Source organism: Balaenoptera physalus, assembly GCF_965194825.1.
Source record: "Balaenoptera physalus genome assembly, chromosome: X".
Classification (NCBI taxonomy): domain Eukaryota; kingdom Metazoa; phylum Chordata; class Mammalia; order Artiodactyla; family Balaenopteridae; genus Balaenoptera; species Balaenoptera physalus.
In genome coordinates this window covers 56,052,612-56,196,790 of record NC_138903.1, presented here as the reverse complement: position 1 = coordinate 56,196,790, position 144,179 = coordinate 56,052,612, and the positions used below count along the sequence as shown (strand labels likewise).

Here is a 144,179-nt window from a genome sequence, read left to right as displayed (position 1 = left end):
CAGGAAACAAAGAGGCAAGAAAAGTCTCTTGCCTGTTCGGCAGGTCCAGACCTTTTCCTGGACTCCCTCCCATCTAGCTGTGGAGCACTAACCCCCTTCATGCTGTGTTCACGCCGCCAACCCCAGTCCTCTCCCTGCAATCCAACCGAAGCCCGAGTCTCAGCTCCCAGCCCCTGCCCGCCCCAGTGTGTGAGCAGACAAACCTCTTGGGATGGTGAGTGCTGGTCAGCACCGATCCTCCGTGCGAGAATCTCTCAGCAGTGCTCTCCACACCCCTGTGGCTGCGCTCTCCTCCGTGGCTCCGAAGCTCTCCCCTCCTCCACCCACAGTCTCCGCCCACGAAGGGGCTTCTTAGTGTGTGGAAACCTTTCCTCCTTCACGGCTCCCTCCCACTGGTGCAGGTCCCATCCCTACTCTTTCGTCTCTGTTTTTTCTTTTATGTTTTGCCTTACCCATGTACGTGGGGAGTTTCTTGCCTTTTGGGAGGTCTGAGGTCTTCTGCCAGCGTTCAGTGGGTGTTCTGTAGGAGTTGTTCCACATGTAGATGTATTTCTGATGTATCTGTGGGGAGGAAGGTGATCTCTGCATCATATTCTTCTGCCATATTCTCTTCCCTTTCCTCTTTCTCTTTATCTATTGATTAGCTAGTCTAAATATTTCTGTGGAATTCCTGTGGAATCTATATCCTCTGAGAATTGAATTCCCATCTTTTCTCCATATCCAGCTTTAACTGAGACTTCCCTCCCCCTCTGGGAACATTTATTCCCTGCCTTTCTCTTCTACCTTCTGCAGTGTAGTAGGTCCCCGTTTCATAATTGTTCCCTCCACGTCTAGTATCACCATCCTCATCCTAATCTTAGCTTTATAAAGTCAATTCTTTGACCTTAACTCTAATGGTCATAACTTCTACTTCGCTTCAGTCCTCCACAACTGTGCTCACTACCTGGAACTTGCAATCACCAAGAGAGGTTACACCTGATCCTAATTTTTCAGTACTATCAGGCCCTCTGTCCCTGAGAATCTTTCATTTTCTCTCAATCTGCAAGGCCCATTTTAAGTATTTCCCCATGTCTCTGATCCCATGGCTCACTACTTCAACCACTATCTTGCCAATGCCATAACACTCATCCATTCGTTGGACTTATTTAGAAAAACTTCAGCCTCAGGTCACTCTGTTTTCCTTCTCCAATCCTGAACTCAGGTTGGTTAAAAAAAAAAAAAAAAAAAAAAAAGCACAGACTGCCTTGCATATTGGGAGCATTACAAATTAATGGTCATCACCTTTACCTGGGCTCTCAGCCCTATGCAGAAATAGTTCTACTTTCACCTAAGCAGTTTTCTTTCCAGTTGTGAGCAATTGCTATTTCAAGATTCACATAGAAAATGGAGACCATTAGTCAAAATGCAGTTGATCCTCACCTAAAACTTACCAGCATCCTCAGCCATCTTTACCTTTTCCCCTCCCAATTTAGCAACAAAAATGATTATCCTTTTGCCAGAGCACACTTTATTTCTTTTTTATAGTACCTACAGCAACTGAAATTAATTATTTGTATAAATCATTATTTACATTTCTTTAACCTATAATCTGTAAGAACAGGAACTGCACTGTTTTCATCATACTATCTCCAACACTCAGCATAATAATATATGCTTGATAAATATTTGTTGAATGAATGTGTATCTATTGGAGTTCCTATTTATGAGCATCAAAATATGCCTCTGGCTTACTTTATAAATGGAAATTATTGAAAGGTTTTTGAAAGTGGAGTGGGACCTGTAAGAATTTACCAATTTTTGGCATGGGTAGGCACTAAGTGAATTCCAGAGGGCCAAGAAACAGGCAACACAGCAATTCCTTCATAGTCCAATCAAGCTGGATCAGAGAGTTGCTGCCTCTGCTGCTGTCATTACAGTTGTAAATAATGACCAATCATTTGCTACATTATACCTCTTGCTAAACATTTAAAGTCCCAGGAGAGAACATCTGGTTGACAGAGATTGAATTAGCATTTCATACTCTGGCTGTATAGGAGCATAAAACAAAAACAAAAGGAAACAAAAACCTTCTGATCTCTGTTGACTCCGTTTTAGGTTGACAGGCCTTGGAGTAATCCTCCTGCTTAAACCCTCCTGTCTCCTAATGTGATGGCTAATTTTTTTGTATCAACTTGACTGGGACACTGGAACAGATTAACATTTGAATTGGTAGACTGAATAAAGCACATTGCTCTCTACAGTGTGTATAAGCCTCATCCAATGCATTGGAGGTCTAAGTAGAGTAAGGGAAAATTCACTCTCTGCCTGTTTTTGAGTTGGAACATCGGTCTTCTCCTGCACATGAACTGACACTTACATCACCAGTTCTGGTTCTTGGGCCTTTGGATTTGGACTCAATTGGCTCTGTTTCTCTAGACAACTCTGATAAAAGTACACACTGTTGGGAGGAAATAATCTCCCAAGATAAAATCAGGGTTTATTGTGAAGGAAAGGTAGATGCTGGGCAGCCAAAAATAAAAACCAAAGATCCACTCAGAACAAATGTATTAAAAAATGACTTGATGTCTACCCTGTATCCTAGCCACCTGCCTTCACAACCCCACTATTTGTTTCACAGAGATCCTACTCCTTTAGTCCTGTCTAATCTCACGTTTGCTTTCTCTCTATGATATTTCTCCCCTCAGTATTCAAATATGCTCAAATCTCTTTTTAACCTTATATTTATATAATATATATAACATATATATATAATCTGTTTCCTATCTTGTGTATCTGTTGAGAGCACTTACCCTGAAGCCAGATTTCCTGAGTTCAAATCCCAGATCAGTTACTTGTTAACTGTGTTAAAGGACTAACTGGGACATATTAAAAATTTCAAGAATTAATTTGAGCATGCATCTATTCAAATCAGGGAGCACCAAACCAAAATTGGTTAGGAGCCCTCTTCAGAGAGTGCTAGGGGAGGAGTTTTCATAGAGTAGATGCAGAAATAAATCAAGGGAATTATTTGATCGGCTATAGCTTAAGTGTTTGCCTTATTTGGGAAAGCCTAGTTGGCTTCCTGTGATTGATTGTTCTTAATTTTTTCCCTCATCTTCAAGTGCATTGACTCTGGTTTCGGTTTTGGTTTGCTTGCATAGGCTATCAAGGCACTGGAGCCACCTCAGTCTAACGGCCACTTTGTTTAATTACTTTAACAGTTTCCCACTTTTGGTCATCCTCTCATACTTGACAAACTGAACAAAAAATTGGCATTAGCATTATTCTCAGTCATCATGAGGACTATGATTTTCTTATCTCTTGAAACTCATAGGTTAAAATGTCAGGTTCATGGAAAAATTGGTTTGTCTGTTTATTTCATTGTTAATCTTATTTCTGTTTCTCCAAGCACAGAGATCATCTGAAGTAATTCTGATGGCTACAAACATGTATTTAAGATTTTTGAGAGAACACAGTTCATGAGAGACTAAAGTGATGACTATCAGGAAGATAATACAAAGAGAATGAAATATTCTCCATAGTCAGGATCCCCATGAACCAAACAAGTAGTTATCAATTAAATCAACAAATGTACCTGAAGAGGCATCAACCTGTTTTAGCCAAGTGGCTTGTTTTTGTTTGTTTCTCATATTTGAGTTTCTACTATGCCAGAGGTGTTGATTCAGATATAACAGGAAATAATTGTTGTGGTACAAATTCCTTCTTGTTGAGCAAACGTGTTATTTAAAGCAATTTTATTATCAAAAACCACTTTTTCAACTCAAAATAATTCTTATGTCAAAAAAACATATTTTGAGGTGACATATTTTGTAAGCCTTTATTCCTTGCCTTTGAAATTTCTCCAAGAAAGGTTCACAGTCTAGACATTGAGTTTATAGATTGCTCTATCTCACTGAACCAGTCTCTTAGTCCTGAGAATAGGTCAATTCAGTTAAACAGCTGTGTCTCATTTCAGGAGGTGGTGTTGCAGGTGGGCTCCCAAAGTTAGGCCTATATTGTACAAGCAATCAGGTATTTAATAAAAGGTATTTCTATGCAAAAAAAGAAAAACAAAGGTTAATGGTTAGAGCAGACTATAAATCAGTTTCTGAGTCCAGACATCAGCCAGTTGAGATTTCTAGATGATAGGCTCCTAGACAATGGGATTGAAGCATCTTTGGTAGTTGGAATATTTCTGGTGATGTCACCAGGTGTTTAGGTAAACTTACTGAGTGACGCATACAGCAACAGGCACAAAACTCAGTTGTATATAAGCCATTGTGGTGATTTATCTGATGTTTATATCAAGTAATCCAGCTTCAATTTACAGGGCTTCAGGAAAAGAGCAGTTTTTGTTCTTAGTGATTCCAAGTCAGAAGAGTGGAAGAAAACAGAAAACATTAGTTTGGATTGTTATAGTCAGATATCGAAAAAAAATAGAAGAATTTAGGATCCAGTAGAGTTTCCAGGTATATAACAAAGACAACGCACAAGACTACAATCTGATATACACAGATAGTGTTATAATTTTCTACTGAAGCATACTTTTCTCTCTACAACTAGTCCAATTTCTAGCAAAATGACCACAGTAAGACAAATTTGTTTCCAACATAAATCTGATCTCATTAAACTTGTCCTGATTACTTACAAAAGTGCAGCAAAAAGGATTTCACATATATTCTAAAATATGATATTCCAGTAAAGCATTAATCATATCTAAGTGGCTTTATTGGCTCTGTAAAGTCAATGCTAGCTTATTAGATTTTTTTAAAGGCCTCTTTAGTTTAAGAGGCCAAGCCAAGGACTAGCCCAATTCTGTCCTATTACAAAAAGAACAGATTCTTATTGAACTTAATGCTAATACCTACATTATCATGAAAAATAAGATAAGACTTCCCAAATTCTGGGGAAATCAGGTAGCGAGAAAAGGAGAAATATTCAATTTTTGTTTATAACAGTATACCTTACCAAATTGCTGTGTTATCGATAATTTTTTTAAAAGAAGAAATGGGATTTTTAAATCTGGAATACAAAACTTTGAAGAAACAGCAATATTTCAAACAGTCATAAAAATTAAAATTATCCTCATCAGTATACTAAATAGCATGTAATGAATTCTTTATTTTTTTAAAACATCTTTATTGAAGTATAATTGCTTTACAATGGTGTGTTAGTTTCTGCTTTATAACAAAGTGAATCAGTTATACGTATACATATGTTCCCATATTTCTTCCCTCTTGCATCTCCCTCCCTCCCACCCTCCCTATCCCACCCCTCTAGGTGGTCACAAAGCACCGAGCTGATCTCCCTGTGCTATGCGGCTTCTTCCCACTAGCTATCTATTTTACGTTTGGTAGTGTATATATGTCCATGACACTCTCTCACCTTGTCACATCTCACCCCTCCCCCTCCCCATATCCTCAAGTCCATTCTCTAGTAGGTCTGTGTCTTTATTCCCGTCTTGCCACTAGGTTCTTCATGACCTTTTTTTTCCCCTTAGATTCCATATATATGTGTTAGCATACTGTATTTGTTTTTCTCTTTCTGACTTACTTCACTCTGTAGGACAGACTCTAACTCCATCCACCTCACTACAAATAACTCCATTTCGTTTCTTTTTATGGTTGAATAATATTCCATTGTATATATGTGCCACATCTTCTTTATCCATTCATCCAATGATGGACACTTAGGTTGCTTCCATGTCCTGGCTATTGTAAATAGAGCTGCAATGAACATTTTGGTACATGACTCTTTTTGAATTATGGTTTTCTCAGGGTATATGCCAAGTAGTGGGTCTGCTGGGTCATATTGTGGTTCTATATTTAGTTTTTTAAGGAACCTCCATACTGTTCTCCATAGTGGCTGTACCAATTTACATTCCCACCAACAGTGCAAGAGGGTTCCCTTTTCTCCACACCCTCTCCAGCATTTATTGTTTGCAGATTTTCTGATGATGGCCATTCTGACCAGTGTGAGGTGATACCTCAATGTAGTTTCGATTTGCGTTTCTCTAATGATTAGTGATGTTGAGCATTCTTTCATGTGTTTGTTGGCAATCTGTATATCTTCTTTGGAGAAATGTCTATTTAGGTCTTCTGCCCATATTTGGATTGGGTTGTTTGTTTTTTTGTTATTGAGCTGCATGAGCTGCTTGTAAATTTTGGAGATTAATCCTTTGTCAGTTGCTTCATTTGCAAATATTTTCTCCCATTCTGAGGGCTGTCTTTTGGTCTTGTTTATGGTTTCCTTTGATGTGAAAAAGCTTTTAAGATTCATTAGGTCCCATTTGTTTATTTTTTTTTTTATTTCCATTTCTCTAGGAGCCGGGTCAAAAAGGATCTTGCTGTGATTTATGTCATACAGTGTTCTGTCTATGATTCCTCTAAGCGTTTGATAGTGTCTGGCCTTACATTTGGGTCTTTAATCCATTTTGAGTTTATTTTTGTGTATGGTGTTAGGGAGAGTTCTAATTTCATACTTTTACATGTACCTGTCCAGTTTTCCCAGCACCACTTATTGAAGAGGCAGTCTTTTCTCCACTGTATATGCTTGCCTTCTTTATCAAAGATAAGGTGACCATATGTGCATGGGTTTATCTCTGGGCTTTCTATCCTGTTCCATTGATCTATGTATCTGTTTTTGTGCCAGTACCATACTGTCTTGATTACTGTAGCTTTGTAGTATAGTCTGAAGTCAGGGAACCTGACTCCTCCAGCTCCATTTTTCTTTCTCAAGATTGCTTTGGGTATTCGGGGTCTTTTGTGTTTCCATACAAATTGTGAAATTTTTTGTTCTAGTTCTGTGAAAAATGCCAGTGGTAGTTTGATAGGGATTGCATTGAATCTGTAGATTGCTTTGGGTAGTAGAGTCATTTTCACAATGTTGATTCTTCCAATCCAAGAACATGGTATATCTCTCCATCTATTTGTATCATCTTTAATTTCTTTCATTAGTGTCTTATAGTTTTCTGCATACAGGTCTTTTGTCTCCTTAGGTAGGTTTATTCCTAGATATTTTATTCTTTTTGTTGCAATGGTAAATGGGAGTGTTTTCTTAATTTCACTTTCAGATTTTTCATCATTAGTGTATAGGAATGCAAGAGATTTCTGTGCATTAATTTTGTATCCTGCTACTTTACCAAATTCATTGATTAGCTCTAGTAGTTTTCTGGTAGCATCTTTAGGATTCTCTATGTAGAGCATCATGTGAATTCTTGATTAATTCTTGATCTAGGGTGTGTATAGTTTTATGAATCTATCAGTTTCTCCATTAGAATTCTAAAGATTATTACCCTGTTTAGTGTTATGATCTTAAAGTTATGAGAAATTTCTTCTTGTCAGAGTTCTTTCCATGAATCTCTGAAGATGAAACACTTTTGAAAAAAGTATTAGAGTTTTAAAAATCACTGTAAGTATCAAAAGACTTAAAAGTGGGCATATTTAAGGACTAATGAGAGTTCACTGTGCAATTGACAAGGAATTATTAATTTTGACGTAAAATATTTTAAGATAATAACTAGAATTATGACTGATAACAGTATTCCAGAATATATCATATCATTAGGAATTTCATATACTTTCTGGAACACTTGCATCAATAACATATATCCTTACAAATATAACCAAAAGGAGGTTTAGCGTCACTTTTTTAAAACTGTTTTTCTGAACTGGTTTGTTGAAGAATAATTGACATACTTTAAAGTGTAAAATGTGATAAATTTTGAAACATGTATATGTCCATGAAACTACCACCACAATTAGGATAATGAACATATTAATCATCCTCAAAAGTTTCCTTGTGTCCCTTTGTAATTTCTCCTTCCTGTCCTATCCCCAGGCAACCGCTTATCAACTTTCTGCCAATATATAGATTAATTTGCACTTTTAAGAATTTTATGTAAGTGGAATCATACAGTACGGCCTCTTTATTTTGCCTTTTCTCACTCAGCACAATTTTGTTTTTATTGAAGTATAGTTGGTTTAAAATATTGTTAGTTCCAGGTGTACAGCAAAGTGATGCATATATATACACACACATATATATGAATTATATATATATACATTATATATATATCCTATGTATATATTTCCAATTATTTTCTATTATATGTTATTACAAGATATTGAATATAGTTCCCTGCCATATACAATAAATTCTTGTTGTTTATCTATTTTAGGTATAGTGGTGTGTATCTATTAATCTCATACTCCTAAATTTATCCCTCCACCTCCTCTTTCCCCTTTGGTAACCATGAGTTTGTTTTCTATGTCTTCGAGTCTGTTTCTGTTTTTAAATAAGATCATTTGTATTTTATTTAAGATTCCACCTGTAAGTGATATAATATAATATGTCTTCCTCTATCTGGCTTCCTTCACTCAGTATGATAATCTCTAGGTCCAAAAATATTGATGCAAAAGACAATATTTTATTCTTTTTCATGGCTAAGTAATATTTCATTTTGTGTGTGTGTTTGTATGTGTGTGTGTGTGTGTGTGTGTGTATATACATATACATATATATACTATATCTTCTTTATCCATTCATTTGTTGATGGACACTTAGGTTGCTCCCATGTCTTGGCTTTGTAAATAATGCTGCTATGAACATTGGGGTTGATGTATCTTTTTGGAATGGCAGTTTTCATCTTTTCCAAATATATGCCCAGAAGTGGATTGCTTGATCATATGGTATCTCTATTTTTAGTTTTTTAAGGAACCTCCATACTGTTTTCCATAGTGCCTGCACCAATTTTCATTCCCACTAGTGTACCAGTGTCCCTATTCTACACACCCTCTACAGCGGTTACTATTGGTAGACATTTTGATGATGGCCATTCTGACTGGTGTGACGTGATATCTAATTGTATTTTGATTTGCATTTCTTTAATTAGCAATATTGAACATCTTTTCATGTGCCTATTGGCCATCTGTATGTTTTCTTTGGAGAAATGTCTATTTAGGTCTTCTGCACCCTTTTAGATTGGGTTTTTTTTTCTTTCGATATAGAGTTGTATAAGCTGTTTGTTTATTTTGGAGATTAACCCTTTGTTGGTTGCATCAATTGCAAATATTTTCTCCCAGTCTGTAAGTTGTCTTTTTGTTCTGTTTATTATTTCCTTTGCTGTGCAAAAGATTTTAAGTTTGATAAGGTCCCATTTGTTTATTTTTGCTGTTATTTCTCTTGCCTTGGGAAGCTGATTTAAGAAAATATCGCTACAATTTATGTCAGAGAATGTTTTGTTTATGTTCTCTTCTAGGGGGTTTACATTTAGGTCTTTAAACCAGTTTGAGTTTGTTTTTGTATATGGGAGTATTCTACATTCATTGATTTACATGTAGCTGTCCTGTTTTCCCAACACCACTTGTTGAAGAGACTATCTCTTCTCCACTGTATTTTCTTGCCTCATTAGTTGAATTTTACTTGACTGTAGGTGCATGGGTTTATGTATGAGCTGTCTATTCTATTCCACTGATCCATGTATCTGTTTTTGTGTCAATACCATGCTGTTTTATTATTGTAGCTTTGTAGTGTTGTCTGAAGTCTGGGAGTGTTATGTCTCCATCATTGTACTTTTTTCTCAGGATTGCTTTGGTAATTCTGTTTCTTTTGTGGTTCCATATAAATTTTAAGATTATTTCCTCTAGTTATGTGAAAAACGTCATTGGTAATTTGATAGGGATCATATTAAATATGTAGATTGCTTTGGGTAGTATGGCCATTTTAACAATATTAATTCTGTCAATCCAAGAACATGGGACATCTTTCTATTTCATTAAATTATATTCAATTTCCTTTACCAATGTTTTATAGCTTTCAGCAGGTAGGTCTTTCATCTTCTTGGTTAGGTTAATTCCTAGGTTGTTTTTTTTTTATGTGGTTTTAAATGGGATTTTTAAAATTCCCTCTGATATTTCATTGTTAGTGTAAAGAGATGAAAAAGATTTCTGTATATTAATCTTGTATCCTGCTACCTATCTGAATTCATTTATTAGTTCTAATAGTTTTTGTGTGGAGTATTTAGGGTTCTCTATATAGAGTATCATGTCATCTGCAAATAATGGCAATTTTACGTCTTCTCTTCCAATTTGGATACATTTTATTTCATTTTCTTGTAAAATTGTTGTGGCTAGGACTTCTAATACTATATTGAACAGAAGTGGTGAGAATGGGCATCATTGTCTTCTTCCTGAATTTAGCAGAAAGGCTTTCAGCTTTTCACCAATGAGTATTATGTTGGCTGTGGGTTTGTCATAAATGGCTTTTATTATGTTGATATGTTCCCTCTATACCCACTTTGGTGAGGATTTTTTTCATGAATGGATGTTAAATTTTACAAAATTATTTTTCTGCATCTATTGAGAAGATAATATGTTTTTTGTTTTTTCTTTGGTTAATGGGGTGTATCACATTGATTGATTTGCATATCTTGAACCATCCTTGTGACCCTGGAATGAATCCAACTTGATCATGGTTTTTGATCCTTTTTATATGTTCTTGGATTTGAATATATTTTGTTGGGGATTTTTGCTAATATTTTGTTGAGGATTTTTGCATTTATATTCATGAAAGCTATTGGCCTGTACTTTTCTTTCTTTGTTATGTCTTTGTCTGCTTTTAGTATCAGGGTGATGGTGGCTTCTTGGAATGAATTTGAGAGTTTTCCTTCTTCTTCAATCTTTTGGCATAGTTTGACAAGATAGGTAAAAGTTCTTCATATGTTTGATAGAACTCCCCAATGAAGCCATTCGGACCTGGACTTTAATTTTCAGGTTGGATTTTTTTTTTCAGATTCTATTTCACTTTTATTGATCAGTCTTTTCAAATTATCTGTTTCTTCTTGACTCAGTTTTAGTAGGCTGTATGTTTCTACAAACTTGTCCATTTCTTCTAGGTTGTCCAATTTTTGTTGGCATATAACTGTTCGTAGTATTTGCCTATGATTTTTTGTTTCTGTGTCATTGGTTGTTATTTCTCCTCTTTCATTTCTTATTTCATTTATTTGGGTCCACTCTTTTTTTTTCATTAATTTTTATTGGGGTATAGTTGATTTACAATGTTGTGTTAGTTTCAGGCATACAGTAAAGTGAATCTGTTATACATATACATATATCCACATAGATTCTTTTCCCATATAGGGCATTACAGAGTATTGAGTAGAGTTCCTTCTTCTATACAGTAGGTCCTTATTAGTTATCTGTTTTACATATAGTAGTGTGTATATGTCAATCCCAATCTTCCAATTTATCCGTCCTCCCTTACCCCCTGGTAACCATAAGTTTATTTTCTACATCTGTAACTCTATTTGTTTTGTAGATAAGTTCATTTGTACCCTTTTTTAGATTCCACATATAAGCAATAACAACAAATGCTAAAGGAACTTCTTTAGGCAGGAAACATAAGAGAAGAGAACAAAGGAGGAAGGGAAGAAAAAAGACCTACAAAAACAAACCCAAAACAATTATGAAAATGGCAGTAGGAATATACATATCAATAATTAGCTAAAATGTAAATGGATTAAATGCTACAACCAAAAGACACAGACTGGCTGAATGGATACAAAAACAACACCCACATATAGGTTGTCTACAAGAGACCCACTTCAGACCTAGGGACACATACAGACTGAAAGTGAGGAGACAGAAATAGATATTCCATGCAAATGGAAATCAAAAGAAAGCTGGAGTAGCAATATTCATATCAGATAAAATGGACTTTAAAATAAAGACTGTTATAAGAGACAAGGAAGGACACTACATAATGATCAAGGGATCAATCCAAGAAGAAGATATAACAATTATAATTACATATGAACCCAACATAGGAGCAGCTCAATATTATGGCAAATACTAACAGCCATAAAAGGGGAAATCAACAGTAACATAATAATAGTGGGGGACTTTAACACCCCACTTACACCAATGGACAGATCATCCAGACAGAAAATTAATACGGAAACACAGCTTTAAATGACACATTAGACCAGATAGACTTAATTGATATTTGTAGGACATTCCATCAAAAGCAACAGAATACACTTTCTTCTCAAGTGTTCATGGAACACTCTCCAGAATAGATCACATCTTTAGTCACAAATCAAGCCTTGGTAAATTTGAGAAAATTGGAATCATCTTTTCCATCCACAAAACTATGAGATTAGAAATCACTCTTTTTTATTCTTGGTGCGCCTGACTGGAGGTTTGTTGATTTTGTCTATCATTTTAAAAAATCAGCTCTTAGGGAATTCTCTAGTGTTCCAGGGGTTAGGATGCCATACTTCCATTGCAAGGGGTGTGGGTTCGATCCCTGGTTGGCGAACTAAGATCCCGCATACTGCATTGCGTGGCCAAAAAACAAAATAAAAGACAAAATAAAGTAAAATATAAAACAACATAAAATAAAATAACAGCTCTTAGATTTATTGACCTTTTCTATTTTTTTATTTCTATTTTATTTCTGTCCTCTGTAATCTTTAATATTTCCTTCTTTCTTCTGACTTTGGGGTTTTATTCTTTTTCTAGTTCCTTTAAGTAGTAAGTTAGGTTGTTTATTGGAAATGTTTTCGTTTCTTGAGGAAAGCCTGTATCAGTATGAACTTCCCTCTTTAAACTACTTTTGCTGCATTCCATAGATTGTGTATGGTTGTGTTGTCATTGTCCTTTGTCTTGAAGTAGTTTCTGATTTCCTCTTTGATTTCATCATTGACAAGTTTTTTTTTAGTACCATGTTGTTTAATCTCCATGTGATCAGTTTTTTTTTCCCCATTTTTCTTTCTGTGGTTTTTTAGTTTTATACCATTATGGTCAGAAAAAAAGGCATGAAATAATTTCTATCCACTCACATTTATTGAGGCTTGTTTTGTGTCCTAGTATGTGGTCAATCCTAGTGAATGTGTATTCTTGTTTTTTGGATGTAGTGTCCTCTAGATATCAATTAATATCAATTGTTCTATTTTGCAATTTAGGATCTCTGCTGCCTTACTGATTTTCTGTCTGGAAGATCTGTCCATTGATGTCAGAGCTATATTAGGTCTTCTACTCAAATCGTATTTCTGTTAATTTTTGTTAGTATTTGTTTTATATATTTTGGTGCTCTATGTTGAGTGCATATATGTTAATATGTGTAATATCCTGTTTTGATCCCTTTATCATTATATACTGTCATTCTTTTTTTTAAGGACTGTTTTAAAGTCTATTTTGTCTGATATGAGTATTGTTATCCCTGCCTTCTTGTCATTTCCATTTTCATAGAATATCTTTTTCCATCACCTCTCCTTCAATGTATGCGTGTTTTTCACCCTAAAGTGGGTCTCTTGTAGGCAGCATATTGTAAGTTCTTCTTTTGTGATCCAATCTGACACTCTATGTCTTTTGATCAGAGCATTTTGTCCATTGACATTTAAGGTAATTATTTATAAGTATGTATTTATTGCCATCTTAAACCTTGTTTTGCAGTTGATTTTTGGATTTCTTCCTTGTTCCTTCTTTTTCTGTTTGTTTTTCCTTTAGTGCTTTGATGTTTTTCCTGTGTAATATGCTTGTGCTCTCTTCTTTTTAGTTTATGTGAATCTATTTTTTGATTTGTGCTTACCCTGGTTTTCAAGTATGTTAACCCATAGTTACATCTGCTTGCCTTAGACTGATAGTCATATACGTTCAAACACATTCTAAAAGATACACATTTTTTACTCCCTTCCCACACAGTCTGTGATTTTGAGGTCCTATTTTACATCTTCATGTTTATTCTTTTGCTATAAATTGTAGTAATAATCACTTTTACAATTTTTAAGTCGTTTTTATCTATGCATTGGCTTATTTAAGAGATCTTCAATCATTTGACATATTTGTCTTTCCCATTGTGATTTTCCCTGTCCTATAAATCCTGGCTTCTTTTCTATTTGAGAAGATTTTTCAACACTTCTTTTAGGTTATGTTGAATATTGATGCATTCTTATAATTTTTGCTGGTTTGAAATCCTTTATCTCTTCTTCTATTCTAAATGATAACTTTGCTGGGTAGAGTATCCTAGGTTTCAGTTTTCTCCCTTTTAGAACTTTGAATATATCATGACACTCCCGTCTGGCCTGCAAAATTTCTGCAGAGAAATCAGCTGATAGCCTTATGGGGGTTCTCTTGTAAGTGAATTTTTGTTTTTCTCTTGCTGACTTCAGAATCCTCTCTTTCTCTTTCATTTTGCCATTTTAATAATGATATGTCTCAGTCTGTTCAGGTTCATCTTGTTTGGGACCCTCTGTGCTTCCTGTACCTCTGTATCTGTTTCCTTCATTATGTTTAGGAAATATTCAGCCATGATTTCTTTAAATAGGTTTTTGATCTCCTTCTCTCTTTTGTCTCCTTCTGGAAGTTATATATTAGCCTATGGTTATCATATATTACTTTCTTTTTTTTTCCATTTGTCTTTCTGTCTGCTGTTCTGATTGGGTGATTTTCATCATTTTGTCTTTCAGATCACTTATTTGTTCTTCTGCATTATTTAGTCTGCTCTTCATTGCTTTCAGATCTGTTATCATCTTGGCAATTGAGTTTTCTAATTTTGATTGGTTCTTCTTCATAGTTTCTCATTCCTGGTTACAGTTGTCTGTGTTTCTATTGATAATCTGTCTTAAATTCTTTAGCATTTTTATTACCTCCTTTTTGAACTCAAAAAGGTCTGGTAGACTGGTTAGGTCTGTTTCACTCTTCATTCTCTTAGGGGATTTCTCTTGTTCTTTTAATTGGAAGTAGTTCCTCTTCTTTTTTCATTTCACTTAGATTTCTCTGTCTCTATGAATTTAAGAGAAATAGTTATCTTGTGTGTTCTCAAAGGGCTGTTTTTATATTGAAGCATTCCTATGTAGACTGTGTGAGTCAAATATTTTTGGTGTGAAGGCTGTTTTGGTGTGGATGCCTGCCACATCTTTCCTCAGAGTGTGCTGACAGTTATCCCCTTGATAGGGGGTGTGATTGGTGTTGTGGTGTCCAGAGCCTGTACTGGATGTTGGGTGGAGCCTCTTCCTTGCAGCATGACTTTCACAGCCCTGTCAGAGGTGGAGTCTGTTCCCCAGTTATTAGAATAGAAGCCCTGTGGGTTGGGTTCAATAAGGCTCCCCTGCCCTTAAGTGTGTGCTCTGTCCCCTAGGAGGTGAATGCTGAAGACAGTGAGGCCCATGTGGTTACTGCAAACCCATGTGTTCCTTGTGCAAGCATCCCCGATTTCCCCCAGAAGCAGCCTGATGTCATTTCCTTTTCTCTTCTGTGTTCATCCCAGACCTAGTGCTAGGCTGATAGTGGGGCCTGCAGCAGTTGTGCTGCTGCCTGGGACATGGGCTGCCTCTATGGTAGGCCTCTCCCTGGACCTGTCCACTCCAGATCCAGCTCCAAGCTGTGTTGTGAGACGTGCATTACTGGAGCACTCCTGCTGGGAAAGGAACTGCTGTTTTCTCCTCACCAGGGGCTGTCAAATGGGTAAGTGCGATTTGGTGAGGCCACCACCACCCAGTGTTCATGCCAACAATGTCTGCCATTGCTGGACCTGCCCGCCTTGTGTGAAGGTGATAATGGGCTCAGATATCAACCATGCCTCTGCCATGTGCCTGCTCACAATGTCCTCCACCATCAGAGCTGTGCCCTGTTGTCAGCATGCTGACAACGGGGCTCCAATAGTACACCTACACCCCATCCTGTGTGTGCTAACAACGGTGATCCATATCACTCTCCAGGCCCTCTGGGCTCTCTGCATATAGTTAGACCAAGTCCTCTCCCAAGGTCACTCTGCCCTAGGAGGGTGCCTGGCCCCTGCATGGACTAGCAGCCCTGCCTGGCATGCATATTAACCTGGGAAATGTGGAGAGGTAGCACCCATCGGCATCAATCTCTCTCTGCCCTGATTGTTAGCAGGCGAGCACATGCACACTCCTCATGAGCAGAGTCTGGCCCCTCCAAATTCCTTTCTGTCCCAGCGCACCTTCTAGCAGGCAAGGGGGTTTTGCAGAGTGAGGACCTGCCTGTCTGGGCACTGCCTTCTTCACAGATCTATTACAGAATTGCCAGTCCTGTCCTAATGCCTTTTATTTTTTTTTAATCCTATCCAGTTACATGGGAATCTTTCTTGCAGCTTTGGTTGTATAAGAGATCTTCTGACAGTTTCCAACAACATAGTCTTAAACAAACAGAAATATGGGTCAAGAAAGATAACTCAATGAAAATTAGAGCACACTTTGCGATGAATGAAAATGAAAACATAATCTAAAACCTATGGGATGCAGCAGAGCAGTACATAGAGGGAAATTTATAATTGTAAAAGCATTCATTAAAAAAGAAATTCCCAAATCAATAATCTAAGTATACAACTTATTAAACTAGAAAAAAAGAAAAACAAGCTAACAAAATGAAGGAAACAATATTAGAGTGCAGATAAAGCAATTAGAAAATAGAAAAAACAATGAAAGATTCAATAAAACTAAAAATTGGTTCATTAAAAGATCAACAAAACAGAAAAGCCTTTAGTAGAGACAAGAAAAAAAAAAGAGAAGACAAAATAACTGCAATCAGAAATAAAAGTGGGGACATTATTACAGAACTTTCTGAAATAAAGAGGTTATAAGATAATTCTCTGAATGACTGCACACCAAAGCATAAGAAAACTTAGATGGGATGGGCAAATTCCTTGAAAAAAAAAAAAACCCACCAAAGTCAAAATCACTATTTCACTGGTGAAATCTACCAAACATTTAAAGAAGAATTAATACCAATCCTTCCAAAATTCTTCCAAAAACTAGAAAAAGCACAACCACTTCCAAATTCATTCTCTGAGATCAACATTACCCTGATACTAAAGCCAGATAAAGATATCACAAGTTAAAAACTATAGACCAACATTCCTTATGAATAAAAATTCAAAAACTTCAATAAAATACTAGCAAATCAAATCAAGCAGCATATTAAGAGAAGCATACATCATGACAAATTGGATTTATCTCAATAATGTATGCTTGATTCAACATATGGAAATCAACGTAATGCATCAAAATAGTAAAATGAAGGAAAGAAAAAAAGACATGATTGTCTCAATTGAAGCAGCAAAGGACAGGACAAAATCAACACTTTTTATGATTAAAACACTCAAGAAACTAGGAATAGAAGGGACCTCCTTAACATGATAAAAGGACATTCATGAAAAGCACATAGTTATCATTATACTCAAAAAACTGAGAGAAGATCTTCCCCGTAAGACCATATACAACACAGGGATGTCTGCTTTTATCATTTCTTTCAACATTATACTGAAATTTCTAGCTCTTAACACTCACTACAGTTGTTATAACAATAAATTGTTTAATAACTAGTGTTGTTGAAGCTGTGGAGAATTTGGGACCCTCATACATTGCTGGTGGGAATGTAAAATTGTGCAGATGCTCCAGAAAACAATTTGGTATTTCCTCAATATATTAAGCAGAATTATAATATGACCAAGCAATTCCACTTCTAGGTGTACTCCCACAGAATTGAAAACAGGTATTCAAAAAAAACTCGTGCATGAATGGTCATAGCAGCACTATTAATGATATCCAAAATGTGAAAACAAACCAAATGCCTACCAATGGATGAATGGATAAACACAATGTGCTTCTGTAAAAATTGTTATTAAAATTTTGGTAGGGATTTTACAGAGTCTATAGATGGCTTTAGGTAATATGGGCATTTTAACAATATTGATTCTTCCCATCCATGAACATGGGATATCTTTCCATTTATTTGTGTTTACTTCAATTTCTTTCATCAATGACTTGTACTTTTCTGTGTAAAGATCTTTTACCTCCTTGGTTAAATTTATTGCCAAATTTTTGATGCTTTTGTAAATGGAATAATTGTGTTTATTTATTTTTCAGATAATTCATTGATAGTGTATAGGAATATTACAGGTTTTTGTATGTTGATTTTGTATCCTGCAGCTTTACTGGATCTGTTGAATAGATCCAACAGTTTTTGGTGGACTCTTCAGGATTTTCTCTCTATATATAATCATGTTATATGCTAATGGAGACAATTTTACTTCTTTCTTTCCAATTCTGATGCTTTTTTTTTCTTGTCTGATTTTTCTGACTAGAACTTCCAGTACTATATTGAATAGGAGTGGTAAGAGTGGGCATCCTCGTCTTGTTTATGATCTTACAGGAAAGCTCTTATCCTTTCACCATGGAGTATAATGTCAGTTATGGGCTTGTCAAATATGGTCTTTATTATGTTGAGATATGTTCTTTCTACACCCACTTTATTAAGAGTTTTTATAATAAATTGTTAAATCTGGTTAAATGCTTTTACTGCATCCATTGAGATGATCATAGGTTTTTATCCATTACTTTATTAATGTGGTGTGACATATTCATTGATTTGTGGATGTTGAAACATCTTTGCATCCCTGGAATAAATCTCCTTTGATCATGTTGTATGACCTTTATGATGCATTATTTTTATTGTTGAAGTATAGTTGATTTACAGTATTATATTAGTTTCAGGTGTACAGCATACTGATAGAGTATTTTTGAATTATATAATCCATTATAAATTCCTACAAAATAATGGCTAAAATTCTCTGTGGCATACGATACATAATTTTTCTTATCTATTTTATACATAGTAGTTTGAACATATTAATCTCATATCCCTAATTTGACCCTCTCCTCTTCTCTCTCCCCACTGGTAGCCACAAGTTTGTTTTCCATATTTTTGAGTCTGTTTCTGTTTTGCATATACGTTCATTTGTATTATATTTTAGATTCTACATATAAGTGATACTATACAGTATTTGTCTTTTCTGTCTGAACTTATTTCACTAAACATAATATTCTCTAGGTCCATCCATGTTGCTGCAAATGGCAGAATTTCACTCTTTTTTATGGCTGAGTAATATTACATTGTGTGTGTGTGTGTGTGTGTACACTACATCTTCATTATTCATTTGTCTGTTGATAGGTACTTGGGTTGCTTCCATGGCTTGGCTATTGGAAATACTGCTGCTATGAACATTGGGGTGCAGGTATGTTTTTGAATTAGTGTTCTAATTTTTTCCAGGAGTGGAATTGCTAGATCATGTGGTAGTTATATTTTTACTTTTTTGAGGAAACCCCATGCTGTTTTTCATACTGGCTGCACCAATTTGCATTCCCACCAATAGTGTACAAGTTTCCTTTTTCTTCATTTCTTCTCCAACATTTGTTATTCATAGATTTTTTTGATGACAGCCATTCTTACAGGTGTGAGGTTATATCTCATTGGTGTTTTGATTTTCATTTATCTAATAATTACAGATACTGAGCATCTTTTCATGTGCCTCTTAGCCATTTGTATGTCTTCTTTGGAAAAATGTCTATTCGAGTTTTCTACCCATTCATAGATTGGGTTGTTTGTTTTTTAGATATTGAGTTGTATGAGCTGTTTATATATTTTGTATATTGACTTTTAGTCAGTCTCATCATTTGAAAATATTTTCTCCCATTCAGGAAATTGTCTTTTCATTTTGTCAATAGTTTCCTTTGTTGTGCAAAAGCTTTAGAGTTTAATTAGGTCTCATTTAAAAATATTTTGCTTTTTATTTCTTTTCCATTAGGAAAGAGATCCAAAATAAATATTGCTACAATTTATGTCAAGTGTTCTGCCTATGTTTTCTTCCAGGAGTTTTAAGATTTCAGGTCTCACATTTAGGTCTTTAAACTATTTTGGGTTTATTGCCGTGTTTGGTGTGAGAAAATGTTCTAATCTCATTGTTTTACAATTGGCTGTCCAGTTTTCCCACACTACTTGTCAAAGAGACGGTCTTTTCTCTATTGTAAATTCTTGCCTTCTTAGTTGTAGGTTAATTAACCATATGTGTGTGAGTTTATTTCTGGGCTCTCTATTCTCTTCCATTTTTGTATGTGTCTCTTTGTTGTTGTTGTTGTTTTTCCAGTACCACACTCTTTTGATTACTGTAGCTTTATAGTATAGTCTAAAGTCTGGGAGGGTGATACCTCCAGCTTTCTTCTTTTTCCTCAAGATTGCTTTGGCAGTTCAAGGTCTTTGTGGTTCCATATGAATTTTAAGATTATTTGTTCAGTGCTGTGAAAAATGTCATGGGTATTTTGATAGGGGTTGCATTAAATCTGTACATTTCTTAGGTATTATAGCCATTTTAACAATATCAATTTTTCCAATCCAAGAACACAGAATGTTTTTCCATTTCTTTGAATCATCTTCAATTTTATTTATTTGTGTTTTATAGTTTTCAGAGTATAGATCTTTCACCTCCTTGGTTGAGTTTATTTCTTGGTATTTTATTCTTTTTGATGAAATTTCAGATGGGATTTTTTTTTTTTACTTTCTCCTTTTTATATTCCAGTATTAGTGTATAGAAACACAACATATTTTTTATATTAATCTTGTATCCTGAAATCTTGCTGAATTCATTTATTATTTCTAATAGTTTTGGGGTAGAGAATTTAAGGTTTTCTATATAAATATGTCACCTGTGAATAGTGACAGTTTTACTTCTTCCCTTCCAATTTATATACATTTTATTTCTTTTTATTGTTTCATTGCTCTGCCTAGGACTTCCAATACTATGCTGAATAGCAGTGGTGAGAAAACCATCCTTGTCTTGTTCTTCAATATAGTCAGAAGACTTTCAGCTTTTCACATTGAGTATGATGTTGGTTGTGAATTTGTTATAAATGGCCTTTATTACGTTGACATATGTTCCCACTATACCCACTTTGATGGGAGTTTTTATCATGAATGGATGTTGAATTTTATCACATGCTTTTTCTGCATCTATTGGTGTGATCTTGTGGTTTTCTTTTTCTTTTCTTTTTTTTTTTTTTGTTGTGCTGTATCACATTGATTGATTTGAAATGTTGAACCATACTTGTGACCCTGGAATAAATTCAACTTTATTACACTGTATGATCATTTTTATATATTGTTGAATTGTTTTTTAATATTTTGTTATGATCTTTTGATTTTAAATTCATCAGGGATATTGGCTTGTAATTTTCATTTTTGTGTATTTTCTTTGTCTGATTTTGGTGTCAGTGTGATGTTGGCCTTGTAAAATGAGTTAAAACTGTTTCTCCCCCTCTTCCATTTTTTGGGGCATGATTTTGAAAATGATTGACATTATGTCTTTAAATCTTTGTAAAATATAGTAGTGAAGTTATCTGGCCATGGGATTTTCTTTGCTGAGACTTTATTGTTACAAATTCAATATCTTTACTAGTAAGTGGTCTGTTAAGATTTTCTATTTCTTCCTGATTTGGTCTTGGAAGGCTGTATGTTTCTAGGAATTTGTCCATTTATTCTAGGTTGTCTAGTTTGTTGGCATATTGATGTTCATAGTAGTCTCTTATGATGCTTTATATTTCTTTGTGTTAGCTGTAATGTCTTCTCTTTCATTTATAATTTCATTGATTTAGGTCATCTTTTTTTTTTCTTGGCCTCTCCAGCTAAAACTTTATCATTTTTTTAATCTGTTCAAAGAATCAGCTCTTAATTTTGTTAATCTTTTCTGTTGTTTTTCTGTCCACTCATTGATTTATGATCTTTTAAAAAAATTCTTTCTTTCTGCTAACTTTGGGCTTAGTTTATTCCTCTTTTTCTTGTTCCCTGAAGAGTAATGTTAGATTGTTTATTTGAGACTTTCCTATTTTCTTAATGTATGTGTTCATAGCTATAAATGTCCATCTTAAAATAACTGCTTTTGCTGCCACTCATAATATTTTGTATGCTGTTTCCATGGTCATTTGCCTCAAGATACTTTTCTATTTCCCCTGTAATTTCTTCTTTAATCCATTGACTACTCAGGAGAGTTTCTGTGAATTTCCTGTCAGTTACTGAGTTTTATTTTTGTAACATTTATTAGAAGATGCCTGGTATAATTTCAATCTTCTTATATTTGATAAGAATTGTTTTGTGGCCTAACATATGATCTATCCTAGAAAATGTTCCATGTGCACTTGAGAAGAATGTGTATTCTGCTGTTGTCAATAGAATGTTCTGTATATGTCTGTTAGGTCCATTTGGCTTATATGTTGTTTAAATTCAGTTTTCTTATTGATTTTCTGTCTGCATGATCCATTGTTGAGAGTAAAGTATTAAGGTCCTTAACTATTGTTGTATTGCTTTCTAGTTCTTCTTTTAGCTGCATTAATTTTTGCTTTATAGATTAAGGTGCTTCACTGTTGGGTGTATAAATATTTACAATTGTTTTATGTTCTTCATGGATTGACCTCATTATCATTATATTATAAACTTTTTTGTCTCTTTTTACAATTTTTAGTTTAACTTTTATTTTGTCTGATATAAGTATTCCTCCCCCTGCATTTTTTGGTTACCATTTGCTTGAAATACCTTTTTTCATTCCTTCACTCTCAGTTTATGTGTGTCTTTATGGCTGAGGTGAATCACTTGCAAGCAGTATATCATTGGATCTTATATTTATCCCTGCTATGACTTTTGAGAAAAAAACTTAATCAATTTAAGCTTAAAGTAATTATTGATAGGTAAGGACTTACTATTCTCATTTTTTTGTTGTTATTGCTGTTATTTTTTTTAACACCTTTAGAGGTGTATAATTGCATTACAATGGTGTCTTAGTTTCTTCATTATAACAAAGTGAATCAGCTATAAATATACATATATCCCCATATCTCCTCCCTCTTGCATCTCCCTCCCACCCGCCCTATCCCACCTCTCTAGGGGGTCACAAAGCACCAAGCTGATCTCCCTGTGCTATGCAGCTGCTTCCCACTAGCTATCTATTTTACATTTGGTAGTATATATAAATACATGCCACTCTCTCACTTCGTCCCAGCTTACCCTTCCCCATCCCCGTGTCCTCAAGTCCATTTTCTACATCTGCACCTTTATTCCTGTCCTGCCCCTAGGTTCTTCATGACCTTTTTTTTTTTTTTGGATTCCGTATATACGTGTTACCATACGGTATCTGTTTTTCTCTTTCTGATTTACTTCACTCTGTATGACAGACTCTAGGTCCATCCACCTCACTACAAATAACTCAATTTTGTTTCTTTTTATGGCTGAGTAATATTCCATTTTATATATATATACCACAGCTTCTTTATCCATTCGTCTGTCAATGGACACTTAGGGTGCTTCCATGTCCTGGCTATTGTAAATAGAGCTGCAATGAACATTGTGGAACATGACTCTTTTTGAATTATGGTTTTCTCAGGGTATATACCCAGTAGTGGGATTGCTGGGTCATATGATAGTTCTATTTTTAGCTTTGTAAGGACTCTCCATACTGTTCTTTTATCAATTTACATTCCCACTAACAGTGCAAGAGGGTTCCCTTTTCTCCACACCTTTTCCAGCATTTATTGTTTGTAGATATTTTGATGATGGCCATTCTGACCAGTGTGAGGTGATACCTCACTGTAGTTTTGATTTGCATTTCTCTAATGATTAGTGATGTTGAGCATTCTTTCATGTGTTTGTTAGCAACCTATATCTTCTTTAGAGAAATGTCTATTTAGGTCTTCTGCCCATTTTTGGATTGGGTTGTTTGTTTTTTTTTTGATATTGAGCTGCATGAGCTGCTTGTAAATTTTGGAGATTAATCCTTTGTCAGCTGCTTCATTTGCAAATATTTTCTCCCATTATGAGGGTTGTCTTTTCGTCTCATTTATGCTTTTGTTTGCTGTGCAGAAGCTTTTAAATTTCATTAGGTCCCTGTCATTTTGTTAGTTAATTTCTGACTGATTTGTAAATCCACTGTCAATGGCTTCTTATCCTGCAGTCCTCTTTTGAGAATGAAGATATTTTCTATCAGTATGCTTTGACTTCTTTATCATGTCATTTTGTGTGATTACTAAAGGTTTGTTTTGTTGTTGTTTGGTTACCATAAGACTTGCATAAAATATCTTAAAATTATAACTTCTTAGTTATTTATTTTGATTTTTTTATTTTACATAATTTTCTTTTCTTTTTAAAATTTAATTTAATTTATTTTTTTGTCCGGCAGGTTCTTATTAGTTATCTGTTTGATACATATTAGTGTATATATGTCAATCCCAATCTCCCAATTCATCCCACCACTACCCCCCTCCCCTGCTTTTCCCCCTTGGTGCCCATACGTTTGTTCTCTACATCTGTGTGTCTATTTCTGTCTTGCAAACTGGTCCATCTGTACCATTTTTCTACATTCTACATATATGCATTAATATACAATATTTGCTTTTCTCTTTCTGACTTACTTCACTCTGTATGACAGTCTCTATGTCCATCCACAGCTCTACAAATGACCCAGTTTCATTCATTTTTATGGCTGAGTAATGTTCCATTGTATATATGTACCACATGTTATTTATTCATTCTTCTGTAGATGGGAATTTAGGTTTATTCCATGACCTGGCTATTGTAAATAGTGCTGCAATGAATATAATGCCTTAGTTTAAACTGAGGAAAATTTAACTCTAATATCATTCCTAAAGTTTACACTTTTACTTTTCCTCCTCTTCACATTTTTCATTAATGATGTTACAGATTACATAATTTTATATTGTTTATACAATAACAGATTATTTTAGTTATGATTACTTTTAATACATTTGTTTTTTTTTTTTACTTTTTAAACTAGAGTTGTAGGTGAGTTACACTCCACCATTATAATGTTAGAATCTAACTTTGACAATATATTGGCCCTTACCAATGAGTTTGACACTAACTTTAATTTTTTTAGGATATAAGTTAGCATGCTTTTACTTCCACATGAAGATTTCCCTTTATCATGTCTCATAAGGCATATCTAGTGGTGATGAACTGCCTGATATTTTCTTGCAAAAGTCTTTATCTCTCTTTAATTTCTCAAGAACAGTTTTGCAGAGTATAGTATTCTTAGTTGACAGTTTTGCAATCTTTAGATTCAGTGCAATCCCTAACAGAATTCCAATGTATTTTTTGCAGATGTAGAAAAAAATTGTAAATTTCTAGAATAGGTAAATCCATAGAGACAGATAATTAGTGGTCGCTAGGTGCTGGTAAATGGAAGAATTAGGAATGAGTGATTAATGGGTGTGTAGTTTCCCTTCGAAGTCATGAAAACATTTGGAACTAGACAGAGATATGGTTGCAAAATATTGTGAATGTACTAAATGTCACTTCATTGTATGTATAGCTACACACACACACACACACACACACATAAATACACATATACAGGCATATCTCAAATATACTGCAGGTTAGGTTTCCAGACTTCCACAATAAAAGAAATTTTGCAAGAAAGCAAGACACATGAATTTTTTGGTTTCCCTGTGCATATAAAAGTTGTTTACACTATACTATAGTCTATTAATTGTGCAATAACATTATGTCAAAAGAAAAGTACATACTTTAAAAAATAACGCTGTTGGAAAAATGGTGCACACTGCAACAAAGAATAGCCTCCACTTGCGGCAACTAGACAAAGCCTGTGTGCAGCAACACAGCCACAATGCAGCTGAAAATAAAAACAAATTAATTAATTAATTAATTAATTAATTAAAAATAGATAAAAGGATATGCCTTGAAAACACTAATCATAGGAAAGATGGAGTATTTGTAATTTCCAACAAAGAAGATATAGACTTAAGATCAAGAAATACAACTGAGGTAAAGAGAGAGCTTTTAAAATGGTAATGGGGCTAATTAATCATGATGTATTCGTCTTAAATATACTTGCATCCAATGAGAGAGTTTCAAATACATTTAAAAGTTTATATAATTATAGTTGGAGACTTCAACATTCCTATTTCAGTAATTGATAGAAAAAGACAACAGGAAATAACTAAGGATAACTTAGGACTAAACAACATCATCAAATTACAAGAGAAGAAAACACATTCTAATCAGTGTGCATGGGACAATCACAAAGATAAGCCCTAATTTGGACCATAGGAAAAGTCTCAATAAAATTAAAGAAGTAGAAATCATATAGAATAAGTTCCCTGAAAACAATGAAATTCAATAAGAAGTTAATAACAGGAAAATATGTAGAAATCAACAACAATGTGAAAATTAAACTACATGTCCATAAATAACACAGAACAGAAAACAATTGAGAAGGAAATTGGAAAATATTTTGAGCTGAATAAAAATGAAAACTCAACATATCAAAATATGTGGGATATAGTTAAAGGAATGTTTAAAGAGAAATTTATAAATATAAATGCTTATTTTATAAGCATTTAGATATAATGAAGATCCAAAAATGATGATCTATGCCTCATAATTTAAGAAAGAAAAAAATAAATACATAAAAGTAAATTCTAATCCAAAGAAGGAAAAAATAAAAGGAAGAGCTAAGAGACCAATAAAAAAGGAAAATTAAAAATACAACATAAGAGAAAAATCAATGAAAAGAAAAATTTTTAGAAATTTCAATGAAATTGATAAACCTCTAATTCACTTAAAATAGAGAAAACATAAATTAAAAAACTATATCCAGAATTAAATCAGGCAACATCACAAATAGTAGATGTAAATAATGGACTGTTATGGGAAACTTTATGCTAATAAAGTCAATATAGATGAAATGGAGAAAACTATTGGAAGGCACAAGCTAACAACAATGATTTAAGGTAGAAAATATGAATTTCACTGTATCTATTAAATACATTGAATTTGTTATTAAATTCCTTGTCACAAAAAAATGTCAGTCCCAGTTTGCTTTGCTGCAGAATAATCTCAAATATTATAGGAATAAATAATGTCAATCCTACATACACTCTTTAATAAAATATAGGAAGAATTAACTTGCCCACCTCATTTTATAGACCAGCATTCTTCTTCTTTTTTATTAGTTATCCATTTTATATATATTAGTGTATATATGTCAATCCCAATCTCCGAATTCATCACACCAGGAACCCCCCGCCACATTCCCCCCTGGTGTTCATACTTTTGTTCTCTACATCTATGTCTCAATTTCTGCCCTGCAAAGCGGTTCATCTGTACCATTTTTCTAGGTTCCACATATATGTGTTAATATACGATATTTCTTTTTCTTCTTCTGACTTACTTAACTCTGTATGACAGTCTCTAGATCCATCGCCATCTCTACAAATGACCCAATGTCATTCCTCTTTATGGCTGAATAATATTGCATTGTATATATGTACCACATATTTATCCATTCATCTGTCGATGGGCACTTAGGTTGCTTCCATGACCTGGCTATTTTAAGTAGTGCTGCAATGAACATTGGGTGCATGTGTCTTTTTGAATTACAGTTTTCTCTGGGTATATGCCCCGTAGTGGGATTGCTGGGTCATATGGTAATTCTATTTTTAGTTTTTTAAGGAACCTCCATACTGTTCTCCATACTGGCTGTATCAATTTACATTCCCACCAACAGTGCAAGAGGGTTCCCTTTTCTCCACACCCTTTCCAGCATTTGTTGTTTGTAGATTTTCTGATGATGCCCATTCTAACTGGTGTGAGGTGATACCTCATTGTAGTTTTGATTTGCATTTCTCTAATAATTAGTGATGTTGAACATCTTTTCATGTGCTTCTTGGCCATCTGTATGTCTTCTTTGGAGAAATGTCTATGTAGGTCTTCTGCCCATTTTTGGATTGGGTTGTTTGTTTCTTTAATATTGAGCTGAATGAGTTGTTTATATATTTTGGAGATTAATCCTTTGTCTGTTGATTTGTTTGCAAATATTTTCTCCAATTCTGAGGGCTTTCCTTTCGTCTTGTTTGTAGTTTCCTTTGCTGTGCAAAAACTTTTAAGTTTCATTAGGTTCTATTTATTTATTTTTGTTTTTATTTCCATTACTCTAAGAAGTGGATCAAAAAAGACCTTGCTGTGATTTATGTCAAAGAGTGTTCTTCCCATGTTTTCCTCTAAGACTTTTAGAGTGTCCATTTTGAGTTTATTTTCATATATGGTGTTAGGGATTGTTCTAATTTCATTCTTGTACATGTAGCTGTCCAGTTTTCCCAGCACCATTTATTTAAGAAGCTGTCTTTTCTCCACTGTATATTCTTGCCTCCTTTATCAAAGGTAAGGTGACCATATGTGTGTGGATTTATCTCTGGGCTTTCTATCCTGTTCCATTGATCTATATATCTGTTCTTTAGCCATTACCATACTATCTTGATTACTGTAGCTTTGTAGTATAGTCTGAAGTCAGGGAGCCTGATTGTCCAGTTCCATTTTTCTTTCTCAAGATTGCTTTGGCTATTCGGGGCCTTTTTTGTCTCATACAAATTGTGAAATTTTTTGTTCTAGTTCTGTGAAAAATGCCAGTGGTAGTTTGACAAGGATTGCATTGAATTTGTAGATTGCTTTGGGTAATATAGTCATTTTCACAATACAATGGAGAAAATACAAGAAACGTTTAACAAGGACCTAGAAGAACTAAAGAGAAAACAAACAGTGATGAATAACACAATAAATGAAATTAAAAATTCTCTAGAAGGAATCAATAGCAGAATAAATGAAGCAGAAGAACGGATAAGTGACCTGGAAGATAAAATAGTGGAAATAACTACCATAATGCAGAATAAAGACAAAAGAATGAAGAGAATTGAGGACAGTCTCAGAGACTTCTGGGACAACCTTAAAAGCACCAACATTCAAATTATAGGGGTCCCAGAAGGAGACGAAAAGGAAAGGGACTGAGAAAATATTTGAAGAGATTATAGTTAAAAAACTCCCTAATATTGGAAAGAAAATAGTCAATCAAGTCCAGGAAGCACAGAGAGTCCCATACAGGGTAAATCCAAGGAGAAACATGCCAAGACACATATTAATCAAACTATCAAAAATTAAATACAAAGAAAAAATATTAAAATCAGCAAAGGAAAAGCAACAAATAACATACAATGGAGCACCCATAAGGGTAACAGCTGAACCTTCAGCAGAAATTCTGTAAGCCAGAAGGGAGTGGCAGGACATATTTAAAGTGATGAAAAGGAAAACCCTACACTTAAGATTACCCAGCAAAGACCTCATTCAGATTCATTGGAGGAATTAAAACCTATACAGAAAAACAAAAGCTAAGAGAATTCAGAACCACCCAAGCAGCTTTACAACAAATGCTAAAGGAACTTCTCTGGGCAGGAAACACAAGAGAAGGAAAGGAACTACAATAAAAAAACCCAAAACAATTAAGAAAATGGTAATAGGAACATACATATCAATAATTACATTAAATGTAAAGGGATTAAATGCTCCAAACGAAAAACATAGACTGGCTGAATGGACACAACAATGAGACCCGTATATATGCTGTCTACAAGAGACTCACTTCAGACCTAGGGACACATACAAACTGAAAGTGAGGGTATGGAAACATATTCCATGCAAATGGGAATCAAAAGAAAGCAGGAGTAGCATTTCTCATATCAGGCAAAATAGACTTTAAAACAAAGAGTATTACAAGAGACAAAGAAGGACACTACATAATGATCAAGGGATCAATCCAAGAAGAAGATATGACAGTTGTAAAAGTTATGCACCCAACATAGGAGCACCTCAATACAAAGGCAAATGATAACAGCCATAAAAGGTGAACTCGACAGTAACACAATAATACTAGGGGATTTTAACACTCCACTTTGACCAATGGACAGATCATCCAAAATGAAAATGAGTAAGGAGACACAAGCCTTAAATGACACATTAAACAATATGGACTTAATTGATATTTATAGGACATTCCATCCAAAGACAACAGAATAAATTTTCTTTTCAAGTGCTCATGAAACATTCTCCTGGGTAGATCATATCTTGGGTCACAAATCAAGCCTTGGGAAATTTAAGAAAATTGAAATCATATCAACTATCTTTTCTGATCACAATGCTATGAGACTAGAAGTCAATTACAGGAAAATAACTGTAACAAATAAAAACAGGGTGAGAGGGAGGGAGACGCAAGAGGGAAGAGATATAGGAACATATGCATATGTATAACTGATTCACTTTGTTATAAAGCAGAAACTAACACACCATTGTAAAGCAATTGTACTCCTATAAAGATGTTAAAAAGAAAACAAACAAAAAAATAAAAACACATGGAGGCTAAACAATACTCTACTAAATAGGCAAGAGATCACTGAACATCAAAGAGGAAATCAAAAAATTCCTAGAAAAACGGCAAAGAAAACACGACGACCCAAATCCTATGGGATGCAGCAAAAGCAGTTCTATGAGGGAAGTTTATAGTAATAAAATCTTACCTCAACAAACAAGAAAAATCTCAAATAAAAAAACCTAACCCTACACTTCAACAATGAGTGAAAGGAGAACAAAAAAACCTCAAAGTTAGCAGAAGGAAATAAGTCATAATGATCAGATCAGAAATAAATGAAAAAGAAATGAAGAAAATGATAGCAAAGATCAATAAAACTAAAAGCTAGTTATTTGAGATGATAAACAAAATTGATAAACCATTAGCCAGACTCATCAAGAAAAAAAGGGAGAAGATTCAAGTCAATAAAATTAGAAATGAAAAAGGAGAAGAAACAACTGTCACTGTAAAAATACCAAGTATCATGAGAGATTACTACAAGCAACTATATGCCAATAAAATGGAAATCCTGTAAGAAATGGACAAATTCTTAGAAAAGCACAACTTCCGAATCTGAACCAGGAAGAAATAGAAAATATAAACGGACCAATCATAAGCACTGAAATTGAAACCGATTAAAAATTTTCCAAAGGACAAAAGCCCAGAACCAGATGGCATCACAGGTGAATTCTATCAAACATTTAGAAAACAGCTGACTCCTATCCTTTCCAAACTCTTCCAAAATATAGCAGAGGGAGGAACACTCCCAAACTCTTTCAACAAGGCCACCATCACCCTGATACCAAAACCAGAGAAAGATGTCACAAGAAAAGAAACTACAGGCCAATATCCCTGTTAAACATAGATGCAAAAATCCTCAACAAAATACTAGCAAGCAGAATCCAACAGCACAATAAAAGGATCATACACCATGATCAAGTGGGGTTTAGCCCAGGAATGCAAGGATTCTTCAATGCATGCAAATCAGTCAATGTGATACACCATATTAACAAACTGAAGGGTAAAAATACTGTGATAATCTCAGTAGATGCCAAAAACCTTTTGACAGAATTCAACACCCAATTGTGATAAAAAATTCTCCAGAAGGTAGGCATAGATGGAACTTACCTCAATATAATACAGGCCATATATGACAACCCCTCAGCCAGCATCGTTCTCAGGGTTGAAAAACTGAAACCATTTCCAGTAAGATCAGGAAAAAGATAAGGTTGCCCACTCTCACCACTGATTTTCAACATAGTTTTGGAAAATTTTAGCCACAGCAATCAGAGATGAAAAAGAAATAAAAGGAATCCAATCCAGAAAAGAAGAAGTAAAACTGTCACTGTTAGCAGATGGCATGACACTATACATAGAGAATTCTAAAGATATTACCAGATAACTACTAGAGGTAATCAGTGAATTTGGTAAAGTAGCAGGATACAAAATTAATACACAGAAATCTCTTGTATTTCTATACAATAATGATTAAAAATATGAAACAGAAATTAAGGAACTATTCCCATTTACCATTGCAACAAAAAGAATAAAATACCTAGGAATAAACCTACCTAAGGAGACAAAAGACCTGTATGCAGAAAACTATAAGACACTGTTGAAAGACATTAAAGATGACATAAATAGGTGGAGAGATATACCATGTTCTTGGATTGGAAGAATCAACATTGTGAAAATGACTATACTACCCAAAGCAATCTACAGATTCAATGCAATCCCTATCAAGCTACCAGTAGCATTTTTTGCAGAACTAGAAGAAAAAATTCACAATTTGTATGGAACCTCAAATGACCCCGCAGAGTCATAGCAATCTTGAGCAAGAAAACGGAGCTGGAGGAAGTAGGCTCCCTGACTTTAGACTATACTCTAAAGCTCCAGTAATCAAGGCAGTATGGTACTGGTACAAAAACAGAAATATAGATCAATGGAACAGGATAGAAAGCCCAGAGAGAAACCCACGCATATATGGTCACCTTATCTTTGATAAAGAAGGCAAGAACATACAGTGGAGGAAAGACAGCCTTTTCAATAAGTGGTGCTGGGAAAACTGGACAAGTACATGTAAAAGTATGAAATCCCTAACACCATACACAAAAATAAACAAAGAATGGATTAAAGACCTTAATGTAAGGCCAGACACTATCAAACTCTTAGAGGAAAACATAGGCAGAACACTCTATGACATAAATCACAGCAAGACCCTTTTTGACCCACCTCCTAGAGAAATGGAAATAAAAACAAAAATAAACAAATGGGACCTACTGAAACTTAAAAGCTTTTGCACAGCAAAGGAAACCATAAACAAGACCAAAAGACAACCCTCAGAATGGGAGAAAATATTTGCAAATGAAGCAACTGACAAAGGATTAATCTCCAAGATTTAAAAGCAGCTCATGCAGCTCATTAACAAAAAAGCAAACAACCCAATCCATAAATGGGCAGAAGACCTAAATAGACATTTCTCCAAAGAAGATATACAGATGGCCAACAAACACATGAAAGAATGCTCAACATCATTAATCATTAGAGAAATGCAAATGAAAAGTAAAATGAGATATCATCACACACTGGTCAGAATGGCCATCATCAAACAATCTAGAAACAATAAATGCTGGAGGGTGTGGAAAAAAGGGAACACTCTTGCACTGTTGGTGGGAATGTAAATGGATACAGCCACTATGGAGAACAGTATGGAAGTTCCTTAAAAAACTAAAAATAGAACTACCATACGACCCAGCAATCCCACTACTGGGCATATATCTTGAGAAAACCATAGTTTAAAAAGAGTCATGTACCAAAATGTTCATTGCAGCTCTATTTACAATAGCCAGGACATGGAAGCAACCTAAATGTCCATCATCGGATGAATGGATAAAGAAGATGTGGCACATACATACAATGGAATATTACTCAGCCATAAAAAGAAACGAAATGGAGTTATTTGTTGTGAGGTGGATGGAGTTAGAGTCTGTCATACAGAGTGAAGTAAGTCAGAAAGAGAAAAACAAATACAGTATGCTAGCACATATATATGGAATCTAAGGGGGAAAAAAAGTCATGAAGAACCTACTGGCAAGACGGGAATAAAGACACAGACCTAGTAGAGAATGGACTTGAGGATATGGGGAGGGGTAAGGGTAAGCTGTGACAAAGTGAGAGAGTGGCATGGACATATATACACTACCAAACGTAAAATAGATAGCTAGTGGGAAGCAGCCGCATAGCACAGGGAGATCAGCTCACTGGTTTCTGACCACCTAGAGGGGTGGGTTAGGGAGGGTGAGAGGGAGGGAGACGCAAGAGGGAAGAGATATGGGAACATATGTATATGTATAACTGATTCACTTTGTTATAAAGCAGAAACTAACACACCATTGTAAAGCAATTATACTCCAATAAAGATGTTAAAAAAGTGAAAATCATAAAGAAAATAGTCATGTACCACAATGTTCACTGCAGCACCATTTTTCATAGCCAAAACATGGAAGCAACCAAAATGTCCATCAACAGATGAATGGAGAATGATGTGGTATATATACACAATGGAATACTTCTCAGCCATAAAAAAGAATTAAATAATGCCATTTTACAGCAGCATGGATGAACCCAGAGATTATCATACTAACTGAAGTAAATCAGAAAGAGAAAGACAAATACCATATGATATCCGTTACATGTGATATCTATAATATGATATAAATGAACTTATTTACAAACAGAAATAGACTCACAGACTTAGAAAAGAAATTTATAGTTTCCAAAGGGGGAAGGGGTGGTGGAAGGATAAATTAGGAGTTTGGGATTAGCAAATACAAACTACCCTATATAAAATAGATAAACAACGAAAATCAATTGCCTGCTCCATCCCCAAAACCACCCAATGAGGGACTCAGTGTACTACTGACTTCTGCAGGTGAGGGGTTTAGAAGATCAATTTCTCGCCTGTCTCTACAGAAACCGTGGAGGTGGAGGGCATGTAATTTTCCATAGGTGTTTGGCTGGAGTAGGATGAGTATTGCCCAAAACACTTTCTGTTGTTAGGCCATTATCTAACAGTTTGCATGGTAGATAGTAAATAATAAATGTTTTTGAATTAGTAAATGAATACATGAATTAAAAATAACTGCAGAGATTTCCAATTCTGCCAAGATGCAAGAGCCTCATTCCCATCAGGTTTACCCCTTACAACTAAAATACAAGACAATAAATACATAAACAAATACATAAAAAATAGTATTTCAGATAGTTTTATGTGCTATGAATGAATTAAGAGAAGGTATAGGGATAGTAATTTCAGTGGGGATGGATGAATACATAGGTGGGCTTGCTAGACAAGACTTCTCTGAGAATATAATATTTTACATTGGGTTTGAGTAACAGGAAGCTATGCCAGCTATGCCAATATCTGGGAAAAGGGTGTTTCAGGCAGAGCAAACATCACCTACAAAGACCTTGAGAAGAAAATAAGCTTACCAAGTGTGAAGAATGGAAAGAAGGTCAGTGGGGTTGTAGGAGTGTTGGGAAATAAGTCAATGAGATAGGTAGGAGCCAGGTGATATAGAGTCTTAGAGGGCAATGTAAGAAGTTTCAATTTTATTATAATTATGATGAGGAGTTTTAAGAATGGGAGTGATATTACCCAAAGCATATATATATATATATATATATATATATATATAAACATCTTTATTGGAGTATAATTCCTTTAAAATGGTGTGTTAATTTCCACTTAATAACAAAATGAATCAGTTATACATATACATATGTCCCCATATCTCTTCCCTCTTGCATCTCCCTCCCTCCCACCCTCCCTTTCCCACCCCTCTAGGTGGTCACAAAGCACAGAGCTGATCACCCTGTGCTATGCGGCTGCTTCCCACTAGCTATCTATTTTATGTTTGGTAGTGTATATATGTCCATGCCACTCTCTCACTTTGTCCCAGCTTACCCTTAACCTTCCGCGTATCCTCAAGTCCATTCTCTAGTAGGACTGAGTCTATTCCCGTCATGCCCCTAGGCTCTTCATGACCATTTTTTTTTTTAGATTCCATAAATATGTGTTAGCATACAGTATTTGTTTCTCTCTTTCTGACTTACTTCACTCTGTATGACAGATTCTAGGTTCATCCACCTCACTACAAATAACTCAATTTAGTTCCTTTTTACGGCTGAGTAATATTCCACTGTACATATGTGCCACATCTTCTTTATCCATTCATCTGTTGATGGACACTTAGGTTGCTTCCATGTCCTGGCTATTGTAAATAGAGCTGCAATGAACATTGTGATACATGACTCTTTTTGAATTATGGTTTTCTCAGGGTATATGCCCAGTAGTGGGATTGCTCGGTGGTATGGTTGTTCTATTTTTAGTTTTGAAAGGAACCTCCATGCTGTTCTCCATAGTGGCTGTATCAAATTACATTCCCACCAACAGTGCAAGAGTGTTCCCTTTCCTCCACACCCTCTCCAGCATTTATTGTTTCTAGATTTTTTGATGATGGCCGTTCTGACCGATGTGAGATGATATCTCATTGTAGTTTTGATTTGCATTTCTCTCATGATTAATGATGTTAAGGATTCTTTTATGTGTTTGTTGGCAATCTGTATATCTTCTTTGGAGAAATGTCTATTTAGGTCTTCTGCCCATTTATGGATTGGGTTGTTTGTTTTTTGATGTTGAGATGAATGAGCTGCTTCTAAATTTAAGAGATTAATCCTTCGTTGGTTGCTTCATTTGCAAATAATTTCTCCCATTCTGAGTGTTGTCTTTTCGTCTTGTTCATGGTTTCCTTTGCTGTGCAAAAGCTTTTTAGTTTCATTAGGTCCCATATTTTTACTTTTGTCTTTATTTCCATTTCTCTAGGAGGTGGATCAAAAAGGATTGTGCTGGGGCTTCCCTGGTGGCGCAGTGGTCGAGAATCCGCCTGCCAATGCAGGGGACACGGGTTCGAGCCCTGGTCTGGGAAGATCCCACATGCCGCGGAGCAGCTGGGCCTGTGAGCCACAATTACTGAGCCTGCGTGCCTGGATCCTGTGCTCCGCAACAAGAGAGGCCGCGATAGTGAGAGGCCTGCGCACCGCGATGAAGAGTGGCCCCTGCTTGCTACAACTAGAGAAATCCCTCGCACAGAAACGAAGACCCAACACAGCCATAAATAAATAAATAAAAATTAAAAAAAAAAAAAAAAAAAAAAAAAAGGATTGTGCTGAGATTTATGTCATAGATTGTTCTGTCTATGTTTTCCTCTAAGAGATTGATAGTGTCTGGCCTTACATTTAGGTTTTTAATCCATTTTGAGTTTATTTTTGTGTATGGTGTTAGGGAGTGTTCTAATTGCATTCTTTTACATGTAGCTATCCAGTTTTCCCAGCACCACTTATTGAAGAGGCTGTCTTTTCTCTACTGTATATTCGTGCCTCCTTTATCCAAGATAAGGTGACCATATGTGCGTGGGTTTCTCTCTGGGCTTTCTATCCTGTTCCATGGATCTATATTTCTGTTTTTGTACCAGTACCATACTGTCTTGATTACTGTAGCTTTTTAATATAGTCTGAAGTAAGGGAGCCTGATTCCTCCAGCTCCATTTTTCATTCTCCAGATTGCTTTGGCTATTCGGGGTCTTTTGTGTTTCCATACAAATTGTGAAATTTTTTCTTCTAATTCTGTGAAAAATGCCAGTGGTAGTTTGATAGGGATTGCATTGAATCTTTTGATTGCATTGGGTAGTATAATCATTTTCACAATATTGATTCTTCCAATCCAACAACACGGTATATCTCTCCATCTATTTGTGTCACCTTTAATTTCTTTCATCAGTGTCTTATAATTTTCTGCATACAGGTCTTTTGTCTCCCTAGGTAGGTTAATTCCTAGATATTTTATCCTTTTTGTTGCAATGGTAAATGGGAGTGTTTTCTTAATTTCACTTTCAAATTTTCATCATTAGTGTATAAGAATGCAAGAGATTTCTATGCATTAATTTTGTATCCTGCTACTTTACCAAATTCATTGATTAGCTCTAGTAGTTTTCTGGTAGCATCTTTAGGACTCTCTATGTATAATATCATGTCATCTGCAAACAGTGACAGCTTTACTTCTTCTTTTCCGATTTGGATTCCTTTATTTCTTTTTCTTCTCTGATTGCTGTTGCTAACACTTCTAAAACTATGTTGAATAATAGTGGTGAGAGTGGGCAACCTTGTCTTGTTCCTGATCTTAGTGGAAATGGTTTCAGTTTTTCACCAATGAGGACGATGTTGGCTGTGGGTTTGTCATATATGGCCTTTATTAAGTTGAGAAAAGTTCCCTCTATGCCTACTTTCTGCAGGGCTTTTATCATAAATGGGTGTTGAATTTTGTTGAAAGCTTTCTCTGCATCTATTGAGATGATCATATGGTTTTTCTCCTTCAATTTGTTAATATGGTGTATCACATTGTTTGATTTGGTGTATTGAAGAATCCTTGCATTCCTGGGATAAACCCCACTTGATCATGGTGTATGATCCTTTTAATGTGCTGTTGGATTCTGTTTGCTAGCATTTTGTTGAGGATTTTTGCATCTATGTTCATCAGTGATATTGGCCTGTAGTTTTCTTTCTTTGTGACATCTTTGTCTGGTTTTGGTATCAGTGTGATGGTGGCCTCGTAGAACGAGTTTGGGAGTGTTCCTCTCTCTGCAGTATTTTGAAAGACTTTGAGAAGTATAGGTGTTAGGTCTTCTCTAAATGTTTGATAGAATTCGCCTGTGAAGCCATATGGTCCTGAGCTTTTGTTTGTTGGAAGATTTTTAATCACAGTTTCAATTTCAGTGCTTGTGATTGGTCTGTTCATATTTTCTTTTTCTTCCTGGTTCAGTCTCGGCAGGTTGTGCATTTCTAAGAATCTGTCCATTTCTTCCAGGTTGTCCATTTTATTGGCATAGACTTGCTTTTAGTAATCTCTCATGATCGTTTGTATTTCTGCAGTGTCAATTGTTACTTCTCCTTTTTCATTTCTATTTCAACTGATTTGAGTCTTCTCCCTTTTTTTCTTGATGAGTCTGGCTAATCATTTATCAATTTCCTTTATCTTCGCAAAGAACCAGCATTTAGTTTTATTGATCTATGCTATCATTTCCTTCATTTCTTTTTCATTTATTTCTGATCTGATCTTTATGATTTCTTTCCTTCTGCTAGCTTTGGGGTTTTTTTGTTCTTACTCTAATTGCTTTAGGTGCAATGTTAGGTTGTTTATTTGATATGTTTCCTGTTTCTTAAGATAGGATTTTATTGCTTTAATCTTCCCTGTTAGAACTTATTTTGCTGCATCCTATAGGTTTTCGGTCATCATGTCTCCATTGTCATTTGTTTCTAGGTATTTTTTGATTTCCCCTTTGATTTCTTCAGTGATCACTTAGTTATTAAGTAGTGTACTGTTTAGCCTCCATGTGTTTATAATTTTTACAGATCTTTTCCTGTAATTGATATCTAGTCTCATAGTGTTTTGGTCGGAAAAGATATTTGATATGATGTCAATTTTCTTAAATTTACCAAGGCTTGATTTGTGACCCAAGGTATGATGTATCCTGCAGAATGTTACATGTGCACTTGAGAAAAATGTGTATTCTGTCGTTTTGGGGTTGAATGTCCTATAAATATCAATTAAGTCCATCTTGTTTAATGTATCATTTAAAGCTTGTGTTTCCTTATTTATTTTCATTTTAGATGTTCTGTCTATTGGTGAAAGTGGGGTGTTAAAGTCCCCTACTATGATTGTGTTAGTGTCGATTTCCCCTTTTATGGCTGTTAGTATTTGCCTTATGTATTGAGGTGCTCCTATGTTGGGTGCATAAATATTTACAATTGTTATATCTTCTTCTTAGATTGATCCCTTGATCATTATATAGTGTCCTTCTTTGCCTCTTGTAATAGTCTTTGTTTTTAAGTCTATTTTTTCTGATATGAGAATTGGTACTCCAGCTTTCTTTTGATTTCCATTTGCATGGAATATCTTTTTCCATCCCCTCACTTTCAGTCTGTATGTGTCCCTAGGTCTGAAGTGTGTCTCTTGTAGACAGCATATATACGGGTCTCATTTTTGTATCCATTCACCCAGTCTATGTCTTTTGGTTGGAGCATTTAATCCATTTTCATTTAAGGCAATTATCGATATGTATATTCCTATTACCATTTTCTTAATTGTTTTGGGTTTGTTATTTTAGGTCTTTTCCTTCTCTTGTGTTTCCTGCCCAGAGAAGTTCCTTTAGCATGTGTTGTAAAGCTGGTTTGGTGGTGCTGAATTTTTTTAGCTTTTGCTTGTCTGTAAAAGTTTTAATTTATCCATCGAATCTGAATGAGATCCTTGCTGGGTAGAGTAATGTTGGTTGGAGGTTTTTCCTTTTCATCACTTTAAATATGTCCTGCCACTCCTTTCTGCCTTGCAGAGTTTCTGCTTAAAGATCAGCTGTTAACCTTTTGGGGATTCCCTTGTATCTTATTTGTTGTTTTTCCCTTTCTGATTTTAATATTTTTTCTTTGTATTTAATTTTTGATAGTTTGAGTAAAATGTGTCTTGGCATGTTTCTCCTTGTATTTATCCTCTATGGGACTCTCTGTACTTCCTGGACTTTATTACCTATTTCCTTTCCCATATTAGGGAAGTTTTCAACTATAATCTCTTCAAATATTTCTCAGTCCCTTTCTTTCTCTCTTCGTCTTCTGGGACCACTATAGTTGAAATGTTGGTGCATTTAATGTTGTCCCAGAGGTCTCCGAGACTGTCCTGAATTCTTTTCATTCTTTTTTCTTTATTCTGCTCTGCAGTAGGTATTTCCACTATTTTATTTTCCAGGTCACTTACCCGTTCTTCTGCCTTAGTTATTCTGCTATTTACCATTTCTGGAGAATTTTTAATTTCATTTATTGTGTTGTTCATCACTGTTTGTTTGCTCTTTAGTTCTTCTAGGTCCTTGTTAAACGTTTCTTGTATTTTCTCCATTCTATTTCCATGATTTTGGATCATCTTTACCATCATTATTCTGAATTCCTTTTCAGGTAGACTGCCTATTTCCTCTTCATTTGTTAGGTCTGGTGGGTTTTTGCCTTGCTCCTTCATCTGCTGTGTGTTTCTCTGTCTTCTCATTTTGCTTAACTTACTGCATTTAGGGTCTCCTTTTCGCAGGCTGCAGGTTCATAGTTCCGGTTATTTTTGGTGTCTGTCCCCAGTGGCTAAGGTTGGTTCAGTGGGGTCTGTAGGTTTCCTTTTGCAGGGGACTAGTGCCTGTGTTCTGGTGGATGAGGCTGGATCTTCTCTTTCTGGTGGACAGATCCACGTCTGGTGGTGTGTTTTGGGGTGTCTGTTGCCTTATTATGATTTTAGGCAACCTCTCTTCTAATGGATGGTGTTGTGTTCCTGTCTAGGCCAGTTGTTTGGCCTAGGGTGTCCAGCACTGTAGCTTGCTGGTCATTGAGTGGAACTGGGTCTTGGTGTTGAGATGGAGTTCTCTGGGAGATTTTTGCCATTTGATAATCCGTGCAGTTGGGAGGTCTCTTGTGGACCAGTGTCCTGAAGTTGGCTCTCCCACCTCAGAGGCACAGCCCTGACGCCTGACTGGAGCACCAAGAGCCTGTCATTCACACAGCTCAGAATAAACGCGACAAAAAGAAAAAAGAAAGGAAGAAGATGATAAAGTAAAATAAAATAAAATAAAATAATGTTATTAAAATAAAAATTAAAAAAAATTTTAAGTAATAAAGAAAAAATAAAGAGGAGAGCAACCAAACCAAAAAAGAAATTCACCGATGATAACAAGTGCAAAAAACTATACTAAACAAAAAATCGGAGAGACAGAATCCTAGCACAAATGGTAAAAACAAAACTATACAGACAAAATCACACATAGAAGCATACACATACACACTCACAAAAAGAGAAAAAGGGAAAAATATATATATATCATTGCTCCCAAAGTCCACCTCCTCAATTTGGGATGATTCATTGTCTATTCAGGTATTCCACAGATTCAGGGTACATCAAGTTGACTGTGGAGATTTAATCCGCTGCTCCTGAGGTTGCTGGGAGAAATTTCCCTTTTTCTTCTTTGTTTGCACAGCTCCTGGGGCTCAGCATTGGATTTGGCCCCTCCTCTGCGTGTAGGTCGCCTGAGGGCGTCTTTTCTTCATTCAGACAGGTCTGGGTTAAAGAATCAGCTGATTCGGGGGCTCTGGCTCAATCAGGCTGGGAGTGAGGGAGTTGCACAGAATGCGGGGCAAGCCTCATGCGGCAGAGGCCAGCGTGACATTGCACCAGCCTGAGGCATGCCGTGTGTTCTCCCTGGGAAGTTGTCCCTGGATGACGGAACCCTGGCTGTGGTGGGCTGCACAGGCTCTTGGGAGCGGAGGTGTGGATAGTGACCTGTGCTTGCACACAGGCTCCTTGGTGACTGCAGCAGCAGCCTTAGCATCTCATTCCCGTCTCTGGGGTCTGCGCTGATAGCCGCAGCTGGCGCCCATCTCTGGACCTCCTTTAAGCAGTGCTCTTAATCCCTTCCCCTCGTGCACCAGGAAACAAAGAGGCAAGAAAAAGTCTCTTGCCTCTTCGGCAGCTCCAGACTTTTTCCCGGACTCCCTCCCAGCTAGCCGTGGCGCACTAGCCCCCTTCAGGCTGTGTTCAGGCAGCCAACCCCAATCCTCTCCCTGGGATCCGACCTCCGTAGCCCAAGCCTCAGCTCCCAGCCCCCACCCACCCCGACAGGTGAGCACAAAAGCCTCTCGGGCTGGTGAGTGCTGGTCGGCACTGATCCTCCTTGCAGAAATCTCTCTGCTTTGCCCTTTGCACCCCTGTTGCTGCACTCTCCTCCATGGCTCCAAAGCTCCCCCCTCTGCCAACCACTGTCTCCGCCCGTGAAGGGGCTTCCTGATGTGTGGAAACCTTTCCTCCTTCACAGTTCCGTCCCACTGGTGCAGGTCCTGTCCCTATTCCTTTGTCTCTGTTTTTTCTTTTTTCTCGTTTGCCCTACCCAGGTACGTGAGGAGTTTCTTGCTTTTCGGGAGGTCTGAGATCTTCTGCCAGCGTTCAGTATGTATTTTGTAGGAGTTGTTCCACATGTAGATGTATTTCTGATGTATTTTTGGGGAGGAAGGTGATCTCCACGTCTTACTATTCCGCCATCTTGAAGCTCCTCTCCCAATCTATGTTTTTAAAAGTTCTCACAATTTGCTGTGGAAAGGATGGGTAGTGGGAAGGCAAGGGTAAAAGTATGAACAGGGAGGAGGTTATTGCTTTTGTTGAGTTGAAAGTTGATAGTGGCCTGAACTTGGCTGGGGGTGTAGAAATGTTAAAAATAGGTTGATTTTGGATACATTTTGAATATACTACTGGTAGAAATTATGGTTATATTGGAAGTTAGGGGCGAGGGAAAGGGAGGGCTGAAGGATGACTCTTAAGTTTCCAGCTTGAATAGCTTAACAGATGGTGATACCATTTGCTGAAATGGGATAGAATGGAGGAGGAGCACATTTAGTGGGAAAAAGCAATATTTCTCCATTAGACATATTAAAATATGACTTTCCTTTTCTACATCCTAAAGACACAATACATTCTCAAGCTCCCTGCTGTCATATATGTTGTTAGCCTGGCATAGAATGCTTTTTCACCTATCTACCAAGTTTCTCCTCATCCTTCAAGTTTCAGCTGAAGTATACTCTCTTTGCTATTCCTCCTGATCCCTCCCAGTTATCTGGTTCTTCCATCTGCTTTCAGAGCACTTTACTTATAACTGTCTTCTGTACTGGAAAATGAGCTTGAACAATTTATCCCTGTATCCTTAGTGTCTAACATAGTGTCTGAATTTTTTTTTTAATTGTAACATGAGACTGGATGGAGGTATGGACAAGGTGGCTGACTAGGTAGACCCTGAACTCACCTCCTCCCATGGGCACAATGAAACTGCAACTATTCAAAGAGCAACTATCCATGAGAGCAACCTGAAGACTAGCAGAAAAGACATGCTACAGCTAAAGATATAAATAAGGAATCACAAGATGAGTAGGAGAGACAGAGCTTCCGTATAGTTGAGACCCATATTCCCTGGTATGTGACCACAAAAGGAGAATAATCCCAATTGCACTGGTTCTTCCCATATTGGGCTCTCCGGCCATGTGGTCCTGCACCAGTAAGATGAGCCCCCAGAACATTTGACTTTGAAGGCCAGTGGGGCTTTTTGGAGACACAGTAGATTGTGAGAAACAGAGACTCCACCCTTAAAGGGCACACACAAAATTTCACATGCTCTGAGGCTCAGAGCAGAATCAGTAATTTAAAAGAAGCCTGGGTCAGATCTGCTTACTGATTTTGGAGAGCCTCCTGGAGAGGCAGGAGGCAATTGAAACTCACCCTGGGGACACAGACACTGGCAGTAGCCATTTGTGGGAGCTCATCCCACCAAGAGGACACTGGTGTTGGTAAGCACCATTGTTGCTTATTAGTGTTGGAACCTGGCCCCACCCATCAGCCATTTGGCACCAGTTCTGGGATGCTCCAGGTCAGACAGCTAGCAGAGCAGGGACACAGCCCTACTCACCAGCAGGCCAGCTTCTGTAGGACCCCTCCCCCAAGACCCAAGCCCTCCCGGGATTGGACCCACCCACCAGAGGGCCCAGGAAGCAACCCCACCCACTAGTGGATCGTTACTAACCCTGGAACCCAGCATCACCCACCAGGGCATGGGCAACAGCCCCAGGATCCCCTGGGCCTTGTTCCTACCCACCCTTGTACTGACAACATCTCTGGGACCACCAGGGTCATGCAGCCAGAGATGCTGGGACCCAGCTCCACCCACCAGTGGGCTGTCATTAGCCGCAGGACTCCCTGGGCCCTGGCACCACCCACCAGTAGGACAACTTCAGCTCCAGAAACTCTGGGTCCCATAGCCAGAGACCTTAGGACCTGGCTTTGCCATCCTGTGGGCTAGCACTAGCCCTGGCACCAGGCCTCACCCACCAGCAGGCAGACACCAGCCCCAGGATCACCAAGGCCCTGTAGGCAGCTGTGTCAACATACAGTGCAAACACCAGCAGCCTGTCACCAGCCCCAGGATTCCCTGGTCCCTTGCCCTATCCACCTACCTATACCAACTCTAGGGTACCCAGGGTCCTGCAGAGAGTGACCTCAATCTCTGGTCCCACCCACCAGTGTTTTGGCATTAGCCCTGGGTCATCCTGGGCCCTGGAGCTGGACACCAGTGGGCCAACACCAGCTCTGGGAACCCCTGCCCCACAGCAAGTGACCCCAGAACCTAGCTCTGCAAGTCAGTTGACACCCAGGACCGAGATTCAGCTGCTTGTGTGTGAGCACCAGCTCTGGGACCATGGCAACCTTGCATCCAGCTGTGGCAAGAACCAGCCTATCCTCTAGCAGGCCAACACCACTCCAGTATGTACTGGGGCCCCACCCTACAGCAGGTCGACACTTGCTCTGAGATCCCTGGCACCAGAGCCAACCACCATGGGACCCGGCTATATGCACTGGTGGGCCAGCACTAGCCCTGAGATCCCCCTGGGCTCAGTAGCCAGTCAACCTGTGACATGGCCACACCCATCTGTGGCTTGGCACCAGGACCTGGAGTCCCCTGACTGTGAAAGCAGCCATACCAGGACATGGCCTTGATCACCTGTGGCTCACAGCCTCTGCACAAGGCAGTGTCTGGCAACCAACTGGACAGGGAGACAGTCCCACTTACCAGTGTCCTCACAGTAATCAGCCCACCACAACAGAAGGACCCACACAGCCCACATAGAGGGCACCCAGAAAGTATACTGTCTTCTCATTCAAGTTGTGATTTTACTGATTCTTCGTATGATGGAACTCTGAATCATATTAAAACGATCTATTTTAGGAGGCAGTAACCCTGTTTATGTTTAGCATAAGTCCTGGCATAATTTTGTGTTCCAATGGCAATGTAACTTTCAGAGGCTTTGCTGTGCTCTTCAGTTTTGCTTGGTTTCTCTGATGTCACTGAGGTTCCTGTTGACCTCTGCCAGAACCATTATTTTCTCTGGGTAGGAAAAGGGATTCTCCAGCTTACAGGCACAAAGAGTGCTTCCTGGGCTTCAGCTTGCTATGTTGGGATTCTCCTTGCAGTTGCTTCCTAATGTCTAACTGGGGGAGGAGAGTCTCTGGTCAGCAGAGATGAAGAGCAGCTTCCATGGTTACTTGATGTAAGCAAGACTCCTCCCCAGTCCCTCGTTCCAGAGTCCCAGGCCCACCTGGGGTTGTCACTAGGACTCCTTTTTGACTTTGGGCTGCATTCTTCTAGGTTAGGTGTTAAGAAGATGCTTTGTTGCTATGTTTCTCTGTTCTTCTTCAGGCTGCCTTCCTCTTCTCTATCTTTTTGAGTCCTTCTATTGTTGTCTTTTTAAATTACTTCCAAGGTTTATTTATCTCCAGAGAGACATGAACCTATGGCAGCTCATCTAAACTGGAAGTCCAATTTATGTTTTTCAAACATCACTTTTCTGCATGGAGAATCAATTGTAGGAGGCTGGAGTGAATGTAAGGATATAAGCAGGAGGCTACTACACAAGTCCTGGTAACAGATGGTTGTGCTTTAGTCTGGGGTGGTAGCAATGAAGATAGAAACAGATGAATAAATTAAAGATATTTTGGAGGAAAAACAAACAAGGCTTACTTTGGGGATTTCTGACTTGAGCAATTGAATGGATGGAAGTGCCACTTAATTGTCAAAAACATCTCCTACATCCCCAAAGGGAGCACACCCACTACAAAAATGCATACTTTTCTGTAATACATGGGCTTGAGCTTACATTTCCCAATCAGGAGCAGGGTTACACATTCAGAAGAAACGTATCCCCATCTCACCTACTTCTCCTTGTCTCAGATTCGTGACTGAGACCACCTTCCATTTGCATACAAATTACAATAATTGAGTAGAGTCCCCAGAGTGCACTGAGTTTTCAGTAACCTTCACTTTAACACTACACCAACAGAGTTCTGCTGTTAAGTGCATTGATTATGCAATGGTTTAAATACTCTCATTTGATTTTATCACTAATAATCCAAATCTTCTCCCTACCCCACGCCCTGATATGTTTCTGAGACTTCCAGTAAAGCTCTCCACAGAGCCATTGACCACAATAAACCAAGATGAATGATGGGCTCTGGCCTGTGTTTTACCCTCCAACTTTCAACATTATTTAGTAACTGAACACCAGCTTTGTGGGTTTCTACAGTTAATCTGCAAAGCGTTGCTAACTAGGCAGACAGTTTTGCTGGAAAGACAGGAAAAGGAAAGTTGGATTCAATATGGGTAACAAATGATGGAGATTAGTGGAGTTTCCATGATATAGAAGGATGAAGCAGGTATTTGGAGTGGAATAGATGAAGGCTTGAATCCCCACTCAATTTTTAGCTGAATGGCCTGGGGTAAAATCACTTACTCTCTATAATCATTTGTTTACTAAAAGGTAAAACAAAGTATCACCCTGATAGAACTAAGGGAAGTAGAGTGCAATCAGGTATTAGATGCTTTGTAAAGTGTAAAGCACTATGCATTTCAGTTATTATTTTAACTGTCCCTGATGCCTCTTCCATTCTCCACTTGCCATGTGAAATGGTATTATGGATACTATAGTAAGAATGGGCCATCTTATCCCATCCCTACTCTGCGTCTTGTCTGTGCTCTCTGACCAAGGTTTTAGAGAGGCTTGAACTTGTAAGTGACAAAGGAATATTGCTTTAAATTACCAGAGGAAGGACTCTACCCTATAAAGAGGCCCTCAAAATTGCAAGGAGACCTCTCATACCCCCAACTACCAAAAGAGCCCATTAGATCTGTGCCCACCTCTCCTTGCCCAGTGTAAAGGTTTGAGCCTAGTTTCAGCCCTCTATTTCCCTCTGGCAACTTTTCTTAGCATTCAGAATACTTTTGGCACTTATGGGTCAAAAGATGGTACCCACCACTCTGATTCTGAGGCTTCCTCTGGGGCAGCTTCTTCACTTCCAAAACACAAACCTGCAGGGTCCACAAAGGATAGGCAGACCCATTCTATGCCCAACACTAGTCACCCCCACCAGTCTTGCTGCGTGCTCTCTTTTTCAATAACAGTCACAACCTCCCAGAGGCCACAGAGACAATCAAAATCAGCAAGTTCACTTTTATGGTGTTCTAACAAGCACTTTAATGTGTAGGATTTTCTGACTAAAACATGGAGAGGACACTCAACATTCCCTTCAGTGCAACTGTGCCAAGAACTTGGAGTACTGGCTTCCTGAGGAGCTTTTGCCTCCAAAGGTTGTAGTTGCTCATGACAACAATATTCTATCTACCCACTTAACCAAAATAGTCCACTGCCAAGAAGAATCAAAATACAATTTAGATCTTAAAATCCCACCCCACCCATTCCCCATCATGCCTATGTTCTTAGTCCTTAGTTTAGATTTGGATTATCATCACAGCTCACTTAGCCTCAGTTCAAATTGAACTTGCTTAGGTCCTGTAAAGCAGTAGAAACCTAAACAGTGAAACTTACTCTTGGTATCTACTTTGTGAGAAGAGTCAGTTTTTAGAAATTTCCAGACCTTCCAAGTGTCAGTGGGTGATATTATAATATAGCTGTTGAAATTTGTGATATTAGATACTAGGGGACTCACTTAGCCCCAGGTGCCCAAGTGGAGTAAAGAAACTAAAGAAAAAGAAAGCATATCATTTCCATGTAAATAAATTAGTGAAGAAATACTCTCTTGAGTTTGATTCCCTCCTCTGCCTCTCTAAAACCCATGCCCCTTTGACAGTGACAGTGAGGTCAGCTGTTAGTCCATGGCCTGCTGGGACTGTGTTCCAGATGTGCAGTTCCAGGATCCAGCTGTTATTGCTTGAGAGACAGAAGCTTGAAGCTGTCATCCAGGATGGACCTCCTGTTGCGCCGTAGCTTTCTCTGCCGATGCTGGTACCACACCACACCACCAAGAGCCAGAGCAATGAGCAGGAGAGTGACACCCATGGCAATCAAGACAGAAGTCAGTATCTCGATATCCTTTACAGGGATCTGCATGCCCAGCATCCTCACATTGCTTTCTCCGATGTCACTGGGGATTGCTACTGAAATGGAACAAGAGGAAAGTGGGAACCCTGGGATGGAGAATACTCTAAAATGTCTTCTTTTATAGTCAACTCTGGGAGAGGAGAAATAAGGTCATCCAAATAGGACAGAGGAACTATCCTTATCCCTTAAAAGATCAGCCAATGATGACAGATTCGGAGGTTACAGAGAACCAGCGTAACAAAATGTCATAGCTGAGAAAATCATTAGGAAGCATTGAGGCACCAATCCCCCCATGGAAAGAGCTAACACTCAGAGTAAGAAGGGCCTTGACATATTTCTTTAAATATATAAAAGCCTGTGATGTAGAAAAAAAAAAAAGAATTGAATTTGGTTTGCGTGGTTCCAGAGGGTAGAACTGGGAGCAGTAAGTAGAAACTCCTGAGAAGAAGTTTGACTCAATTATCTAGCTTATCAATACTCACTTTGACCATTGGACCATGACAAGAGCCTGCCTCTGTGCTGTCTGGTCTCTCCCATCTTTGGGTCATTATAACACTGATGTCACATTGATCTTTCTAGGTGAAATATCTAATTTTCTTAGTTCCTGGCATACAAACTTTTGATGATCTCCAATTAGCCTATGGAATAAAGCTCAGACTCAAGTTAGACATTGCAACTCTCACGATCAGATTCTAACTTAGCCTACTCTTATTTACTATCTTCAGGGATAGCAACTCATTCTTTGTTCTGCAGAATGGGTGAGCCTCTTTCAGGCTTCCAAGACTTTCTTATGCTGCTCCAGTTGCCTGAACACCCTTTCTTCTTCCTCACCATTCTATCCCTAGCTTAAACATTATAGGTCTCAGCAAAGCTTTCTTCAATTCAGCTGTATAACTAACAATGGTCTTTCTTTTGTATGACCAAAGTATCTGTACTGTTTGTACTCCCACAATTTACTTGCTTGGGCCAAGTGACCTAATCCACCTTCACTTCTGGATTTCAGTCTCCTCTTTTATAAAATGGGGATAATAACCATATTTAATTCAGTGGTTTATTGTGAGGCTTGAGTGAGTTGATATTTATAAAATATTTAACATAGCTCCTGGAAGACAGCAAATGTACAATAATTGATCAGTTGTTATTATTGTTTCCCCACTTTAAAAAAATAACATATAGTATCCAGCACTGCAATTATTGTCTCTGTGTCTCATTCCACTTTTAGACATGAATCTCTTGGAAAATAGTGACTATGTCTTACTTTTGTGGTGTCTCTGGCAGTTAGTATGTGTTTGATGAATGTATAATTGGATGAATCAATACTCTTACAGAACTGAGAGAAGATGAAATATAATGAGTTCAAATGGAAGCTGGGAAACATTCTGGTTTTGAGTTTACATTCTACCACTTACTTCTCTTGTGACCTTGGAAAAATCACTTTCCATCTCTCAGTTTCTCATGCAGAAAATATTGGGCTTTAGTAGACCACCAGTTTTGAGAGGTTTTCCCCACTGTTGAACCTTTTTAACAGACAAGAGCTTATGAGGATGTATGTATATATATACACACTGATATGTACAAATGCATATACAAATGTATGCACAAAATATGTATATATACAAATATATGTGTGTATATATATACAAATACATATACATATGGGTATGTCACTCTGCTCTCTCTGCTTCACCTTACCTCTCCCTAACCCTCCAGGACATATCCTATTCCCCTGGTTGACTGTTTATAAGATACTTATTTCATTAGAAACTTTCCAAACAGAGCTGAAAAACCTCCAGACTAAACTGAAGATCTCTAACATCCATTCTAGCCTCTCAGAACTTTCTGAATCCTTCTCAGTTCAGGTACAAATGAGGTAGAGAGTGAAAGCATTATTTGAACCCAGCCTGGATAGAACAAGAATCTCTATTTTCTGGAAGGACAGAAATGGATGGTTCTAAAGAGTCAACTATTTAGTATTCTATAGATGAAAGAATAATTACCTGGTGCAGACTGAATGGCATTTGTCCTAGTTTCACACTATCCTTGTGGGGAATTCGTGTCTGTGCTATAGCACCTTCATTCACAACTCAGCAAGACCTTGAATTTTATTCCCCTTCACACATTAGTAAGAGGAAAAGATAGTAGCCTTCAACTGAGGATGAGACAATTTTCCTCAACTCAGGAGGTTGGGCATGGGGGTCAGAGAGAATAAACATGCTGAGGGAAGCTTAACTGGAAGTTTAACCTTAGATTCCTGGCTTCTGAAGTCTTAAATAAATCTCAGGATGTTTTCTGCTAGTATTGAGGTCCACCTTTCAGCCATGTGAAACCCATCTTCTAGAGGCACTGCACTTTTCCCCAAATGCACAACATATATAACTACCCAATCTGTGTATCATTCTCCCTACCTTTTCCAGTCTCTTCAGAGATGATGGTGGTAGTGCTTAAGTGTTCTGGAGGAAAAAGAAAAAAGAGGTTAGTCCTATTATTCTTCCTACCTATCCACAGGCTTGTTGTAGGAGGTTAGCATTGGTTGGAGGAAACTCTCTGTGATATAGTAAGCAAAATGGAGGTGACTGGAATTAACTATCTTGTGATCAAAGTCAGTATTAGTATGTGGATTTGATTTTGAGCAGTGACACAAAATATGAGCAAGAGCATAGGCTTAGGAGTCCAAAGGGTAAGTCACCCCTCTGCCAATATTTACATATTTATTGGCAATTTATCCTCATTATTGCTCTTTTTACCACCTTTTCCCAGTCTTCCTTCAGGAAGCCCCTGCTCTTTGTCCAACCTACATCCCTACATATTCAACCTTTTTAGAATACTTCTTCCTCTTCTTGCTTTAATGAGGCTGAGCTCTTTTCTGAGAACCGTACTTCCTTTTTATCTTCTCAATGATGCTTTGATATTATTTATTATTCCTCCCCTTTTTGCAAAGATCCATTACTTTTGAGGCTTATATTATTTGGCTAAAAAACCACAACCACTTCTTGCCACTGTTACCTAGCAGTTCTCTTCATTCATGGAAGTCTTTGGTACGTGGCTCAGTCTTTCTTGTCTTCAATTCCCATCATGAGTGTTGACCCATCCAACACTTAAGCCTCACAGTTTTTAGGCCTCTTAACTCTAACAAATTTCAAATATACTCCAACTCTATCAACCACTCTTATGGTCACATTGGACTAATTATGCAGAATTGCTCCATCTCATAAGTCTAAAATCTAACAACAGCCTCCTATTCTCTCCATGTTCTAATGCTATTTATTCTATTTCACCTGTTATTTTCTCCTCTCATGAAGACCTCCTGGACACTTCCATTTTTCTCACCTCACCAGTTTCATCCTGTTTTTTTCTTCCATTCCTGGCCAGGCTGGACTCCATTGTCTATCACTTCAACTACTAACTTACCAGGAATGTTATAATCATTTGCTGAAACCCCAGTAACTATACTTTCCTTGTATTTTTTTCTGGTATGATGAGTGCTGGTGGAGAAACATCACACAATTGTAAAGATCAGTATTCTTTGGGCCCAACTTCAACTAAGTCCTCAATGCTGCTTGGCAATAATTAATTTATTTTCCATCACTCAGAGTAACTTTTTCCCCACCACCCAGAGTGGTTATTTCATAACCACTTTGCCCACTCTTCTCAAGCCCCTTACACTACCACCTATCTTTCATCCTCAGTAGATGACTCTGTCTCCTCCATCACAGATGAAACACAGACCATCAGACAGAAATATCTACCTTTTTGTCAAGCCTCTCACCCAAACCTACACATTGGTCTTTTTCTGTTTTCTCTCTTCTTTTAGTAGAAAAAAATGACCTTACCCCACTCTAATATTTTTTTGTAGCTCTGGCTTTCATCCCCTGCTTCTTCACCAGGAAGCCCTTTCCAACAATTAGTCTTTTATTCCCTATCTGTCTTCAACTCTTCCCTCTGGTTGGCCTGTTAGCTTATATGTGATTGGAACAATATCAAATTAGACCATAGTCTGTCAAACAAACAAAAGGTAAATAGGTAAAATTTATGGACTGGCTCATTATTATAGAGAGAGGTAAGCTATTCTTATTCATGGAAGTTCCTTGATGATATGTACTGATGCAGTCTCTTATCTATTAGATGGTCCATATTTGACATGACCCGTTACTACATATGGAGACAATCTGTTGCTTTGGATCTATAGCATCTTGATGATACATCAATTCACCACTTGACTTTGATTCTAAGGACTGACAGAATACAACAAAGAATTATGTGTGCCTGTCTGGGTGGTGGGGAATAGTACTACAGTAGTAACTGGAAGACACATTCTAGCAGTATGTGTTACCAGAGAACAAAGTTTTCCAAAGATATAGGAAATCATAATGTACAATTATTCATCTCCCTCCCTGGGGGTAAAGAGCAGAGTTGTATTTTCTACCCTGGTTTGCTAGCCCTGTTTGAATGCCTAAAGACATTTTCCCACTTTCTATTCCTGCTGACAGAATGTCAATGGCTGGGAATCCCAGAATACCTACCTCAATATAACCAGTTTTCAAAACAGCATGACTTAAAAAAAAAAAAAGAACAGGAGAAAAAAAACCTCTCTGGATTCATGTGGGTCCCAAGAGTTTCTATTGAGCCTCTTGCAAGGGGGATAATGATGAGTACTGGATTCAGGTTAAGAGGCTTAAGAAGTGAGACTCAACCCTTCAATGGCCCAAAGACACAAAATTCAACACAGCCTACTCTTCTATGTTATTGGTGATGAACAAAGATTTATTGGTAAAGAAAATACCCTGGCTATTACGTCTCCATATAACAAATACAAAGAAAAAGTTTTTTCCATCCTTGTTAGCATCTGTCTGGGATTAGTTGTAATTGAAGGCTAATATCTCTTTCCAGCCTTAGACAATCCCCACAAAACAAACCAATTAAGGGGTGACTGTTAGAATTATATTTTTCCTTTTTATAAAAAAAGAACTCATTAATAAGATTCCTTTGAAATAGTTAGTACCTCTAATAAACTCTAAAATAATAAATTTACATACAAATTAAATATATTCAAAGGAAACAAATCTACACTAAGCATCAATACATACAGCCCAGCCAGGCTGAGTCAATTCATGTGAGCTCAACAAGTATCAAAGAAATTAGGAGGGGGCATGAGCAGGGGAGCAACAGGGAATGAGAAATATTGGTTGGGAGAACACGAGAAGGGGTCTGTTCTGTCTTCTTGGGATCAGAAGACGGATGCAAGTCACTTCTTGGATTATCTGGTTCTTACAGGCTAGATACAGTGCTAGAAGATAGCCTAATTAGGCTTTACCTCTTTGGGACAAAACCATAAAGACAGTCTCCATGCCAGCATGGACATGGTCAGTAACATGACAGTGAAGCAGCCATGTCCCAGGGTTGCTGGTCACCATCTCCACAACCTCAAAGGTTCCTGGGAACAGATCCACCACGTCTGCCCGGTAGCTCTCTCCACTCTGCAAGAGAGATTGTGGGTGAGAGAGAGAAAGTGAAGGGTAGAGATAGTCTCAGAGCTTATAGGAATTAAAAGGCTTGGGTATCCACACCAGGGACATGGAACTTCAAGATTCACAGACCAGAGAACAGCTTGAAGATTCCATCTTATCCATCTCCTCTGTGAACCCACCCATACAAACTGACTCAACAGAGGAGACTCTCTCCTCCTACTTTTTCTTAAAGTGTTCCAAAGTAAAGTTCATTTAGTCTTTCATTAGGGGGCTAAAAACTAGTATATCCATACTTTTTAGCAGGCTTAAGCCTTGACCCCTAGGAAGGATCCACATATTTACTTTAGAAATGAAACTCAATTTAGTTTCTCCTCTATGCCACCACCTTTATCAGGACTTCTAAGTCTTTAAGTCCACATTAATGCCTACAACTCTGACCCCTTTCCCTAAGACAAAATCTTCTTCTTCAAAACCCACATGTTGTCCCAGGTAGGTCCTGAATTGAAGTTCAGGAATGGATTAAGAACTTTCAGAGATTGTGAGACACTACTCTGAAATTTCTTATTCAGGATGACTGCTTACTGGACCTCAAGTCCCTGACTGAGACCGAATTACATTTATTCCTTCAATCTCCTTATCCCATAAATGAGCCATTCATTTCTTCTATATCATAAGGGAAAGCTAAGGCCTGGAGGGCAATGATTGACCTTGGGATACAAAACCAAACTAGAATTCCCTGATCAATACTCCACGTACAAGACCTTTCTTCTTTTAACTGATTATTAGCATGTTTCTTTTTATTCTCTTCTTTCTTAATGGATATCAAAGCAGTCTGAGGGACTCAGCCTTCTTTCCAGCTCACCCGATAGAGAAAGCTTTCTGCATGGAAATGGACAGTGTGTAGATCGATATCTTGTCCCATGGCCAGCATGTACCAAGCCACTCGTTCTCCTTGGTACATGGTAAGGCCCCTGAGGTTGGCATAGAGCTTTCCATTAATGGCTGTAAGAGAAGAAAAACTATTTTATATCTCTCATTTTGACTTACCACTGCCACTACCCTAGAGCTAATCCCTATCATCTCTGATGATAGCAATACCCTCCTAAATTCTCTCATTTTTATTCCATTTGTCCCTCTCCAGTCTATCTTCCACATTGGTGTTATAAGAGTGGTCTTTCTAAGTAACTAATATGATCATGTTATTCTGCTGCTTAAAATACTTTAATAGCTCCCTTCTGCCCAAAATATCAAGTTCATGCCTCCTTAGCTCAGCCAACAAGGTCCTTCAAAATACAACCCCAAACTACCTTCCCAAACTCATCCACCACTATCTAACATATTTACTTTAATTAAGGTGATTTTTTCGCCATCCCCCCATATGGCCCCTTATCCATGTTCTCTGTGTTCTTGCTCATGTTTCTGATCTTCCCTCCCAGAAATTTTCCCGCCTTTTATCCATCTTTTCAAAGCCCAGTCATACCTTCACCTCTTCTAATAATACTTCCCTGATCTAGCACCTCTCAGCACCTCTCATTGCCTGCATCCCTTTCCACATCTGAACTCCTCCAGTACTGTCTGTACCACCCTTTGGAACTCACTAGAAACTGCCTCCTACATTTACCTATCTTTTAATTTGTGGAATTTTATATCCCCAACTAGGCTGTTGGTTTCTATTAGGCAGGAAATAAATGTATATACTATATTCCTTGTATTCTTCAGAACACCCAGCAGACACCTGAGCCTACAATAAATGTTAAAAAAAATACCTGTCACATTCTTGGAATTTAAAATGATATTAACACATGGGACTCAACATCTGCCTCTTCCCAGGCCACATCCTATGCTTTAAAGACAACAAACCACTCATCACCATGTTAATTCACACTGTCAAGACTATGCCCAGGATACACTCCCTCACTTTTCATTTTCTCACAGAGGGAAGATGATTTATACTCTACATCCCAAGAGAGGAAATAATGGAAGGAACATTTATAGCCTGTCTATTTACTCTGGCCAAATTTTGTATTTGAGAGAAGGGACTAAATATGCTCAACTCAGTCTGACCATAGAAAGTGGTGCAGATGGATTTGTTATTCCATCATGGGGAAGATTTTGCCCCTGTGAAGGAGGAGGGTATTGTTGTCCCTCTACATCAGTGACAGGATGAAAAATCTATCCATTGTTGGGGGAGTATTAGTAAGCCCATTTTGCTGCAGAACTAAATTCAGTTTGCCAATTAGCTTTCTCAGTAAGTTCACATTTGATCTTAAGCATCCCTGCCTCTTTTTCAATTGGTTCAGGAATCTGGAAGTGAGGGAAATGGTATTATTTGTTTGCCCTCAGACACCAACATTATTTTTTTTTCTCTAGTGCCGGCACTCAGAGAGTTTTCAACAAATGCTTGATAGATAGGTAGATAGATTGATTCCTGAAGAGTCTGGATGAATAAACACATAAACAAACAGATGGAAATGAGCATTAGCTAAACCCCTGCAATAGCAAGATCTGTGTCCTCTTTCCATTTTGGTTTTGGGCAATTTATTTCTCTGATTTGAAAGGAGCTAAAAAAAATTCATTTTGTAAAGTTTGTGAATCACTGGATTCAATGTGAATCACTCATATTTCCATCAAGGGGAAATAGCTAGAATCTGTGTGACAATGAGATACTACTTTTGAGTTCCAGTAGAGTCACTATCAAAGCTGCAACTTATCCTCAAATCAAAGAAATACTACACTAGAAGAGATAGTGAGAAATCACTTCATACAGTCTGCTGCACTTAAATTCTCCCTCTTCTTTGAGATTTTCTCTATTTTTTTAAAGATACACAAATCTCTAGAACAAAGGAAGGCTTGAGTGCACAATTTACCTCCAAAATCCATTTGAGCATCAAGAAGCTCTTATTTGTATGTAATATAACCCAGTATGCTGCTCTCTGAGGCTCTCTCTCCAATCCTTCCATCTGTAAATTGAACCTTTGTTTTAAAAATAGATTAAAGGATAAGCTGTCCTTCATTTGTCTATATTAGAATCTATTGAGAAAACAGATCTCAGATCCAGAGTGGTAAGGAAATAAGATAATATTGCGAAACTAAACTCAGAATTTTTAAGTAGAGAGGCCCTAATCAGCCAGTGCACCAGGTACATTGAGGGTCATAAATGTCCATCTTGCCTTCTCTAATATGTTAAAATGTGCTAGTGTCACCACAGCAATTTTACAGAGTCAGCTTCCTGCTTTCTGGGCACTTGAACTAACGTAGACCATATTACCTATTTTATATATGAAATATATAATACTGTAGTAGGAGACATTTCTTCTAATTTGTCCCCATTCCACTTTCCTATTCTTTCAGAAATTATGCTCCCTTGGGTTGTGATGTGCCTATCAGATACCCCCATGCAGCCAGTAGGGACTTCTTTGGAAGAGGGTTAGGTTCTTTTCTACAGACCATGCATTTTATTGCTCTCCAAGAAAGTCTCATCCTGTAGGTTAACATGGCCTGGATCCTGGGGCCCATAAGTTTCCACATTCTCTTCTAGATACCAAGACTGGTTCTCATCAAAAATCAAGAATAACAAGGCAAATTCTCGGTCCATGTCACGCCGTCCTCCATTGGGCTCTAGGATGCCCTTTCGGCAGATGGCCAAGGGTCCCACCAGGCCACTGTACATGTCCTAAGGATAGGAGGAAGAGGGAGAGAGTGAACTAGATGGAGTTGTTTCTGGGTGGTAGTGCTCTACAGAGAGACAGGCTGACATCCAAGCCCATTGTGCCCTCAGCACTTCATCATAATGTCTTGTATTTATAAGCACCTCAACTATATTATCTGAATTCATCCTCACAACCATCTTGGGACACAAGTAAGATATGCTATCTCACTTATGATTTATCTCTGCTGGACTATTCGTTGATCTCCAAACCCACCAATCACTTTCACAACACAATGCCTTTTCTCAGGCTGTTTCTTCCTCCTATAATGTCCACCCCTCCACCATATCCCTATCTTTTATCATACTGCTATTCAGCTTCAGGGCTCAATGTATATCTACCTACCATTATTTTGCCTTCTCCAGTTTCCCCTTCATTCATCCTCTCCTCCAAGCAGAAGTAATCACTCTCTCATGGACCCCCACAGCACTTTCTATTAAATGGTTTTAAAGGGTTGCTAATACTAAGCTATATTTAAAATTTATTCTGTGTATATATATATATATATATATATATATATAATATTTTATATATTTAATGTTAACGTTATGTTTATATTCATCTGTCTCCCACAACTAGATCACACTCTTTGAAAATGGGAACTGTATCTTACATTTGCATCATCCAAAGCACCAGGTAAAATGTAGTAGGCTCTCAGTAAATGATAGCTGACATCTGCCTGTCAGCAGATGGGTGGCTACATAGATAAGCCCATTTTCCAGGAAACAGAGGCAGAATGACTTTCCTAAAGTCACTTCAAAAGCAAGACAGAACAAAATTTGGGCTAGAAACCCAATCTCTTGACAACCAATTCTAGGTTTCTTAAATGATAACATACTGCCTTATATTATCCAAGAAGAAGAAACAAGGAAGAAAATCCTCAGAACTAACATGTGGTGCTACCTATTCCTTTCATCCCTCCTCCTACCTACTAGAATAAGCCCAGCATTTGAGGAGTTTCACCTGAACCCTGGACTTTAGTGCTGGGCTTCTTACTACATCTGTTTAATAACTTCTTTTTGCTAGGCAACCTGGCCATTTCTGAGACAACTCCAGGAAGCCAATATTGTCTTTACCTTGATGGGATCCACTGCAGAATAATAGATCCAGGAAACACAAGTAGAATCATTGGGCCCAGGGCCAGATCTCTCTGGGACGTTCCATTGGTAAGTGAGAACCTCACCTAGAAGGGGTAACAGGAGTCTCCAGTTGGACCAGGTCAGAAATTTCTCCCAGTTCCCGGGTATCCCTAAGAGGCTGTGGCAGGTGAGTACCAGGACCTTTAAGATATTTCTCCATCATTTCCATATCAGTCTTCATTTTATTTTTGTGACTTTATTCTTCTCCCTCCTGGGACACCCTCAGCATCTCTTCTACTGTCCCTATCTTTAAATATTCAGGTCCAATACTCTAGTAAGGCAGTTCTGCTACTATTCTCCCTGCTTATCATGACCTTCCTTCTTTGGCTCTGTTTTGGTCTCCTTATCCTGATGCTGCCTTCTAAATGAGCTGTTTCTTCAAGGCTCTGTCTCTAGTCCTCTTCTCCTCTTTTTCCATACTGTCTCCATGGAAGCTTTCAGCCATCTTTCTGATGTCAATTATGATCTGCGTGTATTGATGCCTCAAATACTTAGCCAGACTTTCCTTGTCATTAAGCTCCAATCCAAAATGGGCATAGAGGGAACCTACCTCAACATAATAAAGGCTATATATGACAAATCCACAGCAGGCATCATACACAATGGTAAAAAACTAAAGCATATCCTCTAAGATCAGGAACGAGACAAGGATGCCCACTCTCACCACTATTATTCATCATAGTTTTGGAAGTCCTAGCCACGGCAATCAGAGAAGAAAAAAAAATAAAAGGAATACAAATTGGAAAAGAAGAAGTAAAACTGTCACTGTTTGCAGATGACATGATACTATACATAGAGAATCCTAAAGATGCCACCAGAAAACTACTAGAGCTAATCAATAAATTTGGTAAAGTTGCAGGATACCAAATTAATGCACAGAAATCTCTTGCATTCCTATATACTAATGATGAAAAATCTGAAAGGGAAATTAAGGAAACACTCCCATTTACCATTGCAACAAAAAGAATAAAATACCTAGGAATAAACCTACCTAGGGAGACAAAAGACCTGTATGCAGAAAACTATAAGACACTGATGAAAGAAATTAAAGATGATACCAACAGATGGAGAGATATACCATGGATTGGTATATCTTGGATTGGAAGAATCAATATTGTGAAAATGACTATACTACCCAAAGCAATCTACAGATTCAATGCAATCCCTATCAAATTACCAATGGCATATTTTATGGAACTAGAACAATCTTAAAATTTGTATTGAGACACAAAAGACCTCGAATAGCCAAAGCAGCCTTGAAGGAAAAAACGAAGCTGGAGGAATCAGACTCCCTGACTTCAGACTATTTATTTATTTATTTGTTTGTTTGTTTGTTTGATGGGATTAACAGAAACAAACTACTATATATAAAATAGGTATGCAAAGAGGATATACTGTATAGTACAGGGAATTATAGCAGTTATCTTAAAATATCTTATAATGGAGTATAATCTGCAAAAATATTGAATCACGATGCTGTATAAATAAAATTAACATAATATTGTAAATCAAAGATACTGAACATTGCGGGCAGAGTCAAAATGGCAGAATAGGAGCATGTGGAGTTTGCATCTCCTCACAAATACATCAAGAATACATTGGAACAGTTCTCAGAGAGCACCTACCGAACACTAGTGGAGGACCTCGGACACCTAAGGGGACAAAAAAATCCCTGAGCAACCAGGTAGGATGAAAGAAAGAAGGAAAGGGGGAAGAAAAGTGGAAACAGGATGGGACCAGTGCCCCTGAGGGGGAGCTAAAGGAGAGCAGAGATTCCCACACTCAGAAAAGCTCACTTACAGCAAGGGAAACAGTAGTGACAGAGAGGGACTTTCAGGGGATTGGGAGATTGGAGGGGAATGCAGCAACCAGTCTGTGGAAGGCAGGACAGACAAAGTAATACCTATTCATATAGTCTGTGCCACAGCTCTGCACACCCCAGCCTGAGTTGTGTGTAGGAGGGCTGGGTGCTGGAGAGTGGGGTTTGGAGAGTGGACCCAGGGAGGAGGTAGCAGTTGGTTGTGAGGAGAAAGCCTGAGGAAGCAGGAGGGAAGGGCTCCACAGCCAGAAAGGTTTGCAGAGGAAGCCCAGGCCACCATGGAGGTGAGATGCAATTGTTGAGTGGTGCGTAAAAGGCAGGGCTGCCATTGGAATGCCCTTTCCCACCTGTTGGGCTGGCCTCCTTGGGCAACGTCAGTTGTGCATGTCTGAGCAGGCTCGCCCACCCTGAAAACCAGGGTTCCCCCCACCTGCTCAGGCCTTGGCAAGCCTGCTAGGGCCCCATGCCTGAGCCCCGCCCCTGCCAAAGCCTCCTCCGGCCACACGGGTCCTGGTGGACCTGAGCACAACTCCTCCAAAACATCCATGGGCCGTGTGGGTCTTGGCAGCCTGCCACCACCCCTGACAAATCTTCCTTTGTCCACACAGGTCCTGGCAGGCTGAGCGCCGCCCTTCTCCAAAGCCTCCTCCATCTGTGCCAGCCCCTGCAGCCATGCCCATGGAAGTCTGCACCCCAGCTGGCCTATGCAAGCATGTGTGCTTCAGAAGCAGATGCTGGTGAGAGGAATACAAGCAGAGGTGGGGATGACACAGCTGGTCCAGAGACCTACCGAGAGGTCTTGGAGAACCTCCTGGGGAGGTGGGGGTTGGCTGTAGCTCACCGTGGGTGCAGGGACATTGATAGTGGAAGCATCACAGAATTTTCCATTTTTTAATATTTTATATTTTTATCTTTAACTTTATTTTTTAAACTTTTAAAATTATTTTATTTTATTTTATCTTTTTGCTGTTGTTCTATTTTGCTTTGTTGTTGTTTCATTTTTATTTTTTCTAATATATTTTTTTATTTTTCTAATTTTATTTTTATTCTTTGTTATTGTCCTGCTCTTTGTTATTTGTTGTCCTTTTTTTACTGTTGGTTTGTACTTTTGATATTTTTGTTTAGTTTTGTTTTGCTTTGTTTATTATTTTCTTTTGTTTTTATCCTTTTTTTCTAGTTTTGATTTTTTGTGTGTGTGTCATTTTTGTGTGTTTGTCTTTTGTTCACTTAGCTTTTCTTTTAGTTTGTTTCTTGATTTTGTTTTGTTTTTAGTTTTCTGTTTGGGTTAGTTTTGTTTTTATTATTGGTTTTGGTTTTTGGGCTCTCTTGTTCATTTTGGTGTCTTCTTGTTTTTTGCTTTCCTTGGGTTTTTTTTCATTGTTGTTTGTTTGTTGTTTTGTCTTGTTTATTTAGATTCGTTTTTGTTGTCTTTGGTTTTATTTGTCTGTTTTGTTTTGTTTGTGTGATTGTTACTTCTTATTTTTGTTGGTTTTGTTTTGTTTTTAATATTTGCCTTGGGCTTTGTTTGTCTGTTTTTTGTTTGTTTGTTTGTTTTTGTCACATCACACAGCTTGCAGGGTCTTGGTTCCCAGGCCAGGGGTTAGGCCTGAGCTCCTGTGGTGGGAGCACCAAATTCAAACTGCTGGATTATCAGAGAACTACAGGTCCCAGGAAATATTAATCACTGTGAGGTCTCGAAGAAGTCCTCATCTCAGCACCAAGATCTGGCTCCACCCAACTGCCTGCAAGCTCCAGTGCTGGACGCCTCAGGCCAAACAACCAGCAAGAGAGGAAAACAGCTCCACACATCAACAAAAATGAGATGACAGAGAAATATGTTACAGATGAAGAAGCAAGGTAAAAACCTAAAAGACCAAATAAATGAAGAGGAAATAGGCAACATACCTGAAAAAGAATTCAGAGTAATGATAGTAAAGATGATCCAAAATCTCGGAAATAGAATGGAGGCACAGAACAAGACAAAGATACCCACTCTCACCATTTCTGTTCAGCACAGTATTGGAAGTCCTAGCCACAGAAATCAGGTAAGAAAAAGAAACAAAATATATCCAAGTTAGAAGAGAAGAGGTAAAATTCTCACTATTTCTAGTTGATATAATACTCTATATAGAGAACTCTATAGTCTCCACACAAAAACTATTAGAACTAATACAGAAATTCAGCAAGGTTGCATGGTACAAGGTTAATATACAGAAATCTGTTGCATTTCTTTACACGAACAATGAAATATCAGAAAGAGAAAGTAAAAAGTAATCCTGTTTAAAATGGTGTCAAAAAATACCTAGGAATAAACTTAACCAAGGAAGTGAAAGACCTATACACTAAAAACTATAAAACATTGAAAACAGTAATTGGAGATAATTCAAGGAAACGGAAAGATATCCCATGCTTTTAGATTGGAAGAATTAATATTGTTAAAATGGCCATACTACCCAAAGCAATCTACAGATTTAATGCAATCCCTATCAAAATACCCATGATATTTTTCACAGAACTAGAACAAATAATCTTAAAATTTATATGGAACGAAAAAAGACCCAAAATTGCCAAAACAATCCTAATAAAAAAGAACAAAGCTAGACTTCCAGACTTCAGACAACACTACAAAGCTACAGTAATCAAAACAGCATGGTATTGGCACAAAAACAGACATATGGATCGATGGAACAGAATAGAGAGTCAAGAAATAAACCCACACACCTACAGTCAATTAATCTTTAACAAAGGAATCAAAACTGTACAATGGAAAGAAAGCAGTCTCTTCAACTAGTGGTGTTGGGAAAGCCAGATGGCCACGTGTAAATCAATGAAAATAGAACACTTGAACACTCCCTCATACCATATTCAAAAATTACTCAAACTGGTTTAAAGATTTAGATCTAAGACATGAAAGCATAAAACTCCTAGAAGAGAACAGAGGCAAAACATTCTCTGACATAAGTCATAGCAATATTTTCTTAGTTCGGTCTCCCAAGGCAAAAGTAATAAAATCAAAACTAAACAAATGGGACCTAATAAAATCTAAAAGCTTTTGCACAGCAAAGGAAAGCATCAATAAAACAATAAGACAACCTGTGGAATGGGAAGAAATATTTGCAAACAATGGAACAAACAAGAGATTAACATCCAAAATATATAAACAGTTCATACAACTCAATATTGAAAAAAGAAAGAACACAATCAAAAAATGGGCAGAAGACCCAAATAGACATTTCTCCAAAGTAGACATACAGATGGCCAACAGTCACATGAAAAGATGCTCAACATCATTAATCATTACTGAAGTGCAAATCAAAATCACAATGAGGTATCACCACACACTGGTCAGAATGGCTACCATCAAAAAGTCTACAAACAACCAATGCTGGAGAGGGTGCAGAGAAAAGGGAACCCTGTACACTGTTGGTGGCAATGTAAATTGGTTCTGCCTCTGTGGAAAACAGTAAAGAGTTTCCTTAGAAAACTAAAAATGGAGCTACAATGTGATGCTGGGCATATATTCAGAAAAGGTGAAAATTCTAATTCAAAAGATATGTTCACCTCAGTGTACATGGTAGCACTATTTATAGTAGCCAAGACATGGAAAACACCAAATTGCCCATCACAGATGATTGGTTTAAGAAGATGTGGTATAGATATACAATGGAATATTACTCAGCCATAAAAAAGAATGAAATATTGTCATTTGGAAAAACATGGATGGACTAGAGAATATTACACTCAGTGAAGTAAGTCAGAGAAAGACAAATACTATATGATGTCATTTATATGTGTAATCTAAAATATAATACAAATGAATCTATATACAAAACAGAAATAGACTCACAGATATAGAAAACGAACTTATGGTTACCAAAGGGGAAAGGGAGAGGGGAAGTGATAAATTTGGAGTATGGCATTAACAGATACAAGCTACTGTACATAAAATAGATTAGGAACAAGGGTTTACTGTATAGCACAGGGAAATATATCTATATCTATCTATCTATATATAACTGAATCACTTTGCTGTACAATATTATAAATCAATTATACTTCAATAAAAAAAATCGGAAACAAAAAAAACTAAAATCACAAGTGAATGTAGGGATATTTTACCAACCTCACAGAAATAAAAAGGATTATAAGAAAACACCAAAACAGTTATATGTCCACAAATTATATAACCTAGATGAAATACAGAAATTCCTAGAAATATACAAATTACCTTTCAATACTATCAGTTTTTGATTTCATGTATGTTGGAGTTCTGTTGTTCAATGTGTGCATATTTAGGACAGTTTTTGTTTTATTTTTGAGAATTGATCTCTTTATTATATTGTAATATCTTTCTTATCCTTGGTAGATTCCTTAGTCTAAAGTGTACTTTCCATGACAGTAGTATTAGCCATGTTAGTGTTTACATGGTACATCTTTGTCCATTCTTTCACTTTTATCCTATTTTTGCCTTTATGTTTATAGTGAATTTCTTTTATATAACATATAGTTGGGTAATCTTCTAAAATCCAGTATCACAATATACATCTGTTTTTGTTGGTGTATTTATATTGGTTTAAATTTAAAATTATTATTGTTATCATTGAAATAAAATCTATCATATTGGTAGATTTTTTTCTATTTTTCTATTTCTTTTTGTTTTTTCCTTCTTTCTTGCTTTCTTTTGCATTAATTGAGCATTTTATGTGATTCCATTTTTTCTCTATTATTAATTCACTCTACCCCTTTAAAAATGATTTTACTTATTGCTCTAGAATTTACAACATATATTAGAATCTATCTTCAAATAATATTATATTGGTTACTATCTAGCAAGAGATCTTTGCAACTGTATATTCCCAATACACCACTTCCAATCATTGTGGTATTTTTTGTCATATATTTTATATTTGCATATACAAAAATACACTACATTGATAAAGTTTTCTTTTAGACAGTCTTTTGAGCACTAAAAATGAAAAAAAATAAATTTTATTTTTATCTTTATTTATTCTATTTCCAGCACTCTTTATTTCATTGTATGGTTACCACTTGCTTTCTGGTGCCATGTCAGTTCTTCCTGAAGTACTTTCTTTAAAATTTCTTGTAATATAGATATACTAGCAATGAATTCTTATAGCCTTTTTTTCTGAGAATGTTTTTATTTTTCCTTCTTATTTTCCAGCATATATAATTCTTCATTGACAGTATTTTTATTTCAGCACTTTAAAAATGTTTCATTACTGCTTTCTTGCTTTTATAGTTTTTGATGAGAAATCTGCCATAAGTTTTATCTTTGTTCCTTTGTATGTAATGTGCTTTGGTTTTATTTTTCTGGCTGTTTTCAAGATTTTCTGTTTGTCTTTGGTTTTAGTAGACTTTACATGGCATGACTAAGGGTGTTTGCAAGTGTGTGTGTGTGCATGTGTGTGCATGTGTGTGTATTTATTTGTTTGTTTTTTGGTAATTATCCCCGTTGGTCTTCTCAGAGCTTCTTGATTCTGTAGTTCTGTGTCTATTGTTGATTTTGGAAAAGTTTCCGCTATTATTTCTTTAAATCTTTTGCTTGTCCTATCTCTCTTTCTTCTCTTATGATTTCAATTTCATTTATGTTAGAGTGTCTGATATTATCACGCAGATCTTACATGCTTCATTCTGTTTCTTTTTCCTCTTTTTTGTCTCCTAGTATTTCAGTTTTGGTAATTTTTATTGACCTATCTTCAAGGTCAGTAGTCATTTTCTCAGTTGTGTGAAGTCTACTGAAGAGACCATTGAAAAGCCTCTCTCTCTCTATTTTTCATTTCTAGCATTTTCATTTGATTCTCTCTTATAGTTTTTAATTTCTCCACTGAAATTATCATCTCATTTTGCATGTTTGTCACCTTTTCCATTAGGGCCTTTAACATATTAATTGTAGTTATTTTAAAATTCCTGTCAGGCAGTTTCAACATCTATGTTATACCTGAATTTGGTTTGTTGTTTTCTTTGTTTCTTAGAAGTATGGGCTGTGGAGGAACAGGAATCTGGTGTTCCCTAATCTGCAAATTTTGCTATCCTCCAAATGCTTTTTTTAAGTGAAAAGAATCTAGAAGTCAAAGGCTAAACTGTATGATTCAATTTTTATGACATTGTACAACAGAAAACCATAGGGATGTAGAACATAAGGAAAGTGGTTGACAAAAGTGGTGGGATTGGGGGAAAGGCTTGACTACAAAGAGGCAGCCTGAAGAAGTGTTTTGGGGGTAATGGAACTGTTCTGTATCTCAGTTATGGTGGTGAATACACAAGTGCATGCATTTTCAAAATCCATGAAATGCTACAGTATGAGTGAATTTTACTAAATATAAAGTTACTTTTAATTAAAAAAATTCTAGAACAGAAGTATTAGTCCTTCCCTCTGTTAGAACCATGGGTCTTGACTAGGCCATGATCTGTGTGGTCAGGTCTTAAACTCTGCTGGGTAACATATTTTTCTTTGGCTGGGAGCCATGCAAGTCATCAGATGATGAAGTACAACACATGTATGGCTGAACAATTAAAATATCTGGGGCCCCTAAAATATTTACATTTGAAATGATTGTCACTTATACACAGAATTCTGTTCCAAGTATGGACAAGATCCTTAGTTATTTAAAAACATGGATTAATGGCCCTCATCTACAATCATGATTGCTGAATTCTGAAAGTCAGGATTTTGGTTCATCATGGAAATTTGATAAATGCCTTGATTTCCATTTTAAGCTTTTTAAAAGAGTCTGATTTCAATTTAATTTTACTGTAAAATACATTCATTAATGTATAATATATACTTCCTTGAGAAAGGCTAAAAAAATTCTTATAGCAGGAACACAGATCACGTCAGTCACTGTTGAAGAAGCAATTTTTTCCCTGAGCTACTGAAGCTTTTTAATGCTGATGGGAGTGACAGTGAAGGATACAGAAGTAGCCTAAGAGTTGAACATTGGCCAAAAGAAAATGGATTGTCCAAAAGAATTCTCAACAACCAGATCGCTTATATCTGCTGTTGGAAAGCTGCTTGCAAACATCTGGCTATTAAAGCAGACAAAAAGCAACCCTCTTTACCAGAGAGTAAAGAAGCCTCATCATCACAGGGTTCTCAGGAGGCAGTCTAAGACACAATGTAAGAATATTCTGAACACATTTCCTTTCAGGAAAACACCAAATCTAAAGCTTCTTATGGGAAAATTTCCTCTGAAAAAGACCCGAAAACTAGCTGAGTGATTCCTTCACATTGGCAAATGAGAAAAGGATCACATCGAGACACTAGGAGAGACTGAGACATGGTCTTACCATAAATCCCACCGCAGCTCAACAATCCAGAATTAGGAGGGATCTCACACAACCAAAGCTTCTCCCTGAGGAGCAAAGTGTTCATACCTCATAACAGCGCCCCCCCCCTTTAATACCTGAACCTGAAATATGAAGCTGTAAAATATGTGGCTTTTTAAACCAATGGGGCTCATGTTCATGATATCCAAAGGGATGTAGTGAACTAAGAAATACCTTCTAAATGGCTCACATGCAGACTCACTCACCCCAGGGCCCAGAACAGAGGTAACCATTTGAAAAGCACTCAGACTTTATGTCAAAGCAATTCATTGCTAATCTTAAAGCACTGACCTGAGGAGCAGGGGCATGTTTGGATAATCTCCATGGATGAAGATACTGGTGGACACCATTTTCACACTCTCCCTTTACAATGCTAAAGCTGACAAGAGCTATTTTTTCTCAATGGGCGCCATCTTTACCCACCAATTGGTGGGCACCATCTCTGTGCTCTCTCTCTCTCTGCCTTGATAAAGCTGGCAGGCACTAAGTCTTTTTTCCTTCAGTAAGCACCACCTTCACTGTTGCCCTCTGCTACTGTCCAGAATACCAGTATCTCCCAGAGGGAAGCTTTTATACATGTCTGGTGCCCCAGTTTTTATATCTGGTGCCCTGGTTTATGTGGCTGCAGCCCAGGAGATTCCCCTTAAATGCCTGGCTCTGGTGGCCAGGGGGGCTTGTGTTCCTGGGTCACATGGGATTGTAACAATTGGAGAGACAGTTCCTAGAAGGCTACCATCCCTGGGGTACTGCACACACAGCAGACTGAAACAAACCCCCAGTCTTTCCTTGAAAGAGGCCTATTTGTTTGTCCTGGAGTTTTGGCTTTGTGGTGGGGGGGAGGGCTGTCTTCAGGCAAGATAAAGAGTTTTCCAGACAAGCAAAAATCTTAAGAAGTTCATCAGTATTAAACAAGAAAGCTAGTATGGTGGATAAAAGACAAAAGTAGTTAAAATAACAATAACTACAATAATTAGTTAAAGGATATATAAAATAAAAAGATATAAAATGTGACATCAAAAACATACAATTTGGGGGGAAAGAGTAAAAATGTAGAGTTTGAGAATGCATTCAAACATAAGTTGTTATCAACTTAAAATAGATGGTTATAAATAGAGGTTGTTATATGTGTCTTAATAACTACAAAGGAAGACTTATAGTAAATACACAAAAGATAATGAGAAAAGAATCCAAGCATATCACTAAAGAAAGTCGCCAAACCACAAAAGTGAGCATGAGAAGAAGAAACAGAGGAACTACAAAACAGCCAGAAAATAATTAACAAAATGGCAATAAGTACATGATAAACATAGGTTTATCATGAACATAGATGCAAAAATCCTCAACAAAATATTAGCAAACCGACATCAACAATACATTAAAAGGATCATACACCATGATAAAGTGAGATTTATTCCAGGGATGCAAGAATGGTTCAGTATCCACAAATCAATCAACATAATTATACACCACATTAACACAATGAAAGATAAAAATCATATAATCATCTCAATAAATGCAGAAAAAGCGTTTGCAAAATTCAACATCCATTCCTGATAAAAATGCTCAAGAAACTGAGAAGAGATGGAATATACGTCAACATAATAAAGGCCATATATGACAAGCCCACATATAACATCATATTCAACGGTGAAAAGCTGAAAGTTTTTCCTTTATGATCAGGAACAAAACAAGGATGCCCACTCTCACAATTTTTTTTAACATAGCATTGGAAGTCCTACCCAGGGCAATTAGGCAAGAGGAAAAAATAAAAGGTAATCAAATTAGAAAGGAAAATGTAAAACGGTCACTATTTGAGGATGACATGATCTTATATAGAGAGTACTCTAAAGACTCCACCAAAAAACTTTTAGAACTAATAAACAAACTCAGTAAAGTTGCAGGATACAAAATCAACATACAGAAATCCGTTGTGTTTCCATACACTAATAATAAACTATCAGAAAGAAAAATTAATAAAATAATTCCCAGTTATAATTCCATCAATAAGAATAAAATACTTAGGAATAAAATTAACCAAGGAGGTGAATGACCTGAAAAATAAAAACTATAAGACAGTGAGGAAAGAAATTGAAGAATACACAAATAAATGGAAAGATATTCACGGATTGGGAAGAATTAATATTGTTATAAAGTTCATACTACCCAAAGCAATATGCAGATTTAATGCAATTGCTATCAAAATTTCAATGGCATTTTTCACAGAAATAGAACAATTCTAAAATTTGTTCAAAACCACAAAAGAAACTGAATAGCCAAAGCAATCTTAAGAAAGAAAAACAAAGCTGGAGGCATCATGCTCCCTGGTTTCAAATTATATTACACAACTACAGTAATCAAAACATTATGGTACTGGCATAAAAACAGATACATAGATCAATGAAATAGAATAGACAGCCCAAAAATAAACCCACACCTATATGGGCAATTGATCTACAACAAAGGAGACAAGAATATACAATGGGGAAAAGATAGCCTCTTCAATAAATGATGTTGGGAGTATTGGACAGCTACATGTAAAAGAATCTAACTAAACTACTTTTCACACCATATACAAAAATAAACTCAAAATGGATATAGGCTTAAATGTAAGACCTGAAATCGTAAAAATCCTAGAAGAAAACATAGGCACTACACTCTTTGATGTTGGTCTTAACAACATTTTTTGGATCTGTTTTGTCAGGCAAAAACAACAACAAAAATATAAGCAAATGGGACTACATAAAACTAAAAAGCTTTTGAATAAAAAAACATTTTTTTCAAAGAAACGAAAAGGCCACCTACTGAGTAGGAGAATATATTTTCAAACAGTATATCCAATAAGGGGTTAATATACAACATATACAAAGAACTCATACAACTCAACATTCAGAAAAATGTACAACCTGATTAAAAAATGGGCAGAGGATCTGAATAGATATTTTTCCAAAGAAGACGTCAAAGTGGCCAACAGGTACATGAAAAGATGCTCAACATCATTAGTTATTAGGGAAATGCAAATCAAAACCATGATAGCAACTCATATCCATTAGAATGGCTATTATCAAAAAGGCAAGAAATAACAAGTGTTGGCAAGGATGTGGGAAAAAGGGAACCCTTGTGCATTGTTGATGGGAATGTAAATTGGTGCAGCCACTATGGAAAATAGTATGGCAGTTCCTCAAAAAATTAAAAATAGAACTACCATATGATCAAGCAATTCCACTTCTGGGTGTTTATCCAAAGAAAACAAAACCCCTAATTCAAAAAGATATATGCACTCCCACGTTTATTTCAGCATTATTTACCATATCCAAGACATGGGAACAACCTGAGTGTCCTTCGGTGGATAAAGTTGATGTGATATATACATGTGTGTGTATACACACACACACACACACACACACACACACACACACAAAATGAAATTCTATTCAGCCATAAAAAAATGAAATCCTTCCATCTGTGACAAAATGAATGGACCTTTAGGGCATTATGCTAAGTGAAATAAGTCAGAAAATGTCCAATACCATATGGTCTCACTTATATGTTAAATTAGAAAAAAACAAACAAACAAAAAATAAACAACAAAAAACCCAAGGTCATAGATACAGAGAGCAGATTGGTGGTTGCCAGAGGCATGGGTTAGGAGTTGGGCAAAATGGGTAAAGGCAGTCAAAAGGTACAAACTTCCAGTTGTAAAATAAATGTCATGGGGATGCAATGTAAAACATGGTGACTATAGTTTATAATACTGTATTGCATATTTGAAAGTTGTTATGAGAGTAGACGTTCAAAGTTCTCATCACAAGAAAAAAGAATTGTAAGTATGCATGGTGACAGATGTTAACTACACTTATTACAGTGATCATTTCATAATGTATACAATTATTGAATTATTATATTGTACATCTGAAACTAATATAATATCAAATGGCAATTATACTTCAATAAAAAAGAAGCCTCATCATACAAATCCAAGATTGCTGTTGTCATTACCGTAGATGAACAGTGTCTCTGGGAAATCTGTTGTCTGGGGCTTCAAAACAGACTTGAGGTTCTGTAATGCAGTGATGGGTACATTTCAGGAGCCTGGTGAAGCAGACCTGATGGTTGTTTTTTTCTCAAAATCCTAACTTGTGTGCATCTTCAATAAGAAGTCTCTATCATATCCAGATATATCCAGTTGACCAATCTGTTACAGAGTTTTACTAAAGACAGTTTTTATGATGTCTTGTGATCAACTGTGCAAAGTGTTCCAGTTTTAACTTGTGATATTTTTGTAATGAATTGTTTATAATATGTTGTAGCTGTACTTAACTCAGCCCATCTTTCACTTAGGATAGTTGTTTACAGACATAATTATGTGAGCACTGTTGATTTGGAGTTGACCACCTGTTAATATGTGGAAGAGATAGATGATAGTTCTTGATTCTTGTGATGAATGTCTCTATATGTTAATGATTTGTTGGTGAGCACTTAAGGTACTAGAATTGATATACATGTAATATAGCATGCTTCTGAAATACAATTTCTTATTTAATCTAGATGTTTAACAACACTATTAGAACATAAGCTTTTCCAAGGGTGTAATTTTTCCATGTATAATTTACAGTCTCTTTAAAAAATAAATATGATGTCTCTAGAATGTGTTATATGCATTTATAACAACTATTTATATATTATGATGTCAGTATTTTTAAATTACATGTTTTACATAGATATGTGGGAAAACATTTTTAAGGTGGGTGTACAGTTACAACTCTAACTACATGATACTTGTTTTTATAGTAGTAAAATATTATGCTGCATTATTACTTGCATAATCCTCATTTCACCACAAGTTAACCAACACTCTAACTGATAATAGAGACACTAAACTAGGATTTAATAAAGATTTTAGGTTAAAATACAAGTTGTTCATGCCAGTATTCTGAAGTAGTAAGTACAGCTTTTCAACAGTGGTGTGATTGGCCTCATAATTGGGTTGGGTTTTTCCTCTCTACTAAGAAGAAATTTATTGAATACAGGAAAACGTGTATGCCATGTGGGAGTATGTATTGTAAAGCCTTTAAATTTCCTTGGGGAAGAGGGGGAGGTGTACAAATTCCAAGCTTATCAGAACCTATACCATTTAAGATGCTTTGGGGATTAGGGCATGTCTGGTATAACCATCTTGGAAAAATCACTTTACAGAGGTAGGCTTCAAAGTGGTTTTAAAATGATCCTTCTGTTAAAGGTTTTAGTCATTTACATTGACTAAAATTTAAATAAATGTGTTTATCATCTTCCTCCAAAAAAGATCCATAGCAAAAAGTGAGAAAAGTTAGTTGCATCCCCCTTGAGATTAGGAAAAAGCTAAGGGTTACCACCACTATCACTAATATTAGAGATCCTGACAAACACATATGTCATAAAGGAAATAATAAGTAGAAGGACAAAACACTCGGTTTTTGCAGAATCAACAAACTACAGAATTAATAAGGAAATTCAGGAAGCCTACCAGATAAAAGATTAAATTATAAAAATCAATAGCATTTAACTACATTAGCAATAATCAATTAGAAATATAATTTTAAATTAGCAACAAAAGCAGTAAGACATCCACAGATTAACTTAATTAGGCATATGTAAAACCTTAATGGGGAAATTTTCATAACACTATGAAAAAAGTGTTATGTGTCTTCACAAAGAAGACTATCTGAATAAATGGAAAGTTATTCCAACAAGTGAATAATATAAAAATGCCAATTTTCTCTAAAATAATCTATAAATTCAACACAATGCAAATCAAAATCATAGTTGGATTTTGTTGATGAACTTGATAAACTTACTCTAAAATTTATATGAAAAAATAACACATACCTAAGTCAATCCTGAACAAAGGAGGCCTATCCTCCAAATATTAAGACAAATTTCAAACTTATAATAATAAAAATAGCATGATATTGTTGCAATAACATAATAACATACAAATATAACAAAATAAAACTTGGAGTCAGATCTATTTATTTAAAGAAAGTAAACACTGAATGTCCATCAACAGAGGAATGGATAAAGAAGATGTGGTACCTATATACAATGGAATATTACTCAGCCATAGAAAGGAATGAAATTGGGCCATTTGTAGAGACGTGGATGGACCTAGAGAGTGTCATACAGAGTGAAGTAAGTCAGAAAGAGGAAAGCAAATATCATATAATAATATGTGATATATGCTTACATATATGTGGAATCTAGAAAAATGGTATAGATGATCTTATTTGCAAAGCAGAAATAGAGACACAGACATAGAGAACAAATGTATGGATACCAAGGGGGAAAGAGGTGGGGTGGGAGGAATTGGGAGACTGGGACTGACACATATACGTTATTGATATTAGGTGTAAAAAAGACAACTGATGGGAACATACTATATAGCACAGGGAACTCTATCTAATGCACTGTAGTAACCTAAATGGGAAGGAAGGCTAAAAGGGAGGGGATATCTCTATGTGTATGGCTGATTCATTTTGTTGTGCAGTGCAGGCTAACACAACATTGTAAAGCAACCATACTCCAATAAAAATTCACAAAAAAGAAAGTAAACTATAAAGGTGGCAAAAACAAGTAAAATGGGGAAGAGCTGAATTGTTTAAGACATGGTATTGAGAAAACTTGCTCACTATATGGAGAAAAAAATTAAATGGATCCCTAGCTAATGGCACATAGAAAGGTAGATTCTGGCATTATTAAAGATCTGAATGTGACAAAATTATAAATAGAAGATAATATAGCCCAATATCTTTGTGACCAGAGGTGGAAAGGACTTTATAAACAAAACTAAAAAAACACAAATCATGAGGCCAAAATTTGATTACAAATTATGTTCTGTTCAACAAACAACACCATGAACAAAATGAACAGATGAATGACAAATTGGGAAAGGATACCTGCAATGTATAGAACAGGCAAGGGACTAATAACTAAAATATAGAAACTCTTGAAAATCAAAAAGAAAAATCTATCTAGAAACCCCAATCTATCTTGAAACCCCAGAATCAGAACACTTCTCACTCCTTTCACTGTATTTGGCTGGCCTGAGCTGCCATCATTTCATACCTGGATTAATCTAATTATCTCAGTCACTCTTTATTGTCTAACTCACTCCCTAAGTGATCTCATGCATATTATATCTTTAAATATCATCTACATGCTGATGACTCTTAAATTTCTATCTCGAGTTCACACCTCTTCTCTAATTTGGCTACACGTGTAGCCAAATACCTACTTGATATTTCCACATCTTAAACTTTATTTCAAATTTCTCCATTTCATTAAATGACAACTATTTCCATTGGTCCAGACCAAAACCTTGAAATCATCTTTTTCTGCTCTTTCCCCCTCCCATCTCACATCTAGACCATCAAAATATCTCATCGGATCTACCTTAAAAACCCATCCTAAATATGACCACTGCTCATCACTTCCAAACTACCGTCATCTCATCATCTCTAAACAGAATTACTGCATTGCTTCCTAGATCATCTCCCTAATTCCTCCCTTGCCTACTTATAATCTCTCCTCAACACAGCAATCGGATTGGTCGTGATAAAATGTAAGTCAGATCACGTCACTCCTCTGCTTAAAATCTTCCAATGGCCTCCCAATCTACTCAAACTTCCTATTATGGCCTGTAAGACCCAACATAATCTACTTCCTGCTCTTCTTCCACTTTTAACTTTCTGACCTTTTCACCTACCCTTCTCCCTGTGGCCTACTCAATTCCAGAACACTAGCAGTCTTGCTCTTCTTGATCAGACCGAATACACTCTTGCTTCAGGGTCTTTACCCTTGCTGTTCCTTTTTCTTGGAATTTTCTCCCCTTCCTCGAATACTCTTCTCATAGTTGCCTCCCTAGCTCCTTATATCCATCAGGTCTCAAATTAAATGTCACTGCCTCAGGAAGATTTATACACCTCTCCCTCTACCCTGTCACATTATCTTCTTCTGCTTCCTTCATAGAACTTACCTAATTTTGTAAATATGTATGTATCTATTGGTTTCTTGCTTATTACCTGCTTTCTCCCCTAGACTGTAAAATGTATGAGGGCAGAGGTCACATCGGTTTTACTAACCAATTTGCACTGCAATATTTATTAGTGACCCCTAATTTATTTTTTAAATTGGACATTTGTATTTCTTCCTTCATAAATTTCCTGTCTATATACTAATTTTTCTTTTACTACTCTTTTAAAAAAAATAAGTATCCTACATGTAGTAACAATATCTTATGTGTTAAACATCTTTTTAGGGTCTCAAACTTAGAAAAATCTATCTCCATCCAGAATTCAGATAAATTTTCACTTATATTTTCTTTTAATTCTTTTATTTTTAAGCTATTTTACCTTTAATCTGCTTGTAATTTATTTTAGCATATGGTAATAAACAGAGATCTAATTTTGTTTTTGACAAGAGACAACTTGTCCTAAAGCCATATATAGTCCTCTCTTGGTATCCATGGGGGATTGGTTCCAGGAACCCCCATAGATACAAAAATCCATGCTTAAGTCTCTTATATAAATGGTACAGTATTTGCATATAACCTACACACATCCTCTCATATACTTTAAATCATCTCTAGATTACTTATAATATCTAATACAGTGCAAATACTATGTAAATAATTGTAAATACAATGTAAATGCTATGTAAATAGTTCCTGGCCCATGGCAAATTAAAGTTTTGTTTTTTGAAACTTTCTGGAATTTTTTTCTGAATACAGTTGACCCATGAACAACACAGGGGTTAAGGATGCCAACCTTCCACACAACTGAAAATCCACATATAAGGGCTTCCCTGGTGGTGCAGTGGTTAAGACTCTGTGCTCCCAATGCAGGGGGGCCGGATTTGATCCCTGGTCAAGGAACTAGATCCCACATTCATGCTGCAACTAAGAGTATGCATGCCACAACTAAGGAGCCCACAATCCACAACTAAGGAGCCCGCCTGCTGCAACTAAGACCTGGTGCAACCAAATAAATAAATAAATATGTTTTAAAAATTATATTAAAAAATGAAAATCCACATATAACTTTATGGTTGACCCTCCATATTCGTGGTTCCTCATCTATGGATTCAACCAACCACAGATTGGGTAGTACTTTAGTACATATTTATTGAAAAAAATCTGCATATAAGAGGACCTGTGCAGTTCAAATCCATGTTGTTCAAGGATCAACTATATTTTCAGTCTGTAGTTGGTTGAATCCATGGATGTAGTTGGTTGAACAAGTGGATATGGAGAGCTGACTGTATTGATCAATTTTTCCTTTCTGCCACTGAAGTGCTAGATTTTTCTAATATTAAACTTTTATATACACTCAGCATCAGAGGCAAGAGGCAAGATTTCTATGCTATTGTGATGATATTAATACAGGATCACAAGAATGTCTGGCTTTTATTAGTTACTCCTCTCCTTGAGGCTTTTGAAAAACTTTGACTTAAAGTCCTAAACAAAGCTTCCTCATTCTAGCCCCTTGAAACTAAGATAGCTCGATCTGCAGTGCAGGCATAACACAGAAAACCAGTTATATGAGTCTTAACTCATATAACCAGTTTACCCATTTGCAGGCACAGATCAACTTAACACATGGAAGTAGGCAGTGAAATAGAGAGTGCTGAGATGAGAGAAACAGTAACCCTGCCCACTAGTAAGGCATTGTCCAACAAATATCCTGGGTTCTGACTAATCAGATTAATAACATTTCCTTTGTGAGGAGACCTAAGGAGGGAGGTAGAAAGAAGAAATGTGGGCTAGTAGTGGAATAGTTGTATTCCCATAGCTGTTGACAAAGATAGAACTTTGAGTTTGTTTCAGGGATTTTTTTGTCCTATTAATTATTTTTTAATAGTACCATGCTGCTTTAATTATTGTACCTTTATAATATGCTGTAATATTGGGTTGTGCTAGTCTTCTCTCAATCTTTTTTATTAAAGAGTAGTTGATTTACAATATTGTGTTAGTTTCAGGTGTACAGCATAATGATTCAGGTTTTTTCTGATTATATTCCATTATAGGTTATCACAAGATATTGAATATAAATCCCTGTGTTATACAGTATATCTTTGTTGTTTATCTATTTTATGTATAGTAGTTTGTATCTGTTAATTCCATACTCCTAATTTGTCCCTTCCTCCTTTCCTCTCCCCTTTGGTAACCATAAGTTTGTTTTCTATGTCTGTGAGTCTGATTCTGCTTTGTATATAGACTCATTTTATTTTATTGTATTATTTTTTAGTTTCTACATATAAGTGATATCATATAGTATTTGTCTTTCTCTGTCTGACTGACTTCACTATGTATTATATTCTCTAGGTTCACTCATCTCATTCTTCTTTAAATACTTCTTGGATCTTCTTGTCCAGGCATTCCTTATTCTTCCAAATGAACTTTATATACAATCATTTCATTTAAGTATACAAATGTCCAATTGTGATTTTGATTAGAACTGCTTCAAATCTATAAATTATTTAAGGTAAATCACCTCCTATTAAGTAATGGTATTTTGCAAAGTTCCATTCTCAGCTCAATGTTATTGTCACTTTACACACTATCTCACTAGGTGATCTCACATATGATCATGATTTCAACTATCATTTATTGTAGTTACTGGTGACTGTTAAAGCTCCACATTTTTTCAGATGTTTCTTCCAAATTACAAACCCTTACTCAAATTGAGTACAGCCTCCTATTCTTATCAGTGCTCTCTTTTCCACCTGGATGTCTTACAGGTACCTTATATTCAAGACAATCAAAAATAAACTTAATATCTTCCCCCTCTAAATAAACAAACAAACCAACAAACAAAAACACTCCGTACTTCGTGTTTTTTTATCTTCTTTTGTGAGTGGTACCACCATCTAGGTGCTTAATCCAAAAAATAGTTTGTTATCCTTAACTCTACTATCTCTCTTATCCCCTAACACCTGTACAATCATCATGTCCTATTGATTATCCATTAACATCCCTCAAACCCAACTAATTCTCTCAATCCTCATTTCCTACCACTTTTGTTAAAGTCATTATCTTCACTTGTATGTACTGCTACAACCTTCTAAATGTTTTCCCTGTTTCCAATGTATCCCCTTTCTCCTTTTACTCATTTATTGATGATTTTAGTACCTGGATCACCATCTTCCTTTCCACCCCAATCTCTACCACTCTTCTGAGTAACTTTAAAGTCTATATGGATGAATCATACAACACTCTAGCCTTTCAGTCCCTTGATCTCAAATCCAGTAACTTTCACTTCCACTTTACTTTAGCCCCTGGTCAAACCCCAGACCATCTCGTCACCTGAAATTGCTCTTCTTAAGTCTTAAAATTAAGCCACACTCACTGTTTCCATTCCCAAATCTCCCAATTACTCTTTATTCCATTATAATCTGGCTTCTTTCCCCACCAATTTATGAAAAGCACCAGCCATTCCTCTGTTGCTATATCCAATGGGAAATTTTATGTTACCTTATTTAACCTCTCTGAGGAAGCTGAAACTGTTGACCTCTTCATTTTTGAAATGATCTTCTTTTAAACATTTTTGATACAATCTTATCCTGGTTTTTCTTCTAACATCTTGCTCACTTTTTCTCACGCTTACTTTTCAATTAGTACCTCCCTTAAAAGTTGGTTTTCCTCAGGGTATCATTCTAGGATTCCTACTGTCCCATTGAATATACTCTTCCAGGGTGACTGTGTTTATTTCTTTGCCTTCAATTACTACTTAAATGTTGATGTCTTTCACATCTATTCCCTCAGATCCTACCTTTCTTTTGAGCTTTGGACCTTTATGTCTATTAAATATCTCTATCTGGTTGTCTTACAGACATCATAAATTCAAGAAATTCAAATGTGAACTCACCATCATCCATTCTTCCCCATCCCAAATCAGTTTCTGCCCATGTTCCCTATATTGGTGAATGACATTACCATATATCTGGTTGTCCAGGCCAAAAATGTGGGAATCATTCCAGGATTTTCCTCCAAATATGTGGTTATCATTCAAGAATCCTTCTCCTTCTCACCTTCCATATCCAGTTAATCAAATCCTGTTGATTCTACTTACTTGATCTTTTTAGAACCCTTTCCTCAACGTCAAATTTCATCTCTCTTACTACTGAATCTTTACATATTGCATTCCCCACATATGGAACTTCCTTTTCCCTGCTTTTCTTCCACACTATCACTTTACCTGTATACTTACTTCTCATTCTTTAGATTATTGGTTCTTAAGGTGTAGTTCCTGATCCAGCAACATCAGAATCACCTAGGAACTTGTTTGAATAAGAAAATTCTTGAACCCTATCCCAGACCTACTGAATCAGAGGCTCTGGGGTTATTCCCAGAAATCTATGATTTAACAGACCTTCCAGGTGATTCTGATGCATGCTAAAGTTTGAGAACTACTGATTTAGATCTCAGCTATCACTTACTCTGGGAAATCATCCTTGACCATCCAAACTTTAGATTAGGTACCCTATTCTACACTTCCATGGCACATTTTTAAAGCCCCTATTTAACAGTTAAAACACGGCATTATAATTACCGGTTTACTTATCTCTCTATCATAATAGCCCAAGTTTTTTAGGGTACGAAAAAGTATTATTCCCCACTCTTTCCATAACTTCTAACATTTTTCCTGTACCCAGTAAGCCTCCAGTAAGTGTTTATTCAGTGAATGAATGCATGGAAGATAATGTGATCAAGATTATGGTAACCCTACATTTAATATTAGAAGTTTAGTATATGACTGGAGTTAGGATTTAGTCTGTACTAAGAGGACAAGAACTTTATCTATGGCTGGGTTTAAGGATCAGTTTGTGGTCTGGGACAGGCCAGTCTCTAGTCATGATTAGGAGCTCAGACTATAGCCAAGTTTAACTTCAGATCTAGAGAGGGTTAGAAGCTCAATCTGTATTCAGGGTTAACGACAGTATAAGGCTCCATGTGTGGCAAGTGTTGAGTATGTCTTTGATTAAACAAAAGACCTAAGGTAGGCAGTCTGTTCTGAGATTGAAAAAATGCGTATTTCATAGAGACAAATTCAGACTGAGGCTTAGTTCTGGTTAATATTCCTGTTTCTGTTTGCTAAGGGCATATTTTTTTTTAAAGGAACAAGCCAGAGGGCTGAAACAGAGATGCTTCACATGTTCCTTCACTAAAGTGTTCCCACTCACCAGGCTCAGCAGCCAGTGGCCAGCCGGTGCTAGATTCTAGCACTCCATGGGCATGCACAGAGTAGGGCCGGCTGGCATTGTTCTTGAACACCACAGTTAGAATATCACCAACCTCTCCTCTGATAAGTGGACCTAGTATATGCAAAAGAAGAAAAAGTCTCATTAGTAGAATAGTGGAACAGGGACATTAAAGACATTAAAGAAAGGGATATACATAGGAGCTCCCTAGAATTAGGGGTTTGCTCGGAGAAAGGGTCCCAAAACTGAAAGTCGTGACTGACTCCATTTTTAAATTCAGAAGATCTTGAGCTGATACTGTTACCCACAGGATAAAGTTACTTCAACAACAAGATTATGCCTCCAATTATCCCCACTTTTCCCACCCCAACTCTCTTTGTATAATAGCCCAAGTTTCTACATATTCAGGGCTCTGTGGAATCATTGTTGGTAAGGAGTGAGAGTTTGACACAGAGTACAGAATTGCTGGGTTCCCTTCAAGGACCAGTGGGTCCCTTCTGTGTGAAGATAAAAATGATGAAACTCATTGGCTCCTATGAAAGTGAAGAAACTACAGCAATAATTGCAAGGGTGTAAGGGTAATACTGGTTCCCTGTACCATTTTTCCTACTCTTCGATGTTCCTAAGTTCCCTTGCTTTTAGCATTGAAAAAAAAATTCATCACCCTTACAGATCCCTAGATATAGAGGCCTGGAAATACCTGGTTTAGGTTGCAGCAGAATTCATGAATTACCCCCATATGATTGCTTATTTTCATGAATGATTTATAGAATATGACCATAGTTCCACTATAAGGAAAACTGATAAGGGGGAATGGAGAGGCCTTCCTGATATGACATAACCTCCCTAGGAGCATCACAGGTTTCTAGACACTAGGAGGGAAGTGGAATTCCCTTACCTAAGATTCCCAAGTGTTCCTCTGATCCAGTCCTTGGCCGTCGGACCCTGAATGTACCATCAGTGTATTCCCTGAATACAGCTTTCTTGTATCTGGAACCCAGGAGTCCATCTTTGTTGCTCAGGAAGATGTGACCATAACTAGAGGAATTCAAAGAGTGGCATCAGCACCTTTCCCTTAACCCCTCATTTTCAAGTATGGGAAAGCTATGTCAGACCCAAACTCATGTCACAGGTATAAGAAGGTGAGGCCTATTCCTTCTAATGTCAGATTATGCACTTTGGCTGCATATCGGCAGTTAAAGATGGCATATTTCAATATTTATTTATATTTCCTTGTTTGCCATCATCCAGTTAGGAATTTATAGTAAAATTAATCTGGTAAGAATCAGAAGCCGTGAACTCTAGTTCCAGCCTTAATGATGTCTTAGATGGAATTAGTCTGACAAAGGACAAGGTACAGGTAGTAGGAGAATACTAACTGCTTCTGTTGCTGGTGGATAAGGGGTAGGGAGAGGTAGGAAGAAAATGAAATCTTACAGATTTCTCATTATGGGATGTTTTCCTGTTTACAAAGAGCTTTATTATTCATTTTATCATTTGATCGTCCCAATAGGCTGATGAGGTATGTATGTCCTAGAGGAGGAATCCAGTGATCTAGAGGTGATAGGGCTTATCTTCATTGATACTATCAGCCAGAAAGGGATCCAGGGCTTGGATTAAAGGCTGGTCAAGTTCTTTCAACTATACCACATCACTTTAAAGATGAGTAAACCAGAGTCCAGAAAAGGGAATTAATTTTTTCTAGGTTGCAGAACAAGTTAGCAAGAAGGCTTCAACCTTCAAAAACCAACATAAAGATTGGTAAAGGGTAGTGAGAACACCAAAAATAAACTATAGTGGAAATTGCTAAACTGTACCTAAATTCCCATTCTCCCCTCCTTCCTTTTTAGTAATAGAATCACCTAGGTTTTAGCTGAGCACATGGCTGCCTAACCAGAGATTACACTTCCTGGACTTTCTTGCAGCTAGGTATGGCCATATGAATAAGTTCAGGATAATGGGGATTCAGAGAAAGTAATGTATTACAACTTCAGGCCTCACAGACAATGCTGCTTGGCATGGATTTAGTTCCCATTTCTTGATAGCTGGGAATGACTACAACTGGAAGAGATGTCTTAGTTCCACAGATGAAAGCAAGTGTTATGGATGACTAGTTCACCTATTGGCCCTGAACTGCTCATATTTGTACTTAAGCAAGAAATAAAATTCTAACATATTTAAGCCACTCTATTTTGGGCTTTTTCTTCTATACAGCTTAGCCTCTATCTTAAAGACATTTTGTCAAGGGACATCTGAGCTTGGGGACATTCAGTCCCTTGAGTAAATTCCCAATAAAATTTAAGTCCCAATATCAGTGCTTCTGGCTAACCAGAGGAAAGGATGCCAAGACTGAGAGCATGAGGATGTGGACAAGGTCTTTACTTCAGCTCTACAGTATAACAACATAGACCAAGCACTGAGTACCAGCTTACCTGTGTTCTAGTCCTTCCTCTAGATTTGTTGGTATCTTATTAGTTGACTTTAGATAAGTGCCTCCTCAGCTCAGAATTTCAGTGTCTTCCTCCATTTCAGTAAAATGGTCCAGAGTCTTTGAAAGTGTGATCGCTTCTTTTCTGAAGCCTTACCTGTCCTTCTCAGACTGATTGTGCCATTCTAGTTCCCAGCTCCTGTCAGGGCAATAGTCCCACTCCATCTCTTCTGCCATGATGTAGTAGATCCTTGCAGCTTGGTAACGTTGACGAGGGTTGGCTTGGCGGCCAGGACACTGGGAGACATTATAGATTGCCCTCATCCCTGCTTCTCTATGGCTGCCTGCCTGGCAGTAAATTTCAAATGTCCCTGAGGTAGGAACAGAGAGCAAAACCTGAATCAAAATACCCCTGTATAGTGCCTGAGGGAGTTCCTACTTCTCTCTAGGCATATTGCAGAGAGTGGGTAGCTTTAGATAAGGTTTTTCTATGCATTAGATAAAAGATTATTACAAGTTTATTGAGAGCAATGAGCACAGAGGTTAAGAGCTCTGGTGCCAAAGCTACATTGTCTGGGTTTAAAACTAAACCTGCCACTAGGATGACCAGCTCCCCCCTGTTTACCAAGGGCTTCTCTAGTTTTAGCACTGAAAGTCCCACATCCCTGGAAACTCCTCAGTTCTGAGCAAACCAGGATGGTCAGTCACCCTATCTGACACTTATTATCTATAAAACCTTCAGGAAAATTTTAAGCCTCTGTATGTTTCAGTTTCATCATGGTAAAGTGGGGGGCATTTTACTTAATAGGATTGTTTTAGAATTAAATACAATAATATGTAGATATTGCTTGGCACATTATAGAGTAAATGTTCAATAAGTGAAACTATAAGTAAGTAAATAAAGCTGTAATTATTATTTGAAGGAAGGAATTGACCAATTTTCTCCCTTCTTACCAAGTCTCAAAGAAATAAATATGGGCTTAAATACATATATATATATATATATATATATATATATATATATATATATATATATATGAATTTCTTGATCACAAGAATTCTTACATCAGAGAGCTTTGGAATGGCTTTCCCTAGGTTTTTTACAATGAAATGTTTGGATATCAGTCTTAAATGTCTGAGTTGTAGAGCTGCCTGGATCTAATCTCAAGATCCAAGTTTCTATGTCAAGGACACATAGGCTCATAGAATATTGATCAGGAGAAACTAACTTTTTAACATTTTCCCCAGTATTCCTTCCTTTACTGCTGACTGCCTATACCACCACTACAAATTCCTCCTGGCTTTTAAAGGCTTCTATGAGCTAGCTCCAAACTATTGATACAATCCCACTTACCACTCTGTCCCAAACTCAACCAGTGCTTTAACTAAATCTGTCCCTGATGGCCCCTCTCACATATCTCATTCTTATCTTGGAATTTTCACTCATGTTATTTTTACTTTTCTGGAATAGACCTGCCCATCCCCTTCCCCATAAATATCTATAAGAGTTCACTCATTCTCCAAGACCCAATTCATGCTTCATCTCTTCTAGAAAGTCCTCGCTGACTACTCCGGCCCACATTGGACTCTACGTTCTTGGCCTCTCTACTCTTAAAACACTTTACATCTAAATCACATGGTTAAGGACTAAGTGTTCCTCTCTTTAAAAAAACAGTCCTTTCCACTAGTTTATAGACTTCTTGAAAAAAATCTAATATTTTCTTTCCATATCTACTTTCTGACTTTTCTATTTCCCTTATCCCCCAAATCTATTCCATCAGTAAATCCTATCATCTCTTCCCTCACAGTCATCCTTCTGTTTCCACTCTCACTTCCTTAGTCAAAGCCACTATCATCTTTCACCTGGAAAACTTCAATGGTCTCACAACTGTCTTCTCTGTTTCTCCCTCCCACCTCAAACATTCTCCAAACAAGATACAGGGTCCTCTTTAACAAATATGATCCAGAGCACATTGCTCCCTTGTTTAAATGCTCCATTCATACTCAGAATACAATTCAAGTTCCTGACTGTGGTCTATAAGGCCCTATATAATATGACTCTTGCCAACCTCTATGATTTCATACGATGTCAGGCTTCTCCTTGCTCACTACACGCCAACCATACTGGCCTTCTTTCTGACCCTTGAACAAACCATGTTTATTCCCACCTTGAGACATTTACACTTGCTTGTCCCTCTGCTCGGAACATACTGCTCAGAGATCTTCATATAGCTCCTTCCTCCCCATTACTTAGATCTTAAATGTCGCATTCTCAGAGCGGTCTTCCCCATATACCTTCTCTAAAGCTCCAGTCAGTTTAGCACACCATTGTATTTTATTTCCTTCATGACATGTATCATGATCTGAAATTATCTTATTATTTTATGTGTGTGTTTTTGTGTGTTTGTTGTAGATCTCCCCTGGGAGTAAGTATCATGTCTATCTTTTCACCTCTCTACCCCAGTCTTAGCACATGGGAGGTGTGCAATAAATATGTGTTGAGTGAATGAATTTCTGTACAAATGAATGACTGTATACACTGTCTAAACGTCATAGCTTAGGGGTTGGTATGGAGAAGAAAGCCTGATGATCACTGGAGGGAATGGGAAAAATAGAAGTCTTTTTGGGAGAATCATGTGACCTGGGACTATCACATCATCTCATATGGACATTGTTGTCCAAGGTGATTCTTTTTTTTTTTTTAATTTATTTATTAATTTGGCTTCACTGGGTCTTAGTTGTAGCACATGGGATCTTTAGTTGCACCATGTGGGTTCTAGTTCCCTGACCAGGGATTGAACCCGGGCCCCCTGCAATGGGAGTGTGGAGTCTTAGTCACTGGACCACCAGGGAAGTCCCCAAATTGCTTCTTTTTCAACGCTCTTCTGCCCTTGGCATCTGACTCTCCTCCTAACTCTGTGACCAATCTTTTTTTCTGTCTCCTTAACCTGGTTTATCTTCTCCCTTCTACACTTAAATGTTGATTTTTGCTTTAAGTTTTATTTCCTATAACTTTACATGCTAAAGGACTTCGACTATGAAAATACTCAAATCTCTCTCTCTAGCCTGGACTTTTCCTCCAATGTTTATATGTCTACCCACAGCTATCTACGGTAAAGTCCACACCACTTGGACTTCACAAGAAATTTAAAATTCACCATGCCCCCAAATGAGTGCTTCTACCCAAACCTTACTATCCTTTCCTTGCTTCTGTGTTTGCTCATTTGGTTAATGACACCACCATCCATCTAGTGCACAAGCCAAACGAAAACCTCAGACATCCTTTCTTCCTGCTCAGTCCCTCAGCAAAGTCCTGTCATTTCTCTCTCAAATATCCCTTAACTCTGCCACTTCTGTCCATCCCTATTGCTCCCACCCACTGTCAGGCTCTCATCACCTCTTTCAAGGGCCCCCTGCTCTACCTCCTCTTAAACCTTTTTTCTTGGTGTTCCTCAACAAGGCTGGAACTAGCAGTTTGTGTGGGATTATTCTTCATTGTTTAAGACTGTCTTACATATTGCAGAAAGCTTGAGAATCTCTGACTACCACTCTCTAAATGACAGTATCACACCCCCATATCCCCAGTCATTTGACAACTAAAAGTATCTCCACACATTTCCAAACACCTTTTAGCATACCCCCTTAGTTGAGAACCATTGAATAAAATCAATCTATGCAACCTTCTCTAAGCAGATGCTGCTTTCAAGTCACTGCCCATGTGGTTCCTACTGCCTATAATACCCTCTTCACCATCCATCCCCTTTCTTTGCCTGGTAACAGTTAACTCTTCTTTAAACGCTCAGTTTGAATGTCTGCTTTTCTAGGAAAGATTCACTCCACAAGTCAGGCAGAACTTGTTATAGCTTCCCATGTGTTACTATAGCCCTTGGCTGATAGCATTATCATAACACAGTGAATATTGTTTACATACCTTTCTCCTTTTCACACTAACTGTGAACTGCCTCATTCATCCTCACATCCCTAGCATCTAGACCAAAAAGTGGAAGAAAACAGATATTTACTATGTCTGGGGAAAATCTAATTGTAAAAGAAAGGTAAAATAAAAAGTGAGGAAGAAAAAAGGAGAAACATGAAGACAAGAAGAGTGAAAAGATACAGATTAAAGGAAAAGGAAAAAGAAGAAAAGAAACAAGAAGAAGGGAAAAGGAAAAGAAATAAAGATAAAAGAAAAAGGAGAAAAGAAGATTAAAAACAAAAATAAAAAAGAGAAACAAAAAAGGTAGGAAAAATCAAAGGAAGAAAAAAAAGAAGTGAAAAAAAGAGAAGGGAAGGAAAGAAGAAAGAAGGAAAGGAAGAAAGAAGAGAGATAAAAAGAATGCAAGGAGAAAATGAAAAGAAGGGAAGATAAAAGGTAAGATAGGAGACAAATAGATGAAAAAAGGGAAGAATGAAGGAAAGAAGAGGGAAAAGAGACGAGAGATAGAAAAAGGAGAGAAGCAAAACAAAAAGAAAGGATGATAGAGGAAGAGGAAAAAATAGGAGAAGGGAGAAAAAGTAATGGGGAAAGAAAAGAGTGTGGGAAAGGGGGAAAAATAAATGAATAAAGAATGAGCTCCAATGGTGAAAGAGAGAAAAGAAACTCTGACGGACCAGAGCAGTAATAAATGTTCTCTTTGCTGCTGAGAAATCTACATGAAGTTGGTGGAAAATAGCACATTACAAGCTCTAACCTCTTTTTATGCCACTTTCCCTGGCTATCAAAGCTCTAGTATCAGTGGTTCTTTTGGAAAAGCTGAGGTGTATTATTCGGGACATTTTTAAGTGCAAAATCATCATTTATATTAAATGTAATTAATATTTGAAATTAAAATATTATTAGAATTTAAAGCAAAGCAAAAACAGGATTAAAAAAAGTCACCAATAAACCCACAACACTCACACTTCTAGCATTTTGCTGCATTTTTTCTGGGAATTTATTCTTCTGTTTTGTTAAACATAATGGTAAGCATCCAGCAAACAACAAGTTGAATCTCCATGGTGATGTTTTAAGTCATCTGCAAAGCTGCTTAATTGCATATTTATATTTACCAATCTTCATTGCTACCCCTTTTTCTAGAATTCCAAAGCCAGATTCTGGTTCTAGCTTTTCCATTAATTTGGTAATTTTGTCCTGTCTTTGGGGAGCTACTCACAATGGTCTCTCTCAGTCTTAATCAGAGACTAAAATCTCAAGGTAGAATGAAGGAGACTTCAGATTAAAGAGATTACCTAGGAGTAAGAATCAACAGGGGTTGATAGAGAAGGGGCAAAAGGGAAAAAAAACATAGAGCCGACATTCCTAACCTGAGAAAATCATTTTCCCCCCTCCAGATGTCTGTCTCTTCCACCCATTAGCAAAATAAGTGAAAGATGATCTCGAAGGGGCTGTACCAGTTTCAACATTCTATGACTCGAGGATTGTTCAGAAAGAGGAGAGTTTGAAAGGACTGGAAAATGCAAAGGTAAAAAGAGTTTGGGCTTTTTCTAATAAGAAAACTCAGGAATCTTGACCAAGATTAACCTTTTAAGCCTTTACCATTATAAACCCATTCACTGCCTCTCCTCCCATGTTTTTAAGCCATCTACAGTCACTCTCCTTGGGCCTTAGTGTGGCACAAAAATAATTTCACTCATCCAGAGTAAGAATGAGCCCCACAGAGGCATATAGACCTGGCTGGGGAGCCTGGCTAATTTCATAGGAAGGATATTAATACTAGGGTTTGACTTTGGGACCAAGGCTAGAGAGATGGGTCTTTCTTTTCCAGAAGTTCCCCACCCTAGCACTCACTACAAGCACTTAATTCTATTGTCCCTTTTTCAGCCCCATTAATGGTTATTTCTAATTTGCAAACAACAACTCTTCTTGACCAAGAGAGTATCCTAGGTAGATGAGGAGAAATGAGGACCCAAGTGGCCTGTTTTATGCCAAGTTTTTGTCAAACCCAGTGCCAGGCTGAAATTATTAATTTGTCAAGGAAACTTGATTTGTTTAAGGATTTTTTTTCTCAAATATGAATGGAATTTACAGAACTAAAATAAAACTTTAGTGGGAACTGCATTTAACTGAGAGATTTTTCTTACAAACACTATTGCCACCTACTGCCTGGAAAAAAGAATACACCCTAGGCTCTTCAAAGAGAAATTACTATATTTCTGTTTTAGTATAGATCAATGGAACGGGATAGAAAGCCCAGAGATAAACCCACGCACATATGGTCACCTTATCTTTGATAAAGGAGGCAAGCATATACAATGGAGAAAAGACAGCCTCTTCAATAAGTGGTGCTGAGAAAACTGGACAGCTACATGTAAAAGACTGAAATTAGAACACTTCCTAACACCATACACAAAAATAAACTCAAAATAGATTAAATACCTAAATGTAAGGCCAGACACTATAAAACTCTTAGAAGAAAACAGGCAGAACACTCTATGACATAAATCACAGCACGATCCTTTTTGACCCACCTCCTAGAGAAATGGAAATAAAAACAAAACAAAAATTAAAAAATGGGACCTAATGAAACTCAAAAGCTTTTGCACAGCAAAGGAAACCATAAACAAGATGAAAAGACAACCCTCAGAATGGGAGAAAATATTTGCAAACGAAGCAACTGACAAGGATTAATCTCCAAAATATACAAGCAGCTCATGCAGCTCAATAGCAAAAGAACAACAACCCAATCCAAAAATGGGCAGAAGACCTAAATAGACATTTCTCCAAAGATATACATATTGCCAAGAAACACATGAAAGGATGCTCAACATCACTAATTATTAGAGAAATACAAATCAAAACTACAATGAGGTATCACCTCACACTGGTCAGAATGGCCATCATCAAAAATCTACAAACAATAAATGCTGGAGAGGGTGTGGAGTAAAGGGAACACTCTTGCACTGTTGGTGGGAATGTAAATTGATACTACCACTATGGAGAACAGTATGGAGGTTCCTTAAAAAACTAAAAATAGAACTACCATATGACCCAGCAATCCCACTACTGGGTATATACCCTGTGAAAACCGTAATTGAAAAATAATCGTGTACCACAATGTTCACTGCAGCACTATTTACAATAGCCAGAACATGGAAGCAACCTAAGTGTCCATCGACAGATGAATGGATAAAGAAGATGTGGCACATATATACAATGGAATATTACTCAGCCATAAAATGAAACGAAATTGGGTTATTTGTAGTGAGGTGGATGGACCTAGATTTTGTCATACAGAGTGAAGTAAGTCAGAAAGAGAAAAAAAATACCACATGCTAACGCATATATATGGAATCTAAAAAAAAAAAAGTTTCTGATGAACCTAGGGACAGGACAAGAATAAAGACGTAGACGTAGAGAATCGACTTGAGGACATGGGGAGGGGGAAGGGTAAGCTGGGACGAAGTGAGAGAGTAGCACTGACATATCTACACTACCGAATGTAAAATAGATAGCTAGTGGGAAGCAGCTGCATAGCACAGGGAGATCAGCTCGGTGTTTTGTGACCATGTAGAGGCGTGGGAGAGAGGCTCAAGAGGGAGGGGTTTTGGGGATATATGTATACATATAGCTGACACACTTTGTTATACAGAAGAAACTAACAGAATATTGTAAAGCAATTATACTCCAATAAAGATGCTAAAAACATAATCAAAAAATACAACAAAAAGAGAAATTACTGCTACATTATGAAATAGCGACACAGATGGAATCTGAAGAAACATTCTAGTCAAATTTCATCATGAAAGAAGGATGGGGAGGGAAAGGGAGGAGGAGAGGGAAGGAAGGAGGGACAGTGGAAGAAAGAGAAGAAAGGAAGAGAGGGAGAGAGGGGGAAGAATGAACAAAAAAAAAAGAAAGAAGGAAGAAATCTAGCCACCGAGAGGGGAATTAATTAGACAAAAATTGGACAGCAAGTTAATGAAAGAGCCTGGACTAGAAGTTCCTGTGTTCTGACTCCTAGGCTGCAACTGTTACAGCATACTTCGCCCCCCACTCCCATCAGAAGTTTGCAAAAATCCTCACAGAATAACAGAGTTGGAAGCACTTATAGGTACATCTCATGGACCTCTTTTCCAATGCAAGGGTTAAATCTATAGAATCTCTACATGGCCAAGGGGCTATGTAACCAAGTCTACCCTCTGCTTATACAAGAATTGCCCTGATGCTGGGCAGCATCCCTACATCTCTCCTGTTGTTTCAGAAAAGAGCTTCCTCAGCTCTTTATTCTGCCTGCAACTGAGAAGAGAATCCAAATAACCAAAACATGGAGTACACATTGAGGAAGGAGGAGACACAACTGTTTTGAAACCTTCCCAAGTACCCTCAACATGACTTTTCTTTTCTCTTCACCAGCCCCCCACCTCACCCAGCCCAATGCCCAATAAAGTTTCTCAGCCTAGGGCCTGCTGCTAAAGCACTTACCAGGGTTGTCAGGCTGCATGATGGCCATAACAAAGGTGTGAGGAAAGAGCATGGCTGCACTCTTTCTCATGCCCTGAAGCTGCACAGTGTTGCCCTGGAACGTGACCCCATGCACATCAGTCTCTGTGCCCAGGCCAACCAGGTGCCAGGCCACTGTGTCACCCTTGCACATGTCCAGCCTGGGCAGGTTAGAGAACAGAAACCCGTTAATGGCTGGAAAACAAAAACACAAGACAGGATGGGGAGATGAGACCAGACTACTTGGGCACCAGCCAGCAGCAGGGCATCAGCTCTGTACTAAGTTTTCCCACAACTTGAAATTTCTGAGTCATTCTCAACTCCTCTGCCTTCTTCCCTAAGCCACTTTAGTTCTACTTATGAAGATCTGCCTCTTTGGGACGAGGGCCTTACTGTCCTTTCCGGCTTTACCTGCTGCCTCTCCTCCACCATACTTCACATCCTGGCAAAACTGAACTACTCTGCACTCCCACAACTCTTACACACACACACACACACACACACACACACACACACAAGTATTAATCTTTCCTATTCCCACTTTCTTGAAACTCCACTCCCTTGGCTTCTGTAGCACCATATGTCCCTGGTTCTCTTATAACTTTTCTGAATGTTCCTCCTCCATCTTGTACTCATTCTTCATGCTTCTGTAAAGTGTTGGAGTTCCCCAAGGTTCCTTCCTCAGCTTTCAATCTGTTTCCTCCTTTTCATCTTCACTCCCACTGCCTTATTTCTGGCTCTCATCATCTCTGGCCTGAACTTCCACACAAAAGCCTCCTCCCTGGTACTCCTACCTATAACCTATCCTCCCACTCTCTTTCACACAAGATACACACCATTATCCTGTGAACTCTATTTGCCTCTGTATCCCCAAGGCCTTAAACATGGTAGGCACTTAGAAAATACTTGTTGATTTTACACATGCTGTTCCCTTTGCCTGTAATAAACTTTCCCTCTGGTTTCCCTCTACAGCAAATTACTACATATCCATCATGCACTAGCTCAAATATCATCTACCCTGTAAAGCAGAGTTTTTACACTCTTTCTGGCTTCCTTGAAACTTTTCTCCCCACAAAATTCTGAAATGTCACTTACCACAGAGTCCAGTGATTTACTTACAAATTTATCTCCCACACTAGATTGACCTAGCATGAAACACACCATTTTTTCCAAGCACCTCGCATGTTACCTAGTACTTATCAGTTGCCAAATAAGTTCAGACTGGAATAAACTTGGTTTGTAGACTGTATTACTTTTTCCAACTGATGTAACTGACTGGTAATGAGAACCAAGAGATAGAGCCAAAAGACAACACACTCGTTCTTGACCCTCTCCCACCCTGCATACTCCCCTCAAAAATACAGGGAGGCCTGCTTGAAGCTGATCCCTTTTCAATGTTCCTACAACCACTGGAACCAGCTTTAATGAGTAACTTTATTTGGTAATCCCCTGGGATGCTGATGGAAACATCGCTAACTGCTTGATTCTGCTTCCCCTACCTATAATGTTTGATTGCAAAGTTATTCAGACTTCAAGGCTCAGTCAAGCACTTCCTTCTTCCAGGAATCCTTTAACTGGATTGTTTCTCATTAATGTTCTCCTTTTCTGAACGCTATGTCATTTAAAAGCTGTTCCACACAATTTAGCACTTAATTATAGTCTGTCTTGGATATTTTATAATTGTTTTATGGGTGTTAGTTTCATTTCATTGCAAAATGCTGAGAGTTCCTTACAAACTTGGACCATGACTCCCCATTAATTCACTCACCCACCCACCTATTCATTAATTTAGTAGTTCACTAGTTCAATAACTACTTACTATATATTAGACCATGTAAAGGATACACAGATAAACAACAAACAATACTCACCTTTAAGGAGACTACACTCTAGCAGAAGTCAAAAGGCACATAACAAATAACTACAATATTTTGGAGTGTATGGAGCTTGCTATTGAAAGAATCTGATAAAAATACAATAGTAGTTAGTAAGAGGGTGTCATCATCCTGGGATTTGGTAATAAGAAATGAGGAGGAGGTAGCTTTTGAGTAGGGCCTTAGAGAATGAGAAGAATTTCCACTGGCTAAGAGCAAAAATGTAAGGAGGGGCATTTCAAGCGGAGGACAAAGCATTACGAAAGCATGAACTCAGAAGAGTACAAGGTATGTCTATATAGAGAAAATATCCCTGTTTGGCTGGACTATGGGGTTGGCAAGCAAGGATAGTGGGTTATAAGAAAGAAGGAGATAAGACTGGAAAGGTATCATCCCAGCTTACTCTCCTCATTCTCTAGCGGATTCTTTGTGAGCAATCCTCATTTTACAGTATCTTTTTCCAGTGTCTCCCATACTGTGTAACACAGAACAAAGCACAAGAAGGTGTTAAGTACAAGATATGTTGTCTTAGGTTTAATCCCTTGATTTAGCTTGTCTCTTGGGAAGAGCTGACCGATAGGATCAATGTTTTCAGGAATGGATCATGATTAAATCTAGGCTAGATTTTACTTATAATCTCTCAGTTGTAGCTTAGGGTAAAAGCACTCCCCATACCATGCATCCGATTAGAGTCTTGGAAACCCTTGACATCCTCTGAGAGCAGTCGGGAATCCAACATAGCAGCTGCTTGATTGGCATTGCTGTACCAGCTCTTGTTCTCATCCAACACAGCGAAAAGGAGAAAGAATTCTTTATCCACTCCTTTCTGTAGTCCCAGTGGAAGAAAACAGAGGGGGGAATAACCACAGTTTCAGCAGTTGTGGACTGTGCAGCTCCAGAACCCAATGATCCCTGATTATTTTCCATTTCCTTTTCCAAACACAGATCCAAGCCCATATCTCCTGCCTAGAGCTGCAGTTGTTGCTGTAAAGTTTTTCCTCAGGTAACTTCAATTTGCAGTTGGGTGAAGGGGGTTAGAATAAAGTGATAAGACTGGAGGGGAGGGATGTATGAAAGAGGGCAGGGAAGAGGCACAAGATTATGATGAAGAGGTACAGAGTGTGATAGAAGAGTGCCTGGCATCAATTAAGAGGAGGAGTGGGGAAAGACGGCTGGGAGATCGGGGAGGGGGTGGTGGAGGATTCTATGGGGAGGGAGAAGCTAGAAAATAAAAGAAAAAATAATTATACTAATTACTAACTTACTATTATTTTATTATTAATTTTAGTAATATTATTATTATTACTGTAACATTTACTGAGTGTTTACTAGGTATCAGACACTGTGCCAAGCACTTTATATGGATTATTTTAATTAGTGTTCACAGAAACCCAAGATACCTTCTTCCATTGTTAACCCTTTACTGTAGATGAGGAAACTGAGGCAAAGAGAGGTTAAGTAATTTGCTCAAGGTTAAACAGCTAAGATTTATGGGCTGGATATGAAAGAAGGCAAGAAAATAGTAGGGCAGAGTTAGGAATTAGGAGCAAGGTTTAAGGGCCACTGAGGTTAAAACAATGAGGAGATGTTAGAAGAATATAAAATAGAAAGGAATAGAGACTAAGGAAGATATGTGTTTGTGAACAAAAGAATAGCATGCAAGATAGCATGAAGTCACCAACAATTAATTTCTGATTCAATAACTTGTTTTTTTTTTATTCCTTCACTTCTAGAACCCAGTTCCATGCTTAACTCCTATTCAGCAACCCAACCTCATCCTCTTCCCAGCAAGCTTTCCAGCCAGAAACCATGGCAATACCTGCTTGCCATCTGCACCCAAGGCACCAGCCTTGCACACAAGCAGGGGGCCCACCAGACCAGAATTTGTATCTCTTATGGGATCAGCAGCAGAGAAGTACATCCAGGTGAGACAGGCAGGATCCTGAGCAGTGGGGCCAGCATGGGGAGGGACTGTCCAGCGGTATGTTACTTTCTCAAAGGGCTTAGCCACCAAGCCAGGGTGGGATGAGCCTATAGGAAAAGACATAGAATTCATTACTCACATTGGCTAGAGTGAGTATCATCATCTGCAAACAGTGGAGTAAAGATCATAATCTACAAAGGCATTTTGGAGTATCAGTAGGAGAAGCAGCAACATAGAATATAGACTATTAAAAAAGATTCTGAGTAGGAGTCAAGAGATTAGAGTTTGGTTTCTGGTTCTGCCACTACTTGTGATATGAACTGGGGAAATTTAAACTTCCCTAGGTTTCAGTTTTCCAAACTCATAGGTCCCAAGGATTGAAAGGACTTTTAAAACGTATTTGGAATATCCCTCACTTAAAAACATACATTCATCTCCTCTTGTAGTCCTACCTCTGTTTAAAAATATCCAGAGATAGAAGATTCACTACCTACCATCATAGCCTGTTTCATCTTTGAATGGTTCTAATTGTTGAACATATTTTCCTCTCTATGTGTATGCATGTTTGTGTGGATGTGTATATGTTATGTAGGTACGTGTGTGCGTGTGTGTGTATATATGATACTAAGGCTGTAATTCCTTAAATAGACACAAGTCATGGTCAGACAATGCACAGAAATTTTATTTTATATGTTCAAACCTATTAGTAATCAAATTAGTACAAGTGAAAACATAACTTTTTTGCCTGTCAAATTAACAAAATTTTACAAATTATAATAATCAGTTCTGGTGATAAGTGGTTCAAATGGCACTTACTCCTCTCACTCACCTATAAAAAGGGTAGGTGTAAATGAAAATAACCATTTTAGAAAAAATGTTGACAGATGTATCAAAAGCCTTAAAAAGTTTATGTCCACAAAAAAAGTAAGATACAAAATAAATACTGAAAAGAATGTTCAACCTAATGCAAATAGAAGTAACAGTGAGTTTTGTTGTTGTTTGCTTACAAGACTGACATTTTGACAATGATTAAAATGGCTGCCCTCTGCTGGTGAAGTTGTAAGAAAATGTGTCCTCCCTCTTGGTAACTGTTGATGTAACTCCAAATTGATGTGACTGAAAATTTTTCCAGAGAGCAATTTGGACATAGGTACCAGAAATTTTCATGTGTGTGCCCTCTGACATAATTCCATGTCTTAAATATATTCTGATGAAATAATCATAAAAGTATGCAAAGAAGCATACATAAGGATATTTGTAGTATAATTTATCATATGGTGGTATAATTTAGGATGGTTTTAACTTATTTTTTCTTATTCATTCATTGTTCCTAATTCTTTAAATTTTCAAACATACAAAAAACCTTAAAGGATAGTGTGATAATTACCCTACCACTTGGAGTTGATTGTTAACATTTGGCCACCTTTTTTCTCTTTTTGTATTTTTAAAAATTTATTTATTTACTTATTTGTTTATTTATTTTTTGTTAGTTTCTGCTTTATAACAAAGTGAATCAGTTATACATATACATATGTTCCCATATCTCGAGGGAGATGCAAGAGGGAAGAGAGGAAGAGATATGGGAACATATTTATTTATTTATTTATTTATTTATTTATTTTTACAGTAGGTCCATGTTGGTTATCTATTTTATCTCAGACTTGGCCATCTTTAATTTATCTAAATCTATGTGTATGCTTACTTTTTCTAAATCATTTGGAAGTGAAATGCAAGCAAAATGACATTTTACTTCTAAATACATCAGTAAGCATCTGCTATATTACCATAATAACATTACCACACCTAAGAAAATACTCTAATATCATCTAACATTCAGACAAGGTTTGCACGTTGCCCTTGGTGTTGTCTCTTTAATTATTTTCCCTATGGCATTGATTTCTTGAAGAGACTAGACCAGTTGCATTGTAGAATGTTCTTTTATTCCAGATTTGTCTGTAAGTTTGCCCTTTATGCTTTCAGTATTTTTGGTATTTTTGGCTTGAGATTAGCAGGTGTTAATATTATTCTCAGGGAAAACAAGAAATTAACTACCCAATAATCCCACTTCTAGGATTTTTTTCCTAAGGTAGTAGTCCAAACCAAATGTATATATTCATTCATTGCAACATGATTTACAATATTAAAAAATAATGGAAGCAACCTACATGTCCAAATAATAGAGGATAAGGTAAAATATATGTGTTAGAGTATTATATAGTCATTAAAATGTTTGTAAGATTATAATGACATAGAAAATAGACACAATATAATGGTAAGTGAAAATAGTAAGATACCAAACTATACAAAACATATCATCACAAATCTATAAATATATAAATTTGTATAAACACAGAAAAATGTTAAAAGGTATATAAAATATATTGGCAATTTACCTATGAATGAAGTTTATTTATTTTATAATGTTCCATGTTTATCAAAATTCCATAATACATGTGTTATTTTTGTAATCAGAATATATTTAAATATATTTAAAAGTAGTTGTCTCTTATTGATCCCAGCTCTGTCTCACTAAAATATCATACATTCATTCAACAACATCCATCCATGGCAGTTAATTCTGCCTTCTTTTCTCTCTTTCCTTCCCTTATTTATTTGTCCTCTAGAGGTACCTGTTATTATCTGCAGCCCACATTACTTGAAACCCTGCCTGCTCACCATCATTGTACACAGTTCCCTCGGAGTCTTTCTCATAAAAGACCCCATGAGGCTGTATGCTGAATGGCTGGGAGGCACGGTTGTAGAAGATCACCTGGATGGTGTCACCCACCTCAGCCCGGATCACTGGCCCTGGAAAATGAGAAGGAGAGACAATGGTAATGAAAACAGGATGATCAAGTAGGATGGAAATAGGAGAGGGAAGAAAAGAAAAAAGAAGTGAAAAAGATAGAGAACTTTTTCCTCTGCAATAATAAGAATAATCTTCTTCAAGTATATTACAATTTACAGTTATAAAAAGCACTTTAAAGTCTACCATCTCATTTTGATCTTCAATCACCATTCTAAGGTATACAAGGCAGATGATATCTTCATTTTTCAGATGAGGAAACTGCAGCTCAGAGAGTTGGAATTGATCTGCCCAAATTCAAATGACTGATTAGGAAGAGAACCAGGTCCTGAAGCCAGGGTTTTCTCCTACTCCACTGTCAGGTCCAATCCCATTTCCCCAGTTCCCACAACTGCATTTCCTGGTAGAACTCAATTAAAAATCTGAGCTTGTCTCAATCCTAAACTGAATTGAAACAGATGAAATTATTATAACTTCTAGTCAGGTCCTGGACTAGGTAGTCTAGCCATGACTTCTACACTTACCTTTCTTCCACTACCTACCACATCTAACCTAGCCTGGACCACCTTTGAGATCAACAAGAAATACCAAGACAATACCTTGAGTACTTATGGTGGCTCTAACCCTAGTTCAGGTTTTCTGGCTTAGTTTTTATTCAATTGCTACTCCTAATGCTGCACCTCTGTTCAAAGACTAGGAACCAATACCCCACTTACAATAATGGAAAAAACAACTATACAAAAATAAGCAAAGAAATGAAGACAAACCACACAATAGACCAACTAGATATATACAGAGCACTCTACCCAACAAGAACAGAATACACATTCTTCTCAAGTGCACAGAGGACACGTTCCAAGATAAACCATAAGTTAGGCCACAGATTAATCTCAATAGACTTAAAAATATATCATACAAAGTATTGTCTCCATCCACAATGGGATAAAGTAAGAAAACAATAACAGAAGGAAAACTGGAAAATTCACAAAGTTGTGGAAATTAAGCAACAAACTTTTAAACAACCAGTATACCATAAAAGAAATCATATGGGAAACTACAAAATATGTAGAGGAAAATGAAAATGAAAATGACCACACAACATACCAAAAGATGAGAGGTAGTAAAAGCAGTGCTAAGGGGGAAACTTATACCTATAAACACATTTAAAAAACAAGAAACTTCACAAACCAACAACCCAACTTTACAACTTAAGGAACTAGGAAAATAAAAGCTAACAAAACCCAAAGCTAGCACAAGAAAGGAAATTATAAAGATTAGAGCAGAAATAAATAAAATAGAGAATAGAAAAACAATTTTAAAAATCAATGAAAATGAATATCGAGAACCTTCAAGATGGTGGAGGAGTAAGACGTGGAGATCACCTTCCTTCCCACAAAACATCAAAAATACATCTACATGTGGAACAACTCCTACAGAACACCTACTGAATGCTGGCAGAAGATCTCAGACTTCCCAAAAGGCAAGAAACTCCCCATGTGCCTGGGTAGGGCAAAAGAGAAAAGGGGAAAAAAAGACAAAAGAATAGGGATGGAACCTGCACCTCTGGGAGGGAGCTGTGAAGGAGGAAAAACTTCCACACACTAGGAAGCCCCTTCACTGGCAGAGACGGCGGGTGGACAGTGGGGAAGATTTGGAGCCATGGAGGAGAGCACAGCAACAGGGGCACAGAGGGCAAAGCAGAGAAATTCCCACACAAGGATCAGTGCTGACCAGCACTCACCAGCCAGAGAGGTTTTTCTGCTCACCCACTGGAGCAGGAGGGGGCTGGGAGCTGAGGCTCAGGCTTCAGAGATCAGATCCCAGGGAGAGGACTGGGGTTGGCTGCATGAACACAGCCTGAAGGAGGCTAGTGCACCACAGCTAGCCAGAAGGGAGTTGGGAAGAAGTCTGGAACTGCCTAAAAGGCAAGAGACAATTGATTCGGGGTGTGCGAGGAGAGGAGATTCAGAGCACCGCCTAGATGAGCTCCAGAGATGGGCGTGAGCTGTGGCTATCAGCACAGACAGCAGAGGCGGGCATGAAACGCTAAAGTTGCTGTTGCAGCCATCAAGAAGCCTGTGTGCAAGCACAGGTCACTATCCACACACACACACCTCCCCCCCCAGGAGCCTGTGCAGCTCACCACTACCAGGGTCCCAAGATCCAGGGACAACTTCCCTGGGAGAACAAACGGTGTGCCTCAGGCTGTTGCAACGTCACGCCGACCTCTGCTGCCTTAGGCTCGCCCTGCATTCCGGACCCCTCCCTCCCCCTGGCCTGAGTGAGCCAGAGCCCCCTAATCAGCCAATCCTTTAACCCCATTCTGTCTGGGTGGGGAACAGACGGCCACAGGAGACCTACATACAGAGGCGAGGCCAAAATGAAAGTTGAACCACAGGAGCTGTGCGAACAAAGAAGAGAAAGGGAAATCTCTCCCAGCAGCCTCATGAGCAGCAGATTAAACCTCCACAATCACCTTAATGTACCCTGCATCTGCGGAATACCTGAATAGACAATGAATCATGCCAAAATTGAGGTGGTGGACTTTGGGAGCAACTGTAGACTTGGGGTTTGTTTTCTGCATCTAATTTGTTTCTGGTTTTATGTTTATTTTAGTTTAGTATTTAGAGCTTATTATCATTGGTAGATTTGTTTATTGATTTGGTTGCTCTCTTCCTTTTTTTTAATATATATATTTTTTCCTTTTTCTTTTTTTGTGAGTGTGTATGTGTATGCTTCTTTGTGTGTGTTTGTCTGTATAGATTTGCTTTTACCATTTGTCCTAGGGTTCTTCTGTCTGTCCGTTTTTTGTTTTTGTTTTTGTTTTTGTATAGTTTTTAGTGGTTGTTATCACTGGTGGATTAGTTTTTGGGTTTGGTTGCTCTCTTCTTTCCTTCTTTTTAAAATTATTTTTTACTTTTTATTTTTAATATTTTTTTTCTTTTAAAAATTTTATTTTATTTTATTTTTCTTTCTTTTATTTTTTCTCCCTTTTCTTTTGAGCTGACTGGCTGAGAGGCTCTTGGTGCTCCAGAGTGAGCCTCTGAGGTGGAAGAGCCAAGTTCAGGATATGAGTCTACCAGAGACCTCCCAGCCCCACCTAATATCAAAAGGCGAAAGCTCTCACATAGATCTCCACCTCAATGTTAAGACCCAGCTACACTCAAGAAACAGCAAGCTGCGGTACTGGACACCCTAGGCCAAATAATTAACAGGACAGAAACACAACCCCACCCATTAGCAGAGAGGTCACCAAAAATCATAATAAGTTCACAGACACCCAAAAACACACCACTGGACGTGGTCCTGCCCAGCAGAAAGACAAGATCCTGTCTGATCCACCAGAACATAGGCACCAGTGCCCTCCACCAGGAATCCTACACAACCCACTGAAACAACCTTACCCACTGAAGGCAGACACCAAAAACAATGGGAACTACGAACCTGCAGCTGGTGAAATGGAGACCCCAAACACAGTAAGTTAAGCAAAGTGAGAAGACAGAGAAATACACAGCACATGAAAGAGCAAGGTAAAAATCCACCAGACCAAACAAATGAAGAGGAAATAGGCACTGTGCCTGAAAAACAACTCACAGTAATGATAGTAGATGATCCAAAATCTTGGAAATACAATGGAGAAAATACAACAAACGTTTAACAAGGACCTAGAATACTAAAGAGCAAACAAACAATGATGAACAGCACAAAAAATGAAATAAAAAATTCTGTAGAAGGAGTCAATAGCAGAATAACTGAGACAGAAGAATAGATAAGTGAAATGCAAGATAAAATAGTGGAAATAACTACCACAGAGCAGAATAAAGAAAAAAGAACAAAAAGAATTGAATACAGTCTCAGAGACCTCTGGGACAACATTAAACGCATCAACATTCAAATTGTAGGGGTCCCAGAGGAACAAGAGGAAAAGAAAGGCACTGAGAAAATATTTGAAGAATTATAGTTGAAAACTTCCCTAATATGGGAAAGGAAAGAGACAATAAAGTCCAGGAAATACAGAGTCCCATACAGGATAAATCCAAGGAGAAACACGCCAAGACATATTAATCAAACTATCAAAAATTAAATACAAAGAAAAAATATTAAAAGCAGAAAGGGAAAAGCAACAAATAACATATAAGAAAATCCCCATAAGGTTAACAGCTGATCTTTCAGCAGCAACTCTGCAGGCCTGAAGGGAGTGACAGGATATATTTAAAGTGATGAAAGGGAAAAACCTACAACCAAGATTACTCTACCCAGCAAGGATCTCATTCAGGTTTGATGAAGAAATTAAAAGCTTTACAGACAATCAAAAGTTAAGAGAATTCAGCACAACCAACCAGCTTTACAACAAATGCTAAAGGAATTTCTCTAGGCAAGAAACACAGGAAAAGGAAAAGACTTACAGAAACAAACCCAAAACAATTAAGAAAATGGTAATAGGGACATACATATCAATAATTACCTTAAATGTAGATGGATTAAATGCTCCAACCAAAAGACATAGACTGGCTAAATGAATACAAAAACAAGACCCATATAAATGCTGTCTACAAGTGACTGACTTCAGACCTAGGGACACATACAGACTAAAAACGAGGGGATGGAAAAAGATATTCCATGCAAATGGAAATCAAAATAAGTTGGAGTAGCAATAGTCATATCAGACAAAGTACACTCTGAAATAAAGACTACTACAAGAGACAAGGAAGGACGCTAGATAATGATCAAGGGATCAATCCAAGAAGAAGATATAACAATTGGAAATATTTATACACCCAACATAGGAGCAGCTCAATACATAAGGCAAATGCTAACAACCATAAAAGGGGAAATCGACAGTAACCCAATAATAGTAGGGGACTTTAACACCCGACTTTCACCAATGGACAGATCAACCAAAATGAAATTAATAAGGAATCACAAGCATTAAATAATACATTTAACAAGATGGATTTAATTGATATTTATAGGACATTCCACCCCAAAACAACAGAATACACTTTCTTCTCAACTGCTCATTGAATGTTCTCCAGGATAGATGATATCTTGGGTCACAAATCAAGCCCTGTTAAATTTCAGAAAATTAAACTCATATCAAGTATCTTTTCTGACCACAACTCTATGAGACTAGATATAAATTACAGGAAAAAATGTGTAAAAATTACGAACACATGGAGGCTAAACAATACACTACTTAATAACAAAGAGATCGCTGAAAAAATCAAAGAGGAAATCAAAAAATACCTAGAAGCAAATGACAATGAAAACAAAACGACCCAAAACCTATGGATGCAGCAAAAGCAGTTCTAAGACGGAATTTTATAGCAATACAATCCTACCTTAAGAAACAAGAAAAATAAACAACCTAACCTTACACTTAAAGCAATTAGAGAAAGAAGAACAAAAAAAAAAACCCAAAAATTAGGAGAAGGAAAGAAATCATAAAGATCAGATCAGAAATAAATGAAAAAGTAGTGAAGGAAATGATAGCAAAGATCAATAAAACTAAAAGCTGGTTCTTTGAGAAGATAAACAAAATTGATAAACCATTAGCCAGACTCATCAAGAAAAAAAGGGAGAGGACTCAAATCAATAGAAGTAGAAATGAAAAAGGACAAGTAACAACTGACACTGCAGAAATACAAAGGATCATGAGAGATTACTACAAGCAACTATATGCCAATAAAATGGACAATCTGGAAGAAATGGAGAAATTCTTAGACAAGCACAGCCTTCCGAGACTGAACCAAGAAGAAATAGAAAATATAAACAGACCAATCACAAGCACTGAAATTGAAACCATGATTAAAAATCTTCCAACAAAGTCCAAGACCAGATAGCTTCAAAGGCGAATTCTATCAAATATTTAGAGAAGGACTAACACCTATCCTTCTCAAATTCTTCCAAACTATAGCAGAGGGAGGAACACTCCCAAACTCATTCTACGAGGCCACCATCACCCTGATACAAAACCTGACAAAGATACCACACACACACACACAAAAAATACAGGCCAATATCGCTGATGAACATAGATGCAAAAATCCTCAACAAAATACTAGCAAACAGAATTAAACAGCACATTAAAGGGATCATACACCATGAACAACTGGGGTTTATCCTGGGAATGCAGGATTCTTCAGTATATGCAAATCAATCAATGTGATACACCATATTAACAAACTGAAGGATAAAAGTCATATGATCATCCCCATAGATGCAGAAAAATCTTTGACTAAGATCAACATCCATTTATGATAAAAACCCTCCAGAAAGTAGGCATACAGGGAACTTACCTCACCAAAATAAAGGCCATATATAACAAGCACACAGCCAACATCATTCGCAATGGTGAAAAATTGAAACCATTTTGACTAAGATCAGGAACGAGACAAGGTTGCCCACTCTCACCACTATTATTCAACATAGTTTTGGAAGTTTTAGCCACAGCAATCAGAGAGGAAAAAGAAATAAAAGGAATCCAAATCGGAAAAGAAGAGATAAAACTGTCACTGTTTGCAGATGACATGATACTGTACATAGAGTATCCTAAAAATGCCACCAGAAAACTACAAGAGCTGATCAATGATTTGGTAAAGTAGCAGGATGTAAAATGGAGAGATATACCATGTTCTTGGATTGGAAGAATCAACATTGTGAAAATGACTATACTACCCAAAGCAATCTACAGAGTCAATGCAATCCCTATCAAACTACCAAAGGCATTTTTCACAGAACTAGAAAAAATTTTTTCACAATTTGTATGGAAACACACAAGACTCCGAATAGCCAAAGCAATATTGAGAAAGAAAAACCAAGCTGGAGGAATCAGGCTCCCTGACTTCAGACTATATTACAAAGCTACAGTAATCAAGACAGTATGGTACAGGCACAAAAGCAGAAATATAGATCAATGGAAGAGGATAGAAAGCCCAGAGATAAACCCACGGACATACGGTCACCTTATCTTTGACAAAGGAGACAAGAATATACAGTGGAGAAAAGACAGCCTCTTCAATAAGTGGTGCTGGTAAAACTGGACAGCTACATGTAAAAGAATCAAATTAGAACACTCCTTATCACCATACACAAAAGTAAACTCAAAATGGATTAAAGACCTAAACGTAAGGCCAGACACTATAAAAGTCTTAGAGGAAAACATAGGCATAACACTCTGTGACATACATCGCAGCAGATCCTTTCTGATCCACTTCCTAGAGAAATGGAAATAAAAATAAAAATAAACAAATGAGACCTAATGAAACTTAAATGCTTTTGCACAGCAAAGGAAACTATAAACAAGATGAAAAGACAACCCTCAGAATGGGAGAAAATATTTGCAAATGAAACAACTGACAAAGGATGAATCTCCAAAATATACAAGCAACTCATGCAGCTCAACAGCAAAAAAACAAAACAACCCAATCTAAAAATGTGTAGAAGACCTAAATAGACATTTCTCCAAAGAAGATATACAGATTGCCAACAAACACATGAAAGGATGCTCAACATCACTAATCATTAGAGAAATGCAAATCAAAACTACAATGAGATATCACCTCACAACAGTCAGAATGGCCATCATCAAAAATCTACAAACAATAAATGCTGGAGAGGGTGTGGAGAAAAGGGAACCCTCTTGCACTGTTGGTGGGAATGTAAATTGATACAGCCACTATGGAGAACAGTATGGAGGTTCCTTAAAAAAACTAAAACTAGAACTATCATATGACCCAGCAATCCCACTACTGAGCATATACCTTGAGAAAACCATAATTCAAAAATTGTCATATACCACAATGTTCATTGCAGCACTATTTACAAAAACCAGGACATGGTATCAACCTAACTATCCATCGATAGATGAATAGATAAAGACGATGTGGCACATATATAGAATAGAATAATACTCAGTCATAAAAAGAAACGAAATTGAGATATTTGCAGTGAGGTGGATGGACATAGAGACTGTCATACAGTGTGAAATAAGTCAGAAAGAGAAAAACAAATACCATATGCTAACAAATATATATGGAATTAACAAAAATGGTTCTGAACCACTTAGGGGCAGGAGAGGAATAAAGACACAGACCTAGAGAATGGACTTGAGGACATGGGGAGGTAGATGGGTAACCTGGGTGAAGTGAGAGAGTAGCATGGACATTTATACACTACCAAATGTAAAATATATAGCTAGTGGGAAGCAGCTGCATAGCACAGGGAGATCAGCTCGGTGCTTTGTGTCCCCCTGGAGTGGTTGGATAGGGAGGGTGGGAGGGAGATGCAAGTGGGAGTGGATATGGGGATATATGTATACATATAGCTGATTCAACTTGTTATACAACAGCAACTAACACAACATTGTAAAGCAATTATACTCCAATAAACATGTTAAAAAAAATCAATGAAACCAAAAGTGGTTCTTCAAAATGGTCAACAAAATTGAAAAATCTTTAGTTAGATGGAGTAAGAAAAAAGTACAGGAGACTCAAATTACTAAAATCAGAAATGAAATTGGGGACGTTACTACTGATTCTACAGAAGTAAAGAAAAAAACGTTTATAAGAGATTATATAAAAAATTATAAGAAATATTATTGAAAAGATTATAATCTTTGTAAACCAACAAATTGGAAAACCTAGATAAAATAGACAATTCCTAAAACAGAAAACCAACCAAGACTTAATCATAATGTAATAGAAAATCTGAAAGACCTATAAAAAGATTGAATCAGTCATCAAAAATCTGGGAACTAAGAAAAGCCCTGGACCTGATGGCTTTACTCGTGAATTCTACTAAACATTTAAAGAACTAATACCAATTCTCAAATGTTCCCAAAAAAATTGTAGAGGAGGGAATACTTCCTAAATCATTCTATGAGGTCAGCATTACACTGATATCAAAGCCAGGCAAAGATATTACAAGAAAACCACACACCAATATTACTTATGAACACTGATGTAAAAATCCTCAATGAAATACTAGTAAAACAAATTCAGCCACATATTATAAAGATAACACTGTAAAGTAATTATACTCCAATAAAGATGTTAAAAAAATAGATAAAAATACATTCAATTCTAAAAAAAGCAAAAAAAAAAAATTACACACCATGACTAAGTCGGTTTTATTCCTGGAATGCAGGAATGTTTCAACATATAAAAATTAATCAATGTAATATACTATGTTAACAAAATGAAGGGAAATAATGATCATGTTGATTGATGCAGAAAAAACACTGGACAAAATTCAACACCTTTTAATAATTAAAAAAAAAAATCCAGAAACTAGGAATAGAAGTAGTCTACTTCTACATAATAAAAGCCATATATGAAAAACCCACAGGAAACATCATACTTGATGTTGAAAGACTAAAAAGTTTTCCTCTGAGATCAGGAAAAAGCAAGGATGCCTGCTTTTACCACTTGTATTCAACATATTACTGGGACTTCTAGCCAGATCAATTAGTCAAGAAAAAGAAATAAAAGATATCCAAATTGGAGATGAAGAAGTAAAATTATCTCTGTTTGCAGATGATAAGACATTTATCATACTTATTTAGAAAATCTTAAAGTGTCCAAAAAAAAACTGTTAGAATTAATGAATTAGGCAAAGTAGTAGGATACAAAATCAACACACAAAAGTCAGTTGCACTAACATTGAAAAATCTGAAAAAGAAATTACAAAAGCAATTCCATTTATAATACCATGAAAAAGAATAAAATACTTAGAATTTATTTAACCAAGTTGTGAAAAACTTGTAGAATGAAAACTACAAAACATTGCTGAAATAAAATAGACATAAAAAATGGAAACACATTGCATGTTCATAGATCAGAAGACAATATTGTTAAAATGTCAATATTACCTATAGATTCAGTGAAATTTCTATCAAAATCTCAATGATGATTTTGAAGAAGTGGAAAAACCCTTTCTAAAATTCATATGTAATCTCAAGGGACTCCAAATAGCAAAATAATCTTGGGGGAAAAAGAACAAACTAGAAAACATCACATTTCCTGCTCTTAAAACTTACTACAGAGCTATGGTAATTAAAACAGTGTGATACTGGCATAAAGACAGACATATAGACCAATGGAATAGTATAGAGAGCCCAGAAATAAACCCTGTCAGATATGAGGATAGTCTTTTAAACAAATGGTGCTGGGAAAACTGGATTTCGATATGCAAAAGAATGAAGTTGAACCCTTACCTAACACCATATGCAAAAATTAAATAAAAGTAGATCAAAGATCTAAATATACCTAAAACAATACAACTCTTGTCAGTAAACATAGGGCAAAATATTCAGGACACTGGATTTGGCAATGATTTCTTGGCTATGACACCAAAGACACAGGTAACTAAAAAAAATAAACATATTGTATTTCATTAAAAAAATTTTTAAGTGTGCATCAAAAGACACTACAAACAGAGTGAAAAGGCAGCACACAGAATGGGAGAAAATATTTGCAAATCATACATCTGACAGGGGATTAATATCCAGAATATATAGAGAACTCCTAAAACTCAACAACAAAAAAATAATCCAACTAAAGGTGCGCAACGGACTTGAATAGACATTTTTCCAAAGAAGATATACAAACGGCCAATGGGCACATGGAAAGATGCTCAACGTCACTAATCATCAGTGAAATGCAAATCAAAACTACAATAAGCCAACTCCTCACACCCATTAGGATGGATACTATGAAAAAAATCAGAAAATAAGTGTTGCCAAGGATGTGTAGAAATTGGAACACTTATGCACTGTTGGTGGGATTGTAAAACGGTGCAGTCACTGTGGAAAACAGCATCGTGGTTCTTCAAAAAATTAAAACTAGAATTACCATAAGAGCCAGCAATTCCATTTCTGTGTATATACCCAAAGTAATTGAAAGCATGTCTCAAAGAGACATTTGTACACCCATATTCATAGCAACATTATTCCAAACAGCTAAAATGTGGAAGCAAACCAAGTGTCCATTGATAGATGTGTGGATAAGCAAAACTACAATGGAAATTCTGCAAATACTACAACATGGATGGACCTTGAGGACATTATTCTAAGTGAAATGTCAGTCACAAAAAGACAAATATTGTAAAATTCCACTTATATGAGGTACTTAAGGTAGTCAAAATCAGAGACAGAAAGTAGAATGGTGGTTGCCAAGCACTGGGGGGAGGGAAGAATGGGTAGCTATTTTTTAATGACTATAGTGCTTCAATTTTACAAGATGAAAAGAGTTATGGAGATGGATGGTGGTGATGGCTGTGCAATGCTATGAATGCATTTAATACCATTGAACAGTGTATTTTAAAATGGTTAAGATGGCAAATTTTATGTTATGCATATTTTACCACAATAAAATATTGAAGAAAAACAAGGGCTGGGGACAAATACTGAATACCAGCTAATGATAGCTCCTTACTACTCGCCACCCACCCTCTTTCCCAAACCCAGGTGGGTTTCTGCTCCTTATATCTCCCTATCCAGCTAATGAAACAGCAATTGTCCATGTTCAGATCTCCTAAAATCAACTGGCACACACCTATCCCCAGAATATGGTCCATTACATTATTTCATTTTCAAAGTTTTCTCCCATCTGATCTATATTATTTCCTGCTCTACTAAGTGACTAAGCCACACCCAACCTTCCTATAGTATTTCAGTGCTATACTGTGCTTTAGGCCTTCTAGATACCTTCTCTAAGGTCAGGCCCTAAGCTTTGTTCCACATCCCTCACCATAGCAAGCATGTGTGCATGTCATGCCAATCTGCTCCTGGTCCTGTATTGCCAAGAACATGAACAGTCTTACTGCCTTATATAGCCCTTCAGAAATACACCTAGAGAATAACGTTTAAAAGTGTGATCTGTACAACACTGCTATCAGAAGATGTTCAATGAAAAAAAGGTTTCAGTAGTAAAGTAAATATAAGAAATGCTATATACTCTGCTCCCATCTTGGAGATTCATGATGAACAAAAATAAATCCAAGGCTCTGGGAAGCCCTGCATCAAAGAACACTATTTGACTGTTTAACTTAGTGTTTTGCAGACACATTCAGACCTATAATCCTTTCTCACAAAACACTCATCTCTTGGGACTCACTTTGGGAAATGTTGGTCTAGAGTGTGTTTCTGAGCTGTCATCAGCCTCCAGTTTCTAAGCCCTTCCCAATTCTCTGGCTCTAGTCAATTAAATTCACAAGTTAAGGATTCCTCACCCAGGATTCCAAGATGCTTATCTTCCTCCAGCTGCACCTTTTCCTGGAATGTCTCATCTTGGAAGGCTTCATATCGAACTTTCCAGTAAGTACCCCCGATTCGACTGGAGCTCTTCTGGAAGAATTTATCTGAGCCACTGGCATATAAGGAGGCAAATTTCAAATGATTTAGCAATGTGTCAAATAGGTTTCCATCTCACCCTTTTTCTCATCAAGTTATGGATCTTTGTGATTAGGAAGGACCTCAGAGATCATCCAGGTTAACTTCCACCCACTGAAGGTATCTCCTCTGGTGACAACACAAATTAACAATACACAGCTTCTGCTTGAGCCTTTCCAAGATCAGGGAACTCATTTTCAGAGAAAGCAATTCCTTTTACTGTTGTATAGAAATAGGCTGAAATCTTCTTGCTTGTAAGTTCTAGACACTGGGATCAGTTTTGTGCTCCAGAGTTAAGTAGTCTTACATCTGTCCTTAATAATCCTCAGGTACTCAAGATCCTTTCTTCCCTTAATCAATAATATCTTTCTTTCAAAAATGAAAACCCAGTAACTTAGCAAGACCAGCTGCAGATTCTTAGAAGCTATGCTGACACCTAAGTGCCTACTTTCCTATGTTTTCTGCAGATTCATTCCATTATTTCCTACTGGAAGAATAAACATGATTGGGTGTCCTAGGATATTTCTCCATAAACTCTCTTAGTCATCTATCAAGTGCCTCTTTTGAAAAACCTTGAATCACTGATAGACCAGTGAGTCAGTATAACTTAAGGCCTAGCAACTGATTAGGGCACTAACCTTCTACTCTATCTTGCCCACATCTGAGTCATGAGAATTTGGAGAAATTCCTCCAAAAGGATGAGCATGGAATGGCCACAGGCAGGTTGCTTCCCCTCTTCCTACACTTCTCAGAGTGCATTTTACACTTCAGCTTAAATGTCTCCTTCAGACTATGGTAAAGAAAGGAAGGAGCAAAGAGGTAAATAACTAGTAAATTAGAGTTGGAGAAATGCCATTTTGAATGATCTGGTCCCACCTGGGCCTTCTTTTCTGCTTGGACTCTTTGCTGGGAATATGACATAACCATACAAAAAGCTTTATAGCTCCCCAAGAGCAAGCACTTCTGGGGGCCACAAGAATTTGTCTATCAGTTGTGCCATGTAACTTCAGACAAACAATGATTGTGATCCCCAAGTGAAGTGAGAGATTTCTGAGAGGGAGTAATCGGTGTTTGTGGTTGGGCCCAGGAGTAGGGAGAGGGAATACACTACCTCTTACCTGCCTGGCTCCCTCAAATTCTTCCCCGTGCTCCCATCATGCCCCATTGGGCCGTAGTCCCATTGAATCTCATGGGCCTCAATGAAGTACTGCCGGACTTTGCCTGTGAGTAGGTTCATGGGAGGTGTCATGGAGCAAGACTTGATCTTGTAGAGTGCTTGCATGCCATCTGCAGGAAGAATATCATGGCTAGCTCCATTCCACCCAAAACATCTTCTACCCAGGTGACTCAGCTTTCTCCTTCTCCTAATGTTTCCCCCTTCCACCTTCCACTGGGCTCTTTACCCCTGCCTCCAAATGGGCTACTTTCTCTCATTCCTAAAGAGCCTAGCTGGGAGAGAGGGAGCCCATGTGGGAATTCAAATATCTCCACCTGCTCACCACCACTGACTCATTTACCAGATCCTTGCTCTTGCCTCTGCAAAATGCTTACATTGTAGCAACATCACAGAGCTTGAAGTCAAAATACCTGAGTTCAAGTCCAAGACTTATCCTTATCTATAGAATCTTAGGCAAGTCACTTCCTAGACCTGAGCTTAACCCCTGATTTGTAAATGGGGAGAATAGGGAAATCTACCACACTAGGCCCATGGGAGCATCAAATTTTAAAAAGAGGAGTAAGTTATTTGTAAAGTGGGAAGCTCCCAAAGTAATGGAACATCATCTACACATGAAGAAGAAGCTTCACACTTGGGGCTGTCAGGAAAATTTAGATTCTAAGTAGTGTTTCCAAATGTGGAAGATGTTACATTGAGGCATAATGGTAATGGATGATACTGTGTTATATTTGCTTGGCTAATTATAGAGGTCATTCAGGTACATTATCTCATTTGAATCTCACAACATCCCAAGGAGATTTGAAATTTGAAATCAGAAATCCGAGGTATGAAGAAGGAGGAGATAAGGATATTCATTTTCGTTGAATGTGTACTATATGCCAGACCCTGTGTCAGGTGATTTACATATGTTATCTTCTTCAATCCTCATAACTAGCCTATGAAGCAGACTTTTAATGTCCCCTTTTGAAGATTAAGAAAATTAAGGATCAGAGAGGTTAAGTAAATTGCCCAAGATTACATAACTAGTCAGAGGTAGAGTTGAAATTTAAGCGCCTATCTTTTAACTGCAAATTTGAGTACTCCTTTTCTTCTCTTGTATCCACGATCTTGGTCTCATCATTCCCGCGTCTCTAAGATTCAAAATCCCATTATCTCTCTGAAACCTCATTACAACTTTATGTGGTAGGAATAATTATTGCAATCCTCATGAGGAAACAGAGACTCAAAAAAGTGATATGTCTTATCAAAGGTAACTAACTGGTGGAACCAGGTTTTGAATCCAGGCTTGTCTGGCTCTAAGGCTTATGTTTGTTTCACTATTGCACTGCATCCCTAACCTCCATCCACATTCATACTCTCTTACTCAGGTACATTTGGTACTGAGGGCAGACCCTGGACAATGGAACATGAATACCTGGCTCCTATTAGGTCAAACTTACCATTCCAGAATCAATATCCCACCAGTCTATAATTCCTCACCTACTCAAATCCGCTTTCACATACTCACATATCACTTTCATGACATTCACTTGATTTACCATACTTCAAATAATTCTAGAAAGTGAAAGCTGAAGAAGATCTTAGAAACTATTTAAACCCAATCCCCATTTTATATATATATATATATATATATATATATATATATATATATATATGGCAAATGAAGCATAGGAGTGGGAAGGGACTTTTCCAAAGTCACACAGTGATTTCTTCAGTTTTCCACAGAGCTGAGACAACTTGAACCTTCTAATCACCTACCTAATGCTCTTTCCATTGTCTCATAGGTTCCTCTGCTCCTCTGATGTTCCTCACTGCACAGGGCCATTACCTCAACCATTCTCCTTCTAAAAACCAAACCTTCTAAACCTATTGCTGTTGGATTCTAACTAGAGTGTCACTACTTGCCCACAATACTCCATGATCTCCTGAAGAAGCCTTACTCTTCTTTAGTCCTTCACTCCCTGTTCAATCAGCAGCAAATACTATCAGGTCTTAATTCCTTAGAATTCTGAGCAAAAAAAAGGCAGCTTAAAAGTTCACTCATCCATTCCTATACCATCTTATGTTAGCGATGGGGAAGATGAAACTCAGAGAGCAATGCCCCATGTCACCTTGCAATTTAATGGCTGAGCCAGGAAAGAACCTGGAACCCCAGAATTCTAGTCTAATGTTTGATCATTTATATCCAACTATCTCACCTGAAAGACCAATCTTATGTCTCCAGGCCAGAAACCCAGCCTCCTGATAACCATCACTGCCACCTACGTCCTGTATCTGAAAGATCAGAGATGTTGGATCTCACCTTGCAAGTGACTATTCACTTGACAGCTAATTAACCAGGTGCCAGGTTCCTGGGGCACCATCTCAGCAGTCACAAAAGTGGCTGGAAATATATGAGCCACATCAGTTCGGTGGCCTCGGATGGTCAGCATCTGTCCATGGAAGAAAGCTGTGTGGACATCTACCTCATTGCCCATGCCAAACAAGTGCCAGGCCACACGTTTCTGTGTACACATGCTCAGATCTGGTAAGTTTCCAAAGACAAAGCCATTGATTGCTGCAAAAGAAAATATCAGAGTTAGGAAAGGACAGCCCAATGAGAGAGGCCTTACCATCTGACAATAATAATAGATAACATTTAGATGAGGATTCAAAGAGCCCACTGTGCTGACCATATGTATTATATTATATAAATCTTACAAACATCCCTGGGAAATAGGCAGAATTCACTGTTATTGTGGAAAAAATGTGAAAATCAAGGCTCAGAGAGCTAAAGTTACTTCTCTCCCAAGACCACAAATCTATTATGTGGTAGAGCCAGGATTCCAACCCGGCAATCTGAGGAAGCTTTCTAAGAAATGGAGTTTATTTTATAAACTTTCTTTCCATCTAAGACAATTTCCTTCTGAAATTTCCACAGGACAGTTGTCAAGTTAGCTAACTAATTATCATAGTTATTACAAGCAATTGGTATAAAACTAAGAGAAATTTGAGCTGTCCAAGCCATCCTTTGCATCTTTCCTCTGCGTTTTCACCTCCCCTTGGGACTCTCTCATTTTGATCCCACCTCTGTCACCAAGTAAATCACTCCCATAAATAAACGAAAGCAAAATCACTTACTTTCATTTCTAAAATCAGTTCTCTGTCCATGCCTCAGGCTTTCATGCCTTTAGTTTGTTTTAAATTTAATTAAGATGGTCAACTCCCTTATGGGAAGACATTTATCTTCTCTACAAAATGTGTAATTTTCACAGTTTGCATCCTTTTTAGAACAAAGAAATGTTAACTAGTTATATCAGTAGGCAATCCTCACCAAAGTGACTTGAGCATATAGTATATGACTTTGGAGTTTAGAAAGCAGGGTACCTAATGGCAAGAGCATAGCCTACGCAGTCAGACATATCAGGGTTGGAATTTTAGCTGTGCCATTTATTTTCTGTGTAAGCCTAGAGCCTCGGTTTCCTCATGAGTGAAACAGGGGAAAACCACCTACTACTCACGGTCCTTGTGAGAATTAAAACGAACCAGGTATGTGAAAACATCCACCAAATGCTAGGCCCAGTGGAGACCCTCCATCAATGTTCACTGTCATAGTGTGGCCACATACTCCCAGCTTACCGTGCATCTTATTGCTCTCCTGAAAGGTCTCATCTTCTATGTCCACTGAGGCAGGGTCTGAGCAGTAAGTGGCAATGTTCTCATTGATATGCCAGCTAAGGTTCTCATCTATCACACTAAAGAGCAGGAAGAAATCATTGTCCACGTCCTGCCGCTGAGGAGGGAAGTTCCCATCCAGGGTTCCTAGGGAAAGTAAGAAAAGAGCCTTTAAGAACCTTCTTTCTTTAGCAACAGTAAGCTGTAAGGGGTACTCATAAGAAAAGAATAGAAATAGAGGGGCCTTAAGAGTCTATCAGCAACAGAAAAGTAGGTAGAGACTTCTGCTGCTAATTACTATTTCTAAATTCCCCACATGAAACCACCAATTCAGTTGAGCCTAGGACTTGAAGGTGAGGTACATAGGATCTAGAATAATTCCTTCCCACCATCCCTGCCTATGTCTTCAACTCAGGGCTTTGATCTAACCACACTCCTGTAACACACAGGTCTTCAGGCCTGACTACACCTTAAACATACCATATTTCAAACCAAACCCACAATCCTCCCAAAATTCTGATGACTACACTTTCAATCCTATCCAACAGACTATTAACACATACCTTACTCTTATGTAACTTGACTTCCATCATTACTAATTTGAGTTTTTTAAGTAAAATAAGAAAAAAAGAAAGTAGCAAAGTGTTTTTAAATATTTTGTTTCTGTTTTTTGTTTGTTTTAGAAAAAAAAGTAGTGAAATAGAAAAAAACAGTGAAAAAAGGAGTTTGGCAGGATTTATTCCTACTAATAAACTAGGGTGCTAAATTAACACTCCCCAGGCTGCTGCTCAATATGTAGGTGAGTCAACAATACCACTGCTTCCCCTAGATATCCCAAACTGTATCTCACAGCTCACATTTGGGGCTTATACCTCTTTTACAGGTTATAAGGGGTCCAATGAGGCCAGTAGCAATATCTCGTGGAGCATCTACATGAGAATGGTAGATCCAGGTGAGGCACGCTGGGTCAGCATCAGTAGGTGCATGGCCTTCTGGAATGGTCCAGTTGTAGATGTGGCTGCCTCCCGGGGGAACAGAGTCATCAGCTTTCAGCCAACCAGAGGAACCATCTGGATATAAGGATCCTAGAAAATGAAATTGCATATGCTTAGTCCCAGGGTGAGCGAGAAGGAGCCTGGCAGATGTAGAAGCCGGGAGAGGGATGTATGGAATACCTAGTTCCAGTCTTGTGGAAGGTAGAGTTCTAAAGTTCAGCACAGTTTTCCTCACAACCTAAGGAAGGCACAGATTCAGATAATATCTAGCCAAGAACCCTAGACCTCAAATCAACAGTGGGTAGAAAGGTAGCAGCCCCTGGGGAAGGAACTATGACCATAGAAAGTGCTATACAGCCTAACCTAGTAATGCTCTAGTGCAAAGCTGATAACATAGAGGCAAGAGAGAAGAAAAAAGTCCCTTCCTTCAAGTACTCACTTTGAAAAACAGAAAGCAGACAATCACAGAATTTCCATCTAAAGGCAACTTAATGATCAATTGATCTATTCCCATTTTATGAAAGAGAAAACAGAGGAAATAACTTGCCCACAGGGAGTTAATGGTCAAGTCAAGACCTTCTGAGTTTGCTCTCTATTCCCCTCACTCACCATTGTGTCAGTACTATAGGCCATAGGGCCTGGGATAGTAGGAGATACAGATGAGTAAACCGATCTCCCTCTTAAGAAAAACAATGGGCCTTTTGGAAGACTGTGGCACAAGAATAATGCTCCCTTACATTCACAGAACACTCCTCTCTTTCCAAAACACAGTCAAATATTTTATGGAAATGCCATTCAAGTAATTCTTTGTGATAAAAGGTAAATTGAATCTCTACATTCTTAATGAAGAATTTGAGGTTCAGAGAGGGACAGTGACTTGCCCAAAGTGACACAGTGTGTGAATAGCAGATCTGATAACAGTACCCAGCCATATTTTCTCTGAGGAGAGTCCTTGCCACCTCAGATCAAAAAGGAACACTATCTTCATTCCCAGCTCCTCTCTCTCAGATGGCAATAAAGAAAAAGGTATATTTGTTGCAGGTAGGAGAAAAAGGATGGGCTGATTTACCTTCTGAGTCTTTCTCATAGAAAACGCCATGGGGGTGGATTGTGTAGGGACGAGTGGCAAAATTCTTCAGGTGGATAAGAATGATATCTCCCACCTCAGCCTTCAACACTGGCCCCAGGAAACCCAGCCAGGCTGGCTGAACCATTTCATCCATGTATGAACCATCCCTGTATTCCTTGTAGATGGTCTTCTTGTAGCTGCTCCCTATTCGGTTCTTGTCAGACTTCAGGAAGTTGGAAGCTACTCTGGGAGGGAAGGAAAGAGAAAGTCACAATTTTGCCTTTTTTCCAGAGGTGGCTGACCAAGAAGTGTTCATCTTTGTTTAGGGCAAAACAAGAGGAAATGGGATTGTACTGATCAAAACATGAAAGCTTTACGTTAGAATCTAATTGTTAGACAATGAGAAGTATTAAGTTAAAGCATATGAATTTGCTGATATTTGAGCAATTTTAATCTACAAAATAGACAATTTCACTCAGTAAAGCCTAATATATAATAATGGGGAGGCAACCAACTATGGACAGACTCTTTTTAAGTGATCAACTCCCTATCCAGGTGGCCTAACTTAGTGTTGCCCTGCTGTATATGGGAAGTCTTATAGCATAGTGGTTAAGTTCACAAACTCTGGAGCCAGGAAGTTTCAGTTAAATGCCAATATTGCCATTTCCAAATCTGTAGGACTTTGAGCAGGTTACTTAACTTCTCTGTGCATAATTTCTCCATCTGTAAAATGGAGATAACCATGGTACCACTTATTACTGGTGACTAAAATAATTAAAATACATAAAGAGTTTAGAAAAGTGCCTGGAAAATAGTAAAAACTTAATAAATGTTAACTATTACTTCAAAATATTGGAGAAGGGGATAACAAAGTTATCCCTCAAAGATACTTTTAATACAGACTCTGTGACTCAAAAACTAGATGAGTAGAAAAATGGTTTGTTAAAAAAGAGAGCTGTTTTTCTTACTCTAATTCTTCCTAGAGAGCTCTGAGATGTTACAGTCAACTTTGTAAAACTCTGAGGCTTTGGAGAGACAAAGCAATTCATGATCACAAAAGATTTTTTAATACATTAATTCGATTTTTTCAATGGGCATTTGTGGAACACCTGCAAAGCTCTAAGATCAAGAAAGGTTAATCTTGTGGGATCTGTGAGAGGCAGAATGGTGAGAAGAGTACCAGCTTTGCATCCACATTACCCAGGTTCAAATCCTACCTCTCTGTTTACTAGCTGTTGGACTTGGGCAAGTCACTTGATCTCCCTGAGCCTCAGTTTTCTCATCTATAAGATGAGAATATTCATACTCACCTCCTAAAGTTTCTGTAAGAATTAGGTGGGACAAAGTATATAAATTTCTAGTACGGTACCTGTCACAAAGTGTTACATAAGTGATAGCTATTGCTGTTCTTTCCTTGATTCTAAGGCTGATCTTATTTTTTCACATTTTTACATATCTTAAATCAGTATAGTTCCATTGAACTATGGCAGCATACATATACTACACACATCTTACAAACACTGTATATATATCATGTTTCTTTCTTGTTCAAAAGCTAAATACCTATTATTAAAACAGCATTGTGGATATCACCTTAGAATCAAGACAATATGGAATGACCTTTAGGACCCTAAAAATACTTAGGCACCTCACTGTGGAAAAGCGAACTCCATATGGGATACTGGCTCCTGAGTCAACTAGTCGTCTTCTCAGGAAATGTATCACTGGGCTTATGGCCCAGAGAGATCAGGAGCTGGCTGCAACCACACCCCGGGGAAAGGTCTTCAAGAGCTACCTATTGACCTCAAGAGTGCCCCTCCCTAACTCCATCTCTAATTCCACAAGAGATTAAACCTACGTGTCACTGTCCAGAGGCTGGTTCGTGATGACATTCCTTCCCTTAGGAGCATAGTTCCACTGCACGTCCTGGATGCCCAGATAGTAGACTCTAGTGGCCCCATCAGTCAGTCGGGGCCACAAGGGTTGCACGAACAGCAGAGCCCATAGAAGATGGCCTGGCTCCATGGCCCACATTACTCTGGGAAACAGGCAATTGAATAGCTGCCGGTATAGAAGAAAGAGAACAAAGGGGCTTTGCATGTGTCTGGAAAAGTAAAGAGGCAAGAGCCAGACTGAGTGACTGAGAAAACAAAAACCGATTAGCCTAGAATCTCTGCCTTACCTGTTTCCTTTCAACAAGTGTTCAAGGATCTCTACACATTGGACTTTGGAGGGCAAAGTTAAAAATCACTTGTACTGACAATTGTGTATCACTTTCTTCAGAAGAGAAATCTGGATCCATTTTCGTCAGCAATGTAGAAAGAAGAATATACTCTGGCCCCAAAATTAGGAAACAGGCATCAGTAGCCCGATTGAGCCACTGACTCACTCGGTACCCAAATCAGGTCACTAATCCTCCCTGTGTCTCTGTTTTCACCATTGCCACTTTCCATCCTCTATGAACTGTGTTTAAAAACAAATGAGAATTCACCAAAATACATTTATTAGAATGTTCATAGACCCAAACTGAAAACAGTCAATATGTCCATGAACACTATAATGGATGAGTAGATGATATTTTATTCATATAATGGAATTCTATATAGCAATGGTAATGAGCAAACTAACACTATACATGAAAATATGGATGCCTCTCACAAATACAATGGTGCAGAAAGAAACCAGACACAAAGGGTACATATTATATGATTTCATTTATATAAAGTACAAAATCAGGCAAAACTAATCTATGCTGTTAGAAGCCAGGATAATGTTTTCTCTTAAGGTAGGGATCAGTGACTAGTAAGGCAGAGGAGGAAGGCTTCTAGGAAATGTTCTGTTTCTTGATTTACTTACTGGTTACATGGGTACGTTCAGTTTGTGAAAATTCACTGAGCTGTGAACTTAGCACATTTATCAGAAGAAATGTTCTCTGCTGGTTCTCTGCCATGCACAAATGCATTTAATGTGTCCAATCTTGAGTCAGAGTTAGAACTAAGCTTCTAACCTTTCATTCTGATACGTCAGCCAGGCAGTTAGACTTTTGGGGGCTGATGTGAAGCGCTCAGTCATACTATACACAGCTACAGTCAATCCCATAAACACAGGCGACATAACATAAACACAAATATAATACACTTGCATATACCTAGACACATGCAGTCTTATCTAAAAGCAGAGATGCAGACACTTTCATCCACACTAGAACCACAGTGTCACACAGAACCTTAGTCACTTTCAAAATAATAATAATAATAATAATAATAATAACCTACAATGGAAAAGAATCTGAAAAAGTATATATATATATAACTGAATCACTTTACTGTACACCAGAAACAAACACAACATTGTAAATCAACTATGCTTCAACTAAAAAAATAATAAAAATCAATATTTATAGTGTGTGCATTGCATGTCAGACATTGTTCTAAGTGCTTTACAGATTAAATCATTCAATCCTCACAGCAACACTATGAAGCAGATGCCATTATTATCCCCATATTATAGAAGGAGAAACCGCAGAACAGCAATATAAGATAATTTGTCCAAGTTTACCTAGTTAACAATCAGTAGAGTTGGGTTGTGAGCTCAAGGAAGTATGGGTCCAATGTCTATGTTTTTTTTTTTTTTTTCAATTGAAGTATAGGTGACTTACTATATTATGTTAGTTTCAGGTATACATGTTCTTAATTACCATGCTATACTACTTTTCACGAAATATACTTGCACACACAGAAAACATGTACAGACATATCTTGTTTTATTGTGCTTCACTTTATTTCACTTCACAGACATTGTGTTTTTTACAAATTGAAGGTTTGTGGCAATTCTGTATTGTCAGATGATGTTTAGCACTTTTTAGCAATAAAATATTTTTAAATTCAGGTATGTACATTTTTAAAGATGTAATACTATTACACACTTAATAGACTACATTATAATATAAAGATAACTTTTACATGCACTAGGAAACCAAAAAATTGTGTGAAGATTTATTACGATATTAACTTTATTGCAGTAGTTTGGAACCAAACCCACAATATCTCCAAGATATGCTTGTATATGCCTATAGCTATAGTTATATCTGAGAAAACCCCATACACTCTGAAACATGCAATCATATGTAGTTATGATCACTTCCAGAAACAGACACATATATTCATATGGGCAGAGATACATCTAATCAATATCATTCATGATGATGATAATAATGATGGTAACTATCATTCATGGAGAAATTACTACACACTAAACGTGATGCTCACTTTTTTTCAATATATAAATTATTTCACTAAATCCTCAACCTAAGCACATGATATTAGGGACAATTAATCAAAAATAGAAAATCAAAAATATGCACAGACTCGCATGTGGATAGGAAATCTCCAGTTATTTACCCTGATTGATAAACAGAACTATAGATTTTCCTACATACTCTCAGACCCCTCCACACAAAGTAGTGGCCCAAGTGTGTAATCCCCAGTCTTCATATGACATTTGGAAGAAAGCCCTTGATAAGTGGGAGGACCTGTTCTTGGATTCCTCTTCCTAAAACCTGGCTTTCCTACTGACCAATTGTGTAGCCTTGGGTGATATTTAGCCACTCTGGACCTGTTTTCTTATCTATAAAATATATCTAATAATATAAGCCTTGGAGAAGTAAATTAGAAAACTTGCATGAAAAGGCCCCAGTACAATTAGTGTTTAGAACATAACAGACAGTAAATGTTGGTTTTCTTCCTCTTCCTTCTCCCTCCTGGTGACAGTTTGTTAATTTATCCTTACTGTCTCCCACACATCTTATGTTCTATATTTCAACTCTAAGGGCTAACTTAAATCCTAACTGCTCCAGAAGGCCCCCTCTAGCCTTTCCATATCACTGTCCTCTGAAGAACTATTTATTCTCTATAACACCAAAATACATGAAGTCAAACTTTGTATTATTATCATCTTTGCCTCATAAGCTGCCTCATGAACTGTCTTTATTTACCAGATTGGGCTATAAACTCCTTGAGCATGGATGTCACATCTTAGAGGTCTTTGTGTATCTACTGGCAGATATGGTAATGGGGGCTCTGTAGGTGTAACATAAACAGCTACTGCTAAAGTGACATAAAACAACATAGACATACATTTTCCCACCAGTTGACTTTAGTCAGGTTCGCCACTGGTTCAAAGAGTGACCTTAGTTAGCCCAAGTTTTCTCATCTATAATATAATAGAGCTGGACTATAACTTACTTTTGGGAGGTCATGGATCTTCGGGAATATAATGAAATGCAAAAACACAGAACTACAAAAATGCTTTATATAAAGAGCTCTCAAAGAGTCTTTCTAGCTCTCACATTCACTGATGAAATACAGGTGCATTCACATGCACCAACATATAGTACCACATATGGATACACAAATAGCATGTCCTCAGCAAGGAGGGAGTGTCCTTGATTCAATGAGAATCTGAATGCAACATGCATCTCCTTCAAGCTTCCTTATCAGAGAGGTGTCAGCAGGGCTGTTGTGCCTTAAACTCACGTAGAGAAAAAACTGTCCCAGGTAAGAGTTCCACAATTGAAGAAGCGCATGGTTAACTTGGAAATATTCCCAGAAGAGACTGGTATAGAACTTCTGCAGTAAATGAAAAAGCATTCAAAGGTGACTAATGACCAAAAGGACTAGACAATAGAACCTGGGAAAAAATGCAACTTAGCATTTGCCTAGCACTTTCCACTGTACAGTATGTTTTTCATATCTTCCATATTATTTAATTCTCACATTCTTGTGAGATAAGGATTTTCTTCCCCATTTGGCACTGAGGACACAGGTTTTGGAATCAGACTGCCTAAAGAAATCCTGGCTTCGGTTTTCCTAGCTGTGTGACTTGATAAACTGCTTCACTTCTCTAGCCATAGTGTCTTCATCTTTGAAATAGAATTAATATTATTTGCTACATCTCAGAGTAGTTGTGAGGATTAAATGAATTAAGATCTGTAAATGAATAGAACACAAATAAGTACTCAAGTGCACAAGAGATCAAAAAGTATTAGTGGCTCTGATTATTACAGACAAGGAAATAGCTTTAGAAATGAAAATTGCCAGAATCACAAAGCTTTAACATTTTATGGAAAGCCATAACACATACACACTCATAAGTTCCTATATACAATAGCACATTGTAAGCATATAGGCACATGTATATGGCTGAGATTAATTTCTTTGAAAGGAAAATGATATATGAAAAGAACCAGAACTTTTGAGTCAGATAAACTTAGGTTTGAGTACTGTTTTCAGCTGTGTTTGAAAGAAATAGCACCAAGGACTTAGTAGGTATCTGATAAGTTTTCATTTCTTCTAGTCACTAACTTCCCTTTTTATTCCCAAAGCTGTATTTGTTGTTGCTACTTTTATTGTTGTTTTTTTAAACTTGGTTTATCATTATAAAACAGAAGAAAGGGAAAGCCCATAACATTCTTTTAGAATCACTTGGATATTTCATGGTAAAATTGAAAGTCTTTAGACTCTAGAAAAATAGATTCTAGTTCTGAATTCATCATTTATTAGTTGTATGACATGGAGCAAGTCACCTAGTTTCTTGAGCCTTGATTTCCTCATCTCTTAAATGGAGATAATCTCTGCTTTGGACTCCCTATTAGTTTGCTATGAAGATAAAATGAGATGAAGAATTTGAAAGCCCTACATAAACTTTTCACTTGGACAGGGCTATTTTTTTCTCAGCTGAGCCCACAGGAGGAGGTCTTATAGAAAGGCCAGACTGAGGAGGGAAAATAAAAGGGAAAGGTAAAAGGAGAAATGAAATAAGGTGAGCAAGAATCCTGGAGGAAAGTAAAAAAAGAAGGCAGAAGGAAGAGGTGCTCAAAGGAGGAGAGAGAAAGAGAGAGAGTGAGAGAGAGAGAAGGGATTTCTGGGATACTTCTAATTAGACATAGTTTAGTCAGTATACACTGAGACTAGTCAAAACTTCCTTTCCTGGCATCCCAATGTTACCTGGGCCTGGTCCCCATCATCCATGACAGTTTGCATCACTCTTTTCCCTAGAATTTGCAAGTTGTTCCTTTAATGAGACAATGCTCTTTTCTCTCTGAGTTTGAATAGACTGGCCTGGACAGGCTCATCCTAGACAAAGGATCACTCAACTGGACAGAGAAATGCTGAGCTATCCTTGAGGTTTTATCTCCAATTTCAGAAGTCTTACTAATAGAACCCTCCATCAAGATTGACCTTTTGGTCCTCCACTTTCTTAATGCTGTGTGGCTTTTTCTTTACCTTGTGACTCAAAATAGGCGATTTTCTCACCTTCAGTGGGTATGGGACTTTACTGGAAGGGAAAATGGGGAGAGTGTTTAAAGTCTCAAAAGAGTAGTACAAGTACAATTTATATAATTTTTTAATCATTATCACTGTATCTTAGTATGTCAGAGATGGGAAAATGGAGGCCCACAGAGAAAGAGAATCACCTGAAGTCCTGAGAGCTAATACTAGAACCTAAGAGCCTCTAGCCTGGCAATCATGTCCAGTATATTATCACCATACTGTTCCTGGGACAATATGATTTCACTACATATTTGCATTTGTATTAAGGAGGTTTCTTTATTTCCTCACACCCTAGTTGTGGTATAATAGAAAGTATACTGATTTGAAACTAGAAGATCTGGATTCAAATTCTCTTTCTTGCCTGTAATAGCTATGTGACTTTTCAACAAGTCACTTTCACCTATTTGAGCCTCAGTTTTCTCATCCAAAATTGGGGATGATATTTATTTCACAAGATTGTTTTGAGGCTCACACAAAATAATGGATATATGAGCCCCTAGCAAAGGGCTTAGAATACAGTAGATGCTCAGTAAAAAACTGAATGTATTTTAGATACATACATCCATAAAGACCTTTAGAAACTATATTTTTTCAATCCCTGATGTGACATATAGAAAACTGAGACCAGAGAGATGAAGGGGCTTGCTCAAAGTCAAGCAGCCAGTTACTGGCAAAGCCAGAATTTGAACCCATATTTTCTAAAATATTTCTTCTACTTAGGCACTAAGTGTGAGAAATAATTCAGATTTTAAGCTGATAGCTTAGTTCAGCTATAATTTATTGCCTTACTCTGTGCCAATCTGGATCTCAAAGTATGAAACTAAATGATCATTTTTTAAGTGCTTGAGCTTCCCATTTATGTAGTCCTCAGATCCATTACCTCAATAAACACCACAAACTGTGAGACAGAAAATGAGCACACTATTTCAACAGGAAAATTAACTACTCTCTACAACTCCAGGATCGTCTCTGAAACAGCTGAGACAGTGTGGTCCTGGCCATTTTGGTGAGAGGAACAAAGAGAGTGTATTGTCCACTTTAACTTTCCTGCACACCAAGCCATGCTTCCTCCAACTTCTCAGCCACTGGCTTTCTCTTCTAGTGGCCCAAGATTCCCCTAAACCAAGCTGAATAAAGGTTTTCTTCAAAGAAAGGGAGGCAAGGTAGGGTTTGGAAAGAGAGGGGAAAAAAAGCTTACCTTTGTTGCAGAAAACACTTCCATATTCATGTCAGTGGCCTAGTGATGCTAAGCTGCAGACCCCAGCATGAGTCTGCCAGCCCTGCTCAGTCTGTATCCTGGGTTAGAGAGCCTTTCTCATAAATAAAGTCCGGGGCTCCAATTTGGCTGGTGTTACTGGGGAGGGGTGAATGGAGGCTAGGGCAGTTCTGGGTGCCCTCTTTTCCAGAAACTAAACTGCTGGAATGTCTTGTTCCGGGCCTGGTTTGGTACAAAACCCGGGACGGTTCTTTGACCATATCCGGTGTTTTCCAAATCCCGGTTAGGATCTCCAGAGGAATTACAAGAGGGTGGGCTGCACTTCTCTTATCTCAGCTTGCTGGTTGGTATTTGCTGAGAGGGGGGAGGAAATGCACTGTCAGTGCAGCCAGTCAAAGCTCACAGGAGGATTCCAACAGCCTCATTTAAGAAATAGGGCCCTCTGCAAGGGTTGCAAGATGTGAAAAGAGCTCCCATCCCCATCAACATTTTCCCTTGTTGTGAAGTACAGTTATCAGCCCTCCTAATATTCTGAGGCCAGCCATGGTTGCTTGGTAATAGAGAAAAGTAAAACTGGTAATAAAACAAAGAGCTTTCTACATGCCAGTCCCTATGTTAACCACTTTTCATGCCTTCTCTCATTTAAGTTTCACAATTATTCTGTGAAATGAATATGCTAATTCTCCTTATTTTACAGCTGAAGGAAAGCAGGCTCTGAGAGAGAAAGTAACAGTTCAAAGTCAAACAATTAAGAAGTAAAAGGGGGGGCGGATTTTACTGGGTCTGTCTAGACTCTTAGCCACCACACTACCACACTGTGCTACTTCAGGGAGAAACACAGAGAGCCCTTTTGCAATGAAGGAAGTGACTTCACAGTTATTGAGTGCCTGCTGTCCGCCAGTCACTACTAGATTTTTTTAAATGTACATAAACTCTGCCTCTGCCATTTTTAGCAGCTCCTAGAGTGAAACCTCAGGGCTGTATTACTCACATTTTCCATCGAGGAGACCGGATGTAGCTACAAGATAGCCTGGATTAACATAGGTCAACATCCTAAAAACTAAGAAGACCCAGAAGAATTGGAAATATTAAATTAAAAAAAAAGGAACTAATAAAAATAACAAAACGGGGCTCAAAATTTCTGGGTGAAGCTGGAGTCTGGATTTGTTTAAAACCAGAGGACATCTTTGTTCCTGTTAGAAAGAGACGGTAATGAAAAATCACTGGTCTGAGTCAAGTGACCTAGGTTCCAACCCCAGCTTGCTCTTGCAGTAATCAGCTATGTGGCATTGGCTCAGGCCCTTCTCTTCTTTGGGCCTCAGTCTTTCCATTTGTACAATGAGGGCCTTAAACTAGATAAGGACCCTCTCAGCTCTATAAATTTACATATCTAGGATTCCATGAAGAAGGCACATTCTTGATATTAAGAGTAGAAGAAAAAGAGGTTTTAAAGATGAAAAGTGTAAGAAAAGAATGGGTGCAGAGTAATTCATGGAGAAAAGGTAGAGAACTCCATGCCTCTTTAGAAAGGACTACATCTACCCACCAGAACCAGGTATAGGAAGGAGAAAGGTATGATGGCAGTTCCACCACCTAGTATCCTTACTTTGTGATGAGGTAATCTTGGCTAGGAGCAGATGTTGTTCCCCAGGCAGTCTCAACACATTTTTCTCTCCTGGATTTAAAGTGTCTGGAGCAGGGTCCAGGGAGGAGGAGTTTCAAAGACTGAGCCAGTGGGGCAAAGTCTGGGTCATAAACCAATGGAGGTGCTTAAAGGTGCCTAGACGTTTAGGAGCTGCCCCCACAGACTGCACCCCAGGCTAACCCAAGTAGAAGCACCAGTAGGAAGAAGGCAGGAAGCACAGTTCTTCAGCTCCTTCAGAAATTATCAGTGATCAAGGGAAGCTGGATCAGGCCACAGCAGCCCCTGGGACGATCTGTCTCTCCCCCAACTTAGCACAGATGTGGACCTTGAAGCTAGAGCGGGAATGTGGAGACCAAACCCATTAAGCTGGGATCCAAGTCCAGGCTTAAAGGCATTTATGACAGGGAGGGGTAGGGATAAGGCCTGTGTTCTGACTCACAAAAGACAACAATAAACAGGTCTTATGGACACACTTGAGTCAACACAGTGAAGACTGCAGGAGGCCAGCTAGGCTAGGTTTCTGAGCCTGTATTATTCATTCAGCAATTCACTGAAAGGGCACACAGTGCCTACTTCTGCAAATCCTGGGCATATTTCTAGTGCCTTTCCTCAAGGATCACCAAAAAAAGATTTAAGTTGATACCTATAGACTAGGAATTGGTAAATTATTTCAGTCAAAGGCCAGTTAGTAAATAGTTTATGTGCAGAACATACAGTCTCTGTCTGTCATAACTATTCAAATAGGCCATTGTAGCATGTGGGGGTATATCTATATTCCAATAAAAGCTAATTTACAAAAACAAGCAGCAGACCAGATTTAGCCCATGAGTTGTAGTTTGAAAACCCCTGCAATATAGACATTTACAATAAGACAACATTATTAAGAGTGTGGAAACTAGAATCAGACATTCTAGATTTAAATCCCAATTCTGACAGTTCCTGATTCTGTGACCTTGGAAAATTCATCTAATTCTTCTAAACTTCAGTTTTACGTCTGTAAAATGGAGATAATAGTACCTATTTCATAGGGCTGTTATGAGGACTGAAATAAAAGTTTACATGTGAACTATTTAACAGAGTGACTGGTACATAGTAAATGCTCAAAAATGAGTTATCATTTAAAAATGTTTAATAAAGAAATCTAAATTCTTCTGTCCTGATTCTTAGAAAATAAGTCGTGTTAATTCAGGGAGAAAAGGAAGAGTGTTTCAAGAATCCTAGTTTTAAGTTTTAGTTATGCTACAAAAGAAAACACAGTGATCTTGGATAAGTCATTTTGCCTTTATGGGACTCAGTTCCATCACCTGTAAAATGGAGAAGATAGTCTAGACTTGTCATTTTTCAAAATTATTTTTGGTGGCAAAACTATTTCCCCAAAGAGAATCTTATAGTAAACCCCCACTGTCTATGGAAGTCTCATCTTTCTTGTGGAGCACTACAGGCAAGTTAGGAGGGAGAAAGGAAATGGGCAGGGATGAGGATACCCAGGGACCTACTCATTTGTATGCCTGCCCATGCAGACAATGTGGTTAACCCTGGAGCACCAGTAAGGACCTTCATTGACACTAAAAGCATGTTTGAGGAGCACAAGACCAGAATGTGCTTAAGCATTCTTCAAGTCTTAAATTCTGTCACTAACCCATCCCTTCATTTATTCATTTACTCAGTCAATATTTCCATGTTATCTGTGTATGGACAATCACAAGGGCATGGCCCTGGGATGTCTGCAAAGATGAGAAGATCACAGGGAACTTCATGCTAGGGAAAGACTATCCAGTGTGAGAAGCATGGAGTTTGGAGTCAAAAAGACCAGGGTTTGTATCCTGGCTGGCTCCTTCTGAGTTGTGTGACATTGGGCAAGTCACTTAACCTTTCCGGCTCTCTGGTACCTCATCTGTAAAACTGGAACAATAACACTTCCATGACTGAAACATTGTGAGGATTAAATAAGCTGGAATTTGCATGAACCCTTGGAACAGTGCTCAATACCTTAGGGACTGTCCATAGATATTCCTTTTCTTCCCATCTTCCCCACAGTGAAATTTAGTGGCAGCATCAGTTACCTTGTGAAAATAAAAAGCCCTGAGCAGTACCCTGGCATAGCCGGTTTACCACATTATCTCAGGACTCTGATGAGCTTGCCCTTAGCAGTTTTTAAAAAGAGGGCCTCTGGGAAAAGTTTGAGGGATGCAGGGAGGCAGAGAGGAAGGGGTTGTCCCCTAGAGACCACACCTCTGAAGCCACTGTTCTCCCTTTTCATTACCCACCACCACTTCTGACCAGCAGGCTCTATCATGCTTTGAAAGGATTGATCTACACTGCTGTGATGTGTTTCCTTGGCTCCCTCAGGGGACACTGTCTGGTTCTTGAGCTCTGGTTCTTGAATTCGACTTGCTGCTTTCTTAAGTCCTCTAAGGAAGTGGGTCTCACACTTGGGCATGCACCAGAATCCCTTGGAGGGTTTGTTAAGACACTGAGTTTCTGCTTCAGTAAATCTGGGGTGAGGACCAATAATTTGCATTTCTAACAAGTTCCCAGGTGATTCTAATGCTGTTCATCTGAAGACAACACTTTAAGAACCACTGCTCAAGGTTAAGGGACTCTGGCTCTGAAGCGCACCCTCCTGCCAGCTAACTTGCACTTGTAGACTGATTTCAACAGCTCTCAACAGCCTTGGTCTTCAGGTATCCAATATTTGGCTCTAGGTCAAAAAGTATATTTCCTTTAGCTTCCTGGTACCTCATTCATTTGGAGTCTCCCTGAGTGTCCTTCCAACACCTATTTGCCCACTCCCTTTGCTTCAGACCCTTCTTACCTGCCTGAGTAAACTTCCCTTTCTCCTCCACGCTCAGTTAACATGTCTTGTTTTCTGGCTGCCATCTTTGAACAGCTCTATAAATGGCATCAGCTTCTCCTTCCATCTTTCCTCTATATTCTCATGTGGCTTCCTGATTGTGGGCTATGGGTACAGACAGTGAATCTGTGAATCTTGGCTCTGCCTCTCCCTGAAGTATGTGATCTTGGGAAAGATACCTGAGTTCCCCAAGCCTCAGTTTGTCATCTGTAAAATCAGGCTGTGAAAATAAAATGTAAAAATGTCTATAAAAAGGCCTAGTGCAGCACCTGTCACATAGTAAGATATCAGTAAATGTTAGTCTCTTTTTCCTTACTTTCTCTACTTTTCTCACTCCAGCCTACCCCCACCTCTACTACTAAGGAGCTGGCAACAAGTAAGAAGGATAAAACAATGCAGGAATAAAAAGCCTTTAATTAGTATAAAATAACATGGTGAGTGAGAGAAGGGGAGCCTATACAAAGTGTTACAACAGTTAAGAGAAGGAAGAAGTCATTTTCAATGAGTGTGTGTCAGGATAAGCTTCATAAATGACTGAATGATATCATTTTCCCTCCCACTCCCATTTCTCAAGCCAGAAATCTGAATGTAATCCAAGAGTCCTGCCTTCTCCATCACTATCCACACCCATTTCATTGACAAATCTTGACATATTTATATTTTAAATATCTTTTGAATCCACCCACTTTTCTCCAGCTCCACTGCCATAGCAGTGATCTGAGCCATGCTCATCTCTTAATTGGATCACTGTAATGACCTCTTCATTGTTCTTTTTGTCTTCATTCTTGCCTCCCAAAATCTGCTCTTCAAATAACAACCAAAGCTATTTTGTCCAAAACACAAATGTATATTTTCCCCTTACTTAAAATCCTCCAAAGTGCTTGCCTTATTGATTGAAGTTAGAGTAATATGGAGATTAACAGGGCTCTTGGGTAAGGATAACATTCAAACTGGTGAAATGTTCCTCGTGTGTGTGTGTGTGTGTGCACGTGCACATATGGAAATATCTCCAAGATATATCATTAAGTAAAAGATAAGGTACAGAACAATGAACATTTTGTGTTTGCTTCATTCACACATACACATACTTCTATGTATATATTTATATGGGAGAATAAGGAATTTTTCTTCTGGAAATCATCACAAAAATATTTTTAACAGTGGTTTTCCTTTAGGGAGAGTGACCTAGTTGGGGAGGAGCATGAATTTCATTTTTTACTTTGAACTCTTTGAATTTTCAAACCTCATACATTAATTGGTTTTTTAAAGGTTATCTAGAAAGTGAAAATATACTGACTTTTGTTTCTTTCTTTGTATTCCTATGCATAAGAAACTTATAACTGTTATATTGAGAAAATTAATGACTTCTCATTTTCTCTAGGACAAAGGTCAAACTCTTTAGTATGGCTTATATGGCCCTTTGTGATTTAGCTCCTCCTACCTAATCTTTCTAGCTCACTGTTTGCTGTTCCTCACCTCATACTCTATGTTCCACCCATACCGGAGTTCTATCAGTTTGTCCGTTTTCCAAGGTACTATGTGCTTTCTCTTACCTCCAGACTTATATGTTGTTCTATCTGGCTCAAACACTCTTCGCTCTATTATTCTTACCACTCATCTTTTGGGTCTCAGTTTAGAATTCCCTTCCTCCAAGTGGTCTTCCCTGACTTCCTGTGTTTCTCAGTTAGGTGGTCCTGACATGTGCTCCCAAAACACAATGTATATTTAACCAGAGTTTATTGAAATTGCTTGTTTAACTGCCTGTCTTCACAGCTTATAATGGAAACCCTCTGAGTTCAGGAATCACATCTTTCTTGCTTCCCATTGTAGCCTCAGAGCCTAGCACAACACTTCATATAGACTTGGTGCTCAATAAACATTTGCTAGATGGATGAATGATGAACAAAGTAATCAATAAGACAGTCTTTGGGCATGGTCAGCAAAATACTAAGAGAAAACAGCTGCATTCATAACCTTCATTTGGGAAGATGACTTAGGTGGGACTTTTCCAGTTTTAAGGTTGGCTTAGTTGTACTTGATAGTTTCACTATTTGACCAACAAGTCTGTTACCAAAACGTCCTGTGTGTCTGTCACTGCCAGTCCCTGTGCTTTTCTAATTGACCCATTGTAATGAGCCTGGCCCAGTTCCTCTAAGCACCTAACCCCTAAATCCTCCTGGGTCACCTCGGGTTAGAAGAATAGTGAGCAAAAAAGACCTCAGAAGGCATGGATGGTGTTTACTTCCAGATTAGGTTGTTTCACAGGGCTCTTAAAGGAGCTGCATTTACCTGTTTTATATTCTGGGTTAAGCAGCCATGTAGACCTTCATTCAAAGAAACAGTTCTTAGCAAAATAAATCAGAAAACTCCCAATACAACAATCTTTCCTTATGACTATACAAACTCTGTTTGCATGCTTCCAATAATTGAGAGCTCACGATCTCCCAAGACAACTCATTCAACTTCCCAGTTATTTTCCTTATATTAAATAGCTAAATATCTACCTTCTTCTACCTTCTGTTTATTGGTTCATTTTTCTACTGAATTTAGGACTCCTGAGCAAAAATTCTAGTCAATGCCATCTGACCACTTTTTAACAGCAAAAAAACTAGCTGTCTTGTGGACAATATTTCCTCTCTTGGGCACGTACAATGCAGTGCTGGCTCCCAGATCTCATCTTTTCTTTGTTCTCATGCCAATATTTTCTTCATTCCCAGAGAACTGTGGTAGAAAATGCCACATTCAGGAGACCTTCAAGATGGCGAAGGAGTAAGACATGGAGATCATCTTCCTCCCGACAAATATGTCAGAAATACATCTACATGTGGAAAAACTCCTACAGAACACATACTGAACGCTGACAGAAAACCACAGACTTCCCAAAAGGCAACAAACTCCTCACGTACCTGGGTAGGGCAGAAGAAAAAAGGAAAAACAGAGACATAAGAATAGGAACAGGACCTGCACCTCAGGGAGGGAGCTGTGAAAGAGGAAAAGTTTCCACACACTAGGAAACCCCTTCACTGGCAGAGACAGGGGGTGGTGGGGGGGAAGCTTCAGAGCCACAGAGGAGAGCACAACCGCAGGGATACATAGGGAAAAGTGGAGAGATTCCCTCACAGAGGACCTGTGCCGACCAGCACTCACCAGCCTGAGAGGCTTGTCTGCTCACCTGCCAGGGCAGGTGGGGCTAGGAGCTGAGGCTTGGGCTTCAGAGGTCAGATCCCAGGGAGAGGACTGGGGTTGGCTGCATGATCACAGCCTGAAGGGGGCTAGTGTGCCACAGCTAGCAGGAGGTAGTCCAGGAAAATGTCTGGAGCTTCCTAAGAAGCAAGAGACCATTGTTTCAGGGTGTATGAGGAGAGGGGATTCAGAGAACCACCTAAACGAGCTCCAGAGATGGGCTTGAGCTGCAGCTATCAGTGCAGCTATCAGCTGCTGCAGCTACCAAGAAACCTGTGTGCAAGCACAGGTCTCTGTCCACACTTCCCTGCCCAGGAGCCTGTGCAGCCTGCCACTGCCAGGGTCCCATGATGTAGGGACAATTTTTCTGGGAGAACACATGGCACGCTTCAGGCTGTTGCAACGTCTTGCTGGGCTCTGCCACTGCAGGCTCGCCCTGCCTTCCATACCCCACCCTCCCCCCGTCCTGAGTGAGCCAGATCCCCCTAATCAGCTGCTACTTTAACACCGTCCTGCCTGAGCAAAGAACAGATGCCCTCAGGCGACCTACACGCAGAAGCGGGACCAAATCCAAAGCTGAACCCAAGGAGCTGTGCAAACAAAGAAGAGAAAGGGAAATTTCTTCCAGCAGCCTCAGGAGCAGTGGATTAAATCTCCACAATCAACTTGATGTACCCTGCATTTCTGGAGTACCTGGAAAGAAAACGAATCATCCCAAAAGTGAGTCGGTCAATTTTGGGAGCTACTGTAGGCTTGGGGTTTGCTTTCTGCCTCTAATTTGTTTCTGGTTTTAGTCTATCTTAGTTTAGTATTTAGAGTTCATTATCATTGGTAGATTTGTTTATTGATTTCATTGCTCTCTTCCTTTTTTTTTACATATAGATATGCATATATTTTTTTCCTGTTTCTCTTTTTGTGTGTATGTGTATGCTTCTTTGTGTGAGTTTGTCTGTATAGCATTGCTTTTACCATTTGTCCAAGGGTTCCCTCTGTCCATTCTTTTTGTTTGTTTGTTTGGTTTTAGTATAGGTTTTAGTGCTTGTTATCATTGGTGGATTTGTTTTTTGGTTTGCTTGCTCTCTTCTTTCTTTCTTTTTTTTTTATTACTTTTAATTTTTTAATTTTAAATATTTTTTATTTTAATAGTTTTATTTTATTTTTTCTTTCTTTCTTTCTTTTTTTCTCCCTTTTCTTCTGAGCTGTGTGGCTGACAGGGTCTTGGTGCTCCAGCCGTGTGTCAGGCCTGTGCCTCTGAAGAGGGAGAACCAAGTTCAGGACATTGGTCCACCAGAGACATCCCAGCTCCAAGTAATATCAAATGGCAAAAGCTCTCACAGAGATCTGCATCTCAACGCTAGGACAAAGCTCCATTCGACAACCAGCAAGCTACACTGCTGGAAACCCTATGCCAAACGACTAGCAAGACAGGAACACAACCACACCCATTAGGAGAGAGGCTGCCTAAAATCATGATAAGGTCACAGACACCCCCAAAACACACCACCAGACACGGTCCTGCCCACAAGAAAGACAAGATCCAGCCTCATCCTCCAGAACACAGGCACCAGTGCCCGCCACCAGGAAGACTACACAACCCACTGAACCAACTATAGCCACTGGGAACAGACACCAAAAATATTCGGAACTACGAACCTGCAGACTGAAAAATGGAGACCTCAAACACAGTAACTTAAGCAAAACGAGAATACAGAGAAACACACAGCAGATTAAGGAGAAAGGCAAAAACCCACCAGGCCAAACAAATGAAGATGAAATAGGCAGTCTACCTGAAAAAAAATTCAGAATAATGATAGTAAAGATGATCCAACCTCTTGGAAATAGAATGGAGAAAATACAAAAAGGTTCAACAAGGACCTAGAAGAAATAAGAGCAAACAAACAATGATGAACAATACAATAAATGAAATTAAAAATTCTCTAGAAGGACTCAATAGTAGAATAACTGAGGTAGAAGGACGGATAAGTAACCTGGAAGATAAAATAGTGGAAATAACTACTGCAGAGCCGAATAAAGAAAAAAAGAATGAAAAGAATTGAGGACAGTATCAGAGACTTCTAGAACAAAATTAAACACACTAAAGTTCGAATTATTGGTGTCCCAGAAGAGGAAGTGAAAAGAAAGGGTCTGAGAAAATATTTGATGATTATAGATGAAAACTTCCCTAATATGGGCAAGGCAATAGTCAATCAACACCAGGAAGCACAGATAGTCCTATATAGGATAAATAAAAGGAGAAACACACCAAGACACATATTAATCAAACTATCAAACATTAAATACAAAGAAAAAAATTTAAAAGCAGCAAGGGAAAAAAAAGAAAGAGCATACAAGGGAATCCCCATAAGGTTAACAGCTGATCTTTCAGCAGAAATTCTGCAAGCCAGAAGGCAGTGGCAGGACATATTTAAAGTGATGAAAGGGAAAGCCCTACAACCAAGATTACTCTACCCAGCAAGGATCTCATTCAGATTCATCAGAGAAATTAAAACCTATACAGACAAGCAAAAGCTAAGGGAATTCAGCACCACCAAACCAGCTTTACAACAAATGCTAAAGGAACTTCTCTAGGCAGGAAACACAAGAGAAGGAAAAGACCTACAATAACAAATGCAAAACAATTAAGAAAATGGTAATAGGAACATACATATTGATAATTACCTTAAATGTAAAAAGATTAACTGCTCCAACCAAAAGACATAGACTGGCTGAATGGATACAAAAACGAGACCCGTATATATGCTGCTTACAAGATACCCACTTCAAACCTAGGGACACATACAGATTGAAAGTGAGGGGATGGAAAAAGATATTCCATGCAAATGGAAATCAAAAGAAAGCTGGAGTAGCAATTCTCATACCAGACAAAATAGACTTTAAAATAAAGACTATTACAAGTGACAAAGAAGGACACTACATAATGACCAAGGGATCAATCTAAGAAGAAGATATAACAGTTGTAAAAGTTTATGCACCCAACATAGGAGCACCTCAATACAAAGGCAAATGATAACAGCCATAAAAGGGGAACTCGACAGTAACACAATCATAGTAGGGAACTTTAACACTGCACTTTTAACAAAAGGCAGATCAACCAAAATGAAAATAAATAAGGAAACACAAGCTTTAAATGATACATTTAACAAGATAGACAAATGATATTTATAGGACATTCCATCCAGAAAGAGCAAAATAAAATTTCTTCTCAAGTGCTCATGGGACATTCTCCAGAATAGGTCATATCGTGGGTCACAAATCAGGCCTTGGTAAGTTTAAGAAAATTGAAATCATATCAAGTATCTTTTCTGACCACAACACTACGAGAGTAGATATCAATTACAGGAAAAAATCTGTAAAAAATAAAAATACATAGAGACTAAACAATACACTGCTAAATACCCAACAGATCACTGAAGAAATCAAAGAGGAAATCAAAAAATGCCTAAAAACAAATGACAATGAAAACACAATGACCCAAAACCTATGGGATGCAACAAAAGCAGTTCAAAGAAGGAAGTTTATAGCAATACAATCCTACCTCAAGAAACAAGAAACATCTCAAATAAAAAACTTAACCTTGCAACTAAAGCAGTTAGAGAAAGAAGAACAAAAAAACCCCAAAGCCAGCAGAAGGAGAGAAATCATAATGATCAGAGCAGAAATAAATGAAAAAGAAATTAAGGAAGCAATAGCAAAGAGCAATAAAATTAAAAGCTAGTTCCTTGAGATGATAAACAAAATTGATAAACCATTAGCCAGACTCATCAAGAAAAAAAGGGAGAGGACTCAAATCAATAGAATTCAAAATGAAAAAGGAGAAGTAACAACTGACACTGAAGAAATATAAAGGATAATGAGAGATTACTACAAGCAACTATATGCCAATAAAATGGACAACCTGGAAGAAATGGACAAATTCTTAGAAAAGCACAACCTTCTGAGACTGAACCAGGAAAAAATAGAAAATATGAACAGACCAATCACAAGCACTGAAATTGAAACTGTGATTAAAAATCTTCCAACAAACAAAAGCCCAGGACCAGATGGCTTCACAGCTGAATTCTATCAAACATTTAGAGAAGAGCTAACACCAATCCTACTCAAAGTCCTCCAAAATATAGCAGAGGGAGGAACACTCAAAAACACATTCTACAAAGTCACCATCACCCTGATACCAAAACAAGACAAAGATGTCACAAAAAAAGAAAACTACAGGCCAATATCACTGATGAACATAGATGCAAAATTCCACAACAAAATACAAGCAAACAGAATCCAATAGCACATTAAAAGGATCATACAACTTGATCAAGTGGGGTTTATCCCAGGAATGCAAGGATTCTTCAGTATATGCAAATCAATCAATGTGATACACCATATTAACAAACTGAAGGATAAAATCCATATGATCATTTCAATAGATGCAGAGAAAGCTTTCGACAAAATTCAACACCCATTTATGATAAAAGCCCTGCAGAAAGTAGGCATAGAGGGAACTTTCCTCAACATAATAAAGGCCATATATGACAAACCCACAGCCAACATTGTCCTCAATGGTGAAAAACTGAAACCATTTCAACTAAGATAAGGAGCAAGACAAGGTTGCCCACTCTCACCACTATTATTCAACATAGTTTTGGAAGTCTTAGCCACGGCAATCAGAGAAGAAAAAGAAATAAAAGGAATCCAAATTGGAAAAGAAGAAGTAAAGCTGTCACTGTTTGCTGATGACATGATACTATACACAGGGAAGCATAAAGATGCTACCAAAAAACTACTAGAGCTAATCAATGAATTTGGTAAAGTAGCAGGATACAAAATTAATGCACAGAAATCTCTTGCATTCCTATACACTAGTGGTGAAAAATCTGAAAGAGATATTAAGGAAATACTCCCATTTACCACTGCATCAAAAAGAGTAAAATACCTAGGAATAAACCTACCTAAGGAGAAAAAAGATCTGTATGCTGAAAACTATAAGACACTGATGAAAGATGATACAAACAGATGGAGCGATATACCATGTTCTTGGATTGGAAGAATCAACATTGTGAAAATAACTATACTACACAAAGCAATCTACAGATTCAATGCAATCCTTATCAAACTACCAATGGCGTTTTTCACAGAACTAGAACAAGATATTTCACAATTTGTATGGAAATGGAAAAGATCACGATTAGCCAAAGCAATCTTGACAAAGAAAAATGGGGGTGGAGGAATCAGGCTCCCTGAGTTCAGACTATACTACAAAGCTACAGTAATCAAGACAGTATGGTTTTGGCACAAAAGCAGAAATATAGATCAATGGAACAGGATAGAAAGCCCAGAGAGAAACCCACACACATATGATCACCTTATCTTTGAATAAGGAGGCAAAATATAAAATGCAGAGAAGACAGACTCTTCAATATGTGGTGCTGGGAAAACTGGACAGCTACTGTAATAGAATGAAATTAGAACACTCCCTTACACCATACACAAAAATAAACTCAAAATGGATTAAAGAACTAAATGTAAGGCCAGACACTATAAAACGCTTAGAGGAAAGCATAGGCAGAACACTCTATGACATAAATCACAGCAAGATCCTTTTTGACCCACCTCCTAGAGAAATGGAAATAAAAACAAAAATAAACAAATGGGACCTAATGAAACCTAAAAGCTTTTGCACAGCAAAGGAAACGATAAGCAAGGCAAAAAGACAACCCTCAGAATGGGAGAAAATATTTGCAAACTGAGCAACTGACAAAGGATTAATCTCCAAAATTTACAAGTAGCTCATGCAGCTCAATAGCAAAAAACGAACAACCTAATCCAAAAATGGGCAGAAGACCTAAATAGACATTTCTCCAAAGAAGACATACAGATAGCCAGGAGACACATGAAAGGATGCTCAATAGCACTAATCATTAGAGAACTGCAAATCAAAACTGCAGTGAGGTATCACCTCACACCGGTCAGAATGGCCATCATTAAAATATCTACAAACAATAAACGCTGGAGAGGGTGTGGAGAAAATGGATCCCTCTTGCACTGTTGGTGGGAATGTAAATTGATACAGCCTCTATGGAGAACAGTATGGATTTTTCTTAAAAAACTAAAAATAGAACTACTATACGACCCAGCAATCCCACTCCTGGGATATATCTGAGAAAACCATAATTCAAAAAGAGTCATGTACCACAATGTTCATTGCAGCTCTATTTACAATATCCAGGACATGGAAGCAACCTAAGTGTCCATCGGCAAATGAATGGATAAAGAAGATGTGGCACATATATACAATCTAATATTACTCGGCCATAAAAAAAATGAAATTGAATTATTTGTAGTGAGGTGGATGGACCTAGCATCTGTCATACAGATTGAAGTAAGTCAGAAGATAAAAACAAATACCGTATTCTAATACATATATATATATCAGTCTTAAAAAAAAAGGTTATGAAGAACTTAGGGGCAGGACAAGAATAAAGACCCAGACGTAGAGATTGGACTTGAGGATATGGGGAGGGGGAATGATAAGCTGGGACGAAGAGAGAGAGTGGCATAGACATATATACACTACCAAATGTAAAATAGATAGCTAGTGGGAAGCAGCCGCAAAGCACAGGGTGATCAGCTCAGTACTTTTTGACCACCTAGAGGGGTGGGATAGGGAGGGTGGGAGGGAGATGCAAGGGGGAGGAGATATGGGGATATATGTATATTTATGGCTGATTCACTCCGTTAAAAAGCCAAAACTAACACACCATTGTAGAGCAATTATACTCCAGTAAAACTGTTTATATATATATATATAGTAGCTTCTGAATGTATTGATTTTAGCAGTGTTGCATTAATAATTATTTTCCAATAAATTTTTCTTTTAATGATTATTATTTATTCAAATTTGAAATACAAAAAAAAAAAGAAAAAGAAAAAGAAAAGAAAATGCCACATTGGTGGCTGGCTTAACAACTGACTAGAGGAAGCAGTCATCTCCATGATATCATTTAAGGGACTCAAAAGCACCTGCACTGCCTCCAAAAATGACATCTTTGTTTGGAGTAATTGGACCTAGTAGTGAGAAATATATTCTAGTCCTCTCTATGCCACAATCTCATGTGTTACCTGGGGTGGCCTATTTTCCTTCTTTGGTCTTAGTCTTGTCACTTGTACAATGAGAGACTTGTATTAGCTGGTCTTTGAGGCCCCTTCCAGTTCTCACATCCTATATTTCCATGATTCAGTCTTTTGAATTAGAACCCACCAGCATCCAGAAAGCTTATGCAGATGTCTGAATACTATTTATACGCCCTCTGTGTTTGCATGAGTGAATTTATTGGAAGTTCACCATTTGGGGAAATGAATTATATGCAGTTTCAAACCCTGAATCTCTATTCACATTCATAAAATGCAGACACTCTCACAATCCAGCAGCTCTTCCAGGAAATGTGAACACAATCTAATCTCAGGATATAACCCAGGTTATAGTAGATGGGTCCCTTCTCAGCCTTATTTTCCAAACCATTTGATCTATTCCTTTGGCTACCTGTTACTCTTTTGCAGTGTATTAGGGAGTGAGGTAGGCAAAATAATGCCTCTCCCAAAGATGTTCATATCCTAATCCCCAGAATCTATGAATATGTTACATGAAAAAGAGGAATTAAGGTTGCAGATGGAATTATCGTTGCTTATCAGCTGACAATCCACCTGGAACTGAATCATTTAATGCCACTTTAATTCTCTGCCACTTCCTTATTGTGAAATTTAGGCAAGTTTCTTAAACCTCATTGTACTTCAGTTCTCTCATCTATAAGATGGAGATAGTAATACATCACAATATTGTTTTGACGATTACATGAATAAATACATGGTAAGTATATAAATAGCTCCTAGCACATACAGGATACTCAATAAATATTAGCTAGTATTACTCGTGAAATTTGCATAAATTTTACTAATAGCTTTGACTGCTATGTTTTAGTCAAAGGAATCCATAATATCTGCTTCTCTGATTCATTTAAATTTTATAAGAAATATAAGGAGACTTTTCTTTCTGAGGTGATGTTTAGATATAAAAATAGTGTGAGGCAAAAAAATTATAGATGCCAAAAGGAAATATCAGTTTATAACCAGAGCCTAATTTTGGAGTGTAAACATGTTCCATCTCTCCCCCACTCCCCCAACCTTACTTGAAATGTTCTTCCTTTCACTAATCCAAATCCTTCCTGTCCTTGAAGTATTAGTTTAAATCCCATCTTCTCCAGAAATTCTTCTCTGACTCTAGTCTTCATGAATTGCTTTCACTTCCAAAGTTCTAGAGCAGTTTTAGCTGGTACCAAGTAACATTGTTTTTAGTTCAATAATGTCTCATATCACGTTCTAGTAACTCAGTGTAGGAGTTTTGTCTTATAAAGAGGGCAAGATATCTATCATCTCCCTAATCACCAGGACTGAGTCACGTGACTCACATGGTTACCTTTTCTTCCTTAGTACACTCCTGGTGATGAAAGAAATGCAATGGGCATTGCAGACACATAGTAGTCTGACTGCCAAGCCCAATGTGAAGGAAAATGTGTGAGCATTGTTTAAAAGCGGGTTTACTGGGTTCATTATTTGGATCCCTTAGAGTCAGGCATACTGTTCTGCACATAATATCTGTTGGATGGATGCATAAAGGAATACAATGCTGGCACATACTAACAAAGTACAAAGTAGATTCACCAAAATCTAATGAGCTAATGAATACTTAGATTAAAATTGTTATTCTGGAAAAAAGTATGGTTTGGGGGAAGGCAAATACTTTCCTTCAATATTTTTAAAAACAAAAACTTTTATTTTAATTGGGGTATAGTTGTTTTACAATGTTGTGTTAGTTTCTACTATACAGCGAAGTGGAATTCCCTGTGCTATAGAGCAGGCTCTCGTGAGTCATCTATTTTATACATATTAGTGTGTATATGTTAATCCCAATCTCCCAATTCATCTCACCCCGCCTATCCACCCTTGGTATCCATACGTTTGTTCTCTACATCTGTGTCTCTATTTCTGCCTTGCAAACCAGCTCATCTGTACCATTTTTCTAGATTCCACAAATATGCATTAATGTACGATATTTGTTTTTCTCTTTCTGACTTACTTCACTCTGTATGACAGTCTCTAGGTCCATCCAGGTCTCTACAAATGACCCAAATTTGTTCCTTTATATGGCTGAGTAATATTCCATTGTACAAAGTACCACATCATTATTCGTCTGTTGATGGACATTTAGGTTGCTTCCATGACCTGGCTATTGTAAATAGTGCTGCAATGAATATTGGAGTGCATGTGTCTTTTTGAATTATGGTTCCTCTGGGTACATGCCCAGTAGTGGGATTGCTGGGTCACATGATAGTTCTATTTTTAGTTTTATAAGGAACCCTCCATACTGTTCTCCATAGTGGCTGTATCAATTTACATTCCCAATAGTGCAAGAAGGTTCCCTTTTCTCAACACCCTCTCCAGAATTTATTGTTTGTAGAGTTTCTGATGATGCCCATTCTAACTGTGTGAGGTGATACCTCATTGTAGTTTTGATTTGCATTTCTCCAATAATTAATGATGTTGAGAATCTTTTCATGTGCCTCTTGGATATCTGTATGTTTTCTTTGGAGAAATGTCTATTTAGGTCTTCCACCCATTTTTGCATTGGGCTGTTTGTTTTTTTGATATTGAACTGCATGAGCTGTTTGTATATTTTGGAGATTAATGCTTTGTCCATTGATTCACTTGAAAATATTTTCTCCCATTCTGAGGGTTGTCTTTTCGTCTTGTTTATGTTTTCCTTTCCTGGGCAAAAGCTTTTAAGTTTCATCAGGTCCCATTTATTTTGTTTTTATTCCCATTACACTGGTAGGTGTGTCAAAAAGATCTTGCTGTGATTTATGTCCGTGAGTGTTCTTCCTATGTTTTCCTCTAAGAGTTTTACAGTGTCCTCTGGTCTTACATTTAGGTCTTTAATCCATTTTGAGTTTATTTTTGTGTATGTTGTTAGGGAGTGTCCTAATTTTATTCTTTTACATGTAGCTGTCCAATTTTCCCAGAAGCACTTATTGAAGAGACTGTCTTTTCTCCATTGTATATCCTTGCCTAGTTTGTCATAGATTAGTTGACCATAGGTGCTTGGGTTTATCTCTGGGCTTTCTATCCTGTTCCATTGATCTGTATTTCTGTTTTTGTGCCAGTACCACACTGTCTTGATTACTGTAGCTTTGTAGTATAGTCTGAAGACAGAGAGCCTGATTTCTCCAGCTCCGTTTGTCTTTCTCAAGATTGATTTGGCTATTCGGGGTCTTTGGTGTTTCCATACAAATTGTGAATTTTTTTTTGTTCTAATTCTGTGAAAAATGCCAT

At 37.6% G+C, this 144,179-nt stretch overlaps 1 protein-coding gene across 7 annotated transcripts; it reads right to left on the bottom strand.

The window, feature by feature from the left end:
* Positions 1 to 47,201: 47,201 nt before the first annotated feature.
* On the bottom strand, positions 47,202 to 127,703 carry HEPH (hephaestin). Of its 7 annotated transcripts, none has more exons than XM_082444915.1 (21): positions 126,085 to 127,703; positions 119,414 to 119,659; positions 117,556 to 117,800; positions 116,364 to 116,576; positions 115,456 to 115,638; positions 114,140 to 114,394; positions 111,779 to 111,947; positions 110,501 to 110,637; positions 98,140 to 98,271; positions 95,359 to 95,570; positions 94,215 to 94,365; positions 91,648 to 91,860; positions 83,383 to 83,596; positions 81,696 to 81,835; positions 80,780 to 80,911; positions 58,339 to 58,445; positions 57,003 to 57,228; positions 54,418 to 54,557; positions 53,402 to 53,564; positions 50,496 to 50,540; positions 47,202 to 48,146 (listed from the first exon to the last, which is right to left on the bottom strand). In XM_082444915.1, the coding sequence occupies exons 2-21, from the start codon at positions 119,653 to 119,655 to the stop codon at positions 47,914 to 47,916; spliced, it is 3,552 nt and encodes a 1,183-aa protein (XP_082301041.1). In that variant the 5' UTR covers positions 119,656 to 119,659; positions 126,085 to 127,703; the 3' UTR covers positions 47,202 to 47,913. The 7 variants fall into 7 exon arrangements, with proteins under 7 accessions (XP_082301041.1, XP_082301043.1, XP_082301044.1 ...); XM_082444917.1 differs by having other exon boundaries at positions 119,414 to 119,616; XM_082444918.1 differs by having other exon boundaries at positions 47,202 to 48,143; positions 119,414 to 119,616.
* Positions 127,704 to 144,179: the final 16,476 nt, after the last annotated feature.

Coding starts and splice junctions, on each gene's coding strand:
- HEPH (XM_082444915.1), bottom strand. CDS start 119,655: ATGCAAAGCCCCTTTGTTCTCTTTCTTCTATACCGGCAGCTATTCAAT. Junction 58,446..80,779: donor GCCACTGGCTGCTGAGCCTG/GTGAGTGGGAAC, acceptor TACCCCTTCTAG/GTGAGGTTCTCACTTACCAA. Junction 54,558..57,002: donor GGAGAGCAATAAAATGCATG/GTCTGTAGAAAA, acceptor CTTCTCTTACAG/CCATTAATGGAAAGCTCTAT.